The sequence below is a fragment of the Prionailurus bengalensis genome, chromosome B1, assembly GCF_016509475.1.
Source record: "Prionailurus bengalensis isolate Pbe53 chromosome B1, Fcat_Pben_1.1_paternal_pri, whole genome shotgun sequence".
NCBI classification, from domain to species: Eukaryota; Metazoa; Chordata; class Mammalia; order Carnivora; family Felidae; genus Prionailurus; species Prionailurus bengalensis.
In genome coordinates this window covers 151,603,128-151,747,306 of record NC_057344.1, presented here as the reverse complement: position 1 = coordinate 151,747,306, position 144,179 = coordinate 151,603,128, and positions in this window count along the sequence as shown.

Genomic DNA, 144,179 nt, shown 5'->3' with positions numbered 1-144,179 from the left:
ATAAAAATCAAACTCAGCGTTGAAAAAAATCACCTTGATAAAAAAAAGTCTCAGAGTGTATCCAAAAACAGTTAAGAGAGATTGGGGGCTTCTCCTGAACCAGGGCAAGTGTTCCTGGAGAGATGAGCATCCTGTATGCGTGTCCTCAGTGGGAGACACTTTGTTTCCATGCCTCCTCTTAAAGCACTTGCTGCCCATCATTTTTCCTTGCTGAGCACCCACTGTGTGCTGTTGAGAGCTATGAAGGATGGAAAAGATAGTCAGGGTTCCCCAGAGAAACAGAACCAATAATGTGTGTAGATAGATAAATACATAGAGATGCAATTTAATCATCTAAGTCATGTAATTATATCATGTAAGTTTGGAGGCTAGGAAATCCAAAATCTGCAGGGTAAGCCAACAGGATGAAGATTCAGAGAACAGTCAATGTTGCAGCTCAAGTGTGAAGGCGGTCTGGCAGCAGAATCTCCCTTTCATGTGGGATGTCTTTTTTTTTTCCTCTTAAGACCTTTACTAACTGGATGGGGCCCACCCACATTAAGGAGGGTAATCTGCTTTACTCATGCTGCTGATTTAAATGTTAATCTCATCTAAAAAATACCTTTACACTAACATCCAGGCTGGTGTTTGACTAAATATCTGAGTACCCTGGCCTAACCAAGTTAACACATAAAATTAATCAGCACATATAATCACCTGCCTCATTTAACTTAAAAGGGAATGAACCTCCATAGGAAACTTTTTAACGACCCACCTCTTTTCCACTGTGTGAAAGTACTTGCCTTCTGTGAAAGTCTGTTCAAAATAAATTTTATAAACTCTCTTTCCCAGGTATAGCCTTTATATAGTGTTTTATTTTTAAAAACTCTGAAATACCAAAATATTCACCAGTTTTCTTCTCTTAATATTCAAAATTACCTTGTCCAACAAACTTCTCAGTTGTAGGGAATTGACTTGAATGAAAGCAGTTACTTTCACTCCTCTCTAAACCTGGGGACCTTGCTAATCTGAGATTTAATATTTTAGTCCTGGTTATTTAAAAAGTCAATATGATTGGTATAGTGTGTGGGGGAAGGGTGGGGAGAGGTAGAAGAAGATGCAAAAAGGAGGCAGGTGAATTTCTTGAACATTTCATTCCATGAAACTGAAATTGTCATTGGGTATAATACACTAAGATTTTCTTTTCTATTTTTGGAGATTCTGAGTGAGAAAGAATTGCAGCTATGTTCCTTTAACTTAAAAGTGTGAATAATAAATATAAAATTACAATTTATTTTTTACAAAACATGTCATCTAGTTATGATTTGTTCATTTGGCCTGACAAAACAGTCCTAAACCATGCCGGGAAGCTACTGTCAGACTCATACTTCAGAATTGGCAAATGAGATTGAAATCGATTATGAAAACAGCTTTTGGCTACTTGATTGGGAAGTAGGAAAAACAGGATTTAAACCATGTCCATCTGCTTCTAAATCTAAGGAGCTTAAGGGCAGGGAAGCTATACATTAGGCTTCAGGTATATGGCTCAATTCATTTACCAGATGGGAATAAAATCACGCTTCTCAGAATTGTTTTCAGGATCACATAAGGGGTGCAGAAAAAGTGGCGAGCACAGTGGTTAGCATAGGGGAAATCCTCAATTCTTGCTAGCCTTTAGAATTACTTATTAGCAACATCCACAACTCTAAGAGGGCTATGGAATGAGCCCTCAGTCCCAGCACCTAGAAAAGGGACCTCTTGGTTCACACTGCAGCGTTGTTCAGCTTTAGGGGTTCCCAACTGTATAATATATAATGCATTCAAAGATAAGTACCCCTTGTAATTGAGCAATGTCTCTGCGTATAATTGGCAGGATAGAAGTAGCTGCCACTTCACTGTCAGTGGTCTAAATGTTAGCAGGGGTGAAAATAATAGCCTTGGGGGAAAAAAAAATACTGAGAAAGAGGTAACCAATTGGAGCAGTACCCAAGCACCTTAGGTATCTTATGTCTAACAGCAAGGAGAGCTAGATGGGGCCAAACTTCGTAAAACTCCCTACGCCACCAGACCCTAGGGATACAATGTCATCCATATAGTTAGTTTCTTTCTCTCTTATCAGAATTTTAGGGATGGAAATTCAAGGCAAAATTAAAATTTTCACAAGTTAAACTGTTGGTTGATTAAGTAGATCATATTAGACATTATTCTCTGAAAAATCATCTCATGAATCTTTTAATCACATATTGATACTATAAAATGGGGGGTACATAGTGTTCTCCACTTGGCATATAGAGGAACTGAGAGATATAAAACTTAATTAGATGGTACTTGGACTTACAAATCAGTGAAAAACCCAGAATTGAATCCAAGTGGTGTTTCTATTCATATTGTCTATTCAGAGAACCAAATGGCATCCTTTACATTTCAGAAAGAACAATAAATCAACCTCAGTTTCCTTCACAATCTCTGGGAAGTATAAATTCAGTATTCCAAAATGAAAAAAGCACCTTAGATTAAAATATCAATATAACTGTCTTCTGAAGAATCAAATAAAATATTAAATCTAAAATAAGTTTGTTTATACTGACAAGCTCAGTGAAAAATATCAAAGTCAGTTTGTCTAAGCAATAAACCTATGAAAATCAAGTTGCCAGACATAAATGCTTAGGGGTGACATTGTCTATTACTATAGTGCCAAACAAATATTGATGAAAACTAGACAATACATTTAGACCATGAAATGTAATGATTCAGCGTGCTTTCTCTACCACCTTTTAAACATTTTTTTTTTCTTTTAACAGTGAAGCCCAATGAAGACAGACTCCTGGGAAAGACACCAGTCTTGATTTACAATTTACCTATTCACTGAAGGGCTAACAATTCTTGCTATTCTTTCATCGTTGCCCTGCAAGATCTCAAGTGTGCTCAGCTTTGAGAACAGTTTGTGCAAAGAAAAGATAATCATGTCTGGTGTCTGGCTTATACTGGGTTCTCCCAGAAGCTCTACTGTGAGATTAGGATTTATGTGCAAGTAGGTTATTGAGGTGAACATCTCAGGAGAGTAGGGAAGTGAGGCAAAGAAGGGAAGAAAGCCAATATAGGGTGTTTCATAAGCAGGTGAACACTGTGGACAACTAGGATTCAGTCTGGCTTTGTACTTTTGGCAGAGGATGAGAAATATGTCCTAGAGTTCTACAATGGGAGGAAAGAGAGAGCTGGAGTACTTATATACCAATTCCCATTTGTAATTCATGGGCAGCTGGGGGCGGACTGGGGGTAGTCATTAGTAGTTAACTCCCTAGTGCTTCTGGCTTGCCTTGACTCAGACCTGTGGAGTCAGAAAAAACCTTTAGAATAAAACCTGAAGGCATTTGCATTAACAAGGCTGTGAATGCCAGAGGGATAGAGCTGGGAAACCTACAGCATCTTCTAGTAGTTCTTAACCTCAGATGTAGACTAGACTAATAAGTACAGCATGGTCATCAGTCTTTATCACTATACTTCCTAGACCCTTTGGTGTGCAATCCCTTTGATATTTACATAGGGCAGGGATTCTCAATGACCCTACTGGCACCATATGTCATGGCCAATTGTAAGATGTGTAGCACTAATGTATTACTAGTAAGAGTTCGGTTACCAAAATTTGAAAATAATTAACCTTTTTAATGAATTTAAATAACCCCCAGGTTATTCTTTTTGATCCATCCATCTACATCCCTGGATTGGTACGTTTCTTAAGAAAAAGAGTGAAGAATGGAGTGAGCATTTGTACTCTGAAATGCTTATAACCAAGAGTCTACCTCATGTACCCCACAAACTGTAGTGCCTCGCTCATATAGACAAATCTTTACTCTGTATTTTATGGATTAAAACAGTTTAGAATCTGGTATAGGCAGCAATCCATCTCATATATATTCCTTCTGAGTAAAGGACTTGCACAGGACATGCTAAACACAAATCCTCAAAGAGTTTGAGGCATATTCTCTCTCTTTTTGTGGAAAAGTTTAACGTCCATGAGAAATTTAGTTAGATGTCTGATCAAATGGCATGCAATAATCCAGATTGCAAATAGAATTCAAAATTAGAAAAGATTGGCATGTTACCACATCCGGGTTTAAAGTCAGTCATGAAGAAGTAAAGTGCTTTATAATTTTAGCCACCCAGAAGAACAAAGGGAGAGTATATATGGTCTAGAACATCAAATAAAATGTTCTCAAAGCAGAATTTGTTAAATTTTTTAGCATGTCTGAGAGTTGCTATAAGAATGCAAGTATGTATGTTTCAGTGCATTTTATAAAGTGGAATCAGAGTAGAATCTGTCCGAGAGAACATCATTAGGAAAGATATTAATTATTGATTCAACACTTTGAATTTGAGTACTGTGCTAATAAAAAAAAAAAAAAAACCTCTTGCCATTACAGATCTTAATTCATACAGTCAGAATATGCATATCAAATTTTAAATACTAGAAAAGGCATCAGAAAACTGTATATAATTATTTTGAAATGACAGGTTGAGAAATAAGTGCCAGAAGTTCCTAAGAGGACCTCATTATTATTGATGACTTGGTTGAGACGACAGAGATTGAACTCAACCTGAAAGATAGGTAAAGTTTGGATAGGATCAAACAACCATCAGGTTAAGGACAGAAGACAGAAGCAGTGAGTAGAGAGACCTGAGACTACTTAGAACAGTTTCTCACATAATGATTATTGATGTAGTAGACATTCAATGAATAATTCAGTATTCAATAGTTCACTATTGAGAACTCAGTAAATCACTATTATTTTTAAGCATTTATAACAACCATCAAAAGGACAGAGCTATGAATTTGAGATTCATTGCATCTCTGCATTCTGTTTAATGTTTGTATCAATTTTTCCCAAGCATCAGACAGTAGGTCACCAATTAAAGGATTTAATGATACTAAATGTTGAAAATTGTTTCTTAAAGACCATTAGGAGGAAAGAAAGTGTCTTTGTAAAAGACTACTGTGAATAATCCTTTTCTATATTATTAAAGGCTTAATTTTCAAGTCAATCCAGATTTGAGTTTTTCTGAATAGTAACGAAAAGACCTAGACAATAGTCAAAATCTTATCTCTTCTATCATTCTATCCATTCAATAAGAAGACATCAGAAAAAAATGCTATGTTTAAGGGCATTATGAGACCACCCACACAAAATAATTTGGGCAAAATTGTCTCCAAAGGAATTGTTTCAAAAGGTCATTTATTCATAACTTTGCAGAAATACCTCACTGAGGTCCTTGTAAACTTCCCTGATAACGTGAGTTTCTTGAGACCACAATTATAGATAAAATTTAATGGGTTTTAAAAAATGTTATATAACAAACATTTTTATGAGCGCTATGTATATCCCCATATATTCCTTACAATAACCCTTGGAGGTAAAAGGGATATTATTATCCCCATTTTACAAATGAGGACGACTAAACTACAAAACGGTTAAGAAATTTGTCCAAGGTTTCAAAGATATTAAGATTTGAACCCAAGATGTTTAAGGAGCATTCCTACATTTAATATTAAGAGTTATAATAACTTTTAATATCCTTGTCTATTAATTATAATATCAATGTCATTTCTGGATCTGTTGGGGTTTTTTTGACTAATTTTCTTCCTCATTATGGATCATATTTTTCTGCTCCTTTACATGACTGATAATCTTTTATTGGATATCATACAATATGAATTTTGCCTTGATAGACATTTTTATATACCTTTAACTCTTAAGTTTCATTCTGGGATTCTATTACATTTTTTGTAAATAGTTTCAGCCTTTTGAGGCTTACTTTTACGTGTTGTTAGACAGGACCAGAGTAGCCTTTAGTCTAGAGCTAATTTTACCCTACCAATGATGCAATGCCCTATGAGTACTCTAACCCCAGGCCATTTATAATGAAAATTTTTCCAGTTTGACTGGTGACAATATGAAATAGCTCTGATCCTGTGTGAGGACTGACAGCTCTTCTGTTCATTCGTTTCTCTGGGTGGTTCTTTATCCTCCCTTACATCATATTCTCACATTCCTTCACCAATTAGTATTCCTTTAAAGACTTAGGGAATCCTTCGCATCTCTGTAGAACTCACTCTGCATAGCTCTTTCAGACCACTGTTCTGCCTTGAGAACTCTAAACCATTTAGGCCTTCCTCAATTCCTAGCACTGTCTCATCAACTCCAGGGCACCACTGACTCTGGTTGGGTTTCCTTTGCTTCTGCTGCCACCTGGAAACTTTAAAAACGAAAGGAGAGGGGTTCCTGGTGGTTCGGTGGGTTGGGCTACCAATTTCAGCTCAGAGTATTATTCCGTGGTTTGTCAGTTCTCTATGCTGATAGCTTGGGGCCTGGACCCTGCTTCGGATTCTGTGTGTCTCTCACTCTGCCCCTCCTGGCTTGCATTCTCTCTCTCAAAAATAAACATTTTTAAAAAATGAAAAAAATAAAAATGAAAGGAGAGACATATTAGAGCTCACTTTGTTTGAATCCCTTTTCTCAGGAATCATTTTTCTTTGTTGCTTTCAAATTCTGCAAACCTTTTTCCCCTCTCTTTTCTCTTTTCCATTCTTTCTTTCATTCTCTTTCCTTTTTTTTTTTAGTTGTTTCATACAAGACAGTAAACCCAGCCCCTACTACTCCATCTTAACCACAAGTGGAAAGGTTTTGCTAGAGGAACTCATTTCCTAAGGTCTAATCCCATACATCGTTCAACTAGCGATAAGCATCTAAGTCATCTGATATGAAATGTGATAAAAGTAAGTAGTAGGATTCATAATTGTTGCCATCCTTCACGTAAGTCAGGTTATGAGTGGGAAACAGATGGTATGCTCACATTGGATGATTTAAGGAGAAGTTAATAAGGGGGGGATTTAGCAAAGTATGGGCATTATTTAGGAAAAACAACAGGGATGGTGCAGTATCTTAAGATTACTAACAGAAGGGGAGCTGTTGCCACCCTAGACCTGAAAGTGGAAGAAAGATTACTTATAGAACAATGAAAAATAATTATCCTTGAGAGAAGCTGTAGAAGTCAATACAGAAATGCAGCCAACCTAAATTATCTAACAAAAAAGGTTTAGGTCAATATAAACCCTGACCTCACAGTAATCCTACCTTCAAGATCTCCTGCCAAAGCCTTCTATTGATCCCAAGCAGAAGTTGGAGGTCAAAGGAGTCATTTGATCTTCTATATGGGTCAGTTTCAAGAATGATTGGTGCAGAATAGAGAATTCATGAAGAGATTTAATCTGGAAAGACACCGGAAGATTTCTAGGACATTCCACCATAGTAAACATAGTAAACTAGGATATTCCACCATAGCACACATAGGAAAAGATGATGTGTACATTATTATCAACTCTAAGAGCTGATGAACATGAGTAAAAGGAAATAAAATGGTCATGTCACATTCACACTGAATACCACCACAATAAAATATGGTGACTATGTTAGCATGTCTATATAGATGATATCTTTACAAATATCCACAGTAGTCAGATAATTATACACACAGGAAACCTGAATAAGATCAGTAAGCATCACAATCAATTTAACCACTTAATAATTATTTTAATAGTGGTGTAGCAAGTAGTTGTTAACCTATCATTCATCAAGTATTTCTACATGCTCAGCATTATACCAAGAAATAGGAGCATATGAGAAAGCAAAATATGTGGTTGTTATGGTCAAGGGCTTTACAATATACTTTGGAAAACAAAACATGCATGCAACTAGGTAATCAATTAAACACACACACAAACATACACACCAGGTTTTGTTATCTAGAGATAAATGATATAAAGATGTTCATATGATGGTCATGTAAGGAAACAGCAATTACAATGACAAAAAAGGACTGGTAACTTAATAAGGGCTGTTACCCTTCCCTGCTACAACAGCAGAGAGGCAAGCATGGCAAACTCTAAAAAGAATCCTGTCATGATTCCATCATAGCCCAAGTTTTATAGCAAGAAGCTTAGCACTACTAATAAACTGGTAATGACGGTGAGATGAAGAGGGCTTTGCCTCCAATACAAAATTAAAATATTATCTGTACTAAACTGTTTTAATAACTTAAAATACCAGAAAAGAGGTGGGACGGCTCTAAATTATTGTGAACAAAGCTCACTGTGCCAACATAAAAGAAAATTCTCGAAGCACCATTGGTATCAATTATTGAAAACAAATTTTTAAAGTTTTGCATTTATACTTCAATAAATTGAGATTCCTCAACCACAGAATTTCAGAATCACAATATAAAAGGACCATCATAGAATGAAATATATGTAGATACTTAATTTGCAATTTAGAGGAATTTATAAATTTATATACTGCTTTCTTATAAAATTTTGATGATGTAGAATTTCTTATTGGTTTTGCTCTTTGTTGTTGGAGCCCTGTTACTAATGACCTTCAATTTCCTGATATCTCCTCCACTCAATAAAAATGTCCTATTACTTAGCTTTTACAAATATATATATGTTATATATATAATAAATAATAATAATATATGTTAATATATAATATATATAACAAATAATATTAAATAAAATAAATAATAATAATAATGCATAATAAATAAATATATAATATATATAATAATAAATAATGAATACTGACAAGTGGTGTTCACACAAATAGGTGCAACAAAACAAACTGTAGCACAAAGAGAATAATGCCAAAGCATATTAGACTATTCATCAGTTTTTTTTTTATTGTTTTTATTTATTTTTCAGACAGAGAGAGACAGAGCATGAGCAGGGGAGGGACAGAGACAGAGGGAGACACAGAATCAGAAGCAGGCTCCAGGCTCTGAGCTGTCAGCGCAGAACCCAACGCGGGGCTGCAACTCATGGACTGTGAGATCATGACCTGAGCCGAAGTCTGATGCTTAACCGACTGAGCCACCCAGGCACCCCAAGGTTATTCATCAGTTTTTAACATGCCTTTGACAAAAAAATAAATAAAACTGATAACATAAATTAGGAAAAGTATCTTAGTTTTAGAAATCAGGAGCAAAATATCTTAAATTGAATTAAAAATCATATTTCAAATTTGCCTTTCCATTAAAGGGTCCCCAAAGGCCAAATTGATAAGGCGTACAACAATTCCTCTGTCAAAGAGCTATTCTGACTTACTTGGCATTGATTAGAAACCTGATCCCCACATAGGTATTTCAGAACCATGCAAGCATCAAATAAATGTGGTGATGTAATTTACATAATCAGGAAACAAATGGTTAGTTTTTACCTAGTAGAACTGCCTTCTGACTTGCCTCTGTTTCTTTTGTCTTTAAGAGTTTAGTTCATATCTATTGCTTCTGGTCTACAGTTTTAATTAATAATTGAAGTGACACTTTAAGGCACGTCATGAGTTCTTTGGATCTACCCAGAGCTATTAAATAATCATTCTGCTTTCTCTTTATTTGTTGATGTGAAGCCATTGGAAACCATTGGAATTCTTTCTCAATCAAGCACAGGTACATCAGGGACTATGTAAAAAATGAAAGACCATTTTAGAAATGTTCAGTTAGTACCAATTCAGAAATTCTGACCTAATCCATTACATCGTGAAATTTGGATGAGGAGATACTATCATTAAAGTCCCAAATTTTCTGGGTGACTCACAGATACATTGAAATGAAAAACTCAGTTTTAAATAGCTTACAACATGACCTTCACAGATATTTGACTTAAGAAAGGATTAAGCAATTTGTGAAATCTTTCTGTTCTGTAGAATTAAAAACAAAAACAAAACATGAGAAATCTCCCTTGAACCAAATAATTTTGCTTTCCAAGTGCACAGAATATAAGTTGCTTGCTCAAAGACATAAAGGATGCCATTAAAAAAATCAAGAAAAAAATCCTGTTAACTATTCCAAATTGATTTCTATTGTTTTCTTAAATAGAGAATGGATAAAATCTCTCTTTATATATAACATTATGTGGAAATCTTAAAAACAACAAAAACTGAATAACAAAGAAAGAAGAGAGAAATATGCTACTCTAATTCTTTAAGGTTTTACCTGATATTTCCTAATAACCTGAAATAATTAAGTTTTCTTAACTGAGAAATTATTAAAAATAAAATTTGCAGATCTTAAGCATTTTAATGGAATTAGACATAAACATTTTATCTTTTTTTAATGTTTATTTTTAAGAGAGAGAGAGAGAGAAAACATGAGTGGAGTAGGGGCAGAGAGAGAGGGAGGCAGAGAATCCAAAGCAGGCTCCATGCTGTCAGCACAGAGCCCCCTGTGGGGCTTGAGCTCTTGAGCTGTGAGATCATGACCCAAACAGAAACCAAGAGTCAGACACTTAACTGGCTGAGCCACCCAGGTGCCCCAAACATAAGCATCTTCTAAAGGAAGTTGGTTCTTTACAAGATACCAGTGGTTCATTGGATCTGACTCAAGTTGATCAAAGCTTTTCCCTAAATATATTTTCTGTTTATCTATTAAAACTGGTTAAAGAGGACTTCCGTGATGGCAATCCAAGTTTTCTCTTCCACCCATATTTTTGCCTATGTAAAAAATGTATTAGAAAGTCTTAGAAAAGATTTAAGATTAGGGGTAATAAACATACTTAACCTGTTTTCAATTACTGCCACCCTCTTAAAAGGGTAATTATTGAAAGTGGGACTACATTAATTTTTTTTAAAGAAATCACTTTATTTCATTTTATGTAAAGCTTTAACTTTCACCAGAAACTGAAAGTCATCCATTCCATAAGATTAAAAGCAAGTGGTAAGTGTTTTCTAAGTCACTATAAATGATCTCCTTAAGGGGGAAAAAGACGATAAAGAAGAAGGAAAAAATACTACCAAGCAATGAGCTAGAATAATGGACTCTCAGAACAGGGAACATCAGACACTTGTTAAAACTACAAATTGAGATGCTGCATTATTCACTTTCTGTGCAACCACACATATATTTGAACTGCTATTTGTAAGTGGGTGGTTCCATAGTGAGACCGTATAATGTGTAAAGATATTTAAGCAATTTATCAGTGATATTAAGAAGTATTATTTAATGTGCTGCAGAATACTATAAATTGCACATGGTAACACTCTCATAAATTGGACTTAGAATAATAATCTGTATACTAATGGAGCAATGACTTTCTAAGAAAAAGAAAGTTCTTTGAAAATCTCCATTGTTCTTAAAACCATGCTATATCTCAGCCTCCACAGAAAATTAAACAGCCACTGCTTGTAAAGTTATGTATATCACCTTGAAACAATACTAAGCAAACAGGAAACAAAAGTAGCAAATGTGAACTTAGTTTGAAATCTATACTATAGAAAAACAAAACAGACCTCGTTTGTCAAAATTTGGAGGTGTGGAATGTTCAGCATATTTCTCAATGATAAGCCTAGCAAACAGGACACACAATCAAAACTACCTCTTTTTCCTTTGAAAAGGTCCTCCAGCCCATGTCTTGAATAGCTCCTTTATTCCCCAAACCTAATGTGCTTAAAATCTATCCCACCTATACAGTGTTTAAGGGTTTTATGTTGTTTCAGTAATTATTTTCACAGTGGCATCTCCCCAGTGAGTTGCTAACAAAAAATCCACAGAGAAAGGTCTGCTTAGAAGGAATGAAATTCCACAGTACAACATGCCATTGAATGAACAGGCACTCCGAATAGATTTTATGCAGATAATGTACTCGCTGCACTTTTTCTTCCGTTTAATCCACATTTGTCTGAAAAGTCAGCTCTATTAGGGGGCAGGTGTTTCTTTGCTTTCATCCCTTGTTTCTTAAGAAAGAAAAAAAGATGTAGCTTATAAGCTGTCTAGTTGTTACCCCTTTGGGTTCTTCCAGAATAATTCCAAAAGGATATAAACTATAATATCTACATATAACTAGAATACCTATCTTTCAATCAATTATATCTATCTATCATCTAAGACATGAAATGAAGCACAGAAAGCATAGCTACTGAGGAAAGCATGGCCTCTGAGGGAAATCAATTTAATAGTGAATAGAATAAAATAGAGCTGAATAGTGGTATTAGATGATCTCCTTCCTAACTTTCATTTCTATAAGTTGCTCAGCTAAAACTCGAACTCCCTAGACATTGAAACTCTGGTGTTTTAAGTTTCATACTTTGGTAAACCACTTAAATGCATAAACTGATGATATAATTTTCCAAAGCTACTAAGAAAATAATATTTGAGCAAATTATGACTAAGGTAGAATTTTATATGAAATTGCTAAGAGAATGTTCCAGTTATAAGGAACAGTTAGGCTAATGTTTTGGCTTTGATGACTGGACCCGAGAACGCCATGTTTTGAAGGCAAGGATCAGGAACCAAAGCTCATCTACAGCCTAGACAGTAAAATTTGGCCTAATTCAACAGATTTTACTGCTCCCCATTTACATTACAAATTGAATGAGATAAATACTGTTAGAGTGAACCTCCTTTCTCCTGACTTTATTTCAGCTTAGAGAAACATCAATTACTTTAACTCTCTTATCATTTCTCTACCCCATAATACAATCCTTCAACAGGGAGAAATATATTTCACTTGGGTAAATTTGGGAATGGACTCTGGGAATTCCAAGTTTAATCAGTTTCTTCTTTCTCTCTCTTCCTTCCTTCCTTCTTTCTTTCCTTCCTTCCTTTCTCCTTCCTTTTTTCCTTTCTTCTTTCTTTTTTTTTTTTTTTTAATCTTTTCCCTATATGCCTGCCCATGGACAACATTTTCTTTGGTCCTCCAAGCTACAGGAAATGTTCAATGAAAAAGGCTTTGCCCTTGCCTGAAAGGCCTTGGATTTGTCCAGCACTGCTTTGGATCAGTCTGTGTACATGGTTTAACATTAGGAAGCACATTTTGGTCACACATATGTCCAGTTCTTCAATATTTCTAGAACAATAAAAGTGACATTCCCTCTACCACCACCATCTATTTGTCTTTTTTTGGTCTATCTATTAATAGAACTCATGTGAAAGATACAGGAACTCATGTGAAAGATGCTAAGAACCCATGTGAAAGATAAAGGAATATTTTTGTATTGACCTTCTCAAGTGCCAATAAATATGCTATCTTAAAACTAATTTATTTTTTTAAACGTTTTGTTGTTTTTCTTTAACTTTTTAACTTTATTTGTTTATTTTGAGAGAGACAGGGAGAGAGAGCATGAATGGGGGAGGGACAGAAAGAGGTAGAGAGAGAATCCCAAGGAGGCTCCATGCTGTCAGCATAGACCCTATGTGGGGCTAGGACCCATGAACTGTGAGATCAAGACTTGAGCTGAAATCAAGAGTAGGTCGTTTAACCAATTGAGCTACCCCTTAAAACTAATTTAAATAATGAAATAGATGTAGCCCAAGAAATAAGAAACTTTGAGTTCTTAAAAACTGACTAAAGGTAATATTTAAACATGATACTTTTTTTTTTTTTGGAAAATATCATAGAAATTTTTGAAAAACAAGATCTATTTATAAAGGGGAGACAGTAATTCCAGCCAGAATTGTTAGACAGTTAGGCATGAATGAGGAGGGATATAGCAGATACTGGCCACACCCTCTGGTCCCCCCACCCCCTCAGGGTTAACAGCCACAGCTTTAGAACCACCTCTAAAGGGCTAACAGAACAAGAAAGGTCTAGCCACAGAGCTGCCTCAGAAGCCACAAAGGGACTTCAAGAGCTGAGCATGGGCACATAAGGTGCAACTTGCCCTTAAGTTCACAGCAAAAGTTCATTAGAAATATACAATACATAAATAAGTACAATTATAACAGAAGGTACCATGGGTAGGCACATTTGCAGAAGTCAAAAGGTTATATAACCAACAGCTGTCAATCAAAGCCAAATTTACATATGCAGAAAGCAAGCTCAAAAGGATGCAGCTAGAGCTTTTGGGGCCAATGCTACTCTTGCTTTCCTAGTGGAACACTTGTACTCTTGAAAGTGTACTACACTTATCTACTCAATAAACTCTATCTCCCCATTCTGGTCTGGGATCTCCCATTCTTTGGTGAATCTGGTACAAGAACCAGGCAACCTGGTAACAGAAAGATCTGCAAGATGATAATGCTTTTAATTCTGCTTGCTTGTATACTGTAACTTTTAGATGTTTTTATTCAAAAAAGAAATTTCCCCTTTCTTATAAAAAGTGTGGTGGAAGGCATGCATGTAACATTGAATGCACATGCAAACAATAAAAGCAGATGTCATAGAAACTGTACTAGGAAACTTTGTTTCAGTCCTATTCCTAATGACTAGTTCTCAGGGGCTACCAGTAACCCTGTAACCAGGGTTAAATTTTAGTTAAATTTAGACTTATCACAGTAAATCAGATTTGGAACCAAAAGGTTAGTTCTGTTCTGTTTGTTTTTGTTTGTTTTCAGTCTGTTCAGTTTTAACAAGGTGTGTCTTCAAAATAAAGAGGCATGTGGATCAGTTACAAATTCACTTATATGGCTGTGCACATTCAATAGGTATCTAATAGACATGACTCTCCATTTTAGCAATAGTGGGGAAATTGAAACAGAGGAATATGAAAAAAGATATTATTAATTAAGGATGTATGCCTTAAAATTCTCTTGCAGTTCAGAAATACTTTGTTTATTCTAGCTTCGAGAAGAATGCTGGTGCAATTTTGATTGGGATTGCATTGAATGTGTAGAGTGCTTTGGGTAGTATTGACATAAACCTCTCTGGCCTCAGCCGCAGCAATTTCTTACTTGACACATCTCCCAAGGCAAGGGAATTAAAAGCAAAAATGAACTATTGGGACCTCATGAAGATAAAAAGCTTCTGCACTGCGAAGGAAACAGTCAACAAAACTAAAAGGCAACCAATGGAATGGGAAAAGATATTTGCAAATGACATATCGGACAAAGGGCTAGTATCCAAAATCTATAAAGAGCTCACCAAACTCCACACCCGAAAAACAAATAACCCAGTGAAGAAATGGGCATAAAACATGAATAGACACTTCTCTAAAGAAGACATCCAGATGGCCAACGGCACATGAAAAGATGCTCAATGTCGCTCCTCATCAGGGAAATACAAATCAAAACCACACTCAGATATCACCTCACGCCAGTCAGAGTGGCGAAAATGAACAAATCAGGAGACTATAGATGCTGGCGAGGATGTGGAGAAATGGGAACTCTCTTGCACTGTTGGTGGGATGCAAACTGGTGCAACCACTCTGGAAAACAGTGTGGAGTTTCCTCAAAAGATTAAAAATAGATCTACCCTATGACCCAGGAATAGCACTGCTAGGAACTTACCCAAGGGATACAGGAGTACTGATGCATAGGGGCACTTGTACCCCAATGTTTGTAGCAGCACTTTCAACAACGGCCAAATCATGGAAAGAGCCTAAATGTCCATCAACTGATGAATGGATAAAGAAATTGTGGTTTATATACACAATGGAATACTACTTGGCAATGAGAAAGAGTGAAATATGGCCTTTTGTAGCAATATGGATAGAACTGGAGAGTGTTATTCTAAGTGAAATAAGTCATACAGAGAAAGACAGATACCATATATTTTCACTCTTATGTGGATCCTGAGAAACCTAACAGAAGACCATGGGGGAGGGGAAGGGAAAAAAAAAAGTTAGAGAGGGAGGGAGCCAAACCATAAGAGACTCTTAAAAACTGAGAATAAACTGAGGGTTGATGGGGAGTTGGAGGGAGGGGAGGGTGGGTGATGGCATTGAGGAGGGCACCTGTTGGGATGAGCACTGGGTATTGTATGGAAACCAATTTGGAATAAATTTCTTAAAAAAATACTTTAATATTTTCAATATACTTGAAACAGTTTGATCTCTCAAGGAAAATTTTAGCATAAACATTAACAATCACAGTAAGACTTATGAAGTAATAACGTGATAACAGTTTTAGCAGACCAACAAAGACAAAAATACCATAAATGTTATATTTTGATAAGATTATTGTCTGTTTTTTTTTATATGTCATGAGATAAGAATCTGGCTTTAGATCTATACCTGTTAAATAATCAAATACTTTGAAAAACATCCCATATTAATTATTTTATGTTGGACATGCATACCGTATGTAAATGATTAAAATATTCATTTTAATATTAATTTGTTTAAAATTTAATATAATTTTAAAGTATTTTAAATGTTTATAAAATAGTAATCAGAAATTAACAGCCTACATACTGATTGGTGATTCTGGGTTTCTGTGGAAAATTATATATGCATAGTTATTCAATATATATGTGATGAATTGAATTGAATACAGAGGAGGAACAGAATAATTATGGCAAGGGAAGGGAAAAATTGACAGGAAATTACATACAAACTAAATCATAAAAGATCAGTTAAGTAAGTCTCATTGAGCAGTTTATGTGATAAAGTAGACTTGACGGAGATGAAAAAGTGAAAGGGTTATCCCAGATATAATGTCATGGTCAAAGACATGGATACATGAAGTTTCAATGACTCTTAGGAAAGCAGCAAATAGGAGGGGCAAGGGGTATGGGAGGTCATGGTAGAAGATGGTACAAGTAGGATGGCGCTAGGAAGTTTGGATTTGGGACTGGAGGAAATAGAAGCCCATCAAAGCTTTCTCATACGGGCAGTGACAACCAAATCTATAATTTAGGTATATAACAATAATAGCATAAAGAGAATTATGAGAAATAGTGACTATCAGCTTGGTTGTATGAGTTAAAAGTTGGTTTTAAGTCTAAATTTGTCAAGAGACTGGAGGCAGGGAAATAAAAGGCTCATATAATCACCCATGCAAGAGACAATAAAAGTCTACTGATCTAGTGATAGTGGAAATATTGAAGAATGGAACATGTTAAGTAGACATTTCAAGGAAGAATCGACACAACATTGATTGGATTATTATATAGAGAAAAAATCAAAGGTAACATACAATTGTAAATTATGTAATTGAGAATACAAACAATAGGCATCATAATTTCTGTGGGCTTAAATACTCCAGTGGTTTTAAATGATCTCCAAAGAATTTATTCAATATTTTCAGGTGACTTTCTTAGTGCTTATATTTCATCATCCATGATCATTTAAAATCAATTTACATGTTCTGATTTCTCCAATACCTCTATCATTGTACTGGAAATAGAATTTGTATTTCCTAAGGTCATAAAAGAAAATGAGGAAAAAATTTGCATTTACAATCTTTGACAACCCATGAAAGTAATAATTATAACTATCAAGATAGTTATTACTTACATGACACTGATCTGTAAGGCAATGTTCTATAGGCTTTGTTATATTAATTTGCTTACTTCTCAAAATAATCCTATGAGCCCATTTACAGATACATAAAGAAACTGAAGCATAAACTATGGTTAGGTGACTAGTTTTTTGCCCAAGTCCCAAAAACTGGTAAGTGGCACAGTTAAGATATGAACATGTATGATCTGGCCCCAGTGCCCATATTCTTAATCACTACAGGGTGCAAGACATTAATTAGTATTTCACTTAAGTAACCTCCAATAGTGTTCCATTCAACATAGTTCTACACCTCCTCAAATAAGCAAAAAACAATACTATCTCTAGTCATAAATAATGTAATAGAAACAAACACTGTCTATAATAGTAATAAAGTTGAAAGATATATAAGAAGAAACCTAGCAAGAAACATACAAAAATGTAGAAAACTATAAATTGTTAATGAAAAATATGAAAAATGGGTTGAATAAGTAGATATGCTATGTTTATAGACAAAGTATAATAAACTCAGTATTTTGAAATGCCAATTTTCCAACAGTAAATCTGTAAGTTCCATATAATGTCAGTGAAAATCCTAGAATATTTTTAACAGAATTTGAAAGACTGATTCTGAAATTCATATATTTGAGTAATGCCACCAGAAACTATGAACACAATTCTAAAGAATAAAAATAAGGTGGAGCAAATTGCCCTACAAGTTATCAAAACTTATTAATTAAGGTGGTATACTGACACAGAAAGAGACAAATAGATCAATGGAAAAAAAAAGAACAAAGCAAATACATTCTAATGCTAATATGGAAATTTGAAATATGGTATGACATTAAAATTATTCAATAAATGTTTTTGTTACAAGTGAATTGTCACAAAGAAAAAAATATATACTGATACCTGAATATACTATAAACAAAAAAAATTGCTAAGGGAGTAAATATTTAAAAGCAAAATTATTAAAATATAAGGTAAACCGATATGATCTTTGTTCCAGGTGGTTATTTCTTTAAAAAGATACAAAAAAACATAGCCTTAGAGTAAATCATTATTAAATTTGATTAATCCAATTGTATTTAATTTATATAAATTTTTGAACAAATGAAGGAATTATACATAAAATTGAAATATTTGAATAGACTTACAGAAAAAGCTGACTACATAAACATTGAAGAATTAGTTTTCAGAAACTTAAAAAAAAATATACAAATCAAAATTACAGGACCCCATAGAAATTATTGCCTGGAATTAAGACCAGTCAGTTCACACATGCACACACACAGACAACACCACAATAAAAAATAACATGGTCAAATATCTTTCTGTAACTCTAGCATCCAGAGCTCAAAAACCTCTTTCACCCCCTTTACAATCTTTCTAGAACAAGGCACCATTATTTTTTGTCAGGCTCATAGCTGTAGCCTCTCAACTCATCTACCAGTACCTATGCTTCTCCTCTTCTGTCTACTCTCAATGTAACAAAGAGGTCTCATGAAGGGTTAGATTAAAACAATTCTGAACAAAACCTGTGCTTTCTTCATCTCAATTTGAGTTAAAGCCTTTCAACATAGGGCAATTATAAATCCCATTTTGCCCAACAGAGTCCTGTTTTACATTTGTTGTCCCAACCCAGTCATTAATAGGACTCCCTCATTCTTAAAAGTGTCCTGTTGGATGACCAATATATAGTTATTTGGTAAAATCCAATCCCTGTGACATCTCTTTTCTCATCTTGTGCCACTCTTCCCCCAAAACTATTCAGCATTACTGTCAACCCCTGCAAGTTCCTGTCTCAGGGCTTTTTGATTTACATCTTTTAACTTTATTTATTTGCTTGTTTGTTTGTTTATTTATTTATATTTGAGAGAGAGAGAGAGAGAGTGCACGCGCAGGGGAGTGGGCCAGAGAGGGAGAGACAATCTTAAGCAGGTTTCACCCTCAGCACAGAGCTCCATATGGAGCTCCATCCTATAACCGCGGGGTCATGACCTGAGCCAAAAATCAAGAGTCAGACAGTCAACCAACTGAGCCATCAGCCTCCTCTACATCTTTTATTTCCTCAGCCTGAAACCCAAACATCCCTTGTCTGCATCTATTTCCTGAAAGTATTTGATAAAATTTCAACTTATCAGTTAAGAGTTATTTTATTCATAATATTTTATTTATAATAGCAATACTACTCCCCCACTTTCACGAGGTATATTCCATTCTTTAACTATGCTTTCTTTTCCACCATAACTTTTACCAACATTTGACATATGTTCAGTTTTTTTTCTCTTCCTCCATCCATCTAGAATGTAAGCACATTGAGATCAAAACTTTGTACCTGATCAGCCAAGCACTGTTACTTGAACATCACATGTACTTAACAGATATTTGTTTAATGAGAAAAAGAAAGACTAACCATATTGCAGAATATAATGTACAATGCTGATGCTATTTACGCAAAATGGCAAAATGTTAAGACATATAAGGAAATATTCTCTGTATTTTACTATCCCACATATACCAAAATCTTTAGTTGTTTGAGGGAAGAAGAGAGAGGAAAGATGATTTGGGAATGGTGCCTTTGGTCATTTCAACCTTTTCTAAAATACTTTCAGACATATATTAGCAAAAGGTGAAGTAAATGTGGAAACTTAATAGTTTTAAATTCATAATGGTGGAAAAACTGATATGTTCATAATTTTCATGATTTTCTGCATTTTTTGTTTCTTTAAAATATTATATGTATTAATTATTATCCCTTGTTGAATAGCAGACAACCATGATTTTATCATTCACCAGCTAATTCTTTATAAAGTCTTCCATAAAATGCAAATTGATTCAAAGAACACGTTTCTTAAACCAATATGCCCCTTTGAATATAGTGTTTAATGAAAAACATTGACGCTGAAAATCGTAAACTAGAAGCAAACAAATGACGTTCCAGGGTATTATTTCTTCTAGAACATAATTGAAAAAGTATTCTTTATTTCAAATTACTTTGGCCATTTTTATTGTTATATGCTAGAGTTTTCTTCCTGTTGTGGTCTCTCACTAGATCTCCAGTTTTGCCCCATGTCTCTCTAATCCCTACTCAGTAAGCCCCTTCTTTCTTTCCCGGAGCATAATAGGAAACTAACATTTACTGAAGTCACTCAACTCCTAGTCTTTTCCTCATCTATGTGCAATGTAACACCCTACTCCACTAATATCACAAAACCAACTGACATCTTGTTTGTGGAAAGTATCTGGTGAACTCTCTACAACACAATTCTCCAAAGATTTAGTGATGAGTTTTGTAGAGAAAAAGATATGGAAGAAAATTAAAGATAAATGTAGGTGTTAAGAGAGAGAGATTTTTCCATGTGCCTTAAATTACTAGTGAAAAAAGTAACAGGAAATTCTCAGCTGAAGATCTGCTCCCACACTGTGACAAAAGCTTCACTGTTCTCCAATTTCTTTGTCAGTAATGTATGGAAAATATGTTTCATTTGACTCAGGGAAGATAATATATTTTAAATGATTGTTTGCAATAATAATAGCGTATCGAAAGGTTATATTGATGAGAATTTTTTTTGGCAACAATGAACATAGAGTCACAACTGGATACCATGACACTGCTGATAAAAATAATTTCAGCAAACCCAGAAAAGGCAAGCAGTTGTTTGGGATTCTTCAGTATCTTTCTGATACTGAACAATCTATAAAAATCAATTGAGCAGCTCAAAAGAAATGAAAACTTTAAAGAAATTGTTTTTTGAGTATACTCACAGAAATAATGGAAGATACCAAAATTATATAGAAACAAGTACAATGTAATCAGAAACATTTCAATTGGAGGCTACATTTTCCACAAATTACGTTCCATGGAAAGGGCTAAAATTATCTCTAGACATGGTGATAATATCATTCTACCCAAAAGATAAAGTAGAATCTGCTCTGTGAATGAATATCTTTTCTTTTCTTTACGTTTCTTTCTTTTTTTTTTATTGATTTAGTTCTTTCTAGGACAAAAAAAATAGTTTTTATAGAATGAAGTAGTTATATGAAACAGAATAGATAACACACTGACAGATGATTTCCTATGCATGAAAAGAACAGTAGCCTATGTATTATTTTCTTCTTCATTTAAAATCAGTTCAAACCCAGATATATGAATAGAATACCTACCACGTTCAAGACACATCATCAAGAATAAAAGGTTTCCTTGTCTTCAAGGTATCTTGTGACTAAAACCTTCCAAAATTAGAATCTATTGTCAATATGCAATGATAAGCTGTGAATTCATATTTCTATGAATTTTTTTTCCAACTGAAGCTTTGAATATGTCTAATTGAGCTTCATTTCCACCCAGTTTATGTCTTCAGTTTATAAAATGATTTATTTTTCTGATACCATCAGCAAAAACTATTCATTTTATCTTGTTTCTGTTACCTCCTGAATGCAAGGCATCTATTACAAGGGGCTTAGAATTTAGAAGTTTGTTAGTATGTCATTAAATCCAAGGTACCCATGACACTGCCAGTTAATGAAAAGATTCAAAAAGATACACTGAGTGAATGAATGAATAAATGAACAGAATAAATTGTAAACTTTTATTGAAGTATTTAACACATTGATAAATGGAAAGAGAATACTTTCCAAATCAATCTAGAGATTTAATCTAATTCTAATCAACTTTCCAAAGGGGATTGTTTTTATAACTTGCAAGGTAAAGTGATTCTGAACATTGTATTAAAGGAAAACAGTGAGTAATGTCTAAGATAGCAAAGAGATTTTTTAGAAAGATTATTAGGAGATGTTTTCTTATATATTAAAACATAAGCTAAATCTGTAATTATAAAATGTGTGCTAGATATTAGATTAATAGCATAGAACAGGTAGCCTAATATATTAGGAATTTTGTTTAGAATAATAAAGCAGCATCAATAATAAGAGTAAACAAATTGATTTTTTAATATTGGAACAATTGGTCAATCACTTAGAAAATAATTAAATTTTTTCTTCATATCTTATCTCCAAATAAATTCTAAGTGGATAAAATATGTGTAATAAATATAAACATTAAAACATGCGGGTGAAAATTCACATACTTGTTGAAAACTCAGAATGGGCAAGAACTTTCTGCAAATGAAACAATAAATTAAATCATAAAGCAAATTAAATCATAAAGGAAAGAGTCATAAAGGAAAAAGTTGATTTGACAACATAAAATTTTTTTTTCTTTTTTTTAATTTTTTTTTCAACCTTTTTTATTTATTTTTGGGACAGAGAGAGACAGAGCATGAACGGGGGAGGGGCAGAGAGAGAGGGAGACACAGAATCGGAAACAGGCTCCAGGCTCTGAGCCATCAGCCCAGAGCCTGATGCGGGGCTCGAACTCCCGGACCGCGAGATCGTGACCTGGCTGAAGTCGGACGCTTAACCGACAGCGCCACCCAGGCGCCCCGACAACATAAAATTTAACACACATATATTTAAAACTAATAAATATTTTTGAAATCAAATGACAAAGATGAGGAAAGTTACTGCAACAAATATGAAAATTAAGAGATAACACTCTTAAAAAACAGTGACCTATACAAATTAATTAGAGAAATAATTTATCCATACCCAGTGGATCATTATCAAATCACTCTCAAATCAGACTTAAGGTATGAAGAAACTGGAAAATATCCAACATCCCTAATGAAAAAATGGAAAATTAAATAACCAGATAGCATTTTCCACCTATCAAATTTACAAAAAGTTTTGCAAAATGATAACATTCCATTGTTTCATGAAATCAGCCCCAACAGCATTCTTACCAAAGGCTGGTAAAGAGGATACATTGACCTAACCTTTGGAGAAAGCAATTTCGACAGGTAATAAGAGGACAGTGATTTTTCCTTATAGATGTATAAAGCTTGTGAAGCCATGACCCTTATAGTCCAGCTTTAGAATAATGTCACAGCCAAAAAAGCACCAAGTCTGCAACGTCAAAACAAAACAATCTCTTTTATTTTTGTAACATTTTTATTGAGTTGCTTATTTTAGACCAGATTAGCAACTCTTAAAAAAATCCCCTCTTGTTCTATTTACTCCCTCACTCTGTGAAGCTGCCCTTTTTCAACACTCCATGAAAAAAAATCCTCCCAATAGACAAGTCTAAATGTATCTGCATTACCTCCATGGCTCCTCAATGCTTACCAGCAAAATGAAAAAGAATGGATGGCAAACCATGGATATGGCAGGGAGGGAGGTAGATAAAGAGAAACAAAGAAATAAATTGAGGGAACATGGCTGAAGTTTCCTTTCATGAGCAGGGTTGATGAAAAACTTAGGAATGCTCCTAAATTAATATTTTGTTCTGTCACACAAGAAAGTAATATATTGTCAAAGACTGTTGTTGAAAGATTCACATATAGTATATAATAACAAGATAGTTGGATTTAATTTATGCCCATTTATAGGTAAGAGATTAAGAAAGTCAATCATTTCATATAGGGAATTTTATGCAATGCTTCAAAACCATGTATTTGAAGAAGACTGATATGAGGAAATTCTAAGTGGGGGAAAAAAGTAGAGTAGAAAATGTATTTCCAATATGACAATATTTTTACAAGAAGAAAACTAAAGGACGTGCACCAAAAATGTTGCTATTGATATTCTAGTCATTTTCTTCTCCTTCTTTGTATTATGTTTTCCAAAGCTCTGGCAATGAGCATGTTTTATTTTAATGATTTTTTAAATGGGAAAATGACCCTTTAGAATATTTGGTTTTATTTTAATCCCTGTATTTATACTGATATGAAAGAGGTGGCTAATTGCCAGTCAATCTCAGTTACTAAGAAGTTAAAGCAGTAAATTTTCTTCCATTAGATATGGCTAAGGCTAATCATTAACATTCCTGTTGTCTTTCTCTCCACTATTATTACAGAAGCTGGAGGAAATGGCATAATCATGAATCTAAACTGGGGATGGTAACTGACAGTGTGTTGGTAAAAGAAACTCATTTTACCTAGCACAAGTCTAAAGAGAGACCACAGAACCAATTTATCTTCTGATAGTCCCAATTCTAAATGAGAGAAGAAATGGCAATGCATTAGTCTATGTCTCTCATGTCACATTTCTAATTTAACACATTACTGAGAAGATAAATCTTTGAATATGTCCTGCATAAATAACACGTTGTTATGACTCTGTTAATAAAGCATGAACAATTTAGCCTAAGGACTTTGAGCACTCTTAAAAAAATATTCTTTTTAAATATTAAGTACATACAAATATTTGTAGAGTTTAAATATAAGTATATTTAAAGTATAAAAAATAATAATGCATGAAAATCAACTAAACAATCTCTCAGTTTAAATAAGAACACTATCCTGACATTTAGGCCTCTATGTAAACTTCTCTGCTTAGCTGTAACTACTGTTTTGAGTCTTGTGATTACTATAGTCTTATTTTTCTTTCTTAGATTTAGTAGATGTTTGTATCTCTAAAATTATATTGCTTAGTTCTGCATGTTTTTCTTAAACTTTATATAATGATATTATGCTCTATCTACCCTTCCATAACTGCTTTTTGACTCAACTTTATGTTCCAGAGAATCATCTTTATTTACATGTTGATAAAATTAACAAAATTGTTCTTTTTATGAGCTGTATTTTATTTCATCATAAGACTATAGCGCACATAATGTATCTTTTCTAGTATTGGGGAGTTTGATTGGATTTGGGTGATTTACTTTTTTTTTTTTTTTTTTTTTTGGTACTACAATGTTGCTCTAACAGCTTTTCATGTTTCATGGCACCAAAGTACAGTGGGTTTTAGCAGACACATTGAGGAGCGGAGTTGTTGAACCACAGGATAATTGGGTTCAACAATACTACATCATGTCAAATTATTTCTAAAGAATGTTTTCTAGAGGATTTTTTTTTTCTAAACAATATTTTATACATTTTATACAATGCTGAATTTTATTTGTGAACACTGTTTTGAATTTTTGATACTAGGTTCATGTCTGAGATTAGCCTATATTTTATATGCCTATATTGTTCCTGTTTGGTTCTGGTAATCAAGGTCATGTTGATATTATAAAATTGAGCTTTTTCTTTCTCTAAGAAACAGCACTTAAGATTATCATTATTTGTTCTTGAATATTTGATAGACATTTCCAATGAAACCAAGTGGCACATGAGATTTTAGTTTTAAGATCTTATATTAATGGTTAATATGTTCAACAAGATTTAATTGTATTGGATTATTTAATTAATACAGGATTATTATTTATTGTTATATGATTTTTATGTTTCTTAAAAACTTTACATTTTTAATTTATTGCAATTTATCTTTAATAACATATTTTTATTATTTTTTTTTAATGTTTATTTTGACAGGGAGAGCACAAGTAAGCCTGAGCAGGGAAGGGGCAGAGAGAGGAGAGAGAGAGACTCCCAAGCAGGGCTGGCCGCTATCAATGCACAGCCCTAGGCATGATATCAAATATCATGAACTTTGAGATCAAAGTGTTGGTCACTTAACTGACTTCAGTCACACAGGCACCCCAATAACTTATATTTTTAAATAAACTATCGTGCCTCTAGTTACACATTTTCATTATAATGTTTTTGTATCATCTTTGTTTTTCTTGTCAAACTTTTCAAAGTATAGTATCTTTTAAAAACTAATACTTTTATTGGTATACTCCACTGTATTTGTTTTGCATTTTATTATATTTCTGCTTCAGTTTTTCCTTTCTTCAACAATTTTGGGGTTTACAGTTATTTCTTTTTTTAACTTTTTAATTGATGCCTACTTTACTTTCACCTTACATTTCTTCCTAATACATTAACTTAATACTTTCAATTTCCTCCAAAGTGCTGTTCAAGTGAATTATACAAGTTTGGTACTATGCTATTTCGATGTTATTTTACAGTGCGAGACATCTTAATATGCATTTTAGGATTTTTTTTCTTTAACCCATGAATTATCTGTTTCCTGACATATGACATTTCACAAATATCTCTTTGTTACAGACCTCTAATTTAAATGGATTATGGTAGAAGAATGTTCTTTACAATAAATTCTTTGACAAATTTTTAAGATCTGTTTTATTTTCCAGGGTGAGATCAGCCTTCTTAAACATGTTATATGTCCTTGAATAGAATATGTATTCTGTAGTTGTTGATTCAGTGTTGTATGTATATCTATTAAACCAAGTGTATTAATTTGCATTGATCAAATCTTTCTTGTTCTTAAAACATATTACCTGATTTATCTATTAACTATTTATATAATCATATTAAGAATCATCAAAATAATGGTAGTTTTGCAAACTTATCTTTAAAATTCTGCCAATATTTGTTTTAAACTATCTTATTTTGTAAGATATATTTTAAAACTATCTTATTTGTTAAAACTATCTTATTTTGTAGATAAGACATATTTTTTCGATTGAATTGAACATTTTATCATTATCTGGAGACAACTTTATGCTTTTAATGCTTAGTGGGTTTTGCTTAAAAGTCTGTTTTTCCTAATACATGTTTATACCAGCTTTCCTCTGTTTAGTATTTATTTTCCTCTGTTTAGTATTTATTTACTTTCTATATCTTTATTACTCTTTTACTTTCAGTCTTTCTGTGGTCTTGTTGTTTAGATATAAACAGTACTTTCAAAATATTTTGACAGTCTTTATCTTTTTTAATAAAGTAATATCTTTTTTAATAAGTAATATCTTTACCTATTTTACACTTAATACGATAGCTAATCATCTATAGTAGTTATAGGAATATATTCTATCATCTTATTTTGTGATTTCAATATCTTCCAACTTTTCTATATACTTTTTCCCTTTCATTTAGATTGATTTTTCTTCTGTTATTTATATTTATCTACTTTATTAATGTTATGCAATCTGTTTTTAGTTTTTAATGATTAACTTGAATAAGTTACTGTAAATAAAGTCAAAAGCTCTAAGTGCAGAATATAAAGAACAACAATAAACATATATACACTCCCAAATAAATAATAATAATGTCAAGTTTTAAGGTACATCAGTGGAACTAAAATACAGAAAAACAATAGCATACAAGTTGGGAAAAGGGGATTATATGGATTCGGGTATTCTAACTTTAACACCTATATTATGAATTATATATTATTTAAATATAAATTATTTAACAGTATGACTTACAAGTCAAGACCTGCCTGGTACCACTTGCCCAGAGTCAGTCAAACTCAAAATTACGGGCACAGTTGTCCAAAAGATTGCCCTCACTTCAAACACCAGCCACAAGGTTGGGGGTCCACAAGGCCATACTTAATTCTGACTGGCTGGCTACAAATTTGGGGTATCCCACACCATTCTCATGTTTAATTAGTCATTAGAACAATTCATAGAACTCAAAAAGCACTATATTTACAATTAGAGCTTTATAACAGCAAAAGGAATCAAATTACAATATCAAAAAGAATAAAATCAAAATTAGCAAACTATCCAAAGAAGACATACATAGACAGAAGTCTGGAAGGGTTCCCATATGTTCTAAATACTCATATGGAAAGACAAAAATAAGGGCACCTGGGTGGCTCAGTGGGTTGAGCATCCGACTTCAGCTCAGGTCATGATCTCACAGCTTGTGAGTTCAAGCCCCGTGTCTGGCTCTGTGCTCACAGCTCAGAACCTGGAGCCTGCTTTGTATTCTGTGTCTCCCTCTCTCTCTGCCCCTAACCCACTCGCATCCTGTCTCTGTCTCTCTCAAAAATAAATAAGCATTAAAAAAAATTAAAAACTAAGAAAAAAGAAAGACAAAAATGACAAGATTGAACTTAAAAGAAAATTTATGCTGCATATAGGAGAGAAATCTAAAATTTAAGAATACAAGAAGAAGGAAAGTAAAAGGATAAAAAGACTACACCAAGCAAATGCTAACAAATTTAGTTATCCCTCTAGTTTTGAACTACATATTCATGTGAATTTAGATTTTTCCCCCTACTTCGTCCAAAAACAACATAGCCCAACAGGACTAATGCAGATGCAGATATGAGAATTATTTTTCATCATTAAGCCAGACATTAAAAAGAGCTGCAAAAATGTAAAACAATGCCCTCTTTTCTCTAAGTTGCTTTATTTTGGAAAGTAGAGACATTTTTCCCAAATGTGTTATATGCACTCATGTATAATAGTTTAACATTCTTATTTTAAATGATATAATACATTTTTGAGTTTTAATTTATAATAACATAGGTATCAATAGATAAAGCTCACCTAAATAAAAGTTCTTTGGGTCCTCAATAATTTTTAAGAGTTTAAAGAGACCTGGGCATCCTGGGTGGCTCAGTCAGTTAAATATCTGACTCTTAGTTTTAGCTCAGGTCATGATCTCATGGTTTTGTGAGCTCAAGTCCTGTGTCAGGTTCTGCACTGGCAGTGCAGAGGCTGCTTGGGATTCTCTGTCTCTTTCTCTGCCCCTCTCCCACTCATGCTGTTTCTGTCTCTCTCAAATAATAAATAAATACACTTTAAAAAGAAGAGTTTAAAGAGATCCAAAATGTTTGAGAACTTCTGTTGTAAAACAATTTAGCAAATAGCTAATAAGTCTGCTAAATGGGATAATATAGAACCATGTACCTAACAACTACAGACTATAATTCATTAAAAGTTCATATTTTTATAAAAATTCATGATATTCTAGGTCATGAAGGAATTCTCAACCAATTTCAAGGGACCAAAGCATATAGAGTGTTCTCTGACCACAGGGAAATTATGGTAAAAATCCATTATACAATAACCATCAGATGTTTATAAATTAAGAAATACACTCTTAAATAACCTGTTATAGGAAAACCACAATGTTGATTAGAAATTACTTAGAGCCTAATGACATTGAAAATAGGTATATCAAATGTTATGAGATGCAGGTAAAGCCATACTGAGAGGGGGAATTATAGCCTAAATGTATATATTAGACAAGATGAAAGGCTCAAAACCAATGACTTAAACATCAGTCTCAAGTAAGATTAAAAAATTAAAACAAATCAAAACCCCTAACATTTTAGAATGGAATAATTAATAATTAAGACAATAATAGAAATTATAGAGAAACAAAATTAATATGTAAAAACCTGAACCAAGAAGGACAAAAGTAGTGTTTTAAGGGTGAAGTCTATTGGGGTAAAATTTATATATAGTAAAAATCACTCTTTTCTAAAAGTAAATTCTGACTAATGCATATCTATGTAGCTATCATCTCATTTCCTTCAATCCCCAAATTCCCCTCATGCCCCTTTGTAGTCAATTCCCTCCCCTTAACTAGCTCTTGGCAACCACTGATTTTTTTTGTCTGCATAATTTTACCTTTTCCAGAATGACATATAAATGGAATCATACAATATGTAGACATTAGTCTGGATCTTTTCATTTAGCATAATGAATTTTAGATTCATTCATGATGCTATATTTTTAAGTAGCTAATTTATTTTCATTGTTGAGTAGTATTTCCTTGCACATAATGTACTCCAGGTTGTTCATCCATTCACCAGCTGACAGACATCTGGGTAGTTATAACATTTTATTGATTATGAATAAAATCAGGACTGACATCATAGGCATGTGACCTATGCAGTTACAGACTAGATGATCAGACTAGATGAACAGGAAACGGAAAGTATGTTGGAAATCATATAATAAGACCTATGTTATCTAGAGAATGGAAGATAAACCAAAGAAGATTCAGAGTTTTGCCACATTGATGAAGGGTTTTAGGAGTCCAGTAGTAAGAGGCATGCTAGGACATGCTTGATGAAGTAAAGGACAAATCATTGCATCTTGTACCTTCTACTGTTAAGAAAGAAGCATACTGCCTGGTCAAAGTCTTTGGGTTTTGGAGGCACTGTAATCCACACATGGGAATATTACTCTGATCCATTCACCTGGTGACATGGAAGGCAGCATGTTTGAGTGGGACCAGAGTAGAAAAGGACTTTGAAGCACATCTAGGCTATGGTGAAAACCATTCTGCTACTCAGACCAAAGAACCCAGCAGGGTCTATGATACTAGTGGTATCTATGGTTGCAAAAGACACCCAGTGGAGTTTATAGCACCTTGATAAGGGAATCACAATGTAAATTCTAGGTTTTTGGAGCAAGGTTATGTCTTCTCCAGTGGAGAACTACATATCACTCACATAACAGCTCCTACATGCTATTGGGCTCTGGAAGAAATGAAATATCTAGTTATGGGATATCACATGACTCTGTCCAGAGCTATCCATCATGTAATGTGTTCTGTCAGATCTACCATGAAATCAAAAAGTTGGGTAGGCTCAACAGCAATCCACTGTAAGATGGAAGAGATGTTGAGGACCAAAAAGAAGCAAAAAAACATAATTAAGCTACATCATGAGGTGGTCCATCCTCCAAATCATCCATCTCTATATTACCAATGCCTAGTCCTCAGCTCAATCTATAGCCACATAAGTGATTTCTAAAGAGTTTCTGTTTTTACTTGGACTTGGCTTCTAAAAAGCCTCTACTTCCCGGTCAACTTCTCAATGTATTTTATATTTTATGCATTATTACAATCATTCTTATTGGGATGTTAAGTAAGGGGATTATCTGCAACACTACTAAAAATGGAGTACTAGTATCTATAGATCATAATTTCAGTGAAGGTTATTGTTTATATTTGTTCTATAATGCTAAACGTATATCATAATTATCTTAGACAAATCTAACATGGTTGACAAACTAGAATTTTTTTTTTACTGATTTATTCATTTTCTTCTCAATTTAGCCCCTGTGGTCTATAGTACCAACAATTTTGAAAGCTAAATTAAAGACCTAAAAAAAAAAAAGGTAATGATATATAAGGCAAAAGAGAGGGAGAATACCTAGAAAAAATTAGTCAATTCTCATTTCAGAGTTCAGTAACCCAACAAAACAATCCATCAGCTTTGGGAGAACAAAATTTTTCAAATTAATTTTTGTAGACATGGTTGAAATGTGCTATTAAAACATATTAGGTCTTTTGCTTTTATTTCTACATGAAATATGGCAAAAGTATGGTAAGTTTTAATAAAAATGGAATGGCCATTTCATGTTTTGGACCCCTATCTGGAAATAATAATGAATTGTTGGGTATATAAAAATGTGTATATATGTACATATTTTCCATATTGTTATACATTTTATAACAGAAATGTGAGAATCCACCTGCTTATTTTGAAATTCCCGAGAAAAGGTATGTGACAGAAAGTCCAAAGTTAAGCTTAAAACATCTTTTTCCTGATTTTAATAGCATTTACAACCGATCTACATTTTATGCTATGAAATAAAATTATTGTATGAAGCAAGTACTTTCACTTAATATGTTTCTAAGTGCTTTGCAATTATTTTTATTCTGGTAATTTATATAAGTAATGGAATAACTTAATAAGAATTATCAAATACTGCGTTAAAAATTAATGAGAGGGCAAAGAAGTAACTAAAATTCTGATTCACTAAATGTGCTTTGTATATTATTCTGACGCTAGATTTAACAAATGAATGTCTTTTTAAAAGTGTAATTAAGAAAAGAACTGAAATCAAGTCTATGGAAGCAGGAGTGATGCAGTCAGATTTCTTCATGCTTCATAAAACAATTGTGAACATTTATTACAGACAGAACATATAGAAGTGGACCAACTGAGACTGTGACTGCGTGAAAATGTCCATTTTGAAATACTGATAATTTAAATAAGCCAAATTTGCATATATACAGTCAATTCTCATAATTGTGGATTCTATTGTAAATTTGTCAACTTGCTAAAATTTATTAGGAAACCTAAAATCAACATTCCTAGTACTTTCAGGTTATTCCCAACCATGCTCAGAACTGAAAATTTTGAGTTGCCTGATGCGCATGTTCTCAGCTGAGGTCCAATAAGGCAACCTCTGTCTTGTTCCAGCTTTCATACAGATAGGATCAGAGGATAGAGAGGGTAGGGGCAGTATAGTGGAGTGCAAGAAACTCTGGCTCTGGGCCATTTGTAAGGGTGTGATTCTCAACTCTGGCAACTGTTAGTGGGGTAGTCCTACTTACAGGTAAATAAGCCACTTGAAATTCTGAACCTCACTTTCTCCTTTGTAAAATCAAGAAAACTGAATCTACCAGGATGAGTTATTTTAGGACTTGACATCATAATCTACATGAGCTAACACACACACATACTTCCCTAAGAGCAATGGTTTAATACTTAATAATTTAGTGTTCACAGCAACTTTATAGAACATATCTACCACAAATAATGAGATTCAACTGATTTCATATCTACACATATGAATATATATGCATTTTTACACATACATAAATATATATACATTATATATATAAATTTATAAAATTTGACTCTGAATTATACTTAGAAACATGGCCTGAAATATTCTTAAATTGCATTTCATCAGCAATAGTCATAAAAATATGCTCTTATGTGTGTAGAGCTAGAAATGATTATATTATTTAGTGTTTGGAAAGAATAAAAATCATGCACTGATGATAAAATAAATCACAGACTTGTGGTTAATAACATTCTGCTGAAATAAAAATGTAAAAACAAACAACAAAATTAAGTACCTCCTAAAATGTGGAAAGAATACTAGAGAAATATATTGCCTATCACACAATTTACAAATGATGGCTTTAAACAAGTTGCCAAATAATTACCTTTTTAAAAACTAAAATTTTATGAGGCAAAGGTAAAAGATTAATCTCTAATTAATTTAGTTTCTAATTTGACAAAAATTATAGTTTCCAATTTTTATTTCCACATAACCAGAATAAGTGATGTCTTTATCATGTATTTATATATGTAATTTTTCCACTGTTATAATTGACATTACTGATAATAGATACGATAGACAATGGAACTAAGGTTACAGTGAATCAGCTTATGTTTTATGCTCTACCTTCATTGGCAGTATACGTCTCCTATGGTCTGCTGCTGATTTTTAAAAAGAGAGAAAATAAAATTTTCTGTTTCCCTTAGAGTATACCTATATAAAATCCATAGTTTTGGCTAAGAATAGAAGATAAGATTTCTAAAACCAGGGGGAAAAAAGCTATTCTGTAAAATTATTACCAAAATCTGTTTCCTAAAATGATTTAATCTTGAAATTACCTTTGCAATGGTATCCTTTTTGTTCTGGAAAATCACCTACGCTGTGTCTTATAGTTATGCTAATACAGATCAAGTACCTATCACTCCTTGGAAACCTTTGAATACAGATTTTCAAACATAAAAAGTTGAGCAATGGCTTTTTTGTACCATTATTCAAGACTTGGAATAATTAAGAGAATGTACTGAGCATCCTTTCACCAGAGGGCTGGGCATCTTTTTGTGGACTCTATAGGGGTATTACCTGATTCTGAAAGGAGTACACCATTGATTGAATTTTTGTTGACTAGATTATTATTCTGTTTATAACAATCCAAATGAGTTTTATTATTGCCAATGCAAATAAATGTAATCTAGTAGAGAATATAAGTATCTATACTAAAATTCTAATATGAACAGGTTTTAACATCTTAGTGGTTACCCTATTAATTAGTAAGTTGAATAAAATCTTTGGCACACAGTAACTTTGTATTTCATGGGAGTTTTTATAAGAGTACAAAATTTATAAAATAAATTTATAAAAACATTATGAATCATGATTTTATATTTTTGAAAAGTATAACTTAAGACTATAAATAGGATTTTTAATGTAGGCATATGCAACAATAGTTTTGCTGTTTTTTTTTTCTAAATAGAAATAGACTTTTCCATGCTTAAAATATATTGCTGGTTCTCATGGGGTTCTGTGTGCAGGACACCTTGAAATATAACAAAAAGGAGAGAAATAAGAACATACAAATGTGATCCTTCTCTTCGGGTAATATTGGAGAAGAATCTGAAAAAACTAAACTTGGCTATCCCATTTTTCTGTCAATAGCCAATTTAAGTTTGCAACTAATTAATTAATTTTAAAACGGTGGTAGGGAATCATCGTAAGATAGTAAAAAGCAAACAAAGTGACTGAAACAGAGTGCATACATTTAAAAAATGGGGGATTAGGTTGAAAAGTAGATGGAAAAGACTTGGAAAAGTTCTACTCTGACGGTAACTGCTGAATTCCTATTTTGCAAAGGAGCATTTCACAGGCAATGTCTCATTTCCATCAAAGGCACTGGGCATGAGAGGTTTGGACTAAAAGAAGCAGAATTAGTATCAAACAAAAAAACTGAGGTCAAATCTCAACTCCATCCTTTGTTGCTATTACGTTGAGGAAGCTAATATCTCTGAGCAATTGCATCCTTCATTTCTGTCTTTTGGGATTATTGCGAGGATTAAATGAGATAGAATATAGAAAAGCATTTTGTGAACACTTTAGCACCATGCAAATGTTAATTATGTATGATCATAAAAACCATGAGAATAGAATTTTTAATTAAAAAAATGATGGCTTTTTGAGATTTTCATCACCCCCTTAAACATAGGCTAAAATTATAGAATGCATTTATGCATTTCTATTCTTTTCATAAATTTTTAAAACTTTTTTCAATATTATTGTTTCTTTTTTTCTGTTATCTTGAAGAATAACATATTCTAAGAGTACTTTCTTTCTTACCACATAAAATCCAGCTAATAATTTCAGTTCCATATAATCTAACTACCTATGGCTACACTGTACCTTCTAACTTTAGTGATACCTTTCTTTTTCTTAGTTTACTCAATCATCCTGATTTTTGGCATGAAATAGAAACAGTCTTTTATATTTCACATATTGATTTTCATATTTAGAAAGAAAACACTTAAACATGAAAGACTGATGTATATATACAGCCAACTCATTTTTATTTTTTCCTGAGTGGACTGAAATAACTAATGCCTGCTTTAAAAACATTAGATGTACATACAAAAGATTATTGGAGAACATGACAAATGTCTATTCTTTGGCCCAAACTCCAGTTCTATCCCTTCCTCACAATAAGGCTTTCCTCTGCCCTGAACCAATTGGCAACAGTTGGGATTTGAACGGCTATTAATAGTTGGATGTGATTCTCTGCTTTTGTCTTTAATGATTGCAATCCCTAGATATTCTCAAAGATGTCATTGTCTCTGAATATTCACCATATCATTACAGTTTCTCAGAAAAATGTTAACTGAAATATATTATTTTTTTAAAGAACAGGACTACAATTATATGGCTTATTTCTTATCCACAGTTAGGTTTCTGTCACATAATGGTCATTTGGTCAACTTTCCATTCTTCCTTAAAACACATTTTCTAAGTGTAGCACGACAAAAACACTTTTTGAACCAGTTAAATCTTTCTCAGTTTTCTTTGGTAGTGATTTTATTACTGCTTCTTAAGACATGCTATTCATTTTTTTTAAGAAATACATCATTGAAAACTATTATTGAATTTAAACATCTCCATCTGTTTTCCTCCTGAATTTCTCATCCCCTTTTAACTAACTGTAGTCATTAGTGATTAAAGCATTATTATATTCTTGTTCAAAAGTTCCACTCTGATGGTAACTTCTGAATTCATATTTTGCAAAGGAACATTTCACAGGCAATGTCTCATTTCCATCTCCTGAGAAGTGCAGTCTATGAAAAGCAGATGACAAGGAGATAGCCAGCTGTGTATTCACAAAAACTTCCTTAGTAAGCAAGCCATTCCAAGCTTAGAGACTCAACCATTGATGCTATGGTTCTCAGATGCTTACTTTTCAATTTAGTACATGTGGGAAATCTTGATAAAATTGTTTCAATTAATCTTTAGTTCAAAAAATATTCTTTATAGAGTCTTGGGTTCAGGACTCCTTTCTTAAGCAACTCTTTGGGCAAAATTTTAAATTTGAATTCTAACTCCATTACTCCATTATGCTTGTGATTTTGAGTAAGTTACTTAAATTCTCTATGTATCTTAATTTAGAAAGGAAGGACTGTAATAATGGCTGCATTGTGGAGTTGTTGAGAAGTGTTGATGAGATGTTGTATATGAAAGCTTTATAAATTACCTAATTTACATGACAACGTGCTCATTCCTTTATTATTTCTAGTCATAACACATTCATACTCAGGTTTGGGTAGCATGGCATCAAACAAGAGGATAAAGACTGACAAAGGTAATTATTTCAAATTTCCTAATAAATATGCTCCAGATAAATAAAATTAAATAAAAATATTTTATGAACATAATATGCTAGTGAATAAAATATTAACTTTATTTGATGTCAAAAAAAGTGAATCGAGGGGCACCTGGGTGGCTCAGTTGGTTAAGCATCCAACTTTGACTCAGGTCATGATCTCACAGTTTGTGAGTTCCCATGTCGGGCTCTGTGCTGACAGCTCAGAGCCTGGAGCCTACTTAGAATTCTGTTTCTCATTCTCTCTATACCCCTACCCCACTTGTGCTCTGTCTCTCTCTGTCTCTTAAAAATAAAATGTAAAAAAAAAAAATTAAAAAAGTGAATCGATATTTTCTTGCCACTTTTCAGTTCATAAATGTTTAGTTTTCTACTACTATTGTATTATACTATTATATCAATCTTTTAGAAAGAAGGTAAAAAAAAACATTAAATTCAATGTGACCTTTTCATCAAATAAGTCTTGGATTTACTTATATTGGCATTGGTTGCTCTCCTATCCCATTCATTCCACTCTTCCTGCTTGCAAGATTTATGATGAAAATCAAAATTCTTATCCTTGTTCCTCTGTAGGTAAGGTGTTTTTCCCCTTCTGTTTTCTTCCAGATTTTCTCTTTATCTTTGATTTTATGTAGCTTGAATATGATATGCCTAGGTGCTTTTTATTTTTAATTGTTTGCTTTGTTTTCTTAGTGTTTAATGTTCTCCACCTCCTCTTTTCCTTCTTCTTCCTCTTCTTCTTCTTCTGTGGTCTCTCAGCATCTTGAATCCATGTCAGTGTCTGTTGTTTTGTTTTCCTTTCTTACAATTTGCTCCTTTCCCTATGTCCTGTTGACTATTTTTGTTTCTCCTCACTCCTTAGGTATGATAGGAAGATTAGAGGAAATCAGGTAGAATAATGTTTCAGCATTGCCCTATGGGAAGATTTTCTCTCTGGTGAGGAAGCCTTTGTTATGAAGAAGAATCTGGGAGAGTTACACATTGGCAATTGTTCCTTTCCCTCTCCAGGGTCTTGAGGGCATTTTTCTTGGATCTTCATTATAAGAACCTGATGGGGTTCCTGATAAAAAAGTCTGAGAAAACATGGAGACCCCCATGATTTTAGCCCCCACTTTTTCACCCTTGGTGTTCATGCTCAGCCTCCAGAGGCAATTTAATAAAATTACCAGTGAATTGGTCTTACCTCCATGGCTTACAGTGGCTTTTGTTCTTCCTAAACAGATTTCAGGTACATTATCTCCCTGGATGTACCTGTCTCTTTAGATTTTTGTTGTGGAAGTTTTCCTTGTGAACTCAGTCTTTTAGGAGTTCAAAAAATCATAGATCTTCACTTTGTTTAGTTTTTATTTGTTGGACCCCTATTCTGTTCATACCACTGGATTTACCACTGTTATATGATTTGATATGTAAAGGCATGAGTAAATTGTCTTTCACTGATGGAATCATCACTTGCAATTTAATTCTTTGAGTAATTATAAAACTTTACTTTTGCAACATACAAACCACTAACAGGTCACTGAATAAAGAGAAACTCTTAATTTGTGTTTATTTCTTTTTATCCCAATTTTTCTTTCCTCACATCATTCAGTATTAAAGACAGAAAGAGAGAGAGAGGCAGAGACAGAGACAGAGAGATGCCAGTCAATTCCTGTTACTCCTGAATCTTTCAGTTGCTAAAATTGTTTCTTATTGAGATGAGTGAATACAAAATTAGTTTTGAAACTGATGTCTGGCCAACACAATCATTGGAAATGCAAAGGCATTAATATGATACATGACTGGTGCAGTAAGCTCATTGAAAGTAGCATATTCTAGGAGATGGGTTAGAGAAGAAGAACTATTCTAGTGAACTCTGTCATCATAATTCATTATGTTGTCCTGGACAATTAAAGGATAGTTCTGTTATTTTGTGCTTCTTGCATTAAGATCCAAGTCAACTAGTCTATTTCCCTGGAGTGCTTTCTGATAAATCTTTCCCAATGGTTTCAATCTACTTGTCTTTGCTAAGCCACACAAATATAAACAATCCAGAAAGGTTGAGAAGTTGAAAAGATAGTGGGCAAAATGGTCCACGGATGATACTTTTCAGTACATATTTAATTGGAATTAATTCTACTCTCTGTGGTTTCGTAATGCTTGGAGTTGATGGATGTGATAAGTTTGGAATAATTAGCAAAGAAGTAAACTGGTAGGTGAGTCACATAACCCCCACTTCAGTGAGAGATTTAAGTTAACTAAAAAGTCACTTAGTGATTCCTAAGAGATAGTCCCAGTACAGCTAGAAACAATTTTCAGAATGTCTGCAACTTTCCGGTTTGATGGTTGACAATCATATCTTCTGTTTGTTTTCTGTTGGGTAAATGGAGCATATTCATTATATTTGCATTGCTCTCCGGCTTTCAGTGGTCTTCCCATTTGAGCCAATGTACTCTCCTTCTAGAAAACCAAATGATGATAGAGGCATATGATTTCAGATACAAATAAAAATTATAAAGTAATTGTATATGTGAAGAAAAATATTCTTGATTTATAATCCACCCAGTTTATTCATGAATATCCATAGAAAGCCCCACCTGGTAAGCCCATGGTTAAAGGATATGTGTTACCAAATCATAAGGAAAGTCTAGCGATTATCTAGTGAACTTAATTTAGAGAAATAGCACATTTAGATATTTACAATGCTAAATATAGCCATTTTTTAGATTATCAAATTAAGGTGCAAGCTTAAATGTTAAACTTCATAGCAAGATTCTTATGTAAAATAATTCTTTAGAACAAATTCTACTTTAGATAATTATATCTTTCATTTCTATTAACTGCCTCTAATGTAATTTCCTCCTAAAACAATTGCCTTCTCTCTGACACCCAAAATCACTCCAAACTTCTTTCCCACATGGTGATGTCCATAGGCTAAGTTTGTAAAAATAAATTTTATTACTCTACTTGACCTACAATGTACTAGTACATAGTACATTATTTAGTTCATCTAGGCTCTACCACCCATTAGCTTATTGATGAAGAAAGTAAGAAACAAATATTGGGTGACTTGAATCTGGCTCGCACCTAGTAAACACCTTATCTAAGATTGAAAATTGAGTTATTCTGCCATACCTTGGTACTTTCATGCAAACTTCCTGAGCTATCCTGTTTTATGGATGGATGCTCAAGATACAGAAAGTCATAAACTAAGAAGGAAATAGGTAGATTTTTAATATACAGTAACTAAGTTTCTATGTAACTTCTTATTCCATGTAGAGAGTTCTAAGAAATCCAGTTTGGAAAAAGTGTACCAGTGGATTCTTTCATGGTGCAGGTAGGAAGTTTTGTTCTGTGTTGTTAGGAAATCGTACGTTTGTTTGAAAATGTACAAACAAACCAAAAATGTGTATAGTCTTAATTGAGTGGCGCTGCCATGACAACCCCATAATCCTTGCAAGGCTTTTCTAGAAGCCTTTATAAATTGCACATCATGGTAGAAATGACCAAGGCAAAATAAATTATTTCTCTTACAACAGAAATGTATGATACCAAGTACCCATTTTTACTTTGAGATTTTAAAGTAAGCATAGAGATAGCATTAAGATATGAATAAACATGAGTGATAGATTGAGTTGTCTAACAGCCAGCCTCAAGCAGAAAAACCAACTGACTTGAACAAAGGATCTCAGGAGAGGGAGATTTATGTTATTCAGCTGAATTACATTCCTTTATAGACTGCTGCGGATGGGTTGCAGGAAAAGCAGCCATCCATCCGATTTAAATAGACTGCGTGCTAGTACTATGAGATATACCATTAATTCATTGTCGGGGGCTGCTGTAGGCATAGAACTCGCTTTGTTCTCTGACAGTCTCCCCCGGATTAAATAGAAATGCCATTTACCACAGTGTCAAATAAGTCGGGCCCATATAACACTATAATCAAGTTGCAGTGACATTACATATTTTAGCCTCAATGTTGAAAATGGTTAAGTCAGCGGACTTACTATCTGCAGAACTCTGCTGACCCTTGAGAGCCACATGCAATTTATCAGGTAGTTACTGTCTTCTGTTTGTCAATAATAATACTGGTATCTTTAATTTGTGCTGCATAATGTCGTTACAATGTTGATATTCTTGTCTTTAGACTCTCTAGTTCTTTTTTTATAAGTTTGTGAAATACATACTATTATCTTAGATTTAGGGATAATAGCACTGAATATGAGAAGTTAAATGAGTTTCTCAAGTTTGTAGAACCATAAAGTGATAAACCCAGAATTCAAATACAGATATCCTGACTCTAATGTCAATATTCTTTCCATAGCACTGTGTTAGGTATTCTGAAATGGAGTTAGGATAAATGAAGTATATTATGGAGTATATTATGTTCTAAGTTGTGAGTAAAGTATGCATACAAACAACTGTAGGAGGAAAAATGACTATAGGCCTCAAGTATCACTACTTTCTTGTAGCATATCTAGCGTCTCTGTTATTCATCAAGTCTTAGCAGAGATTCTGCTGTCTTAAAATAACCCATGAGCAGATTTCCGTCAATAGCTTGAAATAACTAGAAACCAGATCTTAATCCTGAATACTAATGGAGATTGCTGTGTTCAATCCCTTGTTACTAAATACATACTAAGTTGCTTACAGGTAGGACACACAATCTATGTGAGAGATTTTAGATCTCTTCCATACATTAAGGTCTGAGAGGATTGGGAACATGTTTAGCTAATGTACTCAGACATTTCAGTTACTAATTTGGAATGTTTCTACTTTTCAGACTAAAAAAACCAAATCAACAAAACAAAACAGTTTTTATGTTAGATGGGATACAGAGTTGACTAAAATGTTTTCATAGAGCAAGCATGAGAGTCTGATACCCATAAAAGCGTCCATTTCCTAAAATTAAACAGATCAGATGCTTTACACTCTAAAACCATTAATGATTCAGTATGTGCATTTCCAATTCAATTGGCAGCACACTGTCTTCACTCCACTCTCCCATTACGGGGAGACTATCTGTCAACATTTAATGCCACACACAGACACCACTCCACCTGCAATTTCAGTCTCAAATGACTCCATATTAATGAGGAAGGATCAACACTTGAATGCAAAACCTCGTTTAGGATTCAGGGTGACTGGAATGATGAAATAATTCTTTTGTAGATAATCAGTGGATTGGATAGAAAAAAAAAAAATACTTGTTCTGCCCAGTTAAGCCATATCTCAAGATAACCAGATGCTTAGGGTATCAATAGACATTCTAGTCGCTAATAAAAACGTATAGCTTGGTTAGAATTTCACGAGAATGACTTCATTTTCAAAAGAGGCAACTGGAACAAGTTTCAAAATAGGTTCATCAGGGGGCAGAAACCATTCCGTTTTCCTTTTTTTTTTTTTTTTAATCCCACAGCCTTCTTATATAACACATAACTGTGATATTCCTTTTCTTATCATCAAGACATAATCAAGTGTAATATGTTAAATAAAACATTAACCTATTATATAAAGTAAATATATCTCTCAAAAATGTAAAAGAAAATTGCAGAATTTCTATTAGGAAGAAGCCAAATATACATATCCCATTCATTTTCATTTTAACTGCCCTCCAAAATCTCTTTACCTCTTCTAATTATGCCTAAGGGCAGACCCAAATAATTTGCTTATGTGTTCTATAATTTCGAATTCAACAAGTATTTATCAAACATTCTTATAGACTTAACACTGTTCTAGTTTTCTGAGAATTAAAAAAGAAATAGGACTTTTTCTGGGCTTTCAAGAAGCTCACAAGATTATTTTAAGAAGACATATGTCCATCATGTAGCACTAGAAAGAATGTGGTCACATTGCAATTTTGTGAGAAAAAGAGTAAGTGCAATGAAAATTACTCAGGGGGAAGAGATGGAGAACAGTGAAATCTGAGTTTATTTCCAAATGGACTTCTCTTTACTATGTCCTATTTTCTATGCAAACTTTCTATGTTTTGCTACCCATATTATGCATTCAAGGAAAGTAAAGGATTTAAAGCTTTTTTGATAAGTTGCAAAAAGTTAACAGATTAGTTTGTCTACACACAACACACACCATACTACAATCATATATGTATGACTGAGTGATCATTTGTGTAGTATATTAAATCCACGCAAATCAATGCCTGTATTTACCAAAGATAACACAAGTTTCCTAAATAGTGTGTATGAGAGATAATTTTTAATTATAATGAAATGTAGGCTGAAAATTATTTCATGGTGTCTCTGTGTGTGTACGTGCACACACACACACGTAATACACCATTTTATATATGCAATATGTATAAAACTAATTTTATTTATATTCATATGCATATCTTATATGCATATCTGGGTATATGGATATGTGTGGGTATGTTAGTTTATTCTGAGATAATAATTCTTCACTTAACTTTAGAGACCAAAACGTTATCTAGAAATCTTGATGATGCTTAAAACAAAAAGCATAACAAATTAGTAGTAAATTAATAATGGGTATATTAATATTTTGTAACAATTAGTTTGGTTTTTTTTTTAACATTTATTTTTGAGACAGAGAGAGACAGAGCATGAACTGGGGAAGGTCAGAGAGAGGGAGACACAGAAACTGAAACAGGCTCCAGGCCCTGAGCTGTCAGCACAGGGCCTGACATGGGGCTCGAACTCAAAGACCGTGAGATCATGACCTGAGCCGAAGTCGGTCGCTCAACCGACTGAGCCACCCAGGTGCCCCTGTAACAGTTAGTTTTTTAATTAACATAACCATTCCAACTATCAGGGCCATCTTGCCATGTCATCTTCGTTGAAATAAACCTCAGAAATTAAAAAAAAAAGTTCTCTTTTTGTTCTCTGGTGTAAGCAACTTTACAGAAGTGAATTAAGTAAACATGAGCCCTGTGTATTTGATAAATATGTATGTCTTATTTCTCCTTTCCCACTGCTTTTCATCCAGCTGCAGCTGGGAACCAGGCAATAAATACTATTTATTTATTTTAATAGTATGCTTAGTGGAAGTATTACCAATATTTCCTAAGCTTAAAAACATCCCAAATGCATTTTACTGTGAGGCTCAGCATTTTCATAGTAATTTACAACTTAAAAAGGGTAAACTCTATTACTCTATGTCAAACCAACAACTGGGTAAGTGCAGAATGTTACCCTATGAAGTATGACCAAATTTATTGCTGCAGTCATTAGTACATATTGATTCTGCTTATAACAACCCAAAGGGAATAGTAAACCTATTATGCTAGTGCTTGGTCTCTTTCCCTGAGAGGAACCAGGCTGGCACTGGCAGGTTCCAAGCCATGTCCAATTAGTTCAGCGATCAATGCCGCTCCCTTTCTTTTGGTTATTATTAATACGACTAGTCGGTGGCATGAACTTCACGACCTGTATCTTACAATCAAATCGGAGCAACATTAGTGCTCTCCTACAAAGGCACCTTCACTCAATCTCCTTTGGAAGTCAGACATTTTCTGGGTGAAACCATTTATTTCTGTTTGTCTTCCGGAAGACATAGCATTCAAATTCACGATACTGCCGTGCACCACGTAGTCTCTTACAAGCTTCAACATTTTACATTCGTAATAACTTGGATAAGGTCCCATTGTATCCTGGTAAACATATTTAGTAGTCAATTTTCAGGACTTAGGTTTATCTCTTTATAATAGGAAATCATTGCACATCTCAAATATATATAAATGTATCAATTATACCTCAATAATACCTCAAAAAGTCTGAAACAAACAAACAAAACAAAAGAGAGACCAGATGGCTAGCATTTCAGACCTCTGCCATCAGGGGGCATTTTACCCTAATTCGAGATGTCATGAGCTGAACTGCGTCCCCTCAAAATTTGTATGTTGAAGTCTCAAATCCTAGAACCTCAGAATGTGACTGTATTTAGAGATAATGGTCTTTAAAGAGGTAATTCGGTTAAAATGAGGCCTGTAGGGTAGGGCCCTATTCCAATATATTTGACAACAGGGGCATGTGTGCACACTGAGGGATGACCATGTGAAGAGACAGGAAGAGGGCCACCATCTACAACCAGAGAAAGAGCTTTCAGAGGAAACCAGGACTGTTGGCGCCTTCATCTTGGACTTTAGACTTCAAAACTGAGGAATGAGAAAATATATTTCTGTCATTTAAGCTAAATAAATAAATGAATAAACAAACAAACAAACAAACAAACTGCAGGCTTTTGAAAAGAGGATAGCTCTTGCTACCCCTTCTGCACCAAGAAAGTTAGTCTTTCTCCTCCCAGTCTTGTTTGTTCTTGCCAAAAGGGAGAATACTGTTCTGGTTGGTAATATTTTTTAAAAAATGTTTTTAATGTTCATTTTTAAGAGAGAGAGACAGAGCATGAGTGGGTGAGGGGCAGGGAGAGGGAGACACAGAATCTGAAATGGGCTCCAGGCTCTGAGCTGTCAGCACAGAGCCTGACACGGGGCTCAAACCCACGAGCCGTTAGATCATGACCTGAGCTGAAGTCAGTCGCTTAACTGACTGAGCCACCCAGGTGCCCCTGGTTGGTAATATTAAAGAACACTGGTCCACCTTTACTAGCAGATAGGTTCACAGAGCTGGGTCTGCTTAGTTGTACCTAAACCTGATAATTCCTTTCACTTTCATTTATCATATGGCCGGTGAGAAGATAAACAGACTTGGACGTAAGGGGATGCAGAGTCACTCTTCTCCCTTTGGGCTGTGACATGTGCATCAAATCCAGGTTCATGAAGCTCTGCCCGGAAGAAATTAACGACACCCTTGCTTCCTAGCTGGTACTATTCCTTGAGTATAATGAACCCACAGATTCATGTAACAAATAAGTGACTAGACCAAGGAAGAAATCATAGTAGTCCCTCATCATAAAATTCATTAGACATCATATAATTAAAATCTAACTTATACTCTACCAAACAAAACAAAATCTAAAACCCATAATTGACATACAATTTGAATATAAGTAATGCAGTATCTTTTATCCAGGGGCATTACAGTTATTCAAATTAGTATCACTTAGAACAACCAGGGGTAGGCAAACTGTCCTGCAAGACAAATCCTGCCCACCCCTGTTTTTGTAAAAAAAAGTTTTATTTGAACACACACACTCATTTGTTCATGACTATTTTTGCACTACAAGGGCCCAACTGACTAGTTGACACCGAGACCATATACCCTACAAAGGCAAAACATTTGCCATCTGGCTCTTAACAGTTAAGTTTGCTCGTAGGCCAGCCTCTAATACATAGTAGGTACTCACTACTGTTTACAGCATTGAATTCTGAATCTACTATAAATCCTTCATTCGTATTAGGAAGCTCTGACTTAGAGATGGACCTAGATTTTTCTTTTCTCCCCTCCCTCCCTTCCTCTCTTCCTCCCTCCCTCCCACCTTCCTTCCTTCTTTTCTTCCTTCCTTCCTTCCTTCCTTCCTTTTCTCCACTTTCTTCTCCTTAGGTAGAAAAAATACTGGCAGTGACTATCCTCTTTGAAACATGAAGAAATGGCTGCTATCACCGGCAGTGACCACCTTCCTCAAACATGTCAGCAAACCAGTCTCACTACGAATGCTTGAGGGAGCTAATGTTGGATAGATTCCCCCCATATACTCTATATACCACTCAGGACTTGCTGTTATATACCCTCCTCTGTTGTCACCAGCTAGAGCCCAAGACCTGAACTTTAATTGCCCACCTTCTTGTATTCACTGACCTCTGTCCCACATTTTTTCTTAAGCTCTTCTTTCCAGCTTACCTCTTAACTCAGGAAAATGGAAGGCGAAACCACCCCTCAAGTGATAGCAACTGCCCTCAGAAGACCTCCAGCTGGCCCAGACCAGTTTTTTTTTTATTTTTTTAAACGTTTTTTATTTATTATTTTTTTGAGACAGAGAGAGACAGAGCATGAACGGGGGAGGGGCAGAGAGAGAGGGAGACACAGAACCGGAAGCAGGCTCCAGGCTCCGAGCCATCAGCCCAGAGCCTGACGCGGGGCTCAAACTCACGGACCGCAAGATCGTGACCTGAGCTGAAGTCGGCCGCTTAACCGACTGAGCCACCCAGGCGCCCCTGGCCCAGACCAGTTTAAACATAACATTTGACATGTGCCTGTGCAGATGGACCGTGGACTGACCTCTAGAATCACTGACAATTATCTTTCCCTCATTATAAGACTAAAGTTTCCCCCCAAGGAGGAGCACAAGCCTCATTTACATAATATGCAATGGACATATAGGCATGTTTCCCTAAGGCACATGTGTAGCCTTACGTCCACCTCGATATACAGTGACAAGGCTTCCCTATCTAAATATTCATCCCAACCCTAAATAAAAGGAACCCATTCACTTTTGCTCGAGAAGTCACGACTTTGGAATTTATTCTTCATGATCTCCTTATTTGCTGCAAATAAAGTTTACTTTGTGTATCAAGTCTACCTGGTGTATCTGTGACTCAGCAAGGAGTGAACTAACATTCTTTTGGTTACATTATTATTCCTGAGTCACTCTATCACTAGGGCTATAAGATGCCTAAACCAAAGCTGGTTTAAGAGGAGTCATTGACGGTGTCATTTGGACTCATGCGATGGCCAATTTACACATTTAAATGTTACATAGGTGATTATACTGAATCTCAACCTTGGTTCATGTTTGATTTATCATTTCATGTTACACAAACTTAGTATTTTTCACAGGAGAAGGAATAAAAGGTAAAGAGAGCTAGGAGGACATGAGGAGGATGAAAGATGGGAAGAATAAGATTAGTAAGAAAGCTAGAGCTATGGTTGTTTTTTTAAAAAAACTGTCTGCAAATATAGAAGAAATAATTTCTTCTTCCCAAGATGTGGCATCCATTTTTTTTTTTCAAAATAAATTAAGTCATAAGCAATTTGTCTTTTCTCTGCTGTATCATTTAGAAGTTTATTTTCCTACATGGTTATATTAAGTTCCTGAATCATTTAATTTTGAATAAACCCATTATGTCAGTTTTCATTACAGTGGTATATACGCATAACAAATTGAACTAAAAATTAAACTAAAGAATCAAAAGAGACAAACACAGACAAGATGCCAAATAATAGCCTTAACCGAGCTGATTGGAAGTTTTGTCATAAACATTTTCAATGTAAAAAAGCAGGGAAGTTGTAAATCACAAACTTCATAAATTCACAGTCAAATCTTGTATATTTAACAGGATTCTTTCTGTACTTACTTAGGCTTGATTTTTACAACATGGAATGAAAAATTTTCAATGTGTAAAAGTTGTCTCTAGAGTACCCTTATTTATTATAAGCTGTTATAAGTGGTAGTAATTGGTTCAGTAACTTCTAAACAACAGGAACAAATCCAATTCTTAAGTTTTTAAAGTTGTATGAGAAGTGTTTAGTTGCTTATTATTTATTTACTTTATTATTCTTATTATGTGTATGTTTAATATGTTAAAGATTTTATTTTTAAGTAATCTCAACACCCAATGTGGTGTTCAAACTTACTACCTGGGCAACTGAGCCAGCCAGGCATCCCCTGGATGAGAAGTGTTTACATGTTACCTTCAACAATTCTCTGAAAATTGATGCATGGATATTAAAATTTGCAGCATTCTCTACTGTACTATCCAAACATGCCTCTATGACCATGTTCATCACTCAAATCACAAAAGGTACATGCCATTTACATTGCATTAACTCACAGGCTTCCAAAGGGACTGGGGAAGGAGAGAGGAGGAAAGAAATTATTTAATTGACCATGACTAACTTTAATTAATATGGAAAATATTAGAGTCAACTTATCCCACTGTGTATCTGGACACCATATTCCTTTTGATAAATATACTTTCAATTAAAAAAATAGATGGGCATCTTAAAATATAATCTATCTGAATTCTTTTCCAAACTTTTCCCGATTATACCTCTATACCTCTACTATATACTGTGTGGGAAAATAAGAAATAAAAATAACATTTATTAATGTCATGTTGCTCATTACACTTATTTCCAAAAGAAATACAAATTTACAAAAAAAAAAGTATTGGTATGACAAATGTAAAAACTCTAAAAAGTTCCCAAATGTAATATTTTAGAAGTCACTTCTTTGAGCCTCTTAAATACATCTTATCCATCTGTTGGTTCAGTATGGCATCCTCTAGGACTCTTGCATAACATTTACACCATTTCAATTTTATGTCTAAATATGTTGATGGTGCTCATAAAAAAAATACCAGTATACAATGTAACTGGCACCACATTTCAGGAATCCAGGCAGCTCTCCTATCGTCCCATTTCCAGATGCTCCAAATCTCTTTTAGCTCTTACAGCACTCTTAAAGTTGACATGCCATACTGAGCCAGAAACCTGTACCATGATAACCCATTTATGTTCTCCCTTTCTTGAAACAAATAGGTTTCTGCTAAACCTGAATATATAAACATATATATACTCCTCCACTCAGACATATATAAGGTCTATATTATAAGTGAACAAAAGTATCAGAGTTTCTTCTCAGTTGTCCAATGCCAAAACAGACATGTTTTTTTCTAAATCACTGAATCTGCTCCTACTCAATTCTACAAGTAATTCTGAAGAGTAATTATTCCTAAAAATATAATCAATTTTGTCCTTCACTTTCTTCTGTCAGGGGTAATTGAGGTATAGCAGGTAAAATATAAATGACCACCAGATGTAAATTCTTCAGATATTGTCTAATATGATTACAAGACCACCATTATTAATTTAACTATTACTAGAGCACAATATAGAGTAGGCAGAGACGAGGTATAAAACCTAAATATGCCTCAAGTAGTCCAAGGGAATTGAGGAAAACCAGCAAATAAACAAAATCCAATATTAAATTAAACCCCCAAACTTCCTAAAATGCATGAAAGAAAGAACAGGAGATTATCAGACTCTGCCTTCAATTTCCAAAAACGCTTTTCATGACTCCCAAACCAGTCACTTGGGACACTTAGTTGTCACTTAGTTGACAGCATTAACTAACTCCATACTTCAATCTACAGAGAGTACAAAAAGCTACCACGACCTTGAGTCTGTATCAGAATCATAGTATAGTAGTCCTTGCCAATATTTTCACTGTAATTGTTACATACATAAATATTTGATGGATTAAATATACCTAATGTTTGAGAAGAATGAGCTTCTTCCCATAAGAGGAGTAGTAGTACAACGCAAAAAGGCAATTGTGAGAAATTTAAATTCTCATTTTATCTTAAAAGTTCATTTTTTTTTTTCATTTTGGTCTGTTTAACATGTGTGCTCAACTTTGAGTATATTTTAACACTGACTATTGGGTAAAATTAGTGGTTTGGGAAGTGCCATCAAATACCCCTGACATGTCAAATAAATGCATCTACACTACTATATACCCTTAAGTGCTCAACTACACCAATTTGAAAAGTACAACTATATAACATTCTGATAGGTGACATACTGTGAGGTCTTTCACCAGTTGTTAGAGACTGAATGTTTGTGTGACTTAAAATTCATATGTGAAAACCAATCTCCAAGGAAAAGGTATTTGGAAGTGGGGCCTTTGGGAGGTGCTTAGATTAAGAAAGTGGTACCCTTTTTATTGCTTTTATAAGAGACCTTAGAGGGTTCCCTTGCCCCTTCTGTCACGTGAATTTACAGTGAGAAAAAAAAAAAAAAAAAAAACTTTGTGAACCAAGAAGTAGGCTCTCAAAAGACACGGAATCTTCTGGCACTTTGATCTTGGACTTCCAGTTTCCCAAACTGTGAGAAATAAAATGTCTGCTGTTTATAAGCCACCCAATCTATGGTATCCTGTTACAGTAGGCCCAACAAGGAAGCTGCCTTTTTTTATGAATTCCTATCTTGCTTCATTCAAAATATATTTATTTTTTCTGCTTAGACTTAAATCCCCTAGAAAATCTATGACCTTTGATTACCAAGACCTTTGATGACTTACTTCTTTTATTTATTCGTTCGTCTCATCACATGGCAAATGTTTATGGAGAATCTACTTCATCACAGACAGTGTTGTAAACACTGGGAATAGATTTGAGTAAAACCAATCATCTCATGAGGTAGAGATGTCATCATCATCATCATCATCACGCAAAGAGCTAAGGATAGAGTTAGACATGCAAAGAACAATGGCAGCACCATCACTGAAGAAAGGGATGAACTATGTGTGAACTACTTTTTTATTCTGTTCATTTTAATGCCAGTTTCCCAAATTTGTCTCTAGTAAAAGCACCCTCTTGACACTGCTAAGTAGCCTATTGCAATTTATTTCCTTAAATCTCCAAATGTATTGAATTTTATATAAGATGAATGCCCAATAAAGATTCACAGTTACTTATGTTCATTTAAATGACTTATTTACACATGGTTGATGAATAAAGAAATGTGTCAGAATAAGAAACAGGCAATACCTGAAAAACTTGTTCAGGCCTTTCTGCTCTCCTAGACTCAGTCATTGCCTTCCTGGTGCATTATACATATCAGATTGTTCCTGCCTAACTAGCCTCTCCTTCCTAGTTCTGCCTTCCTTTGGCCAGATTTGCTCTGCTGGTGTGTTTCAGTTCTTTTCCAGTTCCCCAGCAAATTACTGGCATCCTTAAAATCCTAAATTGAAACTATGTGTGTCTGCAAATTGGAAGCTAAGACTTCTGAAAGATATGTAAGTAAATCCAATGTGTGCCCTGTTTCTTAGAACTCCCAACAATTTCAAATTAACATCTTACTTGGCAGGTCTGTAATTGCAGGGGAAAGTAAGCTTTCAAAGAATTGTTCTTAAAAATATACATCCAACCACTTAAGTAATGACTTGCCTCCAGAAAGTACAAAGTGCTGAGCTGTCCCTGAACCACATTCACAATCTCTCTCAGCAATGACCTGAAGACAACAATGTGCACTCTGCAAGGGGATTGCCACAATTTTTAATCTGCCTGGCTTTCCGATCAGGCAAAATATAAATCACTTAATCAGCTCCCAACTGAGCATCAGGTACAACTAGTATAAATTTTCCTTCATAAAAGTTTCATCAAAGCTGGGATGGCTGCATTGCCTTATCTTTTGCTAGAGAAATTACAGCCTGTGAAGATTGGCTGGTAGTCATATGTGATTGATAGGCTTGGGGTGGATGGCCTTCACGCAGAGGAGTTCAAGTCTAAATGGTCTTTGCAGTCACTTCCATCTCCCCTTTAAAATAATGCTTTGCTTCATTTACTGAAAAGGAAAAGCCAACTAATAATTGTATTGTTTTGTTTTGTTTTTGGTGTGTGTGTGTGTGTGTGCATTTCTTTTGAGAACACTCTTACTTCCATCAATTTACAGCTAGAAAAAGAATTGGCATATACAATTTTCAATATGGTAATTGTTTTTTTAATAAGTGAACCCATCTGTAGGAATAGCTAGAAGACTGAAGACATAAAGCTCGGCATAGTTTCAAACTGATATTTATAGAATGAATGTTATTAAATTATGTGTTGTTATATAACATCAAGGGACTATAAGGTAGAATATACCTCCAATTAAATGAGGAAAATGTGGATTCAAAAACTTCCTTAATAAGATCACTAAGTCACTTGCCTCTTTTGCTTTTGTGATATTAAAATTCATACCATTCAGGTGGAAAAAATCACCTAAGGTATCATAAACACTACTCAGAATAAGAGGGGATAGTGTGAAACTCCTGACAGAATGACTAAAGAGTTCTAATTATGAAATATTATTAAGACAAGTGATATTATATCTCTCTAGTACTGGCCTCATCAAAAACTAAGACATAAATCAGTTCTAACAAGTAAACAGGTAAGTTAATTTTAAGGAATCTAATTTGTAATAGACTTACATCACTCATAATGTATTTCAATTTAAAAGGCCCATCATTTCATATTTTCAGATCAATAACTATATTAATTGCTTTACATTCCAATCCCATGTAGTCTAATTTAATGTGTTTTTGTTGATTTATGATAAAGCTCAAAGCGGGGCAAAAAGATACAGGTATTTGATTCAAATATTAAACATTCAGTTGAAAAGACTGGGGATAGGGTAAATGTTAACAATGTGTGCCCCAGAATCTAAGATTTATATACTTGGAAAACTATCAACATGCAATCAATGAAAATTCCTTAACACAAATGAATTAAGTGTCTCAAGTATTACTAGTCACAGATGAACCTGGAATAATCATTCTAACTGATAACAGGTAAATTTTCTCCTCAAGCAGAGAAGTGCAATACCAGGTTGGTACACATGTGACAAAGTAATAAAAGGAAATTACTATTATAATATTAAACAGATGGGGCCATCAAGTAAAAAAAAAAATCTCTTAAAAACAAGAAGAGGGCAAGTTCTAATCCAAGGATTCTAAGAAAGTCAATCATAATCAACTTCTCAATCAAGAAATCCAATCAGTTGTAGAGTAGCTGCTGCTTTCACATCTGTGCACCACAACTCAACCCATGAAATGTCATAACAAAAAACAGAATTCTGAAGGCTTCCAAAGGCAACTTCATCTCCAAGTTTCTGGGGTGAGTAACCATCTCACTGAGGATTTCATAATCCACAAAACCTAGATTCCAACATTTCTCCAAAGGTTCTTTCAGTTTTCTCCAACTTTAGTGTGCAGAGTATTTTCCTGAGGGTTGATTTAGATGTCTTCCCAGATTTGAGTGACTCTTTTTCCAGAGATATGAATCAGTTGGCCTGGCCTGGGACCTGACTTTCCCCATTGTCACACAACTCTTCAGGGACACTTGATGGGGATTTACTGTAAGTCTACATAAACACAATACTGGAAAAAATGAAAGATCTTCACGTAACATAATATATTATAAATGCTCATTCTTGTTGACTAAGTAAATAAAGTCAGTAAAAAACTGATTTGAAGGAGAAAACTTATAATTTCTGATCCTTGGCGTGTTTGGCCACAGAGAATGGGGAAAAACGGAAATCCAGGACTATTAAAAACAATGGATGTCAAAACCACTGAACTTGATTTATGTATCTATTTCAGGAGGATAAAACAACACTTTTCAGTGAGAGTGATGTTATTGGCCTGTTAGTCTCATTTAGCCTGAAGTTTACCATTCATCATCTTTATTCTTCCTTATAGAGTTGTAGGCCCACGTGTGATAGCCCAGGGAACTTCTAGGCCTTTACTCATCAGTGCTTGCCTCTTTTCAAATGTTTCACCATCCAGCTAGTCGCATAGTCCAGAAATCTCTAAGTGCAATGTCTTAAATTCTTAAATGTTTCTTAAATGCATGGATTAATGAAAGAAAGTCTGTTTATAGTCCTATCATCCTTCCCCACATCTTATCCATAAACAAACTACATCAATTTTACTCCCAAATCATGAAACCAAAAGACAACTTGGTGACCCCTTTCTTGATTTAACTTTTTTTTTCTTCTCTTAGGATTAAGGGAAAAACTCCTTAACATTTGTATGTAACCTTTTATAGTTTGTTCTATACAATCCTCTTTACTTGAATCTGTTATCCTGGTTCCATCCACTCTACTATACCTATGTTTGTGCCAGATTTATCTTCCAGGTCTTTCTTATCCATTCTGCTTCTTCATGCTTCCTCCTTCCATAGGACTTTCACATATTCTAATTTATCCTTCTGTGGTCCTCTTTGCACTCAGCATCCTATAGATGCTTATGCATCCTTTATATTTCAGCTCAAATGAAGGTTTCCTGTCCTTCCCCCTAAGGTAAAATCAGAATATTATAGGAAAACATAACCCATGTAGCTTTCTTTTGTATCTTGCCACAGATGAATTGTACTTTCTAAACACTTACTTGATTAAAAATCATTTCCTATATAACAAAAAATTTATTTATTTAATTTACTTTAGTATCTTCAGCTTTCAGCACAGTATTCCTTGAATGCATGAATTAATGAGAGAAAGTCGGTTTGTATCTGGAGAAACAAAATTATATGATTCTAAAAGAAACTGAGGTAAACCCAAACTGGTAATTGAAATGTAGAGGAAAAATAAAATTATAGTAACATAATTCTCAGACTTTTCAGTCTCAGGAAGCTTTTACACTCTTAAATGCTATTGAGAGCCCAAAAGGGCTTATGTTTATGTGGGTTATATTCATGAATATTTACCATGTGAGACATTAAAACTGAGAATGGGGGCTCAGTTAAGTGTCCAACTTCAGCTCAGGTCATGATCTCACAGCCTGTGGGTTCGAGACCCGCATCGGGCTCTGTGCTGACAGCTCAGAGCCTAGAGCCTGCTTCAGATTCTGTGCCTCCCTCTCTCTCCCCCTCCCCCACTCATGCTCTGTCTCTCTGTGTCTCTAAAAAATGAGTAAATGTTTAAAAAAATGTTTAAAAACTGAGAATGAAAATATATGTCAAAAATAATACAAGTAAAATAAACCTAGGACATGTTACCATAAATAATATACTTTACTAAAAAAAAAAAAAAGTTATCTTCCCAAACACAACAACTAGTGAGAGAAATGACATTGTTTTATGTTCATGTAATCTCTTTAATATTTGGCTTAAAAAAGACAGCTGAATTCTCAGATCTGTTTCTGCATTTAATCTGCTGCAATATCACACATCATGTAGTCTCTGGAAAACTCCACTTGTAAGAAAATGAAAGCGAAAAAGTAAAAGAATTTTATAGTATATTATGAAAATAATTTTGATCTTGTTGACCCCATGAATGCATCTTAGATAAACTTCCAAGGATCCCAGGCAACACTCTGAGAGCCACTTGCATAATTCAGCCTCCAAACTGGCACACTTCAGAAAATAAAAGAATGTACTATAAGTGTTTATGCTAGACTCTGAAGCATAAATAGGAATTATCATTAATATATGTTAACGAATGGCAATAGATATAAGCTCATTAAAATCTTATAATTCAAAACAAATATAGACTATATGGCATAGAATTCTTTACTACCTACCTGTAAGCTTTTGTAAAAGTTGGATACATTTTTCTATACTCACGAGAGTTAACATAGTACCTTATACAAAATACGCTTTCAAAGAATATTTAATGAACAAATTATTGTGTAACAGAAGAGCTAAATGACAACTCTTGATTGTATGTTTCCTAGGCATTATAGTCTGTTTTGAAAGAATAGATGACAGGGGATTTATTTATTTATGGCAGTGATTCGATCATAACATATCCTACTTCTCCAAGTCACTCAACTTTTCAGGTTATTACAAACCTGTAAAGCTAGAATCTGTGAAGCAGAATACAAAGTCTCCTAGATGGTATGATTGGAGAGGCACAGAGCCCTTCATACTAAAAAATTATTACTAAGTCTAGCTATACTTGAAATATATTGACCATAGTTGCTAAGAATTATCTTTGTCCCTGTCCATGACAATTTTTAAATGGAAGTATTCTTGAGAGAAACATTCCATCCCTCATAAATAAAGTATCCACTTAACCTTAGCATTATATTCAAGCCCAAATACACATACACACACACACACACAGCACATACCACTTAGGAAAGGATATTTAATCCTTTATTTAATCAAGATAGAAAACTTCCTGAGTGTGAGATGGCCTTAGATATTTTCTCTTCTACAGAGATAACCTTAAACATGAAAGCATTCTTGGGTGCAATAGAGATTGAGGATAATATGAAATGTTGAAGACAGAGGTAAGTGATTTAGTAAGTTGATAAAAACTTACTAAAATAATACTAAAAAACTTACTAAAAATATATATATAAAGTTTTTTCTACTAAAAAGGAGATTAAAGATTTAAAATTAATGAAAAAGGCTTTAATATTTTATAAAATATTTTTTCATAGATCTTAAAAAAAACTCTAATCCCTATAGCCAAAAGTCAATGGAAAGAAAAAGTAATTGTCTCTTCTAATTACTAAGTGTTTTTAATTTATTACTAGCTTTTGTTATATCATGTAAATTGATAAGAATCATTTTTGATTGTCCATAAGTCATATGTAAATGAAAATAGTAGAACTTAAAACTGATATAAAAATAATTTGTTAAATGATTCACTTACCTTATTTTATACTGGTGAAAATGGCTTATTCATTTTCTTTCTAAATATTAATTGGACATATTAATATCCCTTTTACTACAAGGGATTCAAATATACATAAACAATCTAGATTTGAATGTAAATTATAGGAGATATGCATGCAAATAACTATAATCAAGATAGTTGAAAGTAAGGAGGAGCTACAAAGGTACTCAGTTTTTAGAGTTATTCATGATTATAATGTGGGTGGTAACCACATTAGGTTCAAAAGGTAGCTAGAATTTCAGCTAAGAATGTAAGATGTAAAAATGTAGCATAGGGAAAGTTCTATCTTAGTCATGTTTATAGCTCTGGCACCTACAGTACTTTTAGGACCTTAGCATGAGCTTGAAAGATGATATTGACTGAGGACTGAGTATACAGTGTATAGTCCTCAGCTCACACTAGATAGCAGTGGATGTAAACCTGTAAAAGACAATTTGGAGATAGACTATAGGGATCTTGACTATACAGACAGATTAGATTTTACTAGATTTCAATATAGCATCATAAAACATTTTTGAAACATGAGTCACATTTTAAAGAAATACTTCAGAAAGATATCTTCAATAGCTACATTCAGGACAGATTGCATTCAGGACAGATTGGAGTACGAGTTTTTAAGCCATAGCTGTCATTTCTATCAGGGAAAACCACTCATCTGAGGGGGAAAAAAAACAGAAGAGAAGGACTAGAAAACTGAAATTTACTTTTTTTTTTTTTTAATGTCAGACACTACATTACACACATTGGGAACACTTTCTGATTTCCTTCTCTTTCTCAAAAATGTTTTCATCCACATTTCTACATGAGAGTTCTGAGGTTCAGACATGTTGAATAATGAAAGTTACATAGAGAGCAAGAAGAAGCAAATGTTAAAAAATAAAAGTCAGTTGATTAAATTTGACAATCCAACTGCCTTTATTAAACAATCCATGAATCATTTAGCATTCCATCTAGCAAGTAGAGGGGAGCTCTCAGGAGTTGTACAAAATGGAAGGTTTTCATAGGAACAAGGGTGAAGCAAGAAAGTTATTAGCAGAAGAAAAGGATTGTTCCAGACAAGGTTGCTTTCTCTTAGGGGGAAAGCAGGAGGTCTTATCCTGCAGATTACCTCATCTTCTTTTGGAAAATGGCGAGGGCCCTGGTGGTTGATTACTTCATTGGCATTGACCAGAACATTCCTGACTGACTAACGAAGACTACACTTCTGGGGGAGGCTGAAACTGCAGTTAGATTCGGTAGTCAGCCTTGGCCTAAATGACATCATTTGGGGCCTGTGGTTTTCTTTTTTAGACAGGATTTAACTCCCACTTTAAAGAACATACTATTTCTTCTACAACAAAGTTACATTCTGGAAGCACCTACTTCAAAGAAGCTAATTAGAAGGCTTTATGGGAAAGCAAGTTTGAGTATCAATGTTGTACATTGAGAGTGTCATGAGTTCTTGGCCACACTCCCCATAGAGATGTGGAGCCTACTTTTACCTCCCCTGGAATCCGTACTGGGTCCATGACTCCTTTGGGCCAATGGTATGTGACAGAAATGACATTGCATATCCTCCAAGGGTAGGTCATAAGCCTTGGGGCTTCTGCCAAGTCTCTTGGAACACTCACTCTGGGGGGAAGTGAGCCACCATCTAAAAAACTTGACTTTCCTGAGACCACCATGTTTCAAGATCCCCAAGTCACTTAGAGGATCCTGCAGAACAAGATGCATGTGTAGAGAGAGGAAGTCCACATGGTAGCAGGGGTCCAGACGTGTGTGTGTGTGTGTGTGTGTGTGTGTGAAGAAACATTCTGCAAGTGAATTTTCCAGCCCCAGCCACCCCAACTGATGCCAGGAACATCAGGCATACAGTGCCTGGCTGAGTCCTTCCCCAATTCCTGACTCCCCAAATTATAATCAAAATCAATAGTTGTTTTGAGTTTCTGTGTTTTAGGGTAAATTGTTGAGTAGTAATATGTAATTGGAACACCCAAGAATAGCAAAAGTCACATACTGTTATTGGCCATTTTTAAAATGACATGTCAAATGGTGTTGAAGATACTAGTGAACACTGAGTCTCACATGGATATCTAATGATTAATGACATTTTAAACCAAATGCTTCCAATAACACACACACACACACACACACACACACACACACAGCAAGCTTTAAAAGAAAAGGCAGTTGAAAATGAAATGTGAGGAGAGAGGAAAATTCTCCTACTCAGCACTGATTTGTCAAATGGAGCTCATTCTGATATTTGTAGTGCTTTATCTCAAAGGGTCATTTTAAAAAATCCTCTTCACCTCTGTGGGAATCCTTTAGCCCCAGTGACCTACCTTCAGTGACCAACCCCACAGCTAGGTCAGTTAAAATCAATTCTCAGTTAAAAATCAACCAACAAGGAAAGACTTAAGAAAAGGAAAGAAAGATTTGACAAGGGTTTTATTGAAACCTCTCTGCACTTTACACATTTTGGGCCTAGAAATGTAATAAGCATTTGCTAGTTATCCTGGGAAAAGCTATTTTCTCTCCTCTCAGCTAGACCAAAAAAAAAAAAAAAAAAAAAAAAAAGAGGCCAAAATGCTTTGTCTAAAAATCTCCTTTTTCAAAGAAACTAATATTAGACTGTAAACTAAGAAAGGTGCTGTGCTTTCAGAAAGTATTCCACTCAACTCATTGATTGTTTCCTGCCCATAGATAATCCTGAGTAAGTATGCTCATTGATTTATGTCAGTTCTAAAAGCCCCAATTCTCCTGAATTATTCTAGTGCATTTCAAGCCAACCAATTCTAACTCATATCTTTAAACTATGGACTGCATAAGAAATTTTAAGTTATTTCAATAGAACTTTTCAAATGTGTAAAACACATTTTGAAATGCTCATATCTTCTCTAAATATTTCATTTTTCAAACTGGTCTGTTGACAGGCACCATGGTACTTTAAGTGGAGTTAAATATATGTGTGCTTAGCTCATATACAGTGATCTGTCAAAGACCTTTAGTGTCTCTGACAGCACTTAACGATTTGATCTGGGCATTTGTTTCTACGTTGTCTTCAATGATGACACTCAATCAGTATAAGATTCTAGTAGCTGTTTGACTTTAGATAATAACAGATGTAAATCACTATTGTTGCCTAGGCTGGGAAATAAGGTGTTCTTTAAATTGGTACGATTGCTCTTATTTTCTTTTCTTAAAGTTTATCATAAATACCAGCAATTGACAGGTCTTGCTTTTTCATAGATTTTCTATAGTAAATATTGAAATATGATCACCCATAAAACATTTCTATAGGTGATATAGCACAATAATTCAAATAGAGCAACTTTCACATTCTTCAAATCTGCCTACCTCTATAGGTTACACGTAAATGAATTTATCATGTTGAAACCTTTCAAATCCATGGGCTCAGGCTGCTGGGAAAAGAAATGACTTCTGTATGCCAAACCCCCCCAAAAATCAATCAAAGATAAGACAAAATCTTGGGCTGATTTGTACCCATATATCCTCTGTACTTTATATCTGGCACATAGTAGGTACCCATAAATAGTTGCTGAATTAAGAAACAAGCAGACATTTTAATTACTCAGGGGCGCCTGGGTGGCGCAGTCGGTTAAGCGTCCGACTTCAGCCAGGTCACGATCTTGTGGTCAGTGAGTTCGAGCCCCACGTCGGGCTCTGGGCTGATGGCTCAGAGCCTGGAGCCTGTTTCCGATTCTGTGTCTCCCTCTCTCTCTGCCCCTCCCCCGTTCATGCTCTGTCTCTCTCTGTCCCAAAAAAAATAAAAAAAATAAACGTTGAAAAAAAAATTTTAAAAAAATTTAAAAAAATTTTTCACAAATGATTATTAGAAGACAGATTTCAATAATTATCCAGAATGCACCCTCCATCCCTCAGTAAATAGTCAAGAAAGTTTAACTCTTGCTTTTCATTCCCGGAATAATTAGGGTCCTTAACTGGGGTAGATGATCTGTTTGGTCACAGATGAAAGACATAGTTGACAACTACACATTATTTATTAAGCTCATTTATATTAAAATTATAGCACTCTAGAGTTGGAAAAATCCTCAAGGTTCACCTAGTTCCTTTATTTTAAAAGAAAAAGGCCGCAAAATACAGCCTTAGAGCTTTAAATACAAATACAAGACCGAGTAGAAAACGTGTCCCAAATTCCCCATCCAGCATTCTCACCATCCAGACTGCTAAACTCTCTTCTTTCCTGTATAGGTTTCTCCTCCACTCCCTTAACAAAACACTTCTTTGCTTTGTGTTCAAAGGGGTTGGGTGGTCAGTAAAGTAAAAGCTGATTTTCCTCCCTTTTTAACATGGAATTCATTTTCTCTTCTAGTCTGTACACAACCTCTAGTGTAGCTTCAGGTGGTATTGGTCGTTTTATTGAAAAAGCAAGAGAAGCTTCTTCTAAAGCTTGAGATCAGACTTTTCTGAAAGAAAAGTACTGCCTTTTAAAAATAAATAGCTAATTTTCTTAGGAGTAAGCAGGTCACCAAACAAATAATCTTTTGTATTGGTCTTTTCAGTTGCAGGATTCAGATGTTGTGCCAGTTAGACTCCCTGTGTTTTAAACGATTGTCCTCAACCATATCTGGCAATGTTTGGCATAAATGACCTGCCCTAAAAAAAAAAAAAAAATCAATGTAGCTGAAGCTTTTCGCCCTTTTCCCCCTATCTATGTTTTCACCCTCATAATCCTCTCTTTCTCTGCCCCACTCATAGTAAGCCCTCCTTGGCTTAAACTAATAGCTAACTAATCCCAGCTATAGTGATAATTGATAACTTACCTTTTAGGAATATTCCTACTAGCACATAAAATTCTTGGGGTGAGGAGCTGCTTTGAACCAAATAAAAGCCTACTGTGACTGCTTTTAAAAATCACAACACATCCTCTTAGCACGTTTTACCTTGCTCTATCTTCCTTCCTGCAGACCATATTTTTCCTAGTCTACCATAACTATATTTATATGTTATATTAATATTCTATTGTCTTCCTACTAGAATGTAAACTCGAATGGGAAGGATTCATTGATGTATTTCAAATGTCTAGAACAGCACCTGGCATTATAGGTACTTAATACAAATGTGTTGAAAATATAACAGATGCCTATCTATATACCTCTATTTATAGGTATAGATATATAGATACATATGAATATCACCACTGTGTTTCCTTTAAAATAGGAATGGGAGTGTGTTTTCTGTGTACTATAATTTTGAAATCCTTAATTATATATTATGTCTGAGTCTGTTCTGAAAGATTCTTGCCAGGCCATATGAAGTCAGATTTCTCCAAGGTCATGAAACTGACTTGTAATAATTTTTTTTTCTTAAAGATTCACGTAATAAACTTTTGTATTTTAAAAAAAAATGTACTGAATTGTAACAATAAAACAATATTTATAATCTATATAAATTACAAAGATGTATAAAGTTTAAAGAATAAAAATTAAACATCCATAACTCACCACCAGCTTAAGAAGTAGATCATTAGAAAAACATTTGAAGTTTCATATGTGCTTCTCCAAAATTCCCTCCTCTTTTCCTTCTGCGGCCCAGAGGACATCATATCTAGATCTGCTATTATATTTATAGTTGTGCCACATATATTTGTATCTCTCTTGAAAAGATGGCTTTGTTTTGCCTGCTTTTAACCTTTATATGATCGAAATTGTAAAGTCTATATATTTTTTGTAGTATTTACTTCAAATGTTCTCCATTGTGTTGTTACATTCATCATTATCATTCATCGCCACTGCTCTGTGGTACTCCATTGTATGAACACAACACAATTTATATATCCCACCCCCTGCTCATGGCATTTGCATTGTTTCAAGGTTTTTTTGTTTGCTTGTTTTCTTAAATTACAAACAATCCTGTTAGAAATTCCCTTTTATCTGTTTCTGTTTCCTTGTGTGATAGTTTCTCAGGGGTATAGGTGCAAATGTTTTTCAAGGGTATATTTCTGGGAGCTGAATTGTTGGTTATACATTGTACATATTTTCACCTTGTCCTGATAATGACTTAATGTTTTCCATGGTGATTATACAAATATGTGTTCTTAAAACTATTGTGTAAAAGTTCCATCTGCTCTCCTCCTCACCAACATTTGATATTCTGATAATATTTCAAGTAAAATACACTTTCTTTTAAGATGTCGAACTAGTTTTGAGGAATTAAAAAACAAACTAAGATATCAGTTTTTATACGTAGAAAAGCAAAAAAATATAGCCAATTTATAAAAAAATCTACATGGTTTTCATGAATGATCAAATGCAGTTATTTTCAATACATGTATAGTCAAATGTCATTAATAGCCAAACACTTAATACATTCATTCAGAATGTAAGCTAACTTATTTTTTAGGACATCATTACACAGATCAATTTTCTTATCAATGTGCAGTAGTAAAATAAATAATTCTAAACTCCTCAACTATACTATATAGTTATTTCTAAGATAGACCTGGCAAGGATTTCATATTCCAGCCCTATTCTGTGAGATATTTTGTGATACATTACATTAGGAAAAGATTTTGTGTTCCATTGAGACTTGGAAACACTAAGTTTGGCTTTGTTCCAATGTATTTATTTACTATAGATGATTTAGTCTTTATTAAATTATTGTACATTTTGAATCTCCAAAAGGAACATCTAATATTTAGTGATTTTCAAACTTTTGGACCACAAAACCCTTTTGTCTATCATCTCATGGAACAGTTATAGAATTGTGGTCACATAATATTTATATAAAATTCTTAACAAAAGCCCCACAGTGCTAAACTGTGCCTTACATTCTACCTTTGCATGAAGTATACATCCCAGTCTTTGATCAGATGAAAAAAGAAAAAAAAGGAAATCACACATTACTGCAGGGAGTATGAATTTATATAGCTTTTCCAAAAGCCAAAATAATGATATATATAAAAAGCTTTAAGTATTTTACTTTGCATTATATTTTTTGACTTTTGTACTTTTGGACAATGTATTATACCTTATATTTCTCAGCACTTAAAATTATCTGTACTAAAGAATAACAGATTCATTCAAATATATGCCCGAAGATGGTAAAACAAAATATTAGGAATAACCCAAATTTATTGTAATAAAAAAATCTTAATTATACTAGTGCATACTAATAGGATAGAAAACATGCAAGCAGTAAAAATTCTATCCAAAAAATCCAGAATTATTTAATAATACCAGGAAATATTCATGAAAGATTGAGTTAACATATGTGAATATTTTAAAGGATACACATGCATATATTAAAATGGAAATAAAGGTGGAAAGAAAACACATCAAAATCTTAATTTAGTGGTAGGCACTAAATGGCAGAATTATTATTAATTATATTTTATTTATGAAATTTTGAATTTTTCCCAAGTCAAATACACTTAAGTATTGTTGTAATAGTAAAAAGAGGTAATAAAATATTACTTAATTTATAAATGGGCTTTGAAATTTGCTGTGAAACTCAATGAACAATAAAAAAGAAATGCTCTCAGCAATGGAAAAAAATGAGACTTTCTTTAAATATATTTCTGAAGAAACAATTCAAAGCATAAGGTAGCTTCAAAGGTAGCTTAGGAAAGACCATCTGTTTCCAAATCACCTGACCTGCCTGATAAAAATGGAGATTCTTCGGCCCCACCACAGAGTCTTATTCTGAAAGTCTAGAGAACCTCCCTTTCCTTAAGCAGAGTTAGAAGACCTGGTTTCCTTCTGAAATCTATGGTTTGTTTTATAGTACTGATTTACCACTGAAGTGCTCTCAGGTTCTCTTTTCTCATCTTTCTGTAGTGGAACAGTTTGGTTGGACTAAAACCTGGTACCCATTATTCCACTGGTGACTAGCAACCATCAGGCATCCAGTCCCCAGATCCTATGCTCTATACACAAGTTTTTTGCCTTTGGAGCCGTATTTCTGTTGCCCTGGGTACTTGCTGTATCCCAAGCTCTTTAGGTCAATTTTCTTTTGCAAAGTTACAGAAGGATACAGAAACTTCCTAGATAAACAAACAAAAAACCCAAGCCCTGATCCCTCATATTGAGAAAAGAGAATATAAAAATAGTGTCTGAATATTTCCAGACAACTCTGTGTTATGCAGAGGTATATGCAGAGGGCTGGATGGGAAGGAAAGCTGCTGGATCCATGGACTCCGCAGGGAACAGATGCTCCACTGAGTCCTCATACCTCAGTGTGCCACATAACCACTGCTAGTTGATAAATGTGCCAAGATGTGAAACAGATCAGAAAATTCTGGATTATAGAAAAAACACAGAGACTCAGATAGGGACTTTATTGTATGAAATATTTAATGTTTGTTCTAAAGGAGAAGACAGGTCTATACCCTCTTCCTGAGAAGTAGAATCAACTTTAAAGTATCAGACATAAGAGGTATGTGCCATTCCCAGTACAGTTTGCAGTAAATCCTGAATGCTATATTGGACCAGCCACACAAATGTCACAAGAGTCCCTAAAAAATGTAGCTAGATATGTGCAATGGTGGACTATTGTAGGTTGAAATTTGTCCCCCCAAAAGATATACTGAAGATCTAACCCATAGTACCCATATTCATAGAAATTTGGAAGTAGGGTCTTTGCAGATGTAGTCAAGTTAAGATGAAGTTACACTGGATTAGGATGGGTCTGAATCCAATGATTTATAAGAATAAGGAAATTTGTAGAGATACACAGAGGCAAGAAAGCCAGATGAGAATAGAGGCAGAGATTGGAGTGATAGAGCTACAAACCAAATAGGGTTTTCTGGAAATCATCAGAAACTACAGAATAGAATATTCCTAGGAGCTTCCAGAAAAACTACCCTGCTGATACCATGAGTTAATACTCCAAGAGTTCAGACAATAACTTTCTGCTGTTTAAAGCTCCGCAGTTCATGCTACTTTGTTATGCAGTTCTAGAAAACAGGTGAACCAACAATCCAAAAACCCCTGAAGACCTGTTGTCAGTTGTACCTTGGGTCATTGGCTGAATTATCATTATAGGCTCTCAGTTTAGCACTAACTGAGAGACATGGGGGTTGGTCCTCTCTGGAAGCAGTAACAAGGGGAAAATGTTTGCAGTACCTTGTGCTCTTTGAATCACAAGCCTAGACACATCAAGACACATCAAGATGGGAAGTATTAGAACTACAGAGGAGAATGTCAAGATTTTTGAAGAATCTTTGAGACCTCTTTTATAATATTCAAGCAGAAACTGAGCTTATATTCTTTACTATACCTTACTCATTATACACTATATATTATATAGTACACATTTTGTGCTATGTATTTTATACAATACGTATATACCATATACTAATATACTGTGGTTATTAGCAGGCCCCACAGGCATTTTACCTGGCCCAGCACTGGAATGGCCTTGTCCCTGTACATGGGCAGTAGAAACCTTCCAGAATAGCAATCGCATATTCTCTGCTTCCTTATCATTTTCCAATGTGTACATGTTAATTCACACTAATTTTTAAAATTTCTTAACGTTTATTTATTTTTGAGACAGAGAGAGACAGAGCACAAGCAGGGGAGGGGCAGAGAGAGAAGGAGACACAAAATCCCAAGCAGGCTCCATGCTCCAAGCTGTCAGTACAGAGCCTGACATGGGGCTCGAACCCATGAACCGTGAGATCATGACCTGAGCTGAAGTCAGATGCTTAACCAACTGAGCCACCACCCAGGTGCCCCAAATTCATCCGAATTTTTTTGAAGTGGGGAAAGACAGAAATTGGGAGAGCTTTTTCTACATTAGAAAAAGGACATGGGAAAAACAGTGAGAGAGGACAGAAAAATGTATTTAAATGTTTATAAATGTTTTATTATGCTCTATTTACATTTTTTCTGGGATTACTTTTCAGTTTTCAGTTAGTAGAAGCCAGAAGGCAGAAGGCAGAATGAGAGGATTTATGACTATTGTGTTGTATTTGAACTTGTGAATATTTGTTTACCCATGAAAAGAAACTCTTCACTCCTGCTATTTAAACTCATTTTCCTTTCTATCTTTTGTGGGTTGAAATTTTTCTCTGTACCTAGTGACAAAAGGGCAGTGAAGAAAAGGGGTACAGCTTTACAAGATTTTTCAAATTCTGAAAAAACAGCACAACAATTGCTATTAAGTGTGCGATTACCATAATCAGTGTAGTACTGTATGTAACTCATGAGTTTCTCCCATCTGGATTCAAGTTCAGATAATAAGGCATTGAAAACCTTGTAAAAAAAAAAAGTAAGATAAGTAAGTGAATCTGTGACATTTCCCCATGTATATGCATGCCTTTCTCAGCCAAAGTGTCTTGAAATAGACACTTTTATGTAATACCTAGAAGAACTAAATGATGTCTTGGTTTCCCACATGCTTGATACCAAGAAGCAAAAGGTACCCCACAAAATCTTTGTTTTCAGATTCTCAGAAATTCACCACATTAGGATACCTTTCCATAGTCTCAAGAGGCAGCACAACATCTTTAAGGACGAATTTATGGCTGAGTTTGAAATTCTTTCAAGTCCCTCTAAAAGATTATATGGTTGAGCAGAAAAAAGAAAAAATTCTGACATTCTCAATGTATAGCAAGGAAGATAAAAACATGTAGAGATAGGTAGATAGAAAAATAATAGATGGACAGACAGATAATATGTATGCATGTTATATGAGTGATCTGTGTGATATGTGACATATTTACTTATTATATTCCTCACATAAGAACTAGAAACCTAACAATTGTTAAGCTGGAGATCTTTGATGAAATGTTAAGCCCAGATAGAGACTTAGAATTTTTTTTTACCTTTATAATTCATAGCAATTCCCAACTATTTCTCATACTATAGAAGAATGACAGTTTTTAACTTTTTTTTAAGGTCTGCATTTTTCCTTCCACTTGTGAAAAGTTATCCAGTGAAATAACAAAACGTGATTAAATATAATAATCAATGCTTGGTTAGATTTATGTGTGTATGTATGTATGTGTGTATGTATTTTTCACAGGTGAAACAGCCAGTGATGGATCAGACTTTTATCACAAGGAAAATAATTTATAGCACTCCTGGTTACATATAATTTCAGATATTCAGTCTAATGGCTTTTGTAAATAAGACCAAGATAACTTTTATTCAATCCACACTTCTGTGTTAATTTGAAAATCATACATTTTCATATTGATGTATATTTTAAAAATCATCTACTACTACAACATGGATATAAAAATCATTTGCCACTAGTCAACTGAAGATTCCTTCTTTTAAATATATTGATTACCCTAGGATAATCAATTGACATTTGGCACAGTCTTATTTACAATAATTCAACCCAACAGCAATATAATTTAGAAACTGGCCACTAGGCATGTGCTGGTAATGAACAGAATTCATGTTTAATTCAAACTTATAAGCAAAACCATTATATTTAGGTAACATCATTATTGTGACAACATGACAAAGACCAAATAATTCAATGTTAAAACTACCTTTCTTTCTTTAACTCAGATATTTTGCTACAGAAGTAAAAGAAAATAAGTAAGCATTTTGAGTTACATACAGATTTTAGAATAAGAGAGAGAAGCAGATGGTATTAGAGGGTTCTTTCAAATTGTTTTGTTTTGTTTTGTTTTGTTTTTTGTTACATATTTATAGAATAGGGCCTAGAGTAGGCCAAATTTTTGCTGAAATATGAAATGGCTTCATTGAATTCCATGCTAGCAGCCTTAGACATTTTCCAGTGGGAGAATCTCCCCCAATATCTCTGAAAGAAATGTTTTTATTTTGAAAAAAAAAACACAATTTTTATTACATGTCTTAAACAGTAGTTATAAAAGGTAGAAACTCAAGTCACAACAGCAAGTCAAAATGTTGTATTGCTCTTTCCTCTGATAAGGGTTCCTAAAGGCAGCAAGTTAGAGAAAGCATGAACATTCCTATGCTAAACGTGTGGTTGAAAAAAAATTAAAAATCTAAACTAAAAATTCTCATTAGAATAAACTATTTAGATGAACAACTGAAAAGATGGAGACAAAAACAGATACAAGATATTTGGATTCTGGTCTCAACTTTCACAGTGACTAGTTGTGTGATCTGAGGAAGTCATTTCAAGTATTGTATTTGCTCCATTAAATGAGGAAGAAGGGCTCTAAGGACATTTCCAGTTCTAAAATACTATGAATTTATATTTTGAAAAGTGGCTTATGTGTATAAATTGAGGCTTAGTTTATCTGAATTTTTTTCTTATCTACCTATCACACAAATATATTGCTAAGAACATTAAGAACAAAGTCATTTTGAAATGTAACATCATGTTGCCCTTTTTATAGAAATAGCCTAAATCTCACCAATAGGAGCATATATGTCTGGCCTTTATGTAAGCAATAATAGTTGTTGCTATTCCCCTACCTCTTATTTTCTCTTCTGTCAACCTCAGGGAGAGATTCAGGTGTTCTAGAACATAGGAAGTTATATAGCTTCCAAAACAAACCTCTATAACTTTACCTCTGCTGCCAAATAAGCTTCCTTCCATGCTTACGTCAGGACAAGGAGGATGCATATCTATGTTCAAACCTGGTCAGTTATTTTAAGTGACAGGTAGAGACATGTGGACAATGGTTAAATGTGTTTGTGGAAAGTCTGGAGAGCAAATTTCAAGACTCTCCTTAATTAGAAACGCAATGCTAATTAATGAGACTATTTCCCAGTTTTCTAGATCTAAAACAGACATTTTCAAATTGATGGAAAACAGCTGGCTGAAATTCAATCTGACTTCCACTAAAGTGATGTTTTTGTAATGTTACACTAAAATCTTCAATAGAGAATGCAATACACTGAACAGAGTCCATTCCCTTAATCTTTACATGTGTATGTGTTATAACTATAACTTTTCAAAACAGCAAAATGGAAAAATAAAAAATTAACTGATATTATGTTATTAGTGAGACAACTGTCAGAATATATTATTATTCCAGATCAATTTATAACATATACCCTATATTCTTCTATTACTTCCTACAAGGTACCAAAACTCAGAAAATAATACTGGAAGTCATTCTTGATTTCGTACTAAAAAGAGAAATTGATATTTGAGTATCTCATCAATTTAATAAGACTTTACCATTCAATAGCATACTGTGCTATTCACCTGACAGAGGATGTACTATACCATTCTGCTGAATTACACTCACTTTACATTGACATCACAGACTCTGAGAACAAAAATCATCACTGTACAAGACTGTGTCTGCTGCCTTTGAATCTGTTAACTTAAATTGTTGTCTTTCTGTTTTGAATAACAAGGAGCACTAACAAACAAGTATACCATTGTTCATAGGGATTAAAGAGCAAAGCAGCTAATTGTATCTGTCACGTAGAAGGTGAAAGAGCCAGAAAATCATAATTTGGGTCTCCTGGGTGGCTCAGTCCACTGAGTAGCTGACTTCAGCTCAGGTCATGATGTCATGCTTCTTGATCTTAAGCCCCGCATCAGGCTCTGTGCTGACAGCTCAGAGCCTGGAACCTGCTTTGGATTCTGTGTCTCCCTCTCTGCCCCAAACCCACTTACATTCTGTCTCTGTCTCTCCTAAAATAAATAAACATTAAACAAATCATAGTTTAACATGAATAATCATTTCACATAATAAAACAATGAATTAGAATTGAAATTAGAATTTTATGGAATTGTGTGATGTGGCTGCTCCAGAATGGCTGGAACTTTTGCCAATAAAGTGATGTACAGTATTTTTAACAAGTCCACTCCCAAAGATTTTTGAGACTTTTTCCTCTTGCTTTATGCAAATCTAAAGATCATATGTATTCCAACAAGGATGACTTTTTCTATTTATAATAAAGCTCCTAATTAAATTATAAAATAAAGTGATCACTCATTGTGAAAATATCTTTATGTTACACTGTTGTAAAATTAGGGTGTACATATAACGCCTCAATCACAATAAGAGTTTATTTCCTAATGATGCAAAGCCAACAGCATTTCCTCCTGTTTGATGGGTAGTTCTCTTCAAAATGGTAAGTCTGGGATCTGGGCTCCTTCCAATATTATATGTCAGCTGTGTTTAACTCCTGACTTGAATGGTCACCATGATTTTCTGCCTTAAGCCAGTGGAAAGGGAAAGAGCACATGGAGAAAAAAAAAAATATACACTTTTAGACCACGTCATTTCATTGCATTAGTGAGAACTAATCATATGTTCCCACAAAGATGAATAGAATACTGGGAAGTCCTTGTTATCCTTGACTGGACAGTGCCTTCTCAGCTAAGCTCTGGATTACATAAAAGGGCATAGGGGCTGGGGGGAGAGCACACGCATGCACAATGTCTCACACACACACAAAAAGCAAAGGTTAAAAGTTTTTATTCTGTTGCTAAATATTATATATCCAACCCAGTGAAACAAAAAGTTGTTTTTGTCCCTTATATCATCAGGAAAGTATCCTGTCATAACACAAAATATAGAAGTTTTGAAGTATAATAAGTTTTGAAGTATAAAATTTATACCTGTGAAATTTTTCACAAATTTTCTCCCACATTATTAAAGCCATGGATTCCTCCCTCTTTTCATCATTCTGAGAAATCTCTAAAATATAGAGTACACATATAGGTATATGAAGATATTTAATTATTAGAAACATACTGCGTAACACATAGAGCCAGTGTTATAAGAGGTCACTAGTAATACAAACTGAATCTCTGGACAATCTCAGTCTGGAAGACCTACTTCCACAGCCACTGACATTTATTCCTATCCCAAAATTCCACACAAGATTGGAAGGAATGTGACTGATCTGGCATTCTTTCAAAAACAACTTTACTCTCTGTGCTGAGCATAGGGAATTTATTGAGTTGAATAGTTTCCCCTCTCCCAAGCTTATGTCCACCTGGAACCTCAGAATGTGACCTTATTTGGAAATAGGGTCTTCGCAGATATAATTAGCTAATTTAAGATGAGATCACAATGGATTAGGGTGAGCCCTAAATCCAATGATTGGTGTCCTTATTAAGACGAGAGGACACACAGGCCAACACAGAGAAGGTCATGTGAAGATGCACAGAGGGAAGAAAGTCATGTGACAAGGGAGGTAGAGATTAGAATGGCAGACCTACAAGGCAAGGGATGCCAAAATACCTGCAACCACCAGAAGCTGGGAAAGGCAAGGAGCAGAGCCTTCAGAAAGAACCGACTCTATCAACACCCTGATTTTCGACTCTGGCCTCCACAACGGCAAAAGTATAAATTTCTATTATTTTAAATCATCCAGTTTGTGGTGGTTTGTTACAGCAGCACTAGGAAATGAATACAGGAAATTTCTCCAAATTACATCTCAGGGTTATGTCAGTTGAACACTCCTGACCCTTCTCATGGGCATCGGATCCCGTCTGTGGCCACCTGTAGTACTTCCACTTCTTACCTTCAGGAGGCTACAGAAGGGAGTAGCATACAAATCAAGAAAAATGTTCCCCTTTGACACAAAGAAAATGAAATAATTCTTTCTCAGCATTTACCCTCACACTCCTTAACTTCTCTCTCTCACTTCACTTGATTTGGCAAGAGAGCTATTTTCTCTCTCTATTGTATAATACGAATGTCTTTTTCATTCCACTCAGTCATCCAACCTCACTTATTTTTATGTGATACACTTTCCATGAGAAGTTCATTACTGGGGAAGGTGTCTTAGAATCCTCCAGGGGGATTTAACAACACAGTAACTACAATTCCTTCAATGTTTCTTACATTCTGGGCTCTGTGTTACTCGCATAAATTCCAGTTGTATCAAACTTTAGCTGTTCATTCATGGATCAGGGCACCTTCTGGGGAACACAACTTCTACTTTCAATTGCCCTTGATTATATCAATAAATAAATAATCCTCTGCTACAGCACAATAACTCTCAGATAGTACCTGGTATTGACAGCATGGATTTATTTGACAGTGTAACAGAATAACTTTGTTTTTAACATTGCTTTTTCAAAATAATATTGCAATAAGGACCTAAGTTCTCAAGGTTGAAAGTCATTTTAGAAGTGGAACGTATGTGAGCCAAGGAATTTTAGAGATCAATGGAACTTTAGAAATCATTTTCATTTAATACATTTTTTCCACCACTAATCATTTGCTCCTCTTTTGATAAAATTAGCCAGACACTCAATGGCACTCTAAATGTAAGATAGATATTGAAATTCTCTATATTAAAAGAGTTTAGCAGTGACATAAGTTATAGTAATACATCTTACTTGTTCTCTGAAAATGTATTTGTGGTTCTACTTGAAGTTCCTTATTCCTAATCTTCCTGGCCACAAATAGCCAATGCTCAATGAATTATGGAAAAAGTGCTGACCAGTTGTTAAAACTCTATTACAACAAAGAATTCTGCCTATGGGTGTGATATTTCCACCACCACTATTCCAAATCCCTGAATCTTTAAATAACACCACCTTAAGGGAAATGTCCCTAAAAGAGCAAAATCACTTTTTCACATTGACTAATCCAGATACCTGTCTTAAACCTTTCAATCTTTTAAAGTTTGTCACAAGTATGATTTTGGAAGATCTCCCAATTCCTATCATGAACCCTGCCTTATCTATGACTTGAGATACCTTGTGATTTTATCTTTGCAGTTAAGTGTTGGAAACTCTTCTTTATAAAACACTTTTTATTTATTACCAACTACAAAAACAAAATGCTTTATTATATAATCACAGAAGCTTAGTCCTTTGAAGTGGAATTTCAATTACTCAGAGTATATTGTAAAAACCCCATTCAGACCACGATTACTTGTATTTAATAATATATACTATTGGAAGGATAATACCTTACAGGGAAATCTAGGCTTTATACCTACAATTAACTTACTCATAATTAATTTTGCAGTAATTATTATAAATTATTTAAATGCACTCTCAGGAGCAGAATACACTTCAGATTATTAGAAAAAAGTGATTGATCTCTCACTGATAGAGACAAAAATGGAAAAAAAATATGAAAAATATGTAAATTGTTTTTACTTAGAAAAGAGAACTAAGATGATAAATTTTATTAATTTCTGTGATTCTATGTGAAATAAATAGCTACATGTTTAAGCTCTAAAAATTATTTTTAGGCAATGTATAAAGATATTTAATGTATAAAGATATTTTTAGGCAATGTATAAAGATATTTTAGGCAATGTAGAAATCTAGTGAACATTTTGAAATAAATAATGAGTCAATGTCTAATAAAAAAGAGTCTTGAGAAATATTAGTTGCCATAAGAACAAAAAATCTTATATTTGAATGCTGCATTCTGTTTTATTCTTTCTTCTTTTAAGAGGAAAATTATCATGTTGGATTTATTTTCTTAAAGCCTTTTTATTTTTTATTTGAGAGAGAGTGTGTATATGTGTGCAAGCAGGGGACAGGCAGAGAGAGAGGGAAAAGAGAATCCCAAGAAGGCCCCACACTCTCAGTGCAGAGCCTGACTGGGTGCTTGATCTCACTGAGACAAAATCAAGAGTTGGATGCTTAACTGACTGAGCCAATCAGGCACCCGGGATTTATTTTCTATGGACCATGTTAATGTCATAGTCAAGTAATATCAGGAAAAATAGTTGGAATTACAGGCTAAAACCAGGTGAGATTCCTTGAAATGATCAATAAATTGTTTACAGATCAAATAAATTATACTGGCATGTATTATTTCTATAAATGGATTAGATAGTAAATTTCTACATTATTTTTAATAATAAAAACACATTTTCATAAACTTCTAAGATAATAAAAATTTATTGTGATGGGAAACCTTGGGAAACCTTACTACTTCACCAAAGTCCACATGATTCCATGCAGCAAAATAATTTAAGTGGAATGCTTTTCTAGGATATTTTTGTAAAATTTTATATTGTCTTTTGCTAGTTCTGTATTCTTCTGCAACTCACTTAATTTTTCTGAGTCTTGGGTCTTTATCTCCTGATGAAGTTAATAATAATATCTACTGCAGAGGGAGGAGCGTCAAATTATGTAATGTTTAGTTCACAAAAGTTACTCGTTATATTTATAAAAGGAGGAACGGGAAGGGAGAAGGAAGGGAGGGAGGAAGTTTTCTTAATTATGTACAACTAGGGGAAAGGAAATGTTATATAAAACAATAGCAAACTGTATTCAAAATAAAGAAATGGAAAAAGCCCAGAGGAGTTTGTGTATGTGAGGAGAGGAAGAAATGGTTTAATAAAGGGGAGCTTTGGAGAAAAAGAAGTTGAGTATAATGAACATGTAGGCTTGCTGTTGAGATGCTGAACTTTTGGATTCTTCAGTCCTAGTTCCTTTATCAATTAACTGAGTATTGTTGTAATAATGTTTATTATGTGTTAATGTATGTAGTAATGCAATAAATGTAGTAAGTATGTAATGGCCTGGGAGGCTCTGGCAATAGATGTACATTGAGCAACGACGGGAAAAGGGAAATGGAAATGTGTTGCCAAGCAAAATGAATCACACTTCCTGTGGATTATTCCTGGCTATATCCCCAGCACCTTACACAATGCCTAACATATAATAGATGTTCAATAAATATATTATGAATGCAAATTTAAATGAATGACAGAATGTCATTCTGTCATTTCATCATAAGATGAAAATCAACTTATTAAATTCTAAATGATTTCCTGTACTTGCTCAGGGCTCCAATAGAAGTAAAGAAAAGGATATATATTTCCCAATAACTGGTTGTACAATTTATTTGGAATACATGTATCTCTCTAAATATCTTCCATCTACCACATCTCATAAAAGTTTGTTGGCATATTTTTCACCAAACAGATATATCTATAGTGATAACAAATCTTGCCACGAGGAAACTGTTCTATTTCAGGTCATGTAAAATAAAACTTGAAATAAATATATGAGAATTTTTTAAAGTTAAAAGTAACCATACAAATAGACTATTCAAAAAGGAAGTGATCGTATGTGGTAAATAAGAGAAAATGTTAGTTAGCCCTTTAAATTTCTCTGTTAATACTGAACCTGAATTTCTTCAGGCTGTTGAAAACAATTATTGCAAAGGAATCAGTAAGGTAAGGAGGGTCAGACTAGTACAAGGATTCATGAATCAAGAGAATTTGAATCCATGTAAGAGGCTCTTATTCTTAATAGGAATAACCAAACTAAAATCCACAGAAAATAAATATAATATTGTAGCCATATGGTGTGTCAAAATGAGTCCTAAAATATGATAAATTTGGTGCCATAATAAGGAATAATTTAAAAATAAAACACTGGCAATATGAAACCCAGTAACATCAAAACACATGAATCCTGTAATCATTTTGAAATCCCTTCTATGTTTTTCATGGTATTCACAGCCCATATGTTTTAACATCAATTTGTGTTTATTGAACAGCCACATGTCACATGACACTAAAATAGGTGTTTGAGGCACAGATTATTTCATGGTGGTGATGTTTTGCTTGGGAATGGTGAATGTAAAATCAAGCATTTGAAGTCGGCCTTTGCCTCTGGTCCCAGGGTGAATTATATATCAGTTGACATCTTCCTGCTCCAAGGATTATCTCTAAAATGCTAGGCTTCTGAGCAACACATCTTAGAAAAAAATCTTTCAGAAGGCTTTGATCCATGGGCTAGGAGGCACTCATGCAAAAGTTTCAGTTTCTTTGCTCTCTCCATGAAATATGACAGTATTATTAAGAAAAAATTATTTTAGGAGTTATACCACGACCTTATAATATATTCTCAATATGTTACAGGATTGCAGAGTGAATCTGGTAACTATCTCAGAAATATCAGAAAATAATATTTACTAAATTATCATAAAGTGTCATATACACTTTTGTTATAAACAGTCTTGCAAGTTATTATTATCTATAAAAATTCATTTCTTCCAATTCATCCAATGAAATGATGTCTTTAAGTCACTCTATATATTCAACTGTTGTCACTGCACATAGTAAGTTCTAAAAACTGTACCAGAAAAATGCTAGAAGTAGAAAATAGTTTGTAATTGTGGGATTTGTATATTTTTGATTTTTTAAATGTTTATTTATTTTTGAGAGAGAGAGAGCATGATCAGGGGAGGAGCAGAAAGAGAGGGGGACAGAGGATCAGAAGTGAGCTCTATGCTAACAGCAGAGAGCCTGACGTGGAGCTCAGTCTCACAAACCATAGATGACCTGAGCTTAAGTTGGGTGCTTAACTGACTCAGTCACCCAGGCACCCCCCCCTTGTTTTAATGTTTATTCTGATTTTGTTTTTAAAAATTAATATGACTTTTGGCAATTTGTGAAATGTGACCAATAAAAATTTAAATTAGTATCATAACTGGACTAAATTGATTTAAGATTATTTTTTAGTGACTTTGGTACAGATTGGTATGCATCATGGTGGTATTTAATTAACTGCAGAGAAACCTGAGTGAAAAATGAAGGCCCAGCCCAGGGCACTATTATATTACAGCTGAATATATTTATTAATTTTGAGCTCCTGACAATAAAATTGCTTCCAAATCCATTTAATAACTTCTGTAATTCAACCCGTGCACCATTTAAAGTCAAACTTGAGAAATAAAAATTTTCCATAGGTTGAAGACTCTCATTATTAATAGCTGAATGCTAATTAAAATGTGCAGTAAATATCATTATCATTATACTTATTTTCTATGACATACTCTGGTATTGTAGTTCCTTTTAGAATTATCTATTTCTTTTAGAAAAGTTTGTCTTCAGTGCTCAGTTGTTTATTTAAATGAAAACCCTCTGTTTACCAGCATTTTTTTTTCTTTTAAGGCAGATATAAACATTGGCAGAAAAACTTGAATTTAAATAGACCTTCTATTCAGATTCTGCCTTATTGCTTCCTCTCTACATCTGCAGAGTGTAGGCAAAGTGTGATAGAAATATCAAAAGCGCTAGTCTGATAGACATGGATTTAAGTCCTGACTCTACTATGTCTTTGCTAGGCAAGCATGGAAAAGTAAAAATCTTAGTGCCCATTTCTGCCCCTTAACTCCCATTTCAATAAAGGAGAATTTTCTCTAAGCAAACCTTTGCCTTCTGTGAGCATTGTCCTTCTCTCTGGATAATTTGCACCCATAACTCAGCCCTTTCTTTCTCTTGAAATGAAACTGCCTGCAGGGACCACAACTGTTGCTTTTCTTCCAGGCTAGGCATGTGATGAGTCTCCTTGGCCTGTTCCATGACTAGATGATTAATTCTTCCTAATTCTAGGGTTCAGTACTCACAAATCCACTTGGAGACTAGACCTAAAGGCATGTGCTCCAACCAATAAAAAAGGTTGTGTACATTGGCTTTCATCTTTACTTTTTGCTTTACTTCTCCACTTAGAAGCCCAAGAATGAAAGAGGAGTCCTATTCATTGGAGGTCTTCCTGAATATCAGCTTAGCCATTTTTTATTTGTTGATCACCCAATACTCACCTGCCATTATCAGGGATGTGTTTCAGAGATTCATTTCATTCTCCCATTGACACTAGCAGGAAGGCACATTTAGCTTCATTTTAAAAATGTAGAAATGAGGTTTATCGGAGTTAACTCATCTGTCCAAGGTAATAAAGTGAATAACTGACAGAAGTAGATTTAACCTGGGCTTAACTTCAAAGCCCACTTTGGCTTTCTTGCCTCACTGTATTTTACAACATATGGATGGCCCTGTGTAATGCTTGGTATTAAAGAGTGGTCAGGGGCGCCTGGGTGGCGCAGTCGGTTAAGCGTCCGACTTCAGCCAGGTCACGATCTCGCGGTCCGTGAGTTCGAGCCCCGCGTCAGGCTCTGGGCTGATGGCTCAGAGCCTGGAGCCTGTTTCTGATTCTGTGTCTCCCTCTCTCTCTGCCCCTCGCCCGTTTATGCTCTGTCTCTCTCTGTCCCAAAAATAAATAAACGTTGAAAAAAAAAAATTTAAAGAGTGGTCAATAAATTTTAGGGCTCCATATTTACTTGCTATTGCTGTGTAACAAATTACCACAAAATCAGTAATTTAAAACAACATTCATTTATTAGCTCACAGTTTTGTAGGTCAGAAGTCTGGGTAGATTCAGCCAAGTTCTTTGTTCCAAGTATCACAAGGTGTCACTTGGGATAAGCTCTTATCTAGAGGCTCTGGGAAAGAACTTGTTTCCAAGTTCACAGAGTTGTGCCAAAATTCAGTTCCCTGGAGCTCTAGGATTCAAGTCCCATTTCTTTGCTGGCTGTCAGCTAGGGACTGTCCTCGATTCTACAGGTGACCCAAATTTCTTCTCATATGACCTACCTCTATTTTCTTTTTTTCTTAAGTTTATTTATTTTGAGAAAGAGCATGAGCAGAGGAGGGGCAGAGAGAGAGGAGGAAAGACAATCCCAAACGGACTTCATGCTATCAGCATAGAGCCCAATGTAGAGCAGGAACCACGAACCACAAGATATTGACCTGAGTCAAAAACAAGAGTCAGACACTTAACCTACTGATTCACCCAGGTGCTCCTAACCTAATCAGCAACAGGTAGTCAAGTTCTTCTCTTGTTTCCAATCTCTCTGACTTCCTTTTCTACCACTGGAAAGAAAAAGCTCTCTGCATTTAAAGACCTAGGATGATTAGATTAGGTCCATCTGGATAATCCAGTATAATCTCCCTATTCTTTAAGGTCAACTGATTAGTAACATTAATCACGTCACCCCTTTGCTATGAACACTAACATATTCAAAGACATGATGATTCATCGTATGTCATGTTCCAGGGATCAGGGAGGGAACTTTTTCGACGGGGACATCATTCTTAGAATTCTTTCTGCTACAAATTTTCTGCCATGAGAAATGATGTGCTGTTAGTTTTCCATCACTGCCACAACAAATTACCACAAGTTTAGTGTCTTACAACAGCACAAATTTATTATCTTGCAGTTCTGTAGATCAGAAGTCTGACATGTGTCTTTCTGGGCTAACATCACAGTGTTTGCAGTGTTACCACCTCTCCGGGAGGCTCTAGGGGAGCATCCATTCCCTTTCCTTTTCCAGATTCTCAAGACCATCCCCTCCATTCCTTGGCTCTGGCCTTCTTCCTCTATCTTCAAAGCCAGCAACTTTGCATTTCACTGGTCATTCTTTTTTAGTCACATCATCTTCTCTTTCTGAACACAAGTGGGAAAGGTTCTCTGATTTTAAAGATCCATGGCATCAGAATCAGCCCAACCCATTGATCCAGGGGCCCTTCATCTCAAGGCCCTTAACTTAAGCACATTGCAAATTCCATTGTGTAATGTCATTAACACACTCACAGATTCCAGGGATTGGGATGCAGATTTTTTTGAGCGGAAGCAGGGTGGGTGTTGTTTTACCTACCAAAAATGATGTTGTATCCCAAGATCTTGAGTCATAAGTGAAATTGCATTATGTTTATTACCAAATTGTTTGATTCATTACCAACACAAAAGTATTCATATTTTAGAAAGATTTTAAATCTTATTAAGCATTAATAAATTTCTGAGTTAATAAGAATACCTAGAGTACCCATTCTTCAAGCATCATTGCTTATATGTTCATATCGTCCCTCCAAAGATTCTTCTATTTATTTATTTTTTTTTTCTGGGATGTGTTATTTATTTATTTATTTATTTTTATTCTTTTCTTTTTTTTTTTTTTATGAAATTTATTGACAAATTGGTTTCCATACAACACCCAGTGCTCATCCCAAAAGGTGCCCTCCTCAATACCCATCACCCACCCTCTCCTCCCTCCCACCCCCCATCAACCCTCAGTTTGTTCTCAGTTTTTAACAGTCTCTTATGCTTTGGCTCTCTCCCATTCTAACCTCTTTTTTTTTTTTCCTTCCCCTCCCCCATGGGTTCCCGTTAAGTTTCTCAGGATCCACATAAGAGTGAAACCATATGGTATCTGTCTTTCTCTGTATGGCTTATTTCACTTAGCATCACACTCTCCAGTTCCATCCACGTTGCTACAAAAGGCCATATTTCATTTTTTCTCATTGCCACATAGAATTCTATTGTGTATATAAACCACAATTTCTTTATCCATTCATCAGTTGATGGACATTTAGGCTCTTTCCATAATTTGGCTATTGTTGAGAGTGCTGCTATGAACATTGGGGTACAAGTGGCCCTATGCATCAGTACTCCTGTATCCTTTGGGTAAATTCCTAGCAGTGCTATTGCTGGGTCATAGGGTAGGTCTATTTTTAATTTTCTGAGGAACCTCCACACTGCTTTCCAGAGCGGCTGCACCAATTTGCATTCCCACCAACAGTGCAAGAGGGTTCCCGTTTCTCCACATCCTCTCCAGCATCTATAGTCTCCTGATTTGTTCATTTTGGCCACTCTGACTGGCGTGAGGTGATACCTGAGTGTGGTTTTGATTTGTATTTCCCTGATAAGGAGCGACGCTGAACATCTTTTCATGTGCCTGTTGGCCATCCGGATGTCTTCTTTAGAGAAGTGTCTATTCATGTTTTCTGCCCATTTCTTCACTGGGTTATTTGTTTTTTGGGTGTGGAGTTTGGTGAGCTCTTTATAGATTTTGGATACTAGCCCTTTGTCCGATATGTCATTTGCGAATATCTTTTCCCATTCCGTTGGTTGCCTTTTAGTTTTGTTGGTTGTTTCCTTTGCTGTGCAGAAGCTTTTTATCTTCATAAGGTCCCAGGAATTCACTTTTGCTTTTAATTCCCTTGCCTTTGGGGATGTGTCGAGGAAGAGATTGCTATGGCTGAGGTCAGAGAGGTCTTTTCCTGCTTTCTCCTCTAAGGTTTTGATGGTTTCCTGTCTCACATTTAGGTCCTTTATCCATTTTGAGTTTATTTTTGTGAATGGTGTGAGAAAGTGGTCTAGTTTCAACCTTCTGCATGTTGCTGTCCAGTTCTCCCAGCACCATTTGTTAAAGAGGCTGTCTTTTTTCCATTGGATGTTCTTTCCTGCTTTGTCAAAGATGAGTTGGCCATACGTTTGTGGGTCTAGTTCTGGGGTTTCTATTCTATTCCATTGGTCTATGTGTCTGTTTTGGTGCCAATACCATGCTGTCTTGATGATGACAGCTTTGTAGTAGAGGCTAAAGTCTGGGATTGTGATGCCTCCTGCTTTGGTCTTCTTCTTCAAAATTACTTTGGCTATTCGGGGCCTTTTGTGGTTCCATATGAATTTTAGGATTGCTTGTTCTAGTTTTGAGAAGAATGCTGGTGCAATTTTGATTGGGATTGCATTGAATGTGTAGATAGCTTTGGGTAGTATTGACATTTTGACAATATTTATTTTTCCAATCCATGAGCAGGGAATGTCTTTCCATTTCTTTAAATCTTCTTCAATTTCCTCCATAAGCTTTCTATAGTTTTCAGCATACAGATCCTTTACATCTTTGGTTAGATTTATTCCTAGGTATTTTATGCTTCTTGGTGCAATTGTGAATGGGATCAGTTTCTTTATTTGTCTTTCTGTTGCTTCATTGTTAGTGTATAAGAATGCAACTGATTTCTGTACATTGATTTTGTATCCTGCAACTTTGCTGAATTCCTGTATCAGTTCTAGCAGACTTTTGGTGGAGTCTATCGGATTTTCCATGTATAATATCATGTCATCTGCAAAAAGCGAAAGCTTGACTTCATCTTTGCCAATGTTGATGCCTTTGATTTCCTTTTGTTGTCTGATTGCTGATGCTAGAACTTCCAGCACTATGTTAAACAGCAGCGGTGAGAGTGGGCATCCTTGTCGTGTTCCTGATCTCAGGGAAAAAGCTTTCAGTTTTTCCCCATTGAGGATGATGTTAGCTGTGGGCTTTTCATAAATGGCTTTTATGATCTTTAAGTATGTTCCTTCTATCCCGACTTTCTCAAGGGTTTTTATTAAGAAAGGGTGCTGGATTTTGTCGAAGGCCTTTTCTGCATCGATTGACAGGATCATATGGTTCTTCTCTCTTTTTTTGTTAATGTGATGTATCACGTTGATTGATTTGCGAATGTTGAACCAGCCCTGCATCCCAGGAATGAATCCCACTTGATCATGGTGAATAATTCTTTTTATATGCCGTTGAATTCGATTTGCTAGTATCTTATTGAGAATTTTTGCATCCATATTCATCAGGGCTATTGGCCTGTAGTTCTCTTTTTTTACTGGGTCTCTGTCTGGTTTAGGAATCAAAGTAATACTGGCTTCATAGAATGAGTCTGGAAGTTTTCCTTCCCTTTCTATTTCTTGGAATAGCTTGAGAAGGATAGGTATTATCTCTGCTTTAAACGTCTGGTAGAACTCCCCTGGGAAGCCATCTGGTCCTGGACTCTTATTTGTTGGGAGATTTTTGATAACCGATTCAATTTCTTCGCTGGTTATGGGTCTGTTCAAGCTTTCTATTTCCTCCTGATTGAGTTTTGGAAGAGTGTGGGTGTTCAGGAATTTGTCCATTTCTTCCAGGTTGTCCAATTTGTTGGCATATAATTTTTCATAGTATTCCCTGATAATTGTTTGTATCTCTGAGGGATTGGTTGTAATAATTCCATTTTCATTCATGATTTTATCTATTTGGGTCCTCTCCCTTTTCTTTTTGAGAAGCCTGGCTAGAGGTTTGTCAATTTTGTTTATTTTTTCAAAAAACCAACTCTTGGTTTCGTTGATCTGCTCTACAGTTTTTTTAGATTCTATATTGTTTATTTCTGCTCTGATATTTATTATTTCTCTTCTTCTGCTGGGTTTAGGCTGCCTTTGCTGTTCTGCTTCTAGTTCCTTTAGGTGTGCTGTTAGATTTTGTATTTGGGATTTTTCTTGTTTCTTGAGATAGGCCTGGATTGCAATGTATTTTCCTCTCAGGACTGCCTTTCGCTGCGTCCCAAAGCGTTTGGATTGTTGTATTTTCATTTTCGTTTGTTTCCATATATTTTTTAATTTCTTCTCTAATTGCCTGGTTGACCCACTCATTCGTTAGTAGGGTGTTCTTTAACCTCCATGCTTTTTGGAGGTTTTCCAGACTTTTTTCTGTGGTTGATTTCAAGCTTCATAGCATTGTGGTCTGAAAGTAAGCATGGTATAATTTCAATTCTTGTAAACTTATGAAGGGCTGTTTTGTGACCCAGTATATGATCTATCTTGGAGAATGTTCCATGTGCACTCGAGAAGAAAGTATATTCTGTTGCTTTGGGATGCAGAGTTCTAAATATATCTGTCAAGTCCATCTGATCCAATGTATCCTTCAGGGCCCTTGTTTCTTTATTGACCGTGTGTCTAGATGATCTATCCATTTCTGTAAGTGGGGTGTTAAAGTCCCCTGCAATTACCACATTCTTATCAATAAGGTTGCTTATGTTTATGAGTAATTGTTTTATATATTTGGGGGCTCCGGTATTCGGTGCATAGACATTTATAATTGTTAGCTCTTCCTGATGGATAGACCCTGTAACTATTATATAATGTCCTTCTTCATCTCTTGTTACAGCCTTTAATTTAAAGTCTAGTTTGTCTGATATAAGTATGGCTACTCCAGCTTTCTTTTGGCTTCCAGTCGCATGATAAATAGTTCTCCATCCCCTCACTCTCAATCTAAAGGTGTCCTCAGGTCTAAAATGAGTCTCTTGTAGACAGCAAATAGATGGGTCTTGTTTTTTTATCCATTCTGATACCCTATGTCTTTTGGTTGGCGCATTTAATCCATTTACATTCAGTGTTATTATAGAAAGATACGGGTTTAGAGTCATTGTGATGTCTGTATGTTTTATGCTTGTAGTGATGTCTCTGGGACTTTGTCTCACAGGGTCCCCCTTAGGATCTCTTGTAGGGCTGGTTTAGTGGTGACAAATTCCTTCAGTTTTTGTTTGTTTGGGAAGACCTTTATCTCTCCTTCTATTCTAAATGACAGACTTGCTGCATAAAGGATTCTTGGCTGCATATTTTTTCTGTCTAGCACCCTGAAAATCTCGTGCCAATTGTTTCTGGCCTGCCAAGTTTCAAAAGAGAGTCAGTCACGAGTCTTATAGGTCTCCCTTTATATGTGAGGGCACGTTTACCCCTTGCTGCTTTCAGAATTTTCTCTTTATCCTTGTATTTTGCCAGTTTCACTATGATATGTCGTGCAGAAGATCGATTCAAGTTACGTCTGAAGGGAGTTCTCTGTGCCTCTTGGATTTCAATGCCTTTTTCCTTCCCCAGTTCAGGGAAGTTCTCAGCTATGATTTCTTCAAGTACCCCTTCAGCACCTTTCCCTCTCTCTTCCTCCTCTGGGATACCAATTATGCGTATATTATTTCTTTTTAGTGTATCATTTAGTTCTCTAATTTTCCCCTCATACTCCTGGATTTTTTTATCTCTCTTTTTCTCAGCTTCCTCTTTTTCCATAACTTCATCTTCTAGTTCACCTATTCTCTCCTCTGCCTCTTCAAGCCGAGCTGTGGTGGTTTCCATTTTGTTATGCATTTCATTTAAAGCGTTTTTCAGCTCCTCGTGACTGTTCCTTAGTCCCTTGATCTCTGTAGCAAGAGATTCTCTGCTGTCCTGTATACTGTTTTCAAGCCCAGCGATTAATTTTATGACTATTATTCTAAATTCACTTTCTGTTATATTATTTAAATCCTTTTTGATCAGTTCATTAGCTGTTGTTATTTCCTGGAGATTCTTCTGAGGGGAATTCTTCCGCTTGGTCATTTTGGATAGTCCCTGGCATGGTGAGGACCTGCAGGGCACTTCCCCTGTGCTGTGGTGTATAACTGGAGTTGGTGGGCGGGGCCGCAGTCAGACCTGATGTCTGCCCCCAGCCCACCGCTGGGGCCACAGTCAGACTGGTGTGTGCCTTCTCTTCCCCTCTCCTAGGGGCGGGATTCACTGTGGGGTAGTGTGGCTCGTCTGGGCTACTTGCACCCTGCCAGGCTTGTGATGCTGGGGATCTGGCGTATTAGCTGGGGTGGGTAGGCAAGGTGCCCAGGGGCAGGAGGGGCAGGCTTAGATCGCTTCTCCTTAGGTGATCCACTTCAGGAGGGGCCCTGTGGCAGCGGGAGGGAGTCAGATCCGCTGCCGGAGGTTTGGCTCCGCAGACCGCAGAGTTGGGTGTTTGCGTGGAGCGAGCAAGTTCCCTGGCAGGAACTGGTTCTCTTTGGGATTTTGGTTGGGGGATGAGCGGGGGAGATGGCTCTGGCGAGCGCCTTTGTTCCCCACCAAACTGAGCTCTGTTGTCAGGGGGCTCAGCAGCTATCCCTCCCTTTGTCCTCCAGCCTTCCCACTTTCTGAGCAGATCTGTTAACTTATGACCTCCCAGACGCTAAGTCGCGCTTGTTGTGGGAACACAGTCCGTCAGGCCCCTCCGCTTTTGCAAGCCAGACTCGGGGGCTCTGCTTGGCCGGCGAGCCGCCCCTCCGCCCCGGCTCCCTCCCGCCAGTCCGTGGAGCGCGCACCGCCTCGCCGCCCTTCCTACCCTCTTCCGTGGGCCTCTCGTCTGCGTTTGGCTCCGGCGACTCCGTTCTGCTAATCCTCTGGCGGTTTTCTGGGTTATTTAGGCAGGTGTAGATGGAATCTAAGTGATCAGCAGGACATGCGGTGAGCCCAGCATCCTCCTAAGCCGCCATCTTGCTTAAAGTCCAGGGATGTCAAGATTCTTCTATTTAAACTTAGAATCTGACGGTTTCTTTATTTTAAAAGTTTATTTATTTATTTTGAGAAGGAGGAAGAGAGAATGAGTGGGGGAGGGGAAGAGAGGGAGAAAGAGAGAATCCCAAGCAGGCTCTGTGCTGTCAGTGTAGATTCTGATACAGGACTCAATCCCACAAAGTGTGGGATCATGACCTGAGCCGAGATCAAGAGTGGACTGAGCCACTGAGGTATCCGAAAATCAGACAGTTTCAAATCATTCCTTTCACTGCAGTTTTAAGATCTATCATCACAGAGACCTAAAATTTGAATTAGTCATTCAAGGTGTCTTTATCTCCTTTCTGATTGCCTTTTATACTATTCATAATACTTATTAAAATTTCCCTTTCTGTTTGTCTTAATAGTGCATTTAAGAATCAAGTGGTAATCTAATAGAATGCTGGGACCAGAAATTATTTTTTGACACTGAAACCAGACTTCCTCACAAACGTTTCTATCAAGCTCAAATGCAGGGGATGGGGAACTCATGACCAGTCAAAAATGAAATAAAACATTGCACATGTCACATTTTCCTTAGCTGTGGAAATTTACGCATGGTTGAAAGTTAAAGTCAATTTCGCTGTTACCAGCTTTCAGCTCACACTTCCTCTAAATTCACTGAGAACACTCTCTCCTCTGACTTCCTCTAAATATCCTGCCCTTTTCATTTATTCAGTTCTTATTCTTCACTGCCTCAATTTTAGCTATTCTTTCCATTGATGTCTTCTACTTTGCTGTACACATTCCCCCTCTATTATGATGTCCCTGCTAGTAAACCCCATGTTGTTCATTTCTGTAGTGAGTGTTCAATGGATTTTTGACTAATTGAAAGCCCATGCATGTGAAAGCTACTGATAATTCATACAATTCAAACCATTGAGATCCTAATTTGTAATAATGGCAGTATGTCCTAATGACAAAATGTAAGGATTTAATAGACATCATTGAGAAATTTTGAACCAGTTCTTTCTAGCTTTGATTACATGAGGCATTTTAGCCTATAGGTATTGTTAGTCCTAGCAGAACATTATTTCATAGGAAAGCAGCTTAACAACATTTGTATGTGCTTCTTGTATTAAATAAGGGAGTGATAATCAGGCTTAAAAAATAATGACTTGTTTTGCTCATTAGCTGAATGAATGTGGAAAATGACTCATCAGTTCATAAATTTGTCATAATGCTTGTCTTTAGCGTCAGCCAGCAGTCAGGCCCAGATTAGCAGAGTCCTAGCCGGAGGCCCAAAAGATTATAGAAAATTGCTGTTAAAAATGACTTGAAAACATTTTAAGTTTGTTATTTTTTCAACAAAACAGTGTTGTCAGCCAATTGCTGAATTCTCTGCACGCTGTTAGCCTCTTTTTGAATTATATTCAGTTTGTGGAAACATGATGCGTTTTTGTTCTACACGGACAGGACAGAAGGTTTACCAGCTTGAACTGGTTTTTCTGTGAAAAACTGTCCGGCACCCCACTGATGCTAAATGTGTCATTAACCTTCTACCTGGGTGTTTATTACCTTAACTTAGACAATATTCACAAATGCCCTTATCAACATAATGAGGTCAAGGCAGCAATCAATGTCTGCTGTGCTGTCTCTTATTTCTTGAAAGTACAACTTCTTTTCTTAAGTCAAAATCTATCATCTAGGTTAAAAAGAGACAGAGAGTCTCTTTGTACCAAAGAGAGCTTCATTGTACCAAAAGACCAGTATACATCTATCTCAAAAAAAGGGGTACAAAAGTTGGGTGACCAAATAATTTATCATCCAAGGGCACTTTTTAGAGTAAAAGGGAGTACCCCTAACAGTTACGTTGGAGTAACTATGTGCAAACGGGGCTCTGACAAATTGAGATATATGGTGTTACCCTTTGCTAAACAAATTTAAAAGATAGTATTCTCTTCTTTGCAGTTCGACAACCATTAGAAGTTTCAGATTGGTCTTTCAGTTAAAACTTTGAACTTAATGGACCTCCTGAAACTTGTCCAAGGAAACCACATTGGAACATACTGCTTTTAGTAATTTTAGAAGTTTCAATCCAATCACACCCAAAAACAATCAAAGCAAATAACTTAGAAAGATGAACTTAATTTTATGGGGATTTCCCCTTTCTTTTTCTTCTTCTTTTTTTAAACTTACCATCAATGCATCAATTTTTATTTTTAAAAAGTTGTTTTATTTGGATTTGCAAGAAGTATACCAAAGATAGGAACATTTTAAATCAAAGTTCAAGTCAACCAACTGGATAAGATACCAACTTTTACCACTGAGAACTTTCCATAAGAAGCAAAATATCTGACCCACAAGTATGTTTAAAAGGAAATAGTATTTTTTTTAATTTTTTTTAACGTTTATTTATTTTTGAGACAGAGAGAGACAGAGCATGAACAGGGGAGGATCAGAGAGAGAGGGATACACAGAATCTGAAACAGGCTCCAGGCTCTGAGCGGTCAGCACAGAGCCCGACGCGGGGCTCGAACTCACGGACAGTGAGATCATGACCCGAGCCGAAGTCAGACACTTAACCGACTGAGCCACCCAGGCGCCCCGGAAATAGTTTTTATATAAGTTGAAAAAGTCATTTGACTTGTTCTAAATCTTAATTGGTGTGTTGGCTGCATGGATATAATAAATATAAATAAAATAAATATAAATATAAACATAAATAAAATTTACCAATCTTTCAAACTATAAAATTAAGATTGTCACTTTGGCTGTCTACAATTATGCCTCATTAAAAAACTTCTGCTACCCTGCATAGACTTACATCAGTTAATTGCTAACAAATGTTTTGGGATCTGTATATGTTTTGATCTCTGTACCAGAATTTATTCTCGGCACTGGGGATACAGGAGAGACTTGGGAGTCAAAGGCCTTGCATCAAAGAACTTATATTCTAATGAGATAAAAAAGAAAATAAACACAAAGGAAATAAATAATAAGATAATATCATATAGTAATTATTTCTATGGAGAATATCCCTGAAGAGGTGACATTTGAGTAAAGAGCTTAATAAAGAGCAGTAGAGAGGAGCATTCCCAACCTTGAAAGAGTAGAGCACGTGGATACAGTGACACATGTAGTATTTCTAAGGAATAAAAAGTATACTGATTAGGACAAAAGGGATGGAAGAAAATGAGGTTGGAGATATGAGAAGGTGTCAAATAATGTAGGGCTGGATATGGGTTTATAATTTAGTGAATTATAACCAGGAGTCTACACGTTAGTGAGTTTTAAGTATAGTTTTTATCTCTTCTGCCCTCATATTTATAAATGGACAAATTTCTATCTCATGATTCCTGGAAATATATTATAAATTCTTTCCCCAAAGAAATGTATACTGACATAAAACTAGTAACCTTTTTATTTTTAAAAAAGTTTATTTTATTTATTTTGAGAGGGCAAGAGAAAGAGAGAGTGAGAGAGAACACTCACATGTGTGAGCAGGGGAGGGACAGAGAGAGAAGGAAAGAAAGAATCCCAATCAGACTCTGTACTGTCAGCACTGAGCCCAATGTGGTGCTCAATCCCAAGAAATATGAGATCCTGACCTGAGGCAAAATCAAGAGTTGGCTGCTCAACTGACCGAGCCACCCAGTCGCCACTAGTAATCTTTTGCTAATACGAATTTCAAGTCAGAGAAAAAGGGCAGGACAGAGAAATGGTTATTGTGGCTTGTTGCCTTATTTCCATATTTTTAAACTTCTCATTTGAAGCTTATAGTATCATTTTATGGACCAGTCTCCTTCCCAAACCCTAAGGAATCATAGATTCATGAGGTACATGTGAAACCAAGATGCTTTTATTTTGTAAAACCACTTTATTGCATTAGAATTTCCATGATAATTAAACATGTATCCTTCAGGATTATAAAATGCATTAATTTCTAAAAAGAGAGAGCAAAACATAACTTGCTGGTGATTTATGTTTCCTACATGGTTATTTGAGAAAATAAATATTATATCAAAGTTTTATAACATTTTAAGAATTTTAATAAGCATCTATTTAATTTTTAGTACATTTTAAGAACAAAAATTAATAATATATGGGACTGAATTTTTTTTTATTTTTGTTTTATTCGGATTGTCAATGTGTCATCATCTTCCAGTCTAATTTTCAAATAAAGATTTAAGAAGCGGGTACAAGCTCATTTTAGGAACAATATAAAACACCAACATTTCAATGCCAATACATTTTACAGATGTTCAATTGGAAATGTCAGTATGTTATTAGCTTGCTAAAGGCATCTACATAGATGCAATATGACAATATTTGTTGAATAATTAAATGAATGGAGATGGCAAGAGAAAATGTGTGTATCTGGAAGGGCTTGTACTTTGGGCGGGTTTGTTTACCAATGTGGGTAAAAATGGCTCTCTGCACGTGAATGTACAGCAAATTGTTTTGCCGGATTATCCTTCTCAACAGTGATAATAAATAATTTTCAATGCAAATGCTCCGCAAAGGAGGCTAATGCTGTTCTATTTCCTGTTTAGATTTCACCATTTTGGACTGCCAAAACTATTTAAAGCCTCACAGGATCCTGTTTGTGATAGGCCAATGCAAATTTGATGATCCATCCAAATATATAGAGATGTCGCTTTAATGGTGCCATCATTATTAGAGCTGTCCTCTACACAGAAATTCTTAGCCACTAGTAGTAAATGACAGATGTGTTAATTAAGAGACTGAGGCAAAGCCAAGGTTGATGTTCTAATAAACAGGTCATTAACTTTGGTAATGACCAATTTGAGAAGATGATTGTTATTACAAACTCTATTCCATGAGTTATGAGAGCAACAGTATAACTCTGGAGTACATCCAATGGTCATATTATAATGAGAAGTCTTCTAAAACAATGGACATTTCTAATATGTCACCTTGTCTATTTATAACTTCACACATTTATAAAATGTGGTGACTTTATATAAAGCAAAACTTATTCAACACTTAATTGATTAAAATCAGATAAATAATTGGCCTTTCCTTTGAATCGAATGAAAATCCTTGTTAATGGTAATTTTAAGAATCTCACATAAACTTGCTACTATGTAAGAATAGCAACTCTTCCCAGAGACCACAAATGATATTTAAATAGGGTGAAGAGATGTAATGGACACTAGAATCATATCATAAATATGTTGGAAAGACATTTGGGAGTAAATTTGTCTCTCCTTGAGCTAATATAAGAATTCCCCTCTTAAATATGTATTGTGGATTACTCCTAAAACATTTTCTGTTTGAACTTCAAACATCAGAGTTTTCTTCCTTATAAAAGAATCCATTCCATGTGGAATAGCTCTTCTTATAAAGTTTTTTTTTCTGATAGAGAACTGATTTCTACAGAAAGTATAGATGATCTTTATTTCATAAAACACACTGAAAATATTTTTATGTCTTCTCTAAATCTTCCCTTTCTGGTTAAATATACTAGGCACTTGTAACCATTTGTGACATGACTTGCACATCCCTCCCTGTAGCAACTCCTTTTTGTTAGCTACAGCAACCCATCCCAACACTGTTTTCCTTGTCTGCTTCTACTACGGAAACTAGAAAATCTAAATATCCATTTTCCCACTCAATTTTATGATTAAACGTGAACATTCTCAGCCACACTGGGCAATGAGATATAAGCAAAAGTCTACTAAGAACTTCTGGGAAATATGTGCTTCCTTACAATAGGCTCAATGTTAATGTCACTCTCATTCTTTCCTTCCTGAATATGCATAAGATACTGTATCTGAATGAGCTATGTTGCAACCTTGAAGTGCTTGCTTAAGGACAGAGCATCAATATGTTAAGCATGACATATTGGAAAGATAGAAAGGTCTTAGGACCTTGAAAATAGCATGGAGTGGATGAGCCCATGTAAACAACCTCAGAATTTTATATGTGAAAAAGAAATCCATGCATACTAAAGACACTATTCATTGAACTTCAGATCAATTTCATGAAGGTTAAGGGAGTTAGTAGTTTTTCTTGGTACTTCCTCATGTTTTCTCTCCAAGCTTTGCTCACCCACAGGAGGAAGAGTTATCCATAGGTCACAAAGCATTCCATCAAGCCTTAGGTATATTGGCCCTTCCATGTAGTTATCACTTCCTGCCTATATCTCCCCTTCCATCCTTTTAAATCTCATAGTCTTAAATTCTATCCCACTTCTATACTACTGTGAATACTGGGGCTGTTTGTAGGCTCTCTTAAATCTTTACATTCCCAAGACCACCATGAGGAACATTTGGCACCAGAGGACTCAGAAAGACATAGAAAAGAAACAAAGCATGCCAACATGGCAGTACTGGATTTTCCTCTCCAAAGGGCATCTTTATGGCAGTCTAACCACCGGTTCTGAGTGCCATAAGACAAGATCCCCACTATATGGGTGCTATCCTATCCTAAAAGCTTCTCCTATAGACCTTTTCTAGAAAGAGAGATGGGTAAAAATGTGAATAGTTGAACTTGCTTGAAAAGTTGCCTGGGGACCATAGGCAATCTATACTTTTTCACACAAGAAAAATAAGGTTTAAAGAGATTAAATGACTTTCTCAAGAATACAAAGTTACTTAACAGCAAATGCTGGACTAGGACACAGGCCTCCTAACGCCCAACCTCATTTTCCAACTAATCATGTTTCTTAAGATTTAGTAGATAATTTTGTTGTTATTTACATTTGTTTGGTCATTTTTTCTTTCCCCTCCAAAGTAAAATTCAAAAAATAAACACATTAAATTGACTTCTAATTTATTAAAAGTAACTGATACTTTTATAATTCTAATACTTCAGAGTAAATAAAAACAATGTGTAGATGTCATTAACTACTTCTCTAAAAGTAAAGAAAATGAAGTCACATATCTGGTTACAGTCAAATATTTATTTTAAGAAGCCCTTAAACATATTTTGTTTTCTATTTATTGAAAAAGTTATAACAGTTCAGATATTCAAATGGTAAAGCTCCACCCAGTGTTGTAACTATTGCAAAATTTACCTTTGATTGTATCATGGTTCAAGATAAAAAATAATGTGTGCCCAATTTTGATTATAGGCAAAAACTAAAGAGAATAATAACTGATATGAATAAGAGTAGCCAAAACAACCAAAGAGTACCATTATTAAAAGGCATAGTTATATTTATTATTGCTTAATGAATGCTTACTATATTCCAAGGACCATTTGAAAAGCTTTACACGCCTGAAACAATTAATCCTTACAAATAGTTAAAATTGTGACCCTCACTTTATGGATGAAGAAAGGCTCAAAAGAAAATAGATACCTGAACCAATGGCACACAATGGATAATTGATAGAGATAAAATTTAAATAAAAAGATAATTTGAATGTAAAAATGAAGGAAAAAAAGAATCCTTAAAATTTCTATAATATAAAGTGCCACTGTTGACTCACAAAAATAAATGCATTTTAATGAAAATCATTTCTAATTAGACAATTTCACTGCTGTCATTAGAGCTGTGTTTCTGACATGTTTCATATCCATTAAAATGACAGATGATAATAGATACTGATAACAAATGGGATACCAGAATGTTGGCAACAAAATTAGAATTATGCTTCCAAGATACTTAAAAATGTGGTCTTGGTTTTATTTTCAAACAGTATTAAATATAATCCAATAAAAGTGGCCTGTTTTCTTGAAGTCACTATTACATGTATAAAACATGATAGCAGCAAAAATTCTGAATTTAACAGGTTATAGCCTTTATTTTCCTTATAATTTCCATCTCTTTATAGTGTCAAATCAGTGCTAAGAGTGACACCATTCCATCAATTTACCACTTGCTTTTTTTTTGACATGATTCCAAAATATTAGCATGTATGACAATTTAGTTAAATTGTCCAGTTTAATTAAATTGGCTGAATGTTTTGTTTTATGTAATTTGTGTGTCTGTGTGGAACTTGTCAGTATCACTAGAAAATATTAGTGAATTTATTCCAAGTGTTATGGATGCTCTTTTGAATGAAATGAAAATCAAGTAGAAATCACTTCTTCAACTTTAGACTAATATTATATATAGGAGAAAAATCTGCCTGAATATCCACAGTAATATAGAATATGACAATTTCTGGAAGAGTGGTGGTAAATGGTAAAGAAATTCAAAGGAAGTAAAGATTAATTCTGATTTGTTTAGGGAATTGGATTTTAACTTTTTGTTTATGAAAAATGCATTATTGAAAATTTTTGGGGGTGCCCTTGAATAACAATGGAGCCTGTTATAGAAAGACACAGAGGGAAAACATGATGTTAGGAAATGTGGAATGAAAAGAAATAAGGAGTCTGCACAAAAGTATGAGTGAAGCAGAGTAGTGAAAGATAAAGTGGAAAAATATATCAGTAAAAACCAAGAAAGGTTTATCTATAAGAGAGTAAAATCATTGGAATTATGTCTTATTCATAGAACTATGTGTATTTGTTCATTCAGGCACTTACTAAGTCAACTGAAAACTGAGGCTACTGCTGCAAATAATCCAGGTGGAAGGTGGCCAGGGATGACACATTGTGATTTCAGAAGAAATGAAAGATTAGGATGATAGGTATGTGTGTTTGTCTGCGTGGTCATAAAAGTGTGGGTATCACAACTTCCTACAAAGGAAGAATCAACGTGACTTATTATTTGTTAGGTATTATGGGAGAGAGTATTAGATACATAAGGAAAAGTTAACAATAATTTTGATAGGTTAGTTCCTGGTAAATGGTGAGTTTTATTTACTTATTTATTTTTTTACAGATTTACTGCATTCTAGTAGAGATGCCATATTACCAATATAAAACTTAAATCTAGATTTCTGTAATGCAGTTAAGGCTAAGAACATGTACTTGGAGCTATTCTCACTGAGAAGAAATGAAATTATGTTAGTGGATGAAACAGCAAAGACCTCATATTGAGAGGAAAAAAGAACTTTGCATAGCATTTCCACTAGGAAATGGAGAGGAAAAATATGTGTTTTCTGTAAAGAAAAAAAATCATTTCACAATGTAAGGAGCATAAAGAAATTTCTGAAGAAATTATTGGCATAAAACACACTACTCCATCCCAGTTCACTAAAGCCAAGCAGAGTCTCAGGCCCTACCTAACCTAAGGAGACTTGATTCTAGAGCAAAAATCTAATCCCTCTGATAAACCAAATTTGGTTGAGAGATTGTTATAGAAAGTTCAAGCAAAAAGTAAACATGGAATAGAGTGGCAATAAGATATAATCAAATGAATTGTTGAGCAGCAGTAGCAGTAGAGACTCCATCTACGGTTAAATGCTGTTGTATAATTATTACCATATACTAAGAATTGGGCTTGATAAAGCCAATTTTTTAGGTTTAAAGTAAATAAGTTATATCATAAAGTCAAGAAATGTAGGCATTCTAGGAACATAAAAGAATCGGGAAAGATCAGAAAGGGGAAAATCAACTGACAGTGCATCAGTCATGCAACGTAGATCATGATAGAAGAATAACTAAGTACAAGTAGGTAGTGGAGGAAACAGAGGAACATGAGACTGTGATTAAAGAGAAAGGATATAAAGTATAAGATACACAGTGATCTGAAGTTACAGTGAGATCCACTTGAGGTGGCCATGTTTGTAGGTGGCTGATATAGAGGAGAAATGGGTACTCAAATGTTGAGGATAGTACAGGATGTCAGATTGGTAGGGTTTTTAACATGGACAACAAAATCACTTAAATCACTTAAATCACAGAAGAGAATTAAAGGAGGGTAGAAATAGTTGACTCTTGGCTTCAGAATTCATTGAGTTGTGTAACTTGGAAGTTTAAAATAAGCTTTGTTATAATTAAAAAATTTGCTTACACTAGCAAAGAGGAGAAACTGCAAACACTGGAAGGACCATTCTCAATTCATGGAAACTTCATACTAGCACATGTCAGAACATGACAGTGCACTCTGACTTGGCACCATCAAAGTATTTTATACACTTTCAATTCCTTCTTCCTTGCAAAAAAAGAAATTAAAATTGTTTTTCCAGTTATGTGTTTTGAAAACATCTATTAACTTAACCTCTTTTTTTCTCTTCTCCACTTTTCAATTCTCATTCCTTAAATATTATTCAGAATAAAGACTGTAGACCAGGTAATAAGTTATGGAAATCTGTTAGTCTAGAGTTAAAAACAATTATGTTAAGGAAGAGGAAAGAATAGTACTCAAGAGAGAAGGTTTTTAGTGATGATGATGAATGAATATATAATCATGAGGTAGCAGTAGAATTCAATCACTTTATCAGACCCCTTCCTGAATATATGAGTTGAGAGAACTGGGGGAAAGGATGGTTGTTTTGGAAGGGAAAGGAGGTTTTCTTCTAATAATATAAGAGAAGTTGAAGTGATAGAAGGATATGAAGAAATGATTCAGCATAAAATGGGACATTCAAAGAGCAGAAAACAGTGGCATTTATTCTATAACTTAGTTCTCTATTATATTCAAAAACTGAGAAAGATATCAAAATAGACAGTAATACAATAGTTGTAGTTGACTTTAACACTTCACTTAAATCAGTAGATAGATCATCCAGACAGAAAATCAAAAAGGAGAGAGTGGTTTTCAATAAGACATAGACCAGATAGACCCAACAGATAAATTTAGAACATTCCATTCAAAAACAGCAGAAGGCACATTATTTTCAAGTGCACATGAAACGTTCTCCAGAATAGATCGCAAAACAAGTTGCAATAAATTTAAAAATATTGAAATCATATTATATTTTTTTCTGATCATAATGGTATGAAACTAGACATTAATCACAAGAAAAAAATCTGAAGGAACAGAAATACATGGAGGCTTCGGGTGCCTAGGTGGCTCAGTGGGTTAAATGTCTGACTCTTGATTACAGCTCAGGTCATGATCTCACAATTTGTGAGCTCGAGTCCTACATCAGGCTCCATGATGACAATGTGGAACCTGCTTGGATTCTCTCTCTCCCTCTCTGTCTGCCTGTCTCTCTCTCTCTCTCTCTCTCTCTCTCTCTCTCTGTCTCTCTGTCTCTCTCTCTCTTCCTCTCTCTCAAAATAAATATTCTTTAGAAAGAAAGAAATATTTCTTTAAAAAAAGAAATACATGGTGGCTAAGTAACATGTTGCTAAACAATGATGGGCCAACTAAGAAATCAAAAGGCAAATTAAAAAATAATACATAGAGACAAATAAAAGAAAACACAATAGTTCAAAATATTTGGCATGCAGCAAAAGCTGTTCTAAAAGGGATTATAACAAGACAGGTCTACCTCAAGGAAGAAGAAAAATCTCAAACCTAACCTTACACCTAAAGAAGCTACAAAAAGAACAAACAGCTTATACAAGCACACACATACAAGATTGGCAAAAATAAAAAACTGACAACACTATCAGTGAGTACATGAGCAGGGAGGAACTTCATACCCCACTAGTGGGAATGGAAATTTTTCCAACTATTGCATAAAAGTTTGGTATTATTAAATTACAAGATATTCAAAAATTTTAGCCCAATAGTTCCCTCACTAAGTATATACCCCAGAGAAACTTGCAAAGGTACAGTACACCAAGAGTAAAACAGGCAAATAAATGGTGGTATATTTCCACACAAAAAAAATAAAATACAACAATAAATAAAACACCATGAATGACCCTCAAAACATAATATTGAGGAAAAGAAGTAAGACAGGAGTATTTTAGGACAATTTTACATACGTATATAAGACTTGAGAACAGATAAACTATATTGTTGAGGGATTCATATTTAGAAAGTAAAGCAGAAAAGAAAACTATCACAAAAATACAGATAGCCATTATTTCTGGGAAAGGGAGGAGGTTATGATCAGGAAAAAACAAGATAATCTAGAATCTAGAGAATCTAGGGTGCTAGTAATGTTATATTTCTTGGCTTGGATGGTGACTTCACTACTGATTTCTTTTAAATTATTCTTCAGGGGTACATGGGTGGCTCAGTCAGTTAATCATCTGACTTCAGTTCGAGTCTTGATCTCACTGTTCATGGTTTCCTGCCCCACATTAGGCTCTTTGCTGTAAGTGCAGAACCTGCTTTGGATCCTCTGTCCCCTCACTCTCTGCCCCTCCCCTGCTCACACTCTCTCTTAAAAATAAACACTAAAGGGGCACCTGGGTGGCGCAGTCGGTTAAGCCTCCGACTTCAGCCAGGTCACAATCTCGCGGTCCGTGAGTTTGAGCCCCGCGTCAGGCTCTGGGCTGATGGCTCGGAGCCTGGAGCCTGTTTCCGATTCTGTGTCTCCCTCTCTCTCTGCCCCTCCCCTGTTCATGCTCTGTCTCTCTCTGTCCCAAAAATAAATAAATAAACGTTGAAAAAAAAATTTAAAAAAAATAAACACTAAAAAATAAAACAAAAATTAAATTATTCTTCATACTGTACATTTATTATTACAGTTTACCAAAAATAAAAAGGAGAGGAGAAGGGAGAATGAAGAAGAGGAAAGAAAGGAAAAGAAGGAGTGAAAAGGAGAGGGAAGGAAAGAAAAAAAAAAAAACTAATAAAAGCAGTTGTCATTCAGATCTGGATAAAGCAGACAATGCCTTGCCCAAAACATCCTGAGGTTCTGTAGCCACAGTAGAGAAACAGAATCACCATAAACACAAGACAGGATAGTAGGCAGAAAGCTAGGGTACTCCTCTAATTGATGAAGCAAATGAGGTCAAAAAAATGACAGCAAGTAGTCTTGCAAGTTAGGTGGTACCCATGAAATTTGAATGCTTTATAGTACCCACTGAGGTTAAGGGTACAAATCAGAACCTCGGCTATGGATTTACATAATATGCAAATTAAGTTCATGATGATTCAAAAAATAGTCTTTTTAAAACAAATGCATTGAATGCTTCTGTAGAGCATTTATCACAATGAAATTTAAGATGAATATGTCAATATTTATATCCCTCACACTCTCAAGAAAGTTAAACATTCTGAACAATAAAATACCATTGGAAAAATAATGAACAGAGGTTATAATAGAAAATATTCCAAAATGCACTTCAGACAAATTCGATACACTTGATTTTAAATGCTAGGCAAAGGAGGGATGCCTGGGTGGCTCAGTTGGTTAAGTGTCTGACTCTTGATTTCGGCTCAGGTCATGATCTCATCATTCATGAAATCAAGCTCTGTGCAAGCTCTGTGCAATGACAGCACAGAGCCTGCTTTGGATTCTCTCTCTCTCTCTCTCTGCCCCTCCCCAACTCAGGCACATGCTCTTTCTCTCTCTCTCTCTCAAAATAAACATATTTTTTAATGAAAATAAATAAATAAATGATAGACAAAGGTAAACAGGCATATTGAAAGTAATAACTGGAGGGGCGCCTGGGTGGCGCAGTCGGTTAAGCGTCCGACTTCAGCCAGGTCACGATCTCGCAGTCCGTGAGTTCGAGCCCCGCGTCGGGCTCTGGGCTGATGGCTCAGAGCCTGGAGCCTGTTTCCGATTCTGTGTCTCCCTCTCTCTCTGCCCCTCCCCCGTTCATGCTCTGTCTCTCTCTGTCCCAAAAATAAATAAACGTTAAAAAAAAAAAAAAGAAAGTAATAACTGGATAGGAGGAATAGAAAAGTTTTTAGATTTTTTTTATTTTTTAATGTTTATTTATTTTTAAGAGGGGGGGGAGAGAGAGAGAGAGCATGAGCAGGGAAGAGGCAGAGAGAGAGGTAGACACAGAATCTGAAGCAAGCTCCAGGCTCCAAGCTGTTGGCACAGAGCCCAATGTGGGGCTCCAACTCACAAATCATAAGATCATGACCTGAGCCGAAGCCAGACGCTTAACCGACCAAGCCATCCAGGCACTCCTGTTTTTAGATATTTTTAACAAACACATATTTAAATGGCAAATTATCATTCTAAGAATATGATGGCAGGAACGATAATTTTTCAGTTAATGGAGGTCTCTTGGGAAAGATGGTGAAATAAGAGGACCCTAAGAATTCAGCTAAATAACACATCAGCATAAATAACCCCCAAAATGACTCAAAGACTGGCATAACAAAGTCTACACCTAAAGGTAGAGAAGTGGCTACATCAAAGATGGTAGGAAGAGTGGGGGCACAATGGGGACCAAAATGTACCACGGCCATGGGTGGGGGAGCCAAGAATGGAGAAGAGCAAGAAACAAACTATCACACTAGGGAGCCAGCACAGGAAAGATAAATCCCCATAACATTTGACTTTCAAAGCAAGAGGGGCCAAATTTCACAAGTTCTTACAACCAGGGATTTAAAGCATAGACTTTTAAAAATCAGTGGGCTCTGTTCTGGGAGCCCAGCTGAATCCACGCCCTCAGAGAGAGAGCACCACAGAAATACAGTATAGAAACAGCAGTTTGAAAAACACCTGTGACATACAGGAAGGAGAGCTATTTACTCATCTCAGAGCATGTCCTGGGGTGGGGCTAGAGATGCCAGAAGATCCCTCAGGGAACAAAGTAGCTGGGAGTCACCATTACCCTTCACTGCTTCTCAGCACAAATACAAGGTCATCTATAGAAACCACCTCAGTGCCTACATTCACTACTTAACTTGCTTACACCAAGTGCCCTGTTCTCCCCCGTGTACACTTTGACAAATCCACCCTTTTTAGGTATGTTGGCCTCAGCCCCAGTGCTGCAGATCCCCTCTTCCAAAAGACTGTGCAAAACTTGCCAACACCACATCTCCCAAACCATGCATTTTGCATGATCTCTGACCTGGTGGAGGTAACAGAAGCAGTAGTATAGGAGGCCCTACATGAGCCCAAGGCTCATCTTGCTAAAATTGTGTGTCCCACTCATGCAGCCCTGGTCCCAGTGGTGGCAGATGCAGGTCTTACTTCACAAATAGACCCATGAACATCTTGTTGAAACTGTGCACCCCACCCTGCTAGACAAAGCTCCCAACAAGCAAAGACTCTGTAAACAACTAGACAAGGAAAAAAGCAGCCAAGACACAATAGCAATGCACACACAACACACATAGAAGACACCCCCTGAAATGCCATGTTCTGGTAAATAGGGGATACTCACTGCAGGACACTATAGGAACTCTTCTTCATAAGGCCATTACTTTCAAGAGCAGGAGATGTAGCTGACTTTCCTAACATAGAGAAGCACACACAGAGAGTTAGACACAAAGATACAGAGGAATAAATCCCAAAAGAAAGAACAGGAAAAAAAAGAAAGAAAGAAAAACAAGAGACCCAAGTAAAACAGATGTAAGTAATATGACTGATAGAGAATTTAAAGTAATTATCACAAAGATACTCTTGGACTTGAGAAAAAGAGTAGAGAATGTCAGTGAGACCTTTAACAAAGAGACTAAAAAGAAGCAATCAGAGATGAAGAACACAATAAATGAAATTAAAAAATACACTAAATGTAAGAGATAGTAGGCTAGAGAAATGAGAGGAAGAGTTAGTGATCTGGAAGACAAAGTAATGGAAAGTAATAAAGCCGAGCAGGTGAGAGAAAAAAATATGCAAAATGAGAATAGACTTGGAGAACTCAGTGACTCCATCAAGCATAATTACATTTGCATTATAGGAATCCCAGAAGAAGAAGAGAAAGAAATGGGGGAAGCATATGTATTTGAAGAGGGGTGTCCTTGTGGCTCAGTTGGTTAAGCATCTCTTGGTTTTGGCTTAGGTCATGATCTCATGGTTCATGGGCTTGAGCCCTGCATCAGGTTCCATGCTGCCAGCACAAAACCTGCTTGGGATTCTCTCTCCCTCTCTCTCTGTCCCTCCCCTGCTGTGTGTGCTCTTTCTCTCTCTCTCAAAATAAATAAATAGACTTAAAAATAAAAAGAAAATGTATTTGAAGAAATGATAGTTGAAACATTCCCAAATTTGGGGAAGTAAACACATACCCAGATCCAGGAGGCACAGAGATCTTCCAAAAAGTCAATGAAAGGTGGTCCATACCAAGACAAACAGTAGCTAAAATGGCAAGAAGTAGTGATAAAGAAAGAATTATAAAAGTAGTAAAAGAAGAAAATTACATAAAAGGGAAGCCTCATAAGGCTATCAGCTGATTTTTCAGTGGAAATTTTGCAGGCCAGAAAGGAGTGTCATAACAAATTCAAAGATGTGAAAGAAAATACACAGCAAGGAATACCCTTTGCAGCAAGGCTATCATTCAGAATAGAAGGAGAGATAAAGAGGTTTTCAGACAAACAAAAGCTGAAGGAGTTCATGACCACTAAACCAGCCCTATAAGAAATGTTAAAGGCAACATTTGAGTGGAAAGGAAAGACCATAAGTAAGAGTATGAAAAGTAGGAAACACAAAATCAGTAAAAACAAGTATATCTGTGAAAGTCAGTCAAGGAATTCACAAAACAAAAGGATGTAAAAGATTACACCATATACCTAAAACATGGTCAGGGAAGAGGAGTAAAGAATAGGTTCAAACTAAAATGATCATCAACTGTAAATAGCAGTCTATATAATAATACAATAACATGATTGTTATATATAGAAGATGTTATACACATATCTAATGGTAACCACAAATCAAAACCAGTAATATATATGCAGAAATAAAGAGAAAGGAGTCCACGTATATCACTACAAAAGCCAGAAAAACATGAAAGATAGCAAACCACAAACAAGTAAGAAAATTGCAATAAATACATATCTGCCAATAATTACTTTGAATGTAACTAGATTCAAATCTTCATCAAAACACATAGGTGATGGAATGGCTTAAAAAACAACAAAAACATAATACCCATGTATATGCTACCAAAAGAATCATTTCAGACCTAAAGGCACATATAGATTGAAAGTAAGAGGCAGAGAAACATTTATCATTCAAAGGAATGACAAAAGAAAGCCAGAGTAGCAGTACTTATATTGAACAAAATAGACTTTAAAACAAGGACTGTAACGAAAGACAAAGAAGGACACTATTATAATAAAGAGGACAATCCAACAAGAAGATATAACAATTAAAAATATTTATACACTCAACATGGGAGCAGTCAAATACATAAAACAGTTAATAGCAAACATAAAAAAATTAACAGTAATACAATAATAGTAAAGGACTTAACATTCCACTTATGTCAGTAAACAGATCATCCAAACAGAAAATCAACAAGGAAACAGTGGCTTTGAATGACTCACTGGACCAGATAGATTTAACAGAGGCGAAAAGAATATGCAATTGGAAAAAGTCTCTTCAAAAAAGTATGCTGGGAAAACCAGAGGGCTATCTGCAAAATAATGAACTGGATCATTTTCTTACACCATACACAAAAATAAACTCAAAATGAACTAAAGACCTAAATCTAAGACCTGAAACCATAAAAATTCTAGAAGAGAACACAGGCAGTAATTTCACTAACTCTGGTGATTGCAATATCTTTCTAGATATGTCTCCTGAGGCAAGAGAAATAAAAATGAAAATAAACTATTGGGACTGTATCACAATAAAAATCTGCACAGCAAAGGAAACAACCAGTAAGATTAAAAGACAACCTACTGAATGGGAGAAGGTATTTGCAAATGACATCTGATAATGAGTTAATATCCAAAATATATGAAGAATTTCTATAACTCAACACCAAAAAACCCCAAATAATCCAATTAAAAATGGCAGAAGAAATGGTCATTTCTCCTAAGAAGATATACAGATGGCCAACAGACACATGAACAGATGCTCAACATCACTCATCATCAGGGAAATGCAAATCAAAACCACAATAAGATATCACTTTACACATGTCAGAATGGCTAAATCAAAAACACAGGAAACAACAAGTATTGGTGAGGATGTGGAGAAAAAGGAACCCTCATGCACTGTGGCTGTGAATGCAAAATGGTGCAGCCACTGTGGAAGACAGTATGGAGGTTTCTCAAAAATTAAAACTAGAACTACCATATGATCCAGGAATCATACTACTGGGTATTTATTTATCACCAAATACATAACACTAATTTGAAGAGATATATGCACCCCTGTGTTTATTGCAGCGTTAATAACCAAACTATGGAAGCAGCTCAAGTGTCTACTGATACATAAATAAATGAAGAAGATGTGAGATTATATATAGTTACATAGATATATACATATATTTATATGTATATAAAGTGATATATCATATATACATACATCCACACATGCAATGGAATGTTACTCAGCCATTTAAAGAACAAATTCTTGCCGTTTGCAACAACATGGATGGATCAAGAGAGTATAATGCTAAGTAAAGTAAGCCATCCAGAGAAAGACAAATAGCATATGATTTCACTCATATGTGAATTTAAGAAACAAAACAAACAAAAAAGAAAAAAAAAGAGAGAAACAACAAAACAGACTCTTAACTATAGAGAACAAACTGATGATTACCAGAGGGGAAGTGGGTAGGGGGAATGGATGTGAGAGGTGAAGGCCATTAAGAGTACACTAATCATGATGGGCACTGAGTAATCACTCAGTTGAATCACTGTATTGTACACCTGAGGCTAATATAACATTATGTTGACTACTCTGAATTTAAATTTTTTTAATGTTAATGGAGATAAAATATATAAAACAAAATAATCAGATGTCATTGGATCTATCAATTGTACATCTTACATTGCTTTTTGCCATGTTTGATATTGATTCTTATTTTGCAAGAACTGACTTACAACCTAAATTCTAAAACTGAACCACCCTTCTAAGTCTCAATAAATGTAATAAGAAAATAATAACAAGGTTTAATTAAGCATTTACCGTGTGACAGAAATTTGCTGTGTTCCACATCCTTCTTTCATCAAGGTCAATAAATCTTTTTGAGATAGACATTATCACTAGTTCTTTTAGATCAGAAGACTCAGAGGAAGGTTAAAGAAATTTCGCAGTTCATATTGGAAAAAAATTGTGGGGCAAGATTTCATGCCAAGGAAGACCAGCAGAAGACCAACTTTCTTTCCTACTAATTTGCTTAAATATTATAATATGCTGCTTCTCAGCAAGGATTTTTAAAAAGAGAATCCCAAGTTTTATGTTTTTAGAAAATTCAAAAATTCAACATATTAATACTATAAAGAATATAATAATATTAATTCAGAACTTTTTTATTTTTTCCTCATCTACAGAATAGGTCAAGAAAAAAAACCCACTGATAGCCATTAGATTATGTAAGGACAAATACTCCTTAGTTTAAAAAAATGGATTTTACTTTTTTATTTTCCTTTTTAACACTGATATTTACAATAAAAATAAAATCGATACAAACACTATGAAATCTAGGGAATAAACAACATATGACTCATTTTACATAATTTTGTATATGGAATTAAAGTAATGTACAAATAGCAGTATTTATTGTTAAAGAGTAGAAAGTGATGATTAAACTTTATCTGGATAAGCACAATGAGCCATACCACAGCAGAGCCGATGTGGTTATTTCTGCTTTCTCAACAGCTGAATCACTTTCAAGAAATGACCATTTTGATCAATTGCTAGACAATGGTATATAATGCAATCACAAATTTCCAATCAACTATAACAAAGTCAATCAATATGTCTTCCCTTTGGCAGCTTTCATTCCTCAGCGTTTTGACTGATTACATATGCACACTAAACTGAGATGTGAATTCTCATGTATTCACATAACAATTCCATCGTGTTGTTTATGGAGTTTTAAACTCTAGGGATTTTCGGTAAGATGGCGGCTTAGGAGGACTCTGGGCTCACCGCACGTCCTGCTGATCACTTAGATTCCATCTACACCTGTCTAAATAACCCAGAAAACCGCCAGAGGATTAGCAGAACAGAGTCGCCGGAGCCAAACGCAGACGAGAGGCCCACGGAAGAGGGTAGGAAGGGCGGCGAGGCGGTGCGCGCTCCACGGACTGGCGGGAGGGAGCCGGGGCGGAGGGGCGGCTCGCCGGCCAAGCAGAGCCCCCGAGTCTGGCTAGCAAAGGCTGAGGGGCCTGACGGACTGTGTTCCCACAACAAGCGCGACTTAGCGTCTGGGAGGTCATAAGTTAACAGCTCTGCTCGGAAAGCGGGAAGGCTGGAGGACAAAGGGAGGGAGAGCTGCTGAGCCCCCTGACAACAGAGCTCAGTTTGGTGGGGAACAAAGGCGCTCGCCAGCGCCATCTCCCCCGCCCATCCCCCAACCAAAATCCCAAAGAGAACCAGTTCCTGCCAGGGAACTTGCTCGCTCCACGCAAACACCCAACTCTGTGGTCTGCAGAGCCAAACCTCCGGCAGCGGATCTGACTCCCTCCCGCTGCCACAGGGCCCCTCCTGAAGTGGATCACCTAAGGAGAAGTGAGCTAAGCCTGCCCCTCCTGCCCCCGTGCACCTTGCCTACCCACCCCAGCTAATACGCCAGATCCCCAGCATCACAAGCCTGGCAGGGTGCAAGTAGCCCAGACGAGCCACGCCACCCCACAGTGAATCCCGCCCCTAGGAGAGGGGAAGAGAAGGCACACACCAGTCTGACTGTGGCCCCAGCGGTGGGCTGGGGGCAGACATCAGGTCTGACTGCGGCCCCGCCCACCAACTCCAGTTATACACCACAGCACAGGGGAAGTGCCCTGCAGGGCCTCACCACGCCAGGGACTATCCAAAATGACCAAGCGGAAGAACTCCCCTCAGAAGAATCTCCAGGAAATAACAACAGCTAATGAGCTGATCAAAAAGGATTTAAATAATATAACAGAAAGTGAATTTAGAATAATAGTCATAAAATTAATCGCTGGGCTTGAAAACAGTATACAGGACAGCAGAGAATCTCTTGCTACAGAGATCAAGGGACTAAGGAACAGTCACGAGGAGCTGAAAAACGCTTTAAACGAAATGCATAACAAAATGGAAACCACCACAGCTCGGCTTCAAGAGGCAGAGGAGAGAATAGGTGAACTAGAAGATAAAGTTATGGAAAAAGAGGAAGCTGAGAAAAAGAGAGATAAAAAAATCCAGGAGTATGAGGGGAAAATTAGAGAACTAAGTGATAAACTAAAAAGAAATAATATACGCATAATTGGTATCCCAGAGGAGGAAGAGAGAGGGAAAGGTGCTGAAGGGGTACTTGAAGAAATCATAGCTGAGAACTTCCCTGAACTGGGGAAGGAAAAAGGCATTGAAATCCAAGAGGCACAGAGAACTCCCCTTCAGAGGTAACTTGAATCGATCTTCTGCACGACATATCATAGTGAAACTGGCAAAATACAAGGATAAAGAGAAAATTCTGAAAGCAGCGAGGGGTAAACGTGCCCTCACATATAAAGGGAGACCTATAAGACTCATGACTGATCTCTCTTTTGAAACCTGGCAGGCCAGAAAGAATTGGCACGAGATTTTCAGGGTGCTAGACAGAAAAAATATGCAGCCAAGAATCCTTTATGCAGCAAGTCTGTCATTTAGAATAGAAGGAGAGATAAAGGTCTTCCCAAACAAACAAAAACTGAAGGAATTTGTCACCACTAAACCAGCCCTACAAGAGATCCTAAGGGGGACCCTGTGAGACAAAGTCCCAGAGACATCACTACAAGCATAAAACATACAGACATCACAATGACTCTAAACCCGTATCTTTCTATAATAACACTGAATGTAAATGGATTAAATGCGCCAACCAAAAGACATAGGGTATCAGAATGGATAAAAAAACAAGACCCATCTATTTTCTGTCTACAAGAGACTCATTTTAGACCTGAGGACACCTTTAGATTGAGAGTGAGGGGATGGAGAACTATTTATCATGCGACTGGAAGCCAAAAGAAAGCTGGAGTAGCCATACTTATATCAGACAAACTAGACTTTAAATTAAAGGCTGTAACAAGAGATGAAGAAGGACATTATATAATAGTTACAGGGTCTATCCATCAGGAAGAGCTAACAATTATAAATGTCTATGCACCGAATACCGGAGCCCCCAAATATATAAAACAATTACTCATAAACATAAGCAACCTTATTGATAAGAATGTGGTAATTGCAGGGGACTTTAACACCCCACTTACAGAAATGGATAGATCATCTAGACACACGGTCAATAAAGAAACAAGGGCCCTGAAGGATACATTGGATCAGTTGGACTTGACAGATATATTTAGAACTCTGCATCCCAAAGCAACAGAATATACTTTCTTCTCGAGTGCACATGGAACATTCTCCAAGATAGATCATATACTGGGTCACAAAACAGCCCTTCATAAGTTTACAAGAATTGAAATTATACCATGCTTACTTTCAGACCACAATGCTATGAAGCTTGAAATCAACCACAGGAAAAAGTCTGGAAAACCTCCAAAAGCATGGAGGTTAAAGAACACCCTACTAACGAATGAGTGGGTCAACCAGGCAATTAGAGAAGAAATTAAAAAATATATGGAAACAAACGATAATGAAAATACAACAATCCAAACGCTTTGGGACGCAGCAAAGGCAGTCCTGAGAGGAAAATACATTGCAATCCAGGCCTATCTCAAGAAACAAGAAAAATCCCAAATACAAAATCTAACAGCACACCTAAAGGAACTAGAAGCAGAACAGCAAAGGCAGCCTAAACCCAGCAGAAGAAGAGAAATAATAAAGATCAGAGCAGAAATAAACAATATAGAATCTAAAAAAACTGTAGAGCAGATCAACGAAACCAAGAGTTGGTTTTTTGAAAAAATAAACAAAATTGACAAACCTCTAGCCAGGCTTCTCAAAAAGAAAAGGGAGAGGACCCAAATAGATAAAATCATGAATGAAAATGGAATTATTACAACCAATCCCTCAGAGATAGAAACAATTATCAGGGAATACTATGAAAAATTATATGCCAACAAATTGGACAACCTGGAAGAAATGGACAAATTCCTGAACACCCACACTCTTCCAAAACTCAATCAGGAGGAAATAGAAAGATTGAACAGACTCATAACCAGCAAAGAAATTGAATCGGTTATCAAAAATCTCCCAACAAATAAGAGTCCAGGACCAGATGGCTTCCCAGGGGAGTTCTACCAGACGTTTAAAGCAGAGATAATACCTATCCTTCTCAAGCTATTCCAAGAAATAGAAAGGGAAGGAAAACTTCCAGACTCATTCTATGAAGCCAGTATTACTTTGATTCCTAAACCAGACAGAGACCCAGTAAAAAAAGAGAACTACAGGCCAATATCCCTGATGAATATGGATGTAAAAATTCTCAATAAGATACTAGCAAATCGAATTCAACGGCATATAAAAAGAATTATTCACCATGATCAAGTGGGATTCATTCCTGGGATGCAGGGCTGGTTCAACATTCGCAAATCAATCAACGTGATACATCACATTAACAAAAAAAAAGAGAAGAACCATATGATCCTGTCAATCGATGCAGAAAAGGCCTTCGACAAAATCCAGCACCCTTTCTTAATAAAAACCCTTGAGAAAGTCGGGATAGAAGGAACATACTTAAAGATCATAAAAGCCATTTATGAAAAGCCCACAGCTAACATCATCCTCAACGGGGAAAAACTGAGAGCTTTTTCCCTGAGATCAGGAACACGACAAGGATGCCCACTCTCACCGCTGCTGTTTAACATAGTGCTGGAAGTTCTAGCATCAGCAATCAGACAACAAAAGGAAATCAAAGGCATCAACATTGGCAAAGATGAAGTCAAGCTTTCGCTTTTTGCAGATGACATGATATTATACATGGAAAATCCGATAGACTCCACCAAAAGTCTGCTAGAACTGATACAGGAATTCAGCAAAGTTGCAGGATACAAAATCAATGTACAGAAATCAGTTGCATTCTTATACACTAACAATGAGGCAACAGAAAGACAAATAAAGAAACTGATCCCATTCACAATTGCACCAAGAAGCATAAAATACCTAGGAATAAATCTAACCAAAGATGTAAAGGATCTGTATGCTGAAAACTATAGAAAGCTTATGAAGGAAATTGAAGAAGATTTAAGGAAATGGAAAGACATTCCCTGCTCATGGATTGGAAAAATAAATATTGTCAAAATGTCAATACTACCCAAAGCTATCTACACATTCAATGCAATCCCAATCAAAATTGCACCAGCATTCTTCTCAAAACTAGAACAAGCAATCCTAAAATTCATATGGAACCACAAAAGGCCCCGAATAGCCAAAGTAATTTTGAAGAAGAAGACCAAAGCAGGAGGCATCCCAATCCCAGACTTTAGCCTCTACTACAAAGCTGTCATCATCAAGACAGCATGGTATTGGCACCAAAACAGACACATAGACCAATGGAATAGAATAGAAACCCCAGAACTAGACCCACAAACGTATGGCCAACTCATCTTTGACAAAGCAGGAAAGAACATCCAATGGAAAAAAGACAGCCTCTTTAACAAATGGTGCTGGGAGAACTGGACAGCAACATGCAGAAGGGTGAAACTAGACCACTTTCTCACACCATTCACAAAAATAAACTCAAAATGGATAAAGGACCTGAATGTGAGACAGGAAACCATCAAAACCTTAGAGGAGAAAGCAGGAAAAGACCTCTCTGACCTCAGCCATAGCAATCTCTTCCTCGACACATCCCCAAAGGCAAGGGAATTAAAAGCAAAAGTGAATTACTGGGACCTTATGAAGATCAAAAGCTTCTGCACAGCAAAGGAAACAACCAACAAAACTAAAAGGCAACCAACGGAATGGGAAAAGATATTCACAAATGACATATCGGACAAAGGGCTAGTATCCAAAATCTATAAAGAGCTCACCAAACTCCACACCCAAAAAACAAATAACCCAGTGAAGAAATGGGCAGAAAACATGAATAGACACTTCTCTAAAGAAGACATCCGGATGGCCAACAGGCACATGAAAAGATGTTCAGCGTCGCTCCTTATCAGGGAAATACAAATCAAAACCACACTCAGGTATCACCTCACGCCAGTCAGAGTGGCCAAAATGAACAAATCAGGAGACTATAGATGCTGGAGAGGATGTGGAGAAACGGGAACCCTCTTGCACTGTTGGTGGGAATGCAAAGTGGTGCAGCCGCTCTGGAAAGCAGTGTGGAGGTTCCTCAGAAAATTAAAAGTAGACCTACCCTATGACCCAGCAATAGCACTGCTAGGAATTTATCCAAGGGATACAGGAGTACTGATGCATAGGGCCACTTGTACCCCAATGTTCATAGCAGCACTCTCAACAATAGCCAAATTATGGAAAGAGCCTAAATGTCCATCAACTGATGAATGGATAAAGAAATTGTGGTTTATATACACAATGGAATATTATGTGGCAATGAGAAAAAATGAAATATGGCCTTTTGTAGCAACGTGGATGGAACTGGAGAGTGTGATGCTAAGTGAAATAAGCCATACAGAGAAAGACAGATACCATATGTTTTCACTCTTATGGGGATCCTGAGAAACTTAACAGGAACCCATGGGGGAGGGGAAGGAAAAAAAAAAAGAGGTTAGAATGGGAGAGAGCCAAAGCATAAGAGACTGTTAAAAACTGAGAACAAACTGAGGGTTGATGGGGGGTGGGAGGGAGGAGAGGGTGGGTGATGGGTATTGAGGAGGGCACCTTTTGGGATGAGCACTGGGTGTTGTATGGAAACCAATTTGTCAATAAATTTCATAAAAAAAAATAAAAAAAAATAAACTCTAATGCTTATACTTAAGCAAGGTCATTACAGATTCTTGCTCTCCTCCAAATTCAACAAATACTCTAAGTCCACAATGTTTATTTTAATTTTGTCAACTACATTGATCTCTATATCTCCCTGGCTTTATTCTTCCAAGGAGTTCATACTTCTGGCACTGGTGAGGATATATATGATTCTCTGTTTATGGTATTGCTTTACTATAAATGTAATAATTAAACTCTAGATGTGAAAATACATTTCAGTAAAAACATATTGATTCCAAGGAAAAGAATGGAAAGAAAATAAGAAGTGTTAATTAAAAAGAAATGTCTTTTTAAACAAATGGATTTCAGATTCTGTGTAAGAGAACAATATGAAACATAAAATTCTCCCTACATTCTTTTTTTTCAGAGATCAAAGTTCCTAAGGTTGTGGTTTTTTTTTCCTCCTTTACTAAACCATCTCAGTTTTACTATAGGGTGAATCAGCCCACTAATTTTTCTCACCTAACTCCAAGACTGTTATTGAAATAGGAGGGTGCAAATGGGAACTTTTTAGATTCACACCAGAATTGAGAGAAAGTCACAGACTTACCATATACCTGATGTCCCAACATATGCACAGAATCCTCCATTATCAACATCTCCCATAAGAGTGGAACATCTGTTTCAATTGATCCTACACTGACACTTCATAATCACCCAAACTCCATAGTTTACATTAGGTTCATTTTTAGTGTTGAACATCCTATGGATTTGGACAAAGGAATAATGACATGTATCTATCATTATAGTAATTATACAGAGTATTGTCAGTAGCCTAAAAATCCTCTGTGCTCCCCCACACACACACACACACATCTCCTGGTCACCACTGATCTTTTTACTGTCTCCATAGTTTGGGCTTTTCCAGAATGTCATATAATTGGATTCACCCTTTTTCAGATTAATTTCTTTCACTTACTAATATGCATTTAGGTTTTGTATCTTTTCTTGGCTGATAGCTCATTTCCTTTTAGTGATGAATAATATTCCACTGTCTGGATTTACCACAGTTATTTACCTATTCACCTACTGAAGGGCATCTTAATTGCTTCCAAGTTTTGGCAATCATGAATGAAGCTACTTTAAACATCTGTGTGCAGATTTATGTATGCACATAAATTTTCAACTTTTGGCAGGGGGTGGGGGTGGTAAATGCCAAGGAATGCAATTGCTAGATCATATGGTATGAGTTTGTTTAGTAAGTAACTGCCAAACTTTCTTCCAAAGTGACCATAGTATTTTGCATTCCCACCAGCAATGAATGTGAATTCCTGTTGTTCCACATCCTCATGTGCATATTTCACTGCTGTTTTATTTTGCATTTCCTTGATGACATATGATGTGGAGCATCGTTTTATGTTTTTATTTTCTATTTGTATATCTTCTTTGGTGAATTATGGTGTGTTAAAGTCTTTGGCCCATTTTTTAATAAGGTTGTTCATTTTCTTATTGTTAAGTTTTACTGGTCCTTTGTATATTTTAGAAAACAGACCTTTATCAGATGTGTCTTTCTAAATATTTTCTTCCAGTCTGTCACTTATCTTCTCATTCTCTTCACATTGTCCCTCACAGAGCAAAAGTTTTTAATTTTAATGAAGTCCATCTTATCATTATTTCTTTCATGGGATACTGCCACTGATGTATCTAAAAGAAGGCATCACCATATTCCTGGTCATTATGTTTTTGCTTATGTTGTCTTCCAGGAGTGTTATAATTTTGCCTTCTTCATTTAGGTTTATGATCCATTTTGAGTTAATTTTTGTGAAGGATGGGAGGACTGTGTCTAGATTCATTTCTTTGCATGTGAAAGTACAGTTCCAGCACTACTTGTTGAAAAGACACTCTGCTCCATTTTATTGTCTTTGTTCCTTTCTCAATGATCACTTGACTATATTTACATGGGTCTATTTCTGTGCTATTATGTTCCATTGATCTATTTGTCTATTCTTTCACCAATATCACACTGTCCTGATTTCTATAGGTTTAAAGAAAGTCTTGAAGTTGGTATTGTCAGTCTTACAACTTTGTTCTTTTCCTTCAATAATCTGTTGGCTATTATGAATCTTTTGCCTCTTCATATAAAGTTTAGATTCATTTTGTCTATACCCAAAAATAATTTTCTGGGATTTTTATTGGGATTGCATTGAATCTATAGATCAAGGTGAGAAGAATAAACATAACAATGAGTGTTTCTATCTATGATCATAGAATATTTCTCTAGTTTTTTTTTTGCTTCTTTCATCAGAATTTTATAGTTTTCCTCATATCGGTCTTGTAATATTTTGTTAGATTTACACCTAAGTATTTCACTTGGAGGGTACTAATATAAATGGTATTGTGCTTTTAATTTCATTGCTGGTACTTAGGAAAATGATTAACTATTGTATGTTAACCTTTTACCCTGAAATCTTGCTATAAGCACTTACTAGTTCCAGAATATTTTTCTTTTATTCTTTCTGGTTTCTCCATAGATTAATCATATCATGTGTGAACAAAAATAGTTTTATTTCTTCCTTCTCTATCTGTATACATTTTATTTCCTTATCTTGTCTTATTGCATTACCTAGGACTTCCAGTAGGATCTTGAAAAGGAGGGGTAAGATGGAATATTCTTGCCTTGTTCCTGATCTTAGTGAGAAAGCTTTGAGTTTCACACCATTAAGTATGATGTTAGCTGTAGCTTTTTTATAGGTCTTCTTTCTCAAGTTGAGGAAATTTCCCACTATTCCTAGTTTAATGAGAGTTTCATCATAAATGAGTACATTACACTGTGTCAAATTCTTTTTCTGCATCTGTTGATATAATCATGTGATTTAAGGTTTTAGTCTGTTGATTTGATGGGTTACCTTAATTGATTTTTTATTGTGAGCCAGGCTTTCATACTTAGGATAAATCACTCTTGGTTGTGGTATACAATTCTCTTTATCCATTGTTGAATTCAATTTGCTAATATTTTGTTGCATTTTTTACATCTCTGTTCATAAGAGATATTAGTTGGTGGTTTTCTTTTCTTGTAATGTCTTTGTACAGTTTTGGTGTTAGGGTAATGCTTGCCTCATGGAATAAGTTAGGAAATAGTCCCTCTGCTTCTTTCCTCTGGAAGAGATTATAGAGAATTGGCATAATTTCGTCCTTAAATATTTGGTAGAATTCACCAGTGAATCTGTCTGGTCCTGGTGTTTTCAGTTTGGGGAGGTTATTAGTTATAGATTCAATTACTTTAGTAGATATAGGTATATTCAGATTGTCTTATTTCCTCTTATGTTACTTTTAACATGTTTGATCTCTCAAAGAATTGCTCCACTTCATCTCAGTTATCGAATCTGTGGGCACAGAGTTGTTCATAGTATTGCTTTACTATCCTTTTAATGTCCATAAGATATGTGGAGATGTCCCCTTTTTTGTTTCTGACTGGTAATCGTATTCTCTTTCTCTTTTTTCTTGGTTAGCCTGGCTAGAGGCTTGCCAATTTTATTGATCCTTTTAAAGAACAAGCTTTGTTTTCATTGATTCTTCTCTATTGTTTTCCTGTTTTCAATTTAATGATTTCTATGGTAATTTTTATTATTTCTCTTCTATTGCTTCTGGACTTAATTTACTCTTGTAGTTTCCTAATGTAAAAATTTAGATTATTGATTTTAGGTCTTTCTTCACTTCTAATACATTCATTCAATGCTATAAATTTCCTTCTAAGCATTTGTTTCACTTTATACCAGAATTTCTAATAAGGTGTATAATCATTTTCATTTATTTCATTCAAAATACTTTAACTTATTAAGGTTTCTTCTTTTATTTATGTATTATGTAAAAGTGTGCTGTTTAATCTCCATGTATTTGAGATTTTTCCAGTTTTTTTCCTGTTATCTATTTCTAACTTAATCCCATTGTGATGTGAGCATATATCATATGATTTCTATTCTTTTATATTTATTAAGGTTTATTTTATGGCCCAGAATGGGGTCTATCTTGGTGAATAAAATTGACTTTTTATAGTTCACCAATTTTTAAAAATATTTTATTAAGAGTCAATGGTAATCTTCTAATATAAAAATTTTTAAAGAAATTAAGTTCCCACAAATACTTTCTATAATCATAAATAAATATTAAAATATTTAGTAGAGTTTTTCCAACATGATTTTCAATCATTTTGTATATTCACATGAGAATGGTCTGATGGTGACTCTAGAAAATTATACTTTTAAATGTTCTTTTCATTGACAAATAGGCTTTCTTTATCCTGTGTTCTTCCAGTAAGACCTTGAAAACCAAACATTAATACTGTATCTCTTTCTCTTGGCTGACTCCTAGCCTCAATTTAAGTTACCACTGTAAATCAAATTTAAAAATGCAATTTTATAGAGCCAATAAGAAAAAATATAGTATGATAAAGCCACATGGTTCCACACATTTATGGTACCATGTGGATTAATCATGTTAAGATAAGATTTTTACTGAGATGTATAATTATAATAGTTAATATTGAGTAATAACTATATTACAGGCACTGTCCCAAGTATTTTACATTGAATCTTTTGTAACCTGCAATGCATATTGCGATTCCCTTTTTATAAGATGAAGAAACTGAGACTCAATCTGGTAAACTTGTCTAATCCCTATGACTAGAAACTAGCAAGCTTTTGTTCTAATCAGACTGTATGGTTGCAGCACCCACACTCTAGACACTAGGGTATACTATTTAAAATGGATAAACCAAAGAAGATTCCAATATAAAAATAAAATATAGGTATACTATTATTTCTTTTTGAAATTTTTATGCCACAATTTTATAACTCTGGATAAATCAACTCTAACACCATCCTTTCAAAATTAGCATAAACAGCCGTCCCCAAAAATGTGATAAATAGGTGAAAGACAGTGTAATTTCTTGAAAATGTCTCCTCTTTCAATCTCTGCCAGACGATTCCTTTCGAATGTTCTCTATATCTGTCTCAGTAGAGAGTCTCTTATTACATGCTCTTATTTTTGTGTTTGTTCTTCATGTTATTACTGTATTGGATTCTGCCTCTATCTATCTTGTCTTCTCTGAATACATCTCTGAGAGGTTTTATGCACACCCATAACTTCAACGTTGCTCCTTTCTGAATCTATAGCTACAACTTGATTTATTATTTTTTCTAAGCTCCTGACTTATACCATGATAACAAATGCCTACTAACTGTACATTAGCCCATACTCCTCTCAACTATTCCTAAACTGAAATTACCCCTCACTAAGCTACAGCTTCAACCTGAAAAACCTGTTAACTTCCTGTTTCCCCTGTCTCTGTTACATGTCATACACCTAGTTGCTTAAGCCATAAGATGGACTCTGAGACTTCTGCCTTTCTTTTACCCCACATGGAATTAGTTGCTAGATTAATTTCTCCTACTGACCTTTGAAGTCAAGGTTTCTCTCTTTTCTCTCTTCTTTAATATCACTCCAGGAGGCCCACTGATATTTCTTACTTAGAACTGTGACAACAGTCAGCTAGTCCCTTTACTTTCAGCTTATTTACTCATTTGCATCCCCACCTTGTCCATCCATTCCTTGTGTTACTCTCGGATACATCATTCTAAAACTCATATCTCATCTTGTTTATTCTCTGGTTAAAATCCTTCAGTGACTCTTAAAAATGAAATCCAAAGAGCCCCTTCATTATCTGGCCCTTGCCCACCTCAGACTATTTTACTATGGATACCTACTTGTCTAGAGTTGCCCAGAGCAGTCTTGTCTTCTGTGTTCTCTTCTCCCTATGTGAATCAGTACTAGCCTTATCAGCCTATGGAATGATTAAGCATCCTTTAAGGCCCAATTAAAATGTCATCTCTTTCAGAAAGCTTTTTTTGAAAAGACCAAACAGGTTAAGCGTTTTCTCATTTTTCTTCCCATGGCCCTGTAGCACATGTTTGGTTTTTTGGGGTTGTTTTTTTTTTTGTTTTTTTTTGTTTGTTTGTTTTTGTATTTCCACCACTGTGCTATAAACCTGCTTTATTGTTTTTGTTTGCAAAATACCCAGGGAATTGCCGATAATGGCCTTTGATATTTGCCAAATATACCGGTGAATGGGTATAGGAGTAGAAATGGAAGGGAAAAAAACATTTAAACCTTTGTCTGTGGACTGAATTGCATCTTGTACTGGAAGTACAGTTTAGTAATGAACACCATAACCTCTAAATCCAGATGCATTTGTTATCTATTGCTGCATCACAAAGTGCCACAAACTTAGTGGCTTTAAACAGTATACATTATTATCCACTTACTGTAGGTCAGGACTTCATCATGACTCAATTGTATCCTCTGCTTCAGATACTCTCAATAGGCTATAGTTAATGTGTTGCCCCGAGACAGAGCTGAAAGTTTATCTGGGGAAGGATCCATTTCCAAATTTATGATTTGTTGGCAAGACATAATTCCATGCAGGATTTTGGACTAAGTGCATCAATTCTTTGTTGGCTAAAGACCACAGGCCACCTTTAGTTCCTTGACACTTTGTCCTCTTAAACATGGCAGCTGGATTCATCAAAGCCAGCCAAAGTCTGTTAATAAGATGAAAGTCACAATCTTATGTAATATTATCATGGAAGTGGCATCCTATAACATTTGCTGTATTGGTCACGTGAGTCACTAGGCCACCCATCCTTAAAGAGAGGAGATTATACAAGGGTTTGTATAGTCATCAAAATTTTAAAAATCTCCCCGTTTGATTCTCATGCTCTAATCATTCAGTCAAACACTAATCTAGGGTACAATAATGCTGATTCAAACAGGCACATGCACCCCAATGTTTATAGAAGCACTATCAACAAAAGCCAAATTATGGAAAGGGCCCAAATGCCCATTGACTGACAAATGGATTAAGAAGATATATATACACAACCCCATCTTCTATATGTATGTATATGCATATATAATGGAATTTTACTCAGCAATCAAAAAGACAGAATCTTGCCATTTGCAACAAGGTGGTTGAAAGTAGAATGTATTATGCTAAGTGAAATAAGTCAGTCAGTGAAAAATAAATATCCTATGATTCCAATCATATGTGGAATTTAAAAAGCAAAACAGATGAACATAGGAGAAGAGAAGGAAAAATAAGATAAAAAGAGAAAGGGAAGCAAATCATAAGAGACTCTTAAATACAGAAAGCAAACTGAGGGTTGCTGGAGGGGTATTGGGTAGGGGGACAGGCTAAATGTGTGAGGGGCATTAAGGAGGGTACTTGTTGAGATTAGCACTGGGTGTTAAATGTAAGTGATGAATCACTAAATTGTACTCTTGAATTCATGTTACACTATATGTTAACAAACTTGGATTTAAATAAAATTTTAAAAATTAAAAAGAAATTAAAAAGAAAAAGGAAATTAAAAAAAAAGTAAATGGAATGATAGTTGTTAATTAACTGACTTAATTAGAAAGATTACACATTGATTATCTAGATGGGCCTGAGCTAATTACATGAGCCCTTAAAAGACAAGAATTTTTTCTGGCTTTTAGCAGAGACATGAGGTGGAAGAGGAAAGCAGAAAAGAAGTGAGGCAGAAGACTAGATATTTAGGACTCTGCCTGCTCTTGTTGACTTTGATGATTGAGAAAGTGAGCCACATGCCGAGGGATGGCAGATAATTCAAAATGATCCCTGACTTACAGCCAACAAGAAAATGAGAATCTCAGTACTATAACCATAGGAAATAACTTTGCCCACAAACTTCATAGTCTAGAAATGTTCTCTCCTGGGGCCTCCAAAAGAATACAACCCTACAGATAATGACTTCAACCTTGTAAGGCTCACTGTGTCCAGACTTTTAATCCAAAGAAATTATAACACAATAAATTTGTACTTTTAAGCTGCTAAAATTGTGGTAATTTGTTAAGGCATCGATATAAAACAAATATACCTGTATACCAGGAAGTGGGGACCATTAAGAATCATCTTAGAATCTGCTGCCAGACCAAATTCCTTGGGTTTGAGACTTACTAGCTATGTGCTCAAGCAAGGTACTACTTTGTACCTCAGTTTTCTTGTCTGTGACATGAAGACAATAACTCTATTGTCTAACTCTTAGAGTTGATGTAAAGCATATGTAAATTTATATATGGAGAGAAGAGTGATAGGCAGATTTTAAGTGTTTATCTGTTGGGTATCAGTATGATTTCTAGACAATAATTATTTCCATTTTTATTAAAACCTCAAGGTATAGTTATTTTAGAAATAAAAGAATTAAAGGTATTATCATAGTCCAATATTTCATTTTCTTTGCCCAAAATAGTACGGAAGCCACAGAAAGTTACAATATAGAAAACTTTCCTTATGTGAATAAGTCAGGCAATAGGCATGCCATTCTTACTAACAGCGATCAGCTGGTGACATTCATTAGGGCAAATCAGCATAAATGCAACCGGATATTTCATTCATTTCTACTAGAGTTGATTCAGTTCAACCAACAGATTCTTTTAGATGAAAAGCTAAATATTGAACTAATTGCGTATACTTTGCATATATTTAACTTTCAAATGGTTTTGATAATTATTCTACAGGAAAAGTATAATATGTCTCACCATCTCCAAGCATTTTCTGATTATACTGAGTTCCCTTAACCTACACCTGGCATTTGGTCTTTTATATTAGAGTTTTGAAATTTTTTTTCATTAATTTATGCTATCGGCGTTTCATAAATTAATCATTTTCCTCTTTTTCTTCCTGAGTCTAATTCTTTTTTGGATATTATATTTCATTTTTAAGGTACTTAAAATTAGAAAGCAATTTGTGTGTAATTTAAATGTATTCTTCTAGGTGAACTTGTTTTACCTCATTTGAAACTGATTCCCAGGGTTGTAAATTTCTGTAAGTTGTAAATTGAGTAAGTTACATATTATTTTAAGTTGTCTTATTATTTCAAGTCAGTAGATCATGCCCTGAAGTCTGCACCTTGGGAGAAATTTTCTGTTTTTGTAATTTTCAGGTATTGACCATCTTCCCTTGAAAACTTTTCATTCACTGATTTTCTGATTATAGAAATTATCTTTACACAACTTATAATCAAAATAAAGTTTCTGTCATTTTTCCTCTTGAGATACTTAGATCTAGTTTTATGGAAATATAACATATTCCTATGCTTTCTAAATTTAAAGAATCCTTTTGCATTATCATCATTATCATTATTATTTTATTGCCCCTCTCTCGGGGATACAAATAGTCACGGCTGATGATTTGATCATTTCACTAATTCTACATTAATCCCACCTATGTGTTTACCTTTCCCAAATTCTAACTTCATTAAAAATAATAAACAAATAAGTCTTTAAACCACCTAGGCAGTTTGATATGAGATGGAAATCTATGAACAAATATATTCTTATTCTCTGAATATCTGTACTAAAATTGCCATTTGTGTGTGTGAAATTCCTCTACTTTCAGATCAGGCAAACCTAAGTGAACACCTCACTTCTACTGAAAAAAAAGGAAGGGATTACAATGCCAATTGGTGACTGGGAACATAGCAATGGAGCGTAGGTGGTTACAGAATTTGAATTTCTTTTGGTACCAAAACATCATGGGTGGTCTTTTCCTGTTTCACACTTGCTTCTAACTCACCTCTATAGTCAGGAGTCTAAAGAGAACTCATGAAGCCCTACTATCCTGGGGAGCATAATTTTGTCATCAAGGTATAAGTCAGTACGAGCACATGAAATAATACCTCTATGAATTCTGTGATTACATTGAATATTTCTATGAATTCAAGTGAATACTTGATGTATCCAGTAGTAATCTCAAAGCAAATTGTCTAAATATCATTAGAAGAGAATTTAAAATTTGGTTCAATTATTCTAATAAACAAGTAAAATCACCATAAAGGTCATGAACTTCTTTAATGATGGGGCCATCCATCTCTTTATCGTCCTGTAATTTATTATTGCTTTATAAATATAGTATTTTTATAAGAAATATTTATTACTAGTGTTGTGCTTCAAACTTAATTTTGCTATCATACTGAAATGAAGAATAGAATTCAACATTAATCTTGAAATTTAAACTCTCAGAGGGGTGAAAACTATTCATTCTAGTATGTTTTCATTTATACAAATGACTGGAAAAATATAAACACATTAAAGAAATAAATTAACATAAAGCAAGCAGTCAGAATAATCCAAAAGGGTTCTGAGAGGTTTTGTAAATACAGTTCTATGCTAATAAAGTATGGTCTTGACAGATGTGTAATACACTATTTGGCCTACAGAAGAGATCCGTGGTCGTTAAAAAAAAAATAGATAGTATCAGAGAGAATTATAGTAATAAAAAAAAAAGGAATGAATCCTAAAGTTGCTAATAGCTTTGCAGACTTTAGAATGTATTATAACACGTTTTGTTTAATGTATAACACATATACTTTTGTTCTAAGTATTCTCCTTTATTTTTACTTGTAATAATCAGCGGTGATCTTACAGTTAATAATGAGTATAACCCAGGCAGACACATAGGAAGAGTTTTACAGGCCCTTTTATGCTGGTAAATCCTTTAGTTCTTAAATTATGAAGTCCAGCAGGGTGGAGGGGAGGTTCTATGGCAGCCGGGATAAAGAAGGATTCTCAGAGAGACAGAGTGGAGTTTTGGTATCCAGCATGGAAGTAGTTAGGATAACTGTCAGTGTATACCAGCTAAATAACAGCCTGAGTGATAATAGTTAAAGACTACTTTGGGTACATGTGCATTTCTTCCAAAACTGCCAAAACACGATCTATTTATTGACAATGGTCACTAAATAGAATTGATTTTTAAACATAATGTTTTTTAGCACTTTGTAACTAAAAGAAAAAAACAAGGAGTTGGCATTAATTTCATTTAAATCCTTAAATTTAGGGGGTGGGTTAATCAAAATAATTGTTGAATGAAATCTTTATGTGTATGGCTACTAGACACATATATGCATGTGCATATATAGGCGTGTGTGTCACACACACACACACACACATATATATATAGCTGCTTTAAATCAAAATTATAATCCCCACATTGCTTTCTGTCACAGCTACCTAACTTTTAAAAAGAAAATATTCACATTTTCCTATTTTCATTTCTAATAATTTCTCATTTAAAACTAGTCAGAACCTGTTGGGAGAAAAAAATAAATCAGAATGCATTTATTAGCATGTTTTATAGCAAAGATGTGCAGTGAACATGACTTTAAAATTTCTCAAATATAAAACATGTTGATGGAATTTTATCGCTGATAGAATAATACTGTGAAAACTTAAGAGGGGAAAAAAACCAAGATTTTGTCTAAGCAAGAAAAGGCAAGACATAGCAAAAATGATATTTGCTTAAAAACATTCTTAGTAATCTGAGTACCAAAACAAGTGAAACATTCATGAGATAGAAGTTTTTTTTTCTAGATAAACAAAGTTCTATTTTATATTTTTAAATGTATAACATTATTTTTAAAGAATTACAAATGACTAGAAAATTCTGTGTCCTGTTATATAGTAGTAACATAGATCTTGGGTCACATAATGTATTTTGTCCCTGTGTCTCAAAGCGCCAGATAGCCTTGTTAAGTCCATCAAAATGACTAAAGTGAATTAGTCTATACTTAATCTGTGGAATTCAGGAAAATATTTCCCTGTTATTTCTTATTTTCCTTAATTTTCAATCAGTGCCTATCTTCTATGCTGGTCTAAGTTTTTCAAATATTGGAATAACTAGTTTTTTGAACATACAGCATATACAATGTGATTAGATGCACCTGCATTTTTACCTTCCACTCCCTCCTTTGGTCTGAAAGGAAACTAGGGTCAATGTCATGACTTTTATTCCTAGGTTTAGGATTGCAACTTTCTAGGCAATTTAATCCATTAATTCTAATATTAGCTGTTAATCTATGATTCCAGTTTCATTCAAAGGTAAGACTTTTCTTAACTCCATCCATTGTGTCCTATAGATGACTATCGCCTGCAGTGGGGGAAGAGATGTGGTGGGTTTCAGCTCTTACCCTGCTAACTCTTTTCCCCATTCACTTGGTGATATTTAGATCCCCTAACAGTCAAATCAGGGAGGAGTAAAAGTATGGATAGACTAACTTAGATGGGTGCTTTTGAACTTTCTGGGCCTGGAAGATAGTTAAAGCTGACTATATCTGGGAAACTTTTGGGGATCATTTAGAGCCTTTCACTGAAGTCTTTCATTAGCTATCTCATGTCACAGGCCAAGTACTGAGTTACCAACCTGGCCATACCTGCTTTGTTGCTCTGTCCCTGGTTCAATGGCTGTACCATCTAATAGTTAGACCATGAATTTTTATGTTAAACTTGGTCTTAAATATTGCTTCTATTACTTGCCAACTAGAACCGTTAGGCAGATTATTTAATTTACTAAACTTACATCTGTGTATGCATGCGTGCATGTGTGTGTGTGTGTGTGTGTGTGTGTGTGTGTGCGTGTGTAGTATTTTCCATCAAGACTGAACACTAATTTCTTTCCTCAGAGACTGGAAGCCTAAAAAATGCATTTTCTAGAACTACTTGTCATCTGAGGTCAGGTTCACATTCCAAACAATGAGAGAATTTGTACAAGAATTGGAAAATAGAAGAGTAAGAGAGACCACTATTCTGTTATAATGGTGACAGTATGTGGAGGGGCAGAAGGTATCATGAAAATTTTAGTAGCTTCAGGAGAGCTCCTGAAAAATCACCTGCATTGGTGTTGTAGGCAATAGAGATTGGCAGCATTTCCCTGTCATTTTAGCAACTCCTAAATTCCTGACATCTGGTAGTGTTTTTCCAGAGATTTTAATCCCCAGCCCTACCAAAGTTTTGTAAGTATATGACCTATCAAATCCATTACTTCTAAAATACCTAGTTTCCATTTTCTAACTTGACTAATACCTGTGTAATTGCTAAGGAAATTTTAAAAATAATATTATATATTTCATTGGATTGTAGTGGGAAATACATGAGACAAAGCACTTAGCATAGTGCCTGTGCTGTTTTTGTAACCACTGCTGTTTCACCATCAATTGAATGTCCCTCCTGACCCCAACCTGCTTGACTAGACACAGATCACAATCAGCCACTGTGCCTAAGAAAAAGAAGCTGCCTCTCAGACTCAAAATTTCCAAAATTGGTTTCATCATCTGCAACTGAAACCATCTTGACAGCACCATTAAGAACTTTGGACCTGAAGCTTCAGTATTACCCTTGACTGGAAAGTTTCTATACCCTATCACAGTCAATTATGTTCATTCTCTCTCTGCAGCATCCCTCTCACATATTTGTCTCCATTTCTAAGGGTACGACCATAATACAGAAATAATGAAATGTAAATGATATGATGTATTTAATCATCCAGGATGCCCAGTAGAGTGTTGGTCCATAGTAGGCTTTCAATTTTTTTTTTAGCAGGCTTTCAATTCTAATTATGGTCTCTTTCCCATAGAGTTTTTAATGTTATTGTAAGTACTACATATCTCTAAGCAGTTTCCCTGTAAGAATGTCTACTTGGTAAATTTGCCTCTGGTATCTCCCAATTCTCATCTATATTGCATTATATTGCCAAGTTAGTCTTCCTAAAGGAGCCTTCCAAGCATGGCATTCCAATTGTCAGAAAACTTTAAATACCAACAGAACAAATGTTTGCCTTTCTCCCCAGGAATTCAAGGTTCTCCACACTCTGTGTCTAACTGATGTTGCCTCTCACTGCTTCTCTCTTTATAACTAATTTTCCTAGTAAAACTGGACTGGTTCATGTTCATTGGTAAATGCCATACTTTTAATTTCTTTTACTGTTTGCCCTTCTGTCTAAAATGCCTTTCTCTAAGCCATACAGACAAAGACAGATACCATATGTTTTCACTCATGTGGATCCTGAGAAACTTAACAGAAACCCATGGAGGAGGGGAAGGAAAAAAAAAGAGGTTAGAGTGGGAGAGAGCCAAAGCATAAGAGACTGTTAAAAACTGAGAACAAACTGAGGGTTGATGGGGGGTGGGAGGGAGAGGAGGGTGGGTGATGGGTATTGAGGAGGGTACCTTTTGGGATAAGCACTGGGTGTTGTATGGAAACCAATTTGACAATAAATTTCATATATTGTAAAAAAAGGGAATCCAAGAAATGTTGAAAAAAATAAAAATAAAAAAATAAAATGCCTTTCTCCCATCTTTATTTATTATAATTTTACCCATCTCCCAAGGTTGTTCAAATCTCATGTCAGTAATGAAGCCATAACCAAAGTGAAGCCTCTATCCTTCTAGCCTTTCTTATGGTTGAATTAACTAGAGTCTGCCTTATGTTATAGTAATTTGTACATTTTCATGTATTCTAGCTAATTAGCTTGCCTTTTCTACCATGAGACAGAGGGGAGAACTACATGTAAATTCTGCTATGAGAAGATGAAGACAATGAAAAATGGTTAAAACCTTTAGCTAAAAATTCAGATCTGGGTTTAAATTTTATCTACTCTACTTTCTAGCAGCATAACTACATAGCATAGGTTTGTCTAAGCCTCCATTTTTATATTTAAAAAACAGATAACATAGTAGTATACGCTTAAAGCCCCATATACTACTGATTGATCAATAAATGGTTCATTTTTCTTAGCTATTAGATTAAAAAAAAACCCTTGATATCAGAAAAATATATCTGTTTTCATTAGGAGTTCACTTTATAACCTACAAGATGCTTTGCTACTGTAGACTCTTAATGTTTGTTGCATGAATATATATAAATTGCAATCCCTATAATAAATTTACAATGAGTATCACAACAGCTTAACCACTTAGAGCAGAATGATTTCTTTCTTTAGTTTTTATAAAATTTGAGGATTTCCTCTGTCTCCAGATGGCTTTATTTATGTATTTATTTTTAACATTGGCATCTGGTTATTTCCATTTTCCAGTCAAAATCTTTCTTTTAGACATCATGGGTCAACAAACTCACTTCTCCCTCTTCATATTCCCTAAGACTTGGATTATCATGCTGTTCACCTTCCTACATACAAAGTAGTGATCTCAACAGTCTAGTTGATGAAAGGATCACCTTGGTACATGTTTACCAAACAGAACATTAAACATGGCTTCGAAAAGGAAAGTACATCATCCCCCTAAAGGGAAGAGATGCATTCAATCACACATGAGCAACCCAGATTTTGCTTGGTTAGGGATTTTCTGTCCATAGCAACCTGAAAGGGCAAAGTATTTCTCATGCCAAATTTTATAGGACACAACTGACCAATTAAAAGAACAAAGGAGTCAGCATTTGTGTGTCCCTTCAGGAGGCATCATGTCAGCAACTTATTCTTCACTGCAGAGTTTTAACACACCATTAGGCAGCATCCGTGGCCAAACTGACGTTGCTGTGACTTTTCTCTGCTGCTCCCAGCAGAGAGCAGTTCAGGGTTCCCTCTGAACCCTAGATCAGCAAAAGAACACCCAATGCCCTTGTAATCATAGAAAGCAACAGAGTTCATTTGAACCTGGAATTCAATTAATTATTCAATTTTTCAACATTATTAATCAATTACTGTATGATAGCTGTTGGGAAAATTCCAATTCAGGAATGTATAACAGATAGTAATAACTCAGAGGGAAGGAAGAAACAGACATGAAACAAGTAATAACAACTGAGTGCAGAAAGTGAGATATGACAAAATACTACAAATTGCCCAGATGTCAGAGTCATCTATTCTCTATTCTCTAGCTGACTTGTTTCTGAAGTTTTTCTACTCACTTAACCATTATGATTCTAGACCTTATCTGCTAGATGCCCACTAAATAGAGGTCCTTCTTTATGTCTGTTCATCTTATACAATACAAAACTAAAGTCTTTACCATCGCTTTGAAATTTTATCTTTATTTTATTACAATACTAGCATGATAAAGCTATTACAGTAGCTCTTTGGGAACAAATTTTAACTAACAGAATTATTATCTGGAGTTCTGTTTTAAATAAGTCGTGTGTGTGTGTGTGTGTGTGTGTGTATGAAATACAAAGTTTTACCATAAATCATAATTGGACCACATTTTATATCCACTTCAGACTCAAAGAACAAAATCTTCTTTAAAAATTCCATAATTGGTCCAAAAGAAGCAAGTTTTTATTATTCCTGGTAAAGATCACTACAGACTAATCACTACAAAAAAATAAACAGAATAGTAATATTCAAATAGAAGAACTGGCAAAATACATTAAATATAAATTCTCAAAATAAGTGAGAGGATAATAATTATATATTTCTTTAATCCTACTGGTGATCAAAATAAAGTAAATAAAAGGAAATGACAGTTTTGACTTGCAATGTTAGCAAAGATTCTTCAAGAATAACTTCCACTATTAGTGAAATTCTAGAAGCATTGCTATATTTCTAGGAGCATTGCTATATTTCTAGGGAAACTTCATGTACCAAAATTCCAGTTTTAGAACTTTATCAAAAGCAAAAATCACAGATGCAGAATTTTATACAAGAATGTTCTTTTAAAATAATATTATAATAGTGACAGAAGACATCTATTGGAAACATCTGGGACTGTACTATGTACTTATTTATGTTATCTAATTATAACAACAACAAAAAAAAAACCTGAAAACCAAGTGTAGGTAACAAAATGTAAGCATTAAAGGAGTGAACTACATGTGGAAAAGTTTAAAAAAACTTAAAAACCTATTAATTTTTTTTTTTACCACAGCACTGTCAATTCTAAATGTCACTGATAAAATGCTTGTCCACAAAAGTGTTTTCTTAGTTTGTGTTCTAAACAATTGTTATGATTATGTTGAAATTTTATCTTTATTTTATGTTCTAAATAAATTCTGTGAAAATTTATATAGAAACTACTTAATGATTTCAAATCATTGAGCTCAATTCAGGTGTAGGTTGTATCTCCAACTCTTATGATACTACCCATGTCTATGTCGTGAGCTGCATTTGAAATAAACAGTGGCATCACAGTGGTTGTAAAGAGGAAAACACAGACATTAGTTACTTTGAGTCAGTCATTTTGTTTATTGAAAGGTTCTCATAAGGCAGGTTTCATTTTGAGGTCTTCCCCTGACTTATAGACAGCTACCATCTTGCTGTATGCTCATATAACTGAGATAGAATTAGTATCCCTCCCTCATGACTTCACCTAACCCTAATTATCTCCCAAATGACCTATCTTCAAATACTATTACATTGAGGGTCAGGGCTTCAATTTATAAACGGGAGGGGTGGTGGACATAAACATTTAGTCAACACAAACCAATTCAGGAGAAACAGATTTATAATCTGCTTGTTTTGTAGTCAAAAGTATATTTTCAGCTTCAGTGAAGGAAATTAATATGTAGTCCATTGTTTTTTGCATAGATCATTGCTGATTAAAAGAGTATGCGTACCTTTTTCTCAGACGAACAGTTTCCTAAAATCGTGTCTGTACCACATTGCCTCTTTTCACTTTGTTGTCTGAGGATATTGATTACACACGACATGCTTAGTGATTATATTGAGGTTGAATGAAACTGTGTTCAAAAACAACATAGCACATTACATACTCTTTTACATGTGGTCAAGTATATTTGAGAATTCATTCGTCACAAGTAATGCCCAAAGACTTTGACAAAAGGGAATTGACTCACTGATGTTTTCCTCCTTGTGGCTTGAATTGCAAATCAAGCCAGTGAAGAACACCACATTAGTCATGAAGAGCTTCCTAGGTCAGACTATATCAAAAGAGATATGTGACATGTATGTGTTACTAAAGATATTTAGAGTATCTATCACAGCATGAAATTTAAATGATAATATAGGAATCAGAGCTTTTAGCAAAGGAGATACTCTGTGACATCACTTTTGGGTGACTCATTTTGACAGTTCAAAACTTTCTGAAACCAAACACAGCTGATCATGGAAAAAGCCCAAAGGCTTTTGAATCAAATGAAATTAAGCCTCCACACTGCTGGGAAGTAGATGCATCTTAATCTTTTAGATTAGAAAAGAATAAAATGGAGGCTGAAACATGTTAAATGAATTGCTCAAGGCCACTCATTAAAAGCATCACTGGCCTTTCTGAAGTATTTTATCAGATGAAAGCCAGACAAATTCCATGATTTTATTATATCCATTGTGCTTAGCTAGTTAGTAGATACTTTCCTTTCTCAGGAAAAATTATAGATTTATTACTCTTTTGTTTGCAATCTCGAGGGGATGGAGACTAATAAAGGGCACAAGTTTTTGTCTTGCAGTATTTAAAATGTCTAGAAGCCACAGATCTTATCTGGATTTTCCCCATACCAATAACATGTTTTCCAAATTAATGTACTCATGATTATTGAAAATAAAATTCTACTACATCAACCAGAAAAATTTAGTGTGTCCTATTACTTTGTTGTTTTCCTTCATCCTTATACTTTGAAGAGAAGTTAGCTCTTTTCCCATAAGTCATGGAATCTTTTCATTACTTTAACGTATTAACAGGGACTCAGGCCTAGCTAAATCTCCATGTTTCTGTAAAAGAGTACATTTAAATATGCCTGTAGATAGCTTTAATGTGATTCCTATGAAGTATATTTTATAGCTTAACAGAGATGAAGTATTGGGGTTAATTCATTATGGCTTATTATAAAAGGGACTTCAGCAGCATACCCTACATAGGCATCCCACAATAAACGGTCACTCACAACACTAGATCAAATGCTATGACATCCATTAGGAAACAATTTTCCATTAAGTTTTGAAAAGTTTCTCTTATTTAAGTAAATAATAATAATAATAATCAGAGCTCTTACAACATTTTTTAAGACTTTGAAAGTCTTCCTAATAAGATGTTTCTAATAATTTGGATCATTATATTTTTATATTTATAGCACCTGAATATACTTTTCAGTTTTCCCAATCCCAAAGTTCAAACTTATTCAATCATCATTGTCTTAATATAAGTAATCATGTGTGTCTGAAATAAATCCTAAGTAAATTCTAGAAAATTCCAGTGAAACATCAAGTATTTGGACTGATATACCATATTCATAGCAATATTATCATGAAATGGACGGAAAGTTATCTTTTTGCAACAGCATAGTGGCAGTAAATCTCAATTCCCACCAAGCAAACCTACCATTTTAGCCTACGTCTCAGAGTAGAGATACACTAATCATTTCTCCCATACAGCAATGGAGGCTCAAAGGTATTGACAGAATCCTAATCAGAAATTTTGCCATGATTTACAACAGTCAATGAAAACTATGTATAACATTTTTTGATATCTTTGTCTCTGTAACATACTATTCATAGGGCATATACTAGTCAAGTAGACCCATATATAACCCATTTGTAATTAGTTAAAGGTCACATAATTCTATCTGCATGCCCAAATTACCCTTGAAAGCACCTTAGAAGCATAATTTGCATGTGAAAATGTAATATACCCATGTTTTTATTCATAATAAATCAGATTTAATACCTCATCAGATTCCACTTTCAGTTTGTATTATTGTAGATATTATTCTACTTTAAGAAATAAACTGCATTTAAAATTCTAAAAGTCACATCAACTAGTCATCTCCATCTAGCAACAGTCTATTTACATCAAAGAAAATAGAAAGCCTTCTTCAAGCAGCCCTTATAGGGAAAATAATAGTTTTTATGGAACTACAACAAATAGTTTGAATTAATAAAATATTTGAACTTAAAAAATTGTTAGTTGTATTTTCTGTGTTTTAGAATTACATGGTATTGAAATATCATGATATATATATTGAATATATCATGATGATAATAAAGTATTGTTTTATGCATAAAATGAGAAGCATTGTGAGATGGATAGAAAATTATCTTCAAGTGTACATCATTTAAAAATTGGTAATCCAAGTGATATGTAAACCATATTATAACTTTAGCAAGATTAAGCAGAAGTAATCTCATCATTTGTCAGTATCCTGTGAATCATGTTTTGGCTATTTGTTCTAGTTATGTTCTATAAAGTCACCACAAACACTGAATCAGCAAATACTAGAATCATTGCCCACAGAGGATACACAGAGTTAGGTTCTTTGTGAGCCTTTGGTGTCAACATTTTATCAACTGAGCAATACATAACCCTGTTTTATGTGTTTTTGTGTGATTACACCTTATTTAATATATTTTGTTGATTAATTAACTTTGAATTCATGGCCAACAGCACTATAACTCATGCCTGAATAAAACTTACCCAACACAAGTATGTTTTCCACAAGACACATCACAGCCTTCTTATGCTTAGGAACACTAAAAGCACTGCAGAACTATGCTTGGGCACCATTTTAAACAGCCAAGTCACTAACATAAAGCACAAAATGGGAAAAACATGGTGCTAAATAGACTGCAAATGGACAGTTGTTTACAGTATGATAGCTGAAACCAGAAGGCAGAGCATCACATCATTGAACCTTGGCTAGAATGTGTGCCATCAAATGACTGGATTTTTGTCACTCTGCATATGCACATGTCTACGACTGATGGGGAAAGCCCTACCCTTACAAGTATTGATTTTAGGGTTGCAAATAATGTAGCCAGCAGAAGAATTCTAAATATAGAATCACTGAATAATAAGAATCAATAGTATATACACTTGTGCAAGTGATTTTAGTGACTTTTGTGCTTTTTTTAACAGTCATTTATATGATAATTGAAAGTATTTTACATCCTATTACGATGTAATTCAAGCACTTATGAAATGCTCTTGCTAATGCTAGTGCTAATGCCAAAAAAAAAAATAACCTACCCAAACTTTGGTGTAGATGTTAAATGTGACAAAACACAAGGTAAGAACAATCCTGCTGCTCACACAGGAGAAAGCACTTTATAAAATGCTAGAGATAGTTATGAGAACATTTCAAAGGTATTTAAGTAAACTTGCTATCATAGTTGTATATTTACGTGTTTTGAGACTCTGTCAACCCAGGTTTATATTAATCTCCACTTGAAAACTAATTTTGAATTATTCATTCTTCAAACTATGGAAGGTCTCTGGAAGTGCACACCTAACATATAATGTAAAGGTCTTGCGTGTGTGTAAACAAATCATTTCTACACTATGGTGTATATAATTGGTCATTTCTCCATTTATTCATTCAATAAACTTTGATGATACCATGACACATAAGACACCATACCTGTCTTTTTGAAGCACACGATCTAGTGACAAAGTCAAAAAGATAAAATATAATAAAAAGATAATATTGGCTTACATGCATAAGGATCAATAAAGAGATATCTATTTCAGACTTGGTAAGGGGGCAGGTAGAGTGGGAAGCACAGAGGCAGAGGTCATGTAAATGTTTCCAGAAGAATGGATATCTGAGCTGAGCTCTGAGAGAGAGTGATAGAGGCAATGATTAGATATTAGAATATTAAGGGATCACAGATGTGGTAAGCCAGGCACCCTGTATTAACAAGAATGAAATAAGAGCATGAGTGGAAAACATGGAAGGAGAAAGAAATGAAGCTGCAGAAGTAAACTGTATAAAGAACATGACAAATTATGCTTCTGTGATTGGTCAAAATACTTAAAAGAAATAATATAGGGAGACATTGCCAAATCTGAAACAGAGACGTGACATGTTGATTGTGACTGTTTTAAAACGTGGCCACAAATTCTTTGACCCTAGTCGCATTGAGTGCAAACCCTGTGACTGTGACCATAAAATGCAACAGAAATGAGGATGTGCCAGGTGCCTTTGTAGCCAACACCTACTTCCTGTGTCTGGGGACAGATACTCTTAGAAACAAGCCAGGATCTTGAAGGAACTCCAAGCCGCCCAGAAAGGTGCATGAAGAGAACTAAAGTCCCTGGCCCTCAGCTGAGCTTCCAACCACAACCAACTGGGCCCGCTGTGTGAATTAGCCATCTGCAAGTTCTTCTCCAGCTTTTAATTGAGTGCTCTGCCAGCACTGCTTGAAGCAGAGATGGGTCTTTTCCTCTCACCCCTGACCAAATTGCAGATTTATAAGCTACATAAATTATTATTGATTTTAAGCCCCTGAATTTTGAGATGGCTTGTGATATAGCAATGGATAACTGGAACAACGTTTTGCAAACGTGGTTCTGAAGTATTTGCAGTATGGAAATAAGACTGGGTAAGGCAAAACTAGAGACAGGAAAGTCACCTAAAAGACTACTCAAAGATCCAGATAAGGAATGATGATAACCAAACTAGGTAAAAGAGTGAGGGTGACTTACAATAGTGAAATGACATTTACCATGAGTGAATTTTATGCAGGAGACTAATAGAAGTTTTTGTTTTGTTTTGTTTTGTTTTGTTTTTAACAATGAAATACAGTGCTCAGGTTGATTATTTAGGCACTTAGGTGGATAATGTTGATTTCCCTGTGGAAATTATATAAAGAAATGTCATCCTTTCCTGAACTTTTGTTTATTTCTGTGCCAATGGAAATGATTTTCTTGCAAGTAAAAATTTGGCCAGGCTCATTAGTTTACAACCAATATGATATACACTATTCTGGCCCTCAAAATTAAAATAATGTTTTATAAAAGCAATATATTATGTAAAGTGTAATTTGTATTGTGTTTGGGTAACAAACTGTTAATAAATGAAAATAAAAGAAACATTCAAAATGCGCAGCTTTTAATTTAAATAGAAAGTTTAATATTGTTGATACCTCCTGATACAGGTCTATATGACAAATGGGAATCATACATTTTATTTGAATTCTTTTCTACTTGAAACTAAGTTTAAAGAAATGATTCAGGAATCAACGATTCACTCAGAACTATTGAAGGTCTACTTTGTACCAGATACTAAGCTAAGAGCAGTATGATTACATATTATACATTTTGAAGTAAGAAATAATCTTTTCAAGTAGAAAAACATATTAATAACCCATTTCTACAGATGAGAAAAAATTATGTTCAGAAAACTTGAGATTTGATTTTTTTTCCCCAAAATCACACAACAGAGATGGATTTCCATCACCTTAATGAGTAGTTAGTTGATCCCACAGGGTTCCATGAACATTTAAAAGCTACATTTTAAAAAACCTTCTTGGTAATTAGAGCTTGATCAAAATTGTTAATATAAACTGTCTCCTTTTTATGAGAATGATATATGTATGAAGGCTGACCAACCATTTACTATTTCACTTAGGACAGGCTGGGTCAAAACTATGATGATTGATAGCTATAGGGTGAGGCTGCATACCTAATGGAAATGTTAAACACAAAGCAACTTCTGTCAACATAAATGATTGGCTCTTTAAATGGCAGAACAGTTTAAGAATGACATCCTGAATCAATCCTTAACTAATTGGAAAATTAATTAGTGCCTGTCATTTTAACCCTGAGTATTTTTAAGCTTGAAAATGATTATAGTTAACTAGCTGCCTGCAAGAAGCCGGTTTGTAAATTCGATGAAACTGTTCCCTGAATTTTTCACAAGATATCATCCTTTATAATCTTGGTATATATTAATGCTTAAAAATCCATCAACCCACTAATGTCCATCAATGATTGGCAAATTAGTAAATTGTGTCATGTTTAATATATCTCTTTCATTGTATGCCTTTTAAATTTGGCCATTGCTGCTCTCTTCATTAGGCTCTACTGACACATTAAAATGATGCTTATCCTAGAAAAGTAATAAAATGTGTTTATGTTTACTCTTTCCCCTAAGGCTAAATGTTGAGTGTTTTAATACTTTGAAGATATGTAAGGACCAAAAATCCATCACATAGGTAAATAAGCATAAGAATAGTGAATTTCTTAGTAGTATTTACAGTCAAAACATCAGTTGGCTATTATTATAGCTCCTTTAGTACTCATGCAAGTAAAGGCCAAGAGCAATTTTATCAGAGAAAAGGAGTTAATATTTACTGCACATGTGCTAGTTGCTATGCTGGGCATTTAAATGTTATGTTCTTAACATAGCCTTATAAAGTGTATATCATTACTTCCATCCTTCTGATAAGGGATGGAGAATCAAAAAAGCTAAGTTATTTGTTAAAGACCACATACACGTAGTCAATGGTGTATTAAATTACACACAAGCTTTCTAAGCCTTCGTTCATTCCACAGCACTATATTCCATCCCATCTATGGATGGATTATGAAAATAGATAATTCACAAATATGGAAACTAGTATATGAACATAGGAGAAAACTTCTACTCATGAGAATAACTGAAATGTAAATCTAAATAATCATTATGCATTATGCTTATTTGAGAAAGAAGTGTTGACTTAAAATATTAATACCTTAATACCTAAAGTTGGTAAATATGGTAGTATGAGTCTACTTCTACTTTGCTTGAGAAACAGTAAGGTGGTACTATATTTTAGAAAAGTATTGGGAATGATATATCACAAGTCAAAACATGTTCATTTAATTTAATTCAATGATCTAATATAAAATAGGGCAATATATATATTTTTTTAACGTTTATTTATTTTTCAGACAGAAAGAGACAGAGCATGAACAGGGGAGGGGCAGTGAGAGAGGGAGACACAGAATCTGAAACAGGCTCCAGGCTCCGAGCCTCCAGCACAGAGCCCGACGCGGGGCTCGAACTCACCCACCCCGAGATCATGACCTGAGCCGAAGTCGGAGCTTAACCGACCAAGCCACCCACGCGCCCCATGGGCAATATATTTTTATATAAAGATATTTATCATTACATGTAGAAACAGTTATATAAATAATTATACATCTATTAAATAGAATATTATGCAGATCTTATAGTTACTATGAAAAGTATCTTGTTATTATGAAAAATATCTTAATACAAAGCAAAAGTAAACAGATGGAATTTATATAAACATTGTTATCACAATTTTATAAATATAGAGAAAGAGGAAAAAGACTGCATGAAAGTTCACAAAAGTTTTAGCAGGGCTGATGCTACCATGAGTTGTATGTTTCTTGTATCTACTGTATACTTTACAAAGCCAATACTAAAGGAAAGAATACCACAAGTCTATAACATCATCTGCAAATTGAGGCAAAGAATAATAACTGGGTATAACTGATTCCTTAAAAATCAACAATAAGAGAATATCAATTATTTTGGAGAATGTGTGTGTTTGACATGATAAGCAGCAATTACTCTTTCTTCTTATGATGAAGTTTGACATGATTAATCTAGAAGGAATATTTCCACCAATTAGTAGGTCATGTTTGTCAGTAATTGTCTATTAAATCCGATCATGTATAGGAAAGTGCTTGATAAGTATTGGCATGGTACATATGCTATTATTCCTATTATGTAGAGAAAATATATAGAATATATATAACTTTTACTTTCTAAGTAATGAGATCAGTTTAGATACTCTTAATCTTTTAAAGGTAATTTCAGGATCCATACAACTTAAGCTTATAATCAACACTCCTACCTTTAGACTTTTTTTTAACTTTATTTTTTATTTTTTTTAATTTACATCCAAATTATGTTGCATATAGTGTAACAATGATTTCAGCAGTAGATTCCTTAATGCCCCTTACCCATTTATCCCACCCCCCCTCCACAACCCCTCTAGTAACCCTCAGTTTGTTCTCCATATTTATGAGTCTCTTTTGTTTTGTCCCCCTCCCTGTTTTTATATGATTTTTGTTACCCTTCCCTTATGTTCATCTCTCTTGTCTCTTAAGGTCCTCATATGAGGGAAGTCATATGATTTGTGTCTTTCTCTGACTGACTAATTTCACTTAGCATAATACCCTCCAGTTCCATCCACGTAGTTGCACATCACAAGATTTCATTCTTTTTGATTGCCGAGTAATACTCCATTATGTAAATATACCACACTTTCTTTTTCCATTCATCCATCAAGGGATATTGGGCTCTTTCCATACTTTGACCATTGTTGACAGTGCTGCTATAAACATGGGGGTGCATGTGTCCCTTTGAAACAGCACACCTGTATCCTGTGGATAAATCCTAGTAGTGCAATTACTGGGTAGTAGGGTAGTTCTATTTTTAGTTTTTTGAGGGACCTCCATACTGTTTTCCAGAATGGCTACACCAGCTTGCATTCCCATCAATAATGCAAAAGTGACCCTCTTTCTCCGCATCCTTGCCAACATCTGTTGCTGCCTGAGTTGTAAATGTTAGCCATTCTGACAGGTATAAGGTGGTATCTCATTGTGGTTTTGATTTGTATTTCCCTGATGATGAGTGATGTTGAGCATGTTTTCATGTGTCGGTTGGCCATCTGGATGTCTTCTTTCGAGAAGTGTCTATTCATGTCTTTTGCCCATTTCTTCACTGGATTATTTGTTTTTTCGGTGTTGAGTTTGAGAAGTTCTTTGTAGATTTTGTATACTAACCCTTTATCTGGTATGTCATTTGCAAACATCTTCTCTCATTCTGGCAGTTGCCTTTTAGTTTTGCTGATTGTTTTCTTTGCTGTGCGGAAGCTTTTTATTTTGAGGAGGTTCCAGTAGTTCATTTTTGCTTTTGTTTCCCTTGCCTCCAGAGACGTGTTGAGGAAGAAGTTGCTGTGGGCAAGATCAAAGAAGTTTTTGCTCACTTTCTCCTCGAGGATTTTCATGGCTTCCTGTCTTACATTGAGGTCTTTCATCCATTTTGAGTTTATTTTTGTGTATGGTGTAAGAAAGTGGTCCAGGCTCATTCCTCTGCATGTCGCTGTCCAGTTTTCCCAGCACCACTTGCTGAAGAGACTGTCTTTATTCCATTGGTTATTCTTTCCTAATTTGTCAAAAATTACTTGGTCATACGTTTTGGTCCATTTCTGGGTTCTCTATTCTGTTCCATTGATCTGAGTGTCTGTTCTTGTGCCAGTACCGTACTGTCTTGATGATTACAGCTTTGTAGTATAGCTTGAAATCTGGGATTGTGATGCCTCCTGCTTTGGTTTTCTTTTTCAAGATTGCTTTGGCTATTCGGGGTCTTTTCTGGTTCCATACAAATTTTAGGATTGTTTATTCTAGCTCTGTGAAGAATGCTGGTGTTACTTTGATAGGGATTGCACTGAATATGTAGATTGCTTGGGGTAGTATCGACATTTTAACAATATTTGTTCTTCCTATCCAGGAGCATGGGATCTTTTTCAATTTTTTTGTGTGTGTCTTCTTCAATTTCTTTCATAGGTTTTCTATAGTTTTCAGTGTATAGATTTTTCACCTCTTTGGTTAGATTTATTCCTAGGTATTTTTTGTTTTTTTTGTGCAACTGTAAATGGGATCAATTCCTTGATTTCTCTTTCTGTTGCTTCATTGTTGGTGTATAAGAATGCAACTGATTTCTGTGCATTGATTTTATATCCTGCAACTTTGCTGAATTCATGAATCAGTTCTAGCAGTTTTTTGGTGAAATCTTTTGGGTTTTCCATATTGAGTATCATGTCATCTGTGGAATGAAAGTTTGACCTCTTCCTGGCCAATTTGGATGCCTTTTATTTCTTTGTGTTGTCTGATTGCAGAGGCTAAGACTTCCATTATTATGTTGAATAACAGTGGTGAAAGAGGGAAAGCTCTCAGTTTTTCCCCATTGAGGATGATATTAGTGTTGGGTCATTCGTACATGGCTTTTATGATCTCGAGGTATGATCCTTCTATCCCTACATTCTTGAGGTTTTTTATCGAGAAAGGATGCTGTATTTTGTCAAATGCTTTCTCTGCATCTATTGAGAGGATCATATGGTTCTTGTCCTTTCTTTTATTGATGTGATTAATCATGGTAATTGTTTTGGGTATATTGAACCAAACTTGCATCCCAGGTATAAATCCCACTTGGTTGTGGTGAATAATTTTTCTTAACATATTGCTGGATCCGGCTGGCTAATATCTTGTTGAGGATTTTTGCGTCCATATTCATCAGGGAAATTGGTCTATAGTTCTCCTTTTTAGTGGGGTCTCTGTCTGGTTTTGCGTCCTTTAGAATTTTTTCATTTCTTATTCCCTTCAGGGAATACATGCCCTTCTTAATGTTTATACCAAATATCTTTTCCTTCATTATACATTGTGCTTGAAATAATCAAACCAAGGAACAAGGAAATACATTACTATGGAACTTCCAATATTATGGGTAGTGAGCATAGGCAAGAAATTGTACAAGATTAGATAGTAGATTAATAAAGATTAATAATATAAAGAATTAAGTACTAAACATTTTCACGGGACATTCATACAGAAATAAGTTCAAATCTGAAGTCATATCTGTACTTTAAATATTATGTTAAATTGAAATTAAGAAATTTTAAATTACTATACAAAATGTTTCTCATATCACTACTATTTACTTTTATATCTGTCCACGGTTTCAGAATGGATATAGGTGAAACATTATCAATCTTTAAACATAAAAAATGATTTTTCAAATATCCTTTTAGATTCAGGAAACTGGAAAATTTTAATGAACAGAAAGCAGTAGAAAAAATAGCACATTACTCCAACAAAATACAAAATGGGAGATATTGCCCATAGCATTTATTGTGCATCTCACAATGATTTCAACTTTTCCTGATTGTTTTCCAAATGTATTCAAACCTTTCACATGAGTTAATTTTCTCCTTCAAACCCAGAACCACTTCAAATATCTCTAGACAGCCTACTGTCTTTCCCCACACTAGCCGCCCTTATATACAGGAATCAGTCGACTTCTTGGAGACATTTTGTAGGTAAAATAGGTTTAACTGAAAATGCAGGGAGAGTGGGAAAATATAGTTTTATTTGGTATATGTTGGTTTTGAAGTAATTTCAAGGCAGAAAACAGAAGGAAATCTAGCACTTTCAGAAAAGGCAAAGGAGAAAGATTTCTGTAAATATGTGTACCTCTTCATGTACTTTTGAGTTTTCCTATTTTGTATACTTTACAAGGCTCTTAAATTTATACATGATTTTTTTATGACTTTTGTTGCAGCCCAAAATAGCATTCATTTTTAACTCAGTATATAACATCCTTGATAATTCTTTAGAGATGCATTGACTCAGTAGGAACCAGTTACCATTGGACACTAATAAGCACGTAGCAGTCTTAAGCAAAGGAATATTAACACAGCAGCTTGGGAACTGTAAGGCGGCCGTGACTCATAATATATCTGATTCAAGCTATTGATGCATAATGGGCATGAAAATGAAATCTGTGCCCTTGACTATTAAGAACAGACCCTGGAAAACTGCTTTCAAACAGGCAATAGATACGGAACAAAGACATGCTGTTGCTTTTTCTCCCACATACATGAAGAGTGGGAAGATAGTTAAGAGGCTAAAAAAGTAATGCTTGAAAATTATACATAGGACTATATGTCCTAACTGTCAATTTATTTGTGAAAGGTAAGAAAGGAGTTGTAGGTAAACGAAGCCCACGTATGGATAAACTAAGCAAGGATCCTGGAATATCATTGCCTCCTTTCCTATCATGTTCCTCCTCTGCTATGCATGTCAAGCATGCAGAACAATTCTTGGCACACAGCAAGCATTTAATAGATATCTGTTACACTGCTGTTGTTGCTGCTGCAGCTGTTTCTCTTACTACCACTATTGCTATTACCACCGCTTCTAGCTAAGAACTTTGTAAACTTTTTGGAGGAGAATACAGAATTTTCTCCAACAGGACAAAAGAACAAAATAATCCACCTTTGAAACCAGGATATCTGAATCAGACTTCTACCTTACCATTTACTTGTGTGTTCCCAGGAGAGTCAAATAACATCTGCCATCTGCAACCTTTCTTTCTTTGTCCTTAAAATAAAGGTATTGACAGTAATATTTCACAGAATTATTATGTTTGTTATGAAATTAAATGTAATGTATACATATTATCAGTTATTAACAGTCTTCCTAGAATGTTGCAGATGTAGAATAAAAATGGCTTTTCCTATCTTCTATTTGGGCTCATTTTGATGTGATAGTTTCTAAATGATTAATATAATGAACGTAAGTCACAGGGTACAATACAGTTACTCTCTCAAACATTTACGTGAGACAGAGGATGTATCAAAAAAAAAGTCCTCTCCCACAAAAAAAATAAAAATAAATAAAAACAAACAAAAATCTGTGCTACCGTTCTCAAAATGTACTCATTGCTTTTTACACCTTGGTTCAGGACAAGGATGTGTTAGCAACATCATATTGGGTTAAAATCCTTTCCAGAGGATTCTCAGAGAATGTACTAATGAATCTTTATGGAAGTAGAATTGATACAGAAACATAATTAGCAACTATAACCTTTCCTTTATCCTCTCCTTGTAGATTCTGTTTGGACATCTTTGCCTTGCACTCAGTAATTCCATCAGTCAATTCCTTAGGCAATATACATTCACTGCACACCTTCTATATGTTCAAACAGTGTTTTAGAAACTGTGAATATGAAAGTAAAATGCCCCACTTTTGAAGATCTTACAACTCCATTAGTAAAGCAAAGTATACATTCACAAAACAACCCAAAACTTAAAATGAATGTTATTAATTGCATAGAGCACAGAATGCCAAGGTTGTCTAAACCAAAGGCAATTGTACTAGGGGATGGAGGAATGCAGATGAAGCAGAATAAATCAGAAGTGTTGTGAAAGTGAGAAATATTCAAAGATCTAAGTCTAAATTTAAAGCCTAAAGCACTATTTTGAAAAGTCTATTTTCTTTTCCTCATGTCCTCTTGTTCTTCTTGACCACTTTACTTAAAGGACATCGCCACTAGACAACTGCTAGAATTGGATAAGTAAATATAGTTGTATTGACTATGTGGCCCTAAAATGCTTTTCCCTACTTCTTGGATAATGTAATTTATGTTGAGTGATCTTTCCATGATGCCTGGCATGTGATATCCATGTGGGACTCCCTCAGAGCTTACACTCTGAGAACCAACATTAATATTCTCATTCTAGAAAGTGTACAGATAAATGTATTCACCGAAATATAGATGATTCTATATAGACTCTTTATACGTGATCCTATAGCTAAACATCATGTTATTATTAATAGTTGGTTATCTTTCCTTATGACTTCCCCTCTTTGAGGATTTCCTTTTTTGTGTTTTTGTTTTTGTTTTTGTTTTTGTCTTTGTTTTTTTGTATCTCATAAGATTCCCTTAGGATTTGTTGTCAGTAAACCGTGATGTTCAAATACACTGAGTGGGAAATTATTTATTCATTGGAGATTATTTACTCTCTGGTGGCCAAGCAGCTCATAGATAGAATGCAAGGGAGACTCTTTCTTTTCCCTACTGTTCTTTCTATACCATTGTGATTTTGTACTTCTTCCAGAAATCACCTTTTAAGATGAGTGTCACCTTAGCTTGCCCTTTCTGCAATACTTGAAATTATCTACCAACTTTGAGATCACACTTCCATATTCAGTGAACAGTCACACTCTTTCACTACCACTCCTAATTTCAAAATCTAGCTCAATAGTTTCTTGTGTCCTTTTGCCTAAATTCTTAACCTCTACTCCTCTTCAGCACATTCTTCTACTGCCCTACAATATTGTCCTCATCCATAGCTACTTTGAACAGACTTCTAAAACTATCAAAATGAAAAAAAATTCATTTCATGTCATCTTGTTAACAACTCTCTCATAAACTTTCCTATTATTTTACCTCCCTAGAATATCCATTAGCCCTAAATCTCTTCTTTGACTAGTGAAGACCTCCAGTCCTTTGATCTAGTCCTTCATAAGACCCCTTGGGATTTAAGTAATGCCAACTTAAACTAGCTCAAGCATAAAAGGAAAATTTAATATAAAATGCAGGCATATCTCACAGAGTCAAATGACTAGTATGAATGAATAAAGCCAAACTTCAAAAGGTATTAGAATCAGAAACTGCAGAGACATCAGGGTCCCAACTAGTATTTTCTTTATTTGTTCATCTTTGCTCTCTCTGTGTGTTTATTTCCTTATTGGACATCACTGGTCTCTGCTTTGCCATGTAGTAGTAGCAGAATCTGACTTTAAATCTCCTTTATTTGCATTACTTTACCTCAAGCCAGCCTAACCCAGATTTAATGACTGTTTCTGAATTTTAATTCATGGAAGAAAAAAACTTATTTCTCAACATCTGCTCTTGATTCCTAGGCCAATGAAAACCACCAAGTGTTGACCTCTGGGCTAATTAAGTGTGGCCAGATAAATAGGACTACAAAGTACCAGAGAAATAGGGTTTTGTTAGGAAGATGGGCACAATATAAAAGTACAGACATCTCCTACTTTTCCTGTCTTAATAACATCCCTTGTAGATTCATTTTTCTCATTTTACACTCAACATCCTGATCTCTCTTTAATGATATTCTAGGTTGCTCTATTGTATTCACATCCTCTATTCCCTGATAGTGTTTAACACTGGCTCATTCAAAGTAATGGCTTTATCTACTTGTGCTTACTGGCTATTGAGCACTATGGAAGAAAATGTACTCATATAAGTCTGCATTATTTAAAGGTATGTTTTTAATGACAGCCTGTTACTGATACATTCCAACAGTCCTTTCACTGATCCCCAATAAAACTATTTCTAATTTCATGCTTTGGTTATTCCAAATTTATACCCACTGCTTAAACTATTCTAGCCCACCATTACCACCCATCACACCCTCTCCCCTTACACACACGGACAGTTTCAGTATCAGACAGTATCTCCAAATTTTCAGTAGAAACAGAGGTCATCGTGGAGAAACTCCTCTGTTCCATCAATTTCCAAACTCATCTATGACTTTATCTCTGCTCTAGTCTTAGGCTAGATTTTAATGATCATCTATACACTAATTATGCC